The sequence below is a fragment of the Rosa chinensis genome, chromosome 6, assembly GCF_002994745.2.
Source record: "Rosa chinensis cultivar Old Blush chromosome 6, RchiOBHm-V2, whole genome shotgun sequence".
NCBI lineage: Eukaryota > Viridiplantae > Streptophyta > Magnoliopsida > Rosales > Rosaceae > Rosa > Rosa chinensis.
Genome location: NC_037093.1, coordinates 40,027,243 through 40,169,706, shown reverse-complemented (window position 1 = coordinate 40,169,706; position 142,464 = coordinate 40,027,243). Strand labels below are relative to the sequence as shown.

At 37.5% G+C, this 142,464-nt stretch overlaps 10 protein-coding genes and 1 pseudogene across 43 annotated transcripts; 4 read left to right on the top strand and 7 right to left on the bottom strand.

Moving 5' to 3' along the window:
• Positions 1-37,820: 37,820 nt before the first annotated feature.
• LOC112173545 (transcription factor MYB73) lies at positions 37,821-39,778 on the bottom strand. Its single transcript, XM_024311181.2, has 2 exons — positions 39,440-39,778; positions 37,821-39,015 (listed from the first exon to the last, which is right to left on the bottom strand). The coding sequence occupies exons 1-2, from the start codon at positions 39,606-39,608 to the stop codon at positions 38,099-38,101; spliced, it is 1,086 nt and encodes a 361-aa protein (XP_024166949.1). The 5' UTR covers positions 39,609-39,778; the 3' UTR covers positions 37,821-38,098.
• Positions 39,779-79,192: 39,414 nt separating this feature from the next.
• On the top strand, positions 79,193-83,169 carry LOC112174294 (scarecrow-like protein 1). 8 transcript variants are annotated; one of them, XM_040509475.1, is made up of 4 exons: positions 79,193-79,676; positions 80,036-80,112; positions 80,327-80,621; positions 81,155-83,169. In XM_040509475.1, the coding sequence occupies exon 4, from the start codon at positions 81,211-81,213 to the stop codon at positions 82,957-82,959; it is 1,749 nt and encodes a 582-aa protein (XP_040365409.1). In that variant the 5' UTR covers positions 79,193-79,676; positions 80,036-80,112; positions 80,327-80,621; positions 81,155-81,210; the 3' UTR covers positions 82,960-83,169. The 8 variants fall into 8 exon arrangements, with proteins under 8 accessions (XP_040365409.1, XP_040365408.1, XP_024167803.1 ...); XM_040509474.1 differs by having other exon boundaries at positions 79,910-80,112; XM_024312035.2 differs by lacking the exon at positions 80,327-80,621 and adding an exon at positions 79,910-79,961 and having other exon boundaries at positions 79,195-79,676; positions 80,057-80,112.
• A 100-nt stretch (positions 83,170-83,269) lies between these two features.
• LOC112174295 (small RNA degrading nuclease 5) lies at positions 83,270-91,071 on the bottom strand. Of its 2 annotated transcripts, none has more exons than XM_040509471.1 (14): positions 90,904-91,071; positions 90,586-90,642; positions 90,374-90,439; positions 89,912-90,045; positions 89,697-89,809; positions 88,743-88,850; positions 88,562-88,632; positions 87,405-87,464; positions 85,822-85,877; positions 85,202-85,262; positions 84,806-85,073; positions 84,235-84,422; positions 83,849-84,144; positions 83,270-83,550 (listed from the first exon to the last, which is right to left on the bottom strand). In XM_040509471.1, the coding sequence occupies exons 1-14, from the start codon at positions 91,018-91,020 to the stop codon at positions 83,427-83,429; spliced, it is 1,719 nt and encodes a 572-aa protein (XP_040365405.1). In that variant the 5' UTR covers positions 91,021-91,071; the 3' UTR covers positions 83,270-83,426. The 2 variants fall into 2 exon arrangements, with proteins under 2 accessions (XP_040365405.1, XP_024167805.1); XM_024312037.2 differs by having other exon boundaries at positions 84,235-84,416.
• A 158-nt stretch (positions 91,072-91,229) lies between these two features.
• LOC112174600 (ribosome maturation protein SBDS) lies at positions 91,230-93,819 on the top strand. The gene is made up of 5 exons (XM_024312400.2): positions 91,230-91,455; positions 91,879-92,008; positions 92,087-92,287; positions 92,762-92,929; positions 93,152-93,819. Exons 1-5 carry the CDS (start codon positions 91,298-91,300, stop codon positions 93,632-93,634), a joined length of 1,140 nt encoding a protein of 379 aa, XP_024168168.1. The 5' UTR covers positions 91,230-91,297; the 3' UTR covers positions 93,635-93,819.
• A 302-nt stretch (positions 93,820-94,121) lies between these two features.
• Positions 94,122-95,953, bottom strand: LOC121050011 (F-box protein SKIP19-like). Its single transcript, XM_040508537.1, has 3 exons — positions 95,815-95,953; positions 94,904-95,724; positions 94,122-94,763 (listed from the first exon to the last, which is right to left on the bottom strand). The coding sequence occupies exons 1-3, from the start codon at positions 95,860-95,862 to the stop codon at positions 94,319-94,321; spliced, it is 1,314 nt and encodes a 437-aa protein (XP_040364471.1). The 5' UTR covers positions 95,863-95,953; the 3' UTR covers positions 94,122-94,318.
• A 6,334-nt stretch (positions 95,954-102,287) lies between these two features.
• Positions 102,288-117,013, bottom strand: LOC112169463 (disease resistance protein RPM1). 21 transcript variants are annotated; one of them, XM_040509413.1, is made up of 9 exons: positions 116,392-116,515; positions 115,369-115,472; positions 114,436-114,530; positions 112,290-113,224; positions 112,064-112,208; positions 110,340-110,597; positions 109,969-110,248; positions 105,359-109,485; positions 104,436-105,230 (listed from the first exon to the last, which is right to left on the bottom strand). In XM_040509413.1, the coding sequence occupies exon 8, from the start codon at positions 108,256-108,258 to the stop codon at positions 105,382-105,384; it is 2,877 nt and encodes a 958-aa protein (XP_040365347.1). In that variant the 5' UTR covers positions 108,259-109,485; positions 109,969-110,248; positions 110,340-110,597; positions 112,064-112,208; positions 112,290-113,224; positions 114,436-114,530; positions 115,369-115,472; positions 116,392-116,515; the 3' UTR covers positions 104,436-105,230; positions 105,359-105,381. The 21 variants fall into 21 exon arrangements, 18 of the variants coding, with proteins under 18 accessions (XP_040365363.1, XP_040365347.1, XP_040365345.1 ...); XM_040509411.1 differs by lacking the exon at positions 116,392-116,515 and having other exon boundaries at positions 105,359-108,283; positions 109,279-109,485; positions 114,436-115,703; XM_040509420.1 differs by lacking the exon at positions 116,392-116,515 and having other exon boundaries at positions 112,290-112,393; positions 112,613-113,224; positions 114,436-115,703.
• A 482-nt stretch (positions 117,014-117,495) lies between these two features.
• Positions 117,496-122,832, bottom strand: LOC112169769. Of its 6 annotated transcripts, XM_040509436.1 has the most exons (7): positions 122,642-122,832; positions 121,300-122,191; positions 120,842-121,022; positions 119,672-119,776; positions 119,106-119,222; positions 118,908-118,992; positions 117,496-117,857 (listed from the first exon to the last, which is right to left on the bottom strand). In XM_040509436.1, the coding sequence occupies exons 2-3, from the start codon at positions 122,066-122,068 to the stop codon at positions 120,991-120,993; spliced, it is 801 nt and encodes a 266-aa protein (XP_040365370.1). In that variant the 5' UTR covers positions 122,069-122,191; positions 122,642-122,832; the 3' UTR covers positions 117,496-117,857; positions 118,908-118,992; positions 119,106-119,222; positions 119,672-119,776; positions 120,842-120,990. The 6 variants fall into 6 exon arrangements, with proteins under 6 accessions (XP_040365370.1, XP_040365364.1, XP_040365366.1 ...); XM_040509430.1 differs by having other exon boundaries at positions 117,499-117,857; positions 120,842-122,191; XM_040509432.1 differs by lacking the exons at positions 117,496-117,857; positions 118,908-118,992 and having other exon boundaries at positions 119,000-119,219; positions 120,842-122,191.
• A 726-nt stretch (positions 122,833-123,558) lies between these two features.
• On the bottom strand, positions 123,559-124,271 carry LOC112171322 (annotated as a pseudogene).
• A 1,894-nt stretch (positions 124,272-126,165) lies between these two features.
• Positions 126,166-130,876, top strand: LOC112174439 (glutamate--tRNA ligase, chloroplastic/mitochondrial). Its single transcript, XM_024312208.2, has 13 exons — positions 126,166-126,501; positions 126,582-126,700; positions 126,949-127,070; positions 127,561-127,743; positions 127,921-128,039; positions 128,136-128,184; positions 128,279-128,380; positions 128,589-128,691; positions 128,840-128,903; positions 129,152-129,266; positions 129,550-129,650; positions 130,179-130,335; positions 130,441-130,876. Exons 1-13 carry the CDS (start codon positions 126,269-126,271, stop codon positions 130,669-130,671), a joined length of 1,698 nt encoding a protein of 565 aa, XP_024167976.1. The 5' UTR covers positions 126,166-126,268; the 3' UTR covers positions 130,672-130,876.
• Positions 130,877-131,757: 881 nt separating this feature from the next.
• On the top strand, positions 131,758-133,338 carry LOC112173983 (thioredoxin M-type, chloroplastic). The gene is made up of 2 exons (XM_024311669.2): positions 131,758-132,128; positions 132,899-133,338. Exons 1-2 carry the CDS (start codon positions 131,897-131,899, stop codon positions 133,216-133,218), a joined length of 552 nt encoding a protein of 183 aa, XP_024167437.1. The 5' UTR covers positions 131,758-131,896; the 3' UTR covers positions 133,219-133,338.
• A 329-nt stretch (positions 133,339-133,667) lies between these two features.
• On the bottom strand, positions 133,668-141,601 carry LOC112173982 (transcriptional corepressor SEUSS). Its single transcript, XM_024311668.2, has 11 exons — positions 141,478-141,601; positions 141,134-141,340; positions 139,301-140,707; positions 139,099-139,218; positions 138,793-138,841; positions 138,384-138,598; positions 138,223-138,291; positions 137,329-137,426; positions 136,650-136,743; positions 135,676-135,745; positions 133,668-135,085 (listed from the first exon to the last, which is right to left on the bottom strand). Exons 3-11 carry the CDS (start codon positions 140,357-140,359, stop codon positions 134,127-134,129), a joined length of 2,733 nt encoding a protein of 910 aa, XP_024167436.1. The 5' UTR covers positions 140,360-140,707; positions 141,134-141,340; positions 141,478-141,601; the 3' UTR covers positions 133,668-134,126.
• Positions 141,602-142,464: the final 863 nt, after the last annotated feature.

Here is a 142,464-nt window from a genome sequence, read left to right as displayed (position 1 = left end):
AGCATTGAAACGAGGTTGTTCGTGAACAACAGTATTGTTTCGATGCTTTAAGCATTGGAGAGCACCTAAGAGCCACAAGCAACCCCATTTCAGGGGAGCTTCGAGCATTGAAACGAGGTTGTTCGTGAACAATCGTATTATTTCGATGCGTTAAACATCGTCTTGGAGAGGCTGGAACAACTCTAATGGTTGTGGTCATTCATGAACGGCCTATTAGAGTTTGTAAACTCCATACGAGATGGTCATTCTCTTCCAGATCAATTGAAGACGCTTGCGTCATAGGGAGGCAAACTTCTTTTACTGTCATGAGCGTCGTCTGGGAAATTCTATATAAAAAAATAACCATGGATGCAGCCGTATACCTGCAGCTTTTCTTTTCCTTTCTCTGGTAGCGAAACTTGGACCTTTCTCCTCTATTTCTCTCCTTTCTATATTTCTTTTCTTTGATCTTCTACTCTAGCGTTTTCTGCCCCCTCCTTTGCTGCGCATTTCTTTTTTGCTCTCTGTATTTCTTTCCTTTCTTCTCCTTCAGTTTAAGACTCTATTTATAGAGAAGATAAATGGATGGATAGAGATAAGATTACTATACACTATGCCAAAAAGGCCTTCAGAGGACAGAATTGTTCTGTCTTCTGAACGAACAAAAATATGTCGTCTAGTACGGTGTAGTCTCTTGGGGGCATCAGACGACAGAAGTGTTCTGTCGTCTGAAAAATCAGACGACATAAAAAAATAAAAGTCTTGTGTCGTCTGATGAATTTTGCATTTTGGGAACATTGTGATCTGTATCTTTAAAATCATTCAAACAATAGTTTTGTATTGTCTGATAAACAAAACAACCACAGTCTTTTTTAAATACTATTGTGTGAAGCATATTTACAAGACTTATTTGTGTGGTCTGAATGCCCTTAACTAAGAAATATGAAGACTCGTATGTAGTGTCTTTCTCTCATACAACAACAATTAAAGGTTGTGCTAATTTACTTTAAATGACAATTATATGTGGTCGTAAAGGGCATCAGAGGACAATTAAGTGTCGTTCTAGGGTAGGTTTGTATGACATTTAAGTGTTGTGTGAAAGGTCTTGAAATTATACGTATGTGATGTTGGAAAATGGTTCAAACAATAGATATCATATTCTTTCTGTTATGTCAGTCTCATTACGAAGACAATTTACTGTCGTTTGAGATTATTTAGACGACAAATATTTGTGGTCTGAATATAAAAATGACCACTAATAGTACGTGTTTTATATTGTCTGTGATCACGTCCAATCACACTTATTTGTTGTTGTTATACACTTTAGCCAATACTTTCATCTAACTTATGTTGTTGTTTTGCCTTTCAGACTACAATTTTCTGTTGTCCCATTGTTAAAAAGACAATAGACTTCGATCTAATCACTACTAGAATTATGCTCATAGACATCATGACAATTAAATCGGTGAGAAATACACGCGATGTAAAACAATGTCATTAACATCGATTCCTCAAAAACCGATTTGTATGCATATAACTGACATCGGTTTTGAAATTAGCCGGTGACAAAACTTCTGTTTGAATTTTCAGAAAAAACGCTGAGCGGCTAAGTTAAAAAATTTTAAAGAAGCGCGGGGGAGGAAAAACTCATTCCCACACTTAAACATATTTGGATTGACTTCAGATAGCCCTAACACTATTCGACCAAACCTCCCTTTCCTCCTCTTCGTTCTCCGCCTCCAACCAATACCCTCCTCTTCGTTCTCTCTCTAAAACCCGCTTCGTCTCTCTCTGGAATTGACGAAGATGAAGTCTATGCAGCCGCACGACAATTTCTTACGGGAGACAATGGAGCCTCCCCAGTCGCCAAACCTTAGCTCCGGCAAGCCTCCAAGGAGAAAAGCGCCTCCGCCTTCAGATCTAACTAGACCGCCTTGGATTCAAAGCCTTCGCCGGCAGCCAAGTTGAATAGTACGTTGCCACCACGGCCGCCGCCACCAAATCCTCTCAAATGGAAGCTTGGGATGATTCCTAAGAACTCCGTCCATGGAGCCTTTGATTCCAGTGTCCAGGTACTACTCTATTTCTTGACTGACCTAAATCTTTTCGTGGGAAACCTTCCCTTCACTGGTGATAGTGCTCAGCTAGTTGAGCTCTTCGAAGGTGGTGGGAGTGTTGAGATGGTCGAGGTATGGTTTTGCTTTTCGTTCAAAATTTCGCATCTTTTTGTGAATTGACTGAAGATAAATTGTGGGTTCATTGTTTCTTGGGATTAATGGAAACATTTTAATGGAATTTACAGGTTCTGCATGACTGCAAGACTACTGGGAGAAGTAGAGGATTTGGGTTTGTGTCTCACCATTTGGGATCACGAAATTTCGGTAACTAACTTTTTTGTGCAAGCTCAAGTAATGTTAGTCCTATAGTGACTCAACAAAATTGCATTATGAAATTTGTAGAGGATTGCCAAATTGCTTAGTCTAAATGTTTGAACTACATTGAACCTAGAGTTTGGTGGATTGAAAGATTTCAGTGGTGCTTTTGAAAGCGCGGAGCTTTTGGTGATTTTGTGCAATGATGAATTTATGAGAAAAAGTAACAAGGAATGGAGAGACGAGGACCGTGCCACTGGTGTTGTTTCCAAGTCCAAGCATGTGCCTGGTCTTAAGATTCCAAACGTAGGAAGTTGTATTTTTGTCTTTACTTTTTAAGATGGTTAGTAAGTAAAGGTGTAAAGGATGTATTTTTTTGGAGATGAATGTGTGACGGGTATTGGTATTAATATGCAGGTTGTGTTGGGTGACTTTGTGATTTCTGTTCAGATGGCGGCGGGGCAAGCAGAGCAAAGAGGCCACACACTTCTTGATGAGATGCGCCTTCTCATGGTAGGACTACTAGTGTTTGTTTCATGCTTATATTTCTCTTGCTATATGTGATATTTTGTTGAATGAATGTGATGCTTTCTGAGTCCCATTATAGTACATTTATCCATGATAATTGCTGATATGAAAGTCGCATGTTGATGCCATTATGGCAAAAATTGCTACTAGAAAGGTTAATGTATGGTACTTTTGATTTCATTGGGAGAACACACATGTCTTGGACTGCCCGATTCTAATGTGCAAGCCAGCTGTTGGGTTAAGGTTTTCAGTGAAGAGATAATTTCTCATGGAGGAATAGTTGTTGGCTATTATATATATATATGTGAACTCACAGCCATAACAAGTACAGAACTTTATAACTGGAAAGAGGAAGAAAAACTCTGGGTTTTAATGGACCATAAGTTTCCTAATGTCTTTTTCCATGCTCCACCATCTAGAACCTCCGATTATCCCGGTGATGTTTGGTGAGTCTGTGAGTTGTTTTGATAAAGCTGATTTCTCATGATAAAGCTGTTTTGATAATAAGGGAAACTGAACTGCCTAGGCCTATATGAAGAAACTGAAATTTTTTTGTTATAAGTTCTGTAAGATGTCCAGAATCTCCTGATTTAAATTTTATTGCTCTATTATAGTGACCCCTATTAACCTAGTAACTACATAGCTTCAATATTGAGGATCTAGTCATGGGCAGATGGTTTTATTTGCAATTGTCAGTCTTTTGTAACTAAAGTCAGCAACTGAATAGATGATAACAGTTATGAGTAACTCTCTTTCCAGCTACTTTGGATAATATTAGTTGCTTCATGTGCTGCTCTTGTTATTCAGTCTCTAGCAGCCAATCTTGGGGTAGTCACAGGCAAGTGATATGGCAATCAGTTTTACTTCATTCTTTATTTATGTTTTGAGAATAGCTAGTCATTTTGCTCAGATTATCATCTCAATTGTTATTTTTAAATTGTAGGAAAGCATTTGGCTGAGCACTGTAGAGCTAAATATCCTAAGAAAACAAACTTCATCCTTTGGGTTCTTGCTGAGATTTCTATAGTTGCATGTGACATTCCTGAAGGTAAGTTTTCTCTTTTCGGGTGTTGGTATCATTTCAGACAAATTAGAAGCAACTGGATTTTTATTTTTTTGTTTTGTTCTTGTTCATAGAACCATTGCTTGGTGTGATACATAACAGCTATAGCTTCTGGTATTAGAGCTATCGTGATAAGACACATCTTTTATTCATTTTAATGTGACTTCTATTCCTTACCAGTGATTGGAACTGCCTTTGCATTGGACATGCTCTTCAATATACCTATATGGATTGGTATTCTCCTGACAGGACTCAGTACATTGATGCTTCTTGCATTACAACAATATGGGGTAACTGAATATGTTCCCTATGTTTTGTGCTTCTCTAAGATCTTTGGTTTCCATTCCTCAAGTATAAATGATCACACCCAAATATTTTTCTTCTTACAGGTTAGGAAACTTGAATTTTTGATTGCGTTCCTTGTACTCACAATTGCTGGATGCTTCTTTACTGAGCTTGGCTATGCAAAGCCTGCTGCTACAGAAGTTCTGGAATTCTCACCCTTTCTTCTCTGATCTGCTTGTTAAAAAGGGTATGCCTTACGAATTTCAATCTCAATTCTTTGATTACTTTCTATTGATTTGCAGCTCTTCAGATTCAAATACACATCTGGATATCTTTTAGCCTCTCTTTGATTAAGCTCTGTTCTTATAGAAACCAATTGGAATAAGTTTTTATTTCTGTGATGTTATTAACTCATACTCTGTTCTTTGACAAACTGAACTGATACATGATCTTCTTCTCAAAAAAAAAAAAAAAAAGAACTGATACATGATCTTTGATAGTTTTTCTTTCGGTTCTCACTTTTCTTCAAAACTATATATGAGTTTGGATGTACTTATCAAATTGGACTATCACTTGTATAAATTATTTCAGAAACTACAGTTTCCAGACCCAGTGACCTGTTTTTGTAAAACTGTAATTTTCTGTTAATAATTTGAAGTTATTTTCTTCTGAGAATTTGTAGTGGACTTGTTAAAGAGTATTTGAGACTTGGAATCTCTTAAAAAATATTTTTCTATAATTAGTTATGATTTTTCAAAGTTACAGGTCTGTTGCAGGAATTTCTGAAAACAGTATCACTGTCATGTTCTTTCTGTTTCTTTTAAAACCAGCCTGGCTCCATTTGGAGTTCGTATGAAAGATTTATACCACGACAAATTTGGCTTTGGCATTAGCATTTCTACTGAACAGTTTTACTTTACAAATCAGATCTCAAATAACCATTTCTAGATGTTCAATCTGTGCTATAATCCAGTATTTCTATTGTATATATGATAAAAGCAATTAGTTTGTTTTTATTTGGGGGGCTACAAGGTGATATCATTGCTGCAACCTTGGACCTTAAAAATGATGGGGTTCCTTGAAAAGGAAACCACTTGGTAATTTTAAAAATGTTACTGCTTGTTCTATCATATTTTGGAGTGCTTTTACATTCTTCTTGTCTAATAATGTACATATATATGATATTTATTGGTTCAGATCCGCCTTCTTTTGGCTATCAGTTAAGACATAGGAGAGGAAAATCAGAAACTACGTACTCATGCTCAGTACATAAACACAAAGGATGTGAGGTTTGTCTATGTTTTTCTACCTCCTGCAATGCTAGGCCTAGAAGTAGCACCAGTTTGGTTGTTAATGCAATTTCCTGGGGCACATTGTTTCATGTAGGGTGACAGTAAGCACTTGGAATGTTGCTGGAAGAGTTCCGGATGAAGACCTTGATATTGATGATTGGATTTCTTTAGAAGAGCCATCAGATATCTACATTTTCGGGTCAGTACTTTCTATCTTCCTCTTCATAATCAATCTTGATATTAGATAGTCTATCTAAAAATAGTTAATAGTGTAGTATAACCAATATTGTGGCTACTAAGAAAGTTTTAATGTAATTTTGATTGGCACTTATGTATCGGCTATATTGTTCAGTTTTCAAGAGGTTGTTCCTTTGAATGCTGGGAATATATTTGGAGCAGAGGATAACAAACCAATACCAAAGTAGGAGGCAATCACTCGGAGAACTCGCAACAAATCATTGGAACCTGAAAGCAAACATAATGCTATAGTACTTCACCTTCACCGATACAAAGGACTTCTTCTGTTGCTGATGTACTTGCAGATGAGACTAATGCTCTTCCACAACGTTTGCATATGATTTTGACTAAGTCTAACTAGCTTTAGTTGAACCATCTTGTAGTAGTTGCACTAATTGTAGCAACTGTGAACAAAACTACATGCAGTTATTGCAGTAGTATGTTTTAGGCTAGTCTTGAAGTAAGTTGGGGTCTTTTTGCCTATTTGTTATTAAGATCTCTGATGTTGGACAGAAATTAATGCAATACCCCATATTCAAATTAATTTGGAATTTCATGTTGCCAAATGTGGACTTGATGTATATACACCTATTTCAAATCAGTTTTAAACTATAAAAATGATGTCAATAAAGAGATAATATATCAGTTTCAAAACAAAAATCGATGTCTCGTTTCTCAGTGGATATCGACGCATTAAGTAACAAACGATGTCAATAAAGAGATGATACATCAGTTTTGAAACAAAAATCGATGTCTCATTATTCAGTGGATATCGAGGTATTATATTAGAAACGATGTAAAAAAAACTAGTGGACATCGATGTATAATATGGGGAACGATGTCTAGTATCAATATAGACATCGCTGGAAACCTAAAAAACTGATGTAATATAGAAGAATAGACATCGCTTCATAAAAGGAAACGATGTTAAACATAATAATGGACATCCTTCATGCAATACTAAAGAATGTAGATTGAATCTTAAATAGTGGAATATATGGAAAATACTTGTGAAGCTCATAAACAGTAAGCAAACTTCAAAAACACCGATGTGTAAGACAATATAACACATCGTTTCTAGAATGAGTAACGATGTTAAAATGAATACTAGTGTTGTTGGACCTATATTTCTTTAAGCATTAAATACATAAATATGAAGGTTTAACAATATCTAAAAACACCAATTTGTGATCATAATAGCAATTTAACATCAATTCTGGGACATAATCTGATGTTTATTATTATATGGGACATCGGTTTTTAACCGATGTCTATTTTTTTGCGATCTTTTACATCACCCACTAACACATGTGTACAAATTTTTTTTTACATCGGTTTCTGGCCGATGTATATGGGAAAAATTCTAGTAGTGAATTGGTTTTTGTGTCGTGTCTGTGCAGCTGCAACCACACGTTTTGGTGTGCTTTTGTTGTAGCTTGCAATTTGAGATAACACATATTAGTAGTCCCCTATTACAATTGGTATGCATGCATTCTGGAAAATAAAACTACCCATTCATGAAACCATAAAATCCACATCCAAATTATTCATTGCAATTTCCATTAATCCACCATTGTCTCATGTACACAAATTAATCATGAGCATCAGTTCAAAATGGCCCAAATCTACTAATCTGGGCAGCCAACAAAATATATGCATGCAGTACTACAAGCTAATAAACCAGAAGCACTACACAATCTGGGCAACTAACTAAACAATACAGCAAAATAGCTAGCAGTACTGTAAGTCAAAGTCTGGCCTATATATCAACTATGCATGTCCAAAAGCTAATGCTACATATCTCCAACTACTAATTAACCTACACACTAGCTATCTTTAAACTTAAGAACATACTTTGCCTACTCTGCCCGAACAACATCAACATTCTCCATTGTGTAGTTATTTGCTTTTCTTTCCCACTGCAAGGACAACAAGGACAGAAGCTTAGTCATAGATCACAGTGGATTAATCCAATAAATCAATATTACAGTGGATTAGTTTAATCTTTTAGATTATGAGGATATCTTTTGATGGAAAATCTAGAAGAGCTGATGTAAATATATCTATGAGCATAAGAATGAATCTTGTATGTCTTCTCGAAGTAAACAAAAGATTATGTTTTCTAAGCATAAGCTAACACTGAAGTATCTATCCTTGCCGCTTTCAAAGAAGTCTTCTTCCTTAGTCAACCAAAGTATCTTGTTGAACCTTTCTACATATTCATCTATCTATGATAGTAATATGACTGTTATTTTCAGAACTTCAATAACAAGGTTAACCTAAGGAGTGTTCAGCAGTTATATACAACTATGCAACTAATTTCCCTTTGATTAACCATAACCTCTATGATCAACAAAATAAAGAGAAAACATGCAAAAGAAAAACATTGTTCTCAAGGAACCAACTCATTTAACATTTGCAACAAAAATACTATAAACTAATATGATCCTTCAGTAGTGTTCACCTGGTCAGTTGCTAACCAAAGAATTTATACTCAATAACTCTTAGATTTATATCCAAGGGTGGAAAACAAAACACCTCAACTTAATAATAATTCTCTCTACCATTGGATTTACATCCAAAGGTGGTTGAGCATTATTTTCTTGGTCAATAACTGACTAGGTGATCATTTTCGTATGATCCTTAGTGGTCTGAGTTCATTGCTATGAGTTATAGTCATCTCAAGTTCTCAAGAGCCCAATATATTTTCCTTAATCAAGCAATGGATCAGCAATTGTTTAATAAAACTACAATGTCATACCTGAAAACACCAATAATAGGAAGTCCCTTCTGAATAGCTACACTTCTCTTCATCAGGAGTACTACTCAAGCACCATCACTTACCTGGCTAGCATTTCCTAGAATATGAATTCACAATGGTTGATTCATATGCATTAAACAAGGACAAAAGTCCTGATAAATGAAGATACTATCATGAATAACAAGCTACTTGATGCTTGAGTGATGAAATACCTGCAGTTGTTGTCCCATCTGATTTAAATGCAAGCTTCAATTTCGCCAAATCAGTCATGTTTGCATTTGGCCGGATGCCATCACCACATAAATCGTAACATGCCTCTCCTCTCCAGTTTTTGGGTCCACAATCTATGCAAACAAATAATCAACTACCGAAATGTAAACATGGGATGACTGTTCAGAGATTCAAAATATATGCAATGCATTGCTCGCTTTCACCCTCTCAGTTTCTGTCTCTTTTGCACATGGCGCGCGTACACACACACGCACATGCAACAATGAATATCAGAAACACTTTTATCCTTTTACAATTTTTGTGTGCTCCTAAGAAACATTAAAATATTTAGGGAAACAAAGGTAAGCCAAAGACATGTTGACTCTTTAATGTATCATGATACTAACTTTTTGCAAAGGCATTTCAAATTCCAAAGTCCATGAATTCAAGAGCTGGTTGCTTGAATTCTGGGATTCATAGTTGAAGGGTTCACAGACTCAGGGATTTATAGAATTATATTAAATAACTAAGATACAATATATAACTAACAGGATTGAATAAGAACTGCTTGCTTGAATTCCAGGATACTTATGTATTAGGGACTTTGGGACTGTTCTGGAGACTTTTTTGAAGGGTTCACGATAGGGTGCATACTCTAATATGCAGCAAGTAACGAACATTAGTCTTACCATTCTTTTCACATCCCTAAGTTCTCAGAATGTTAGCCAAAAGCAAGTTTTATCTCAGAAAACTTATATTGCCTAGTACCAAGAAGTCTATTAGTAAATATGTCACACTTTTCCTACTCAACTACTACTCACGATTTTATCTTATTAGCCAAGTCAAAAGTAGTTTAAGAGGGAATGCTTAAGATAAATGGAATAAGATAGTGTGGAAACCCATTTTGACTAGGGATCTCTATAATTTTCAACCATTGATTTCACCAAGTACAGGAAGATTGATGAAAGTAAAACACTAACAAGTACACACATTGAACAAGAACTCAACTATTCTTTTTCTGCCTTCAAAACAAAACTGCAAAATAAAATCTATGCAAGACAAATCATCTCAATGTCCTCCACAATAAGCAAATAGCACTCTAATTGAAAAGGAGATATATTTTTTTTTATTCTCCTATCTTCTCACTTGTCAAACACTGTTTTGTTTCTCTAACATATCTATGCAACATAAATCTTCAAGCACTTCAAGGAATGCCATAATAACAATGCCATGTTCCCGCAGAACTGCAGAAACTGTTGCAGCTCATGCAACAATATAAAACTAAGTTTGGTCGTAGTATAACTGCACCTAACTCTAAAAACACTTGTAATGTAACTAGGTCATGAGTGCAAGCTAAAACAATGGAAAGAAACCACTTTGGTATGATCAACAAAGTGGACCTTTATCAAAGTACATTGTCAGTCAATCCTTCAGTCTTAGTCATTTAATGTGCATCTACACCATGCTTGAAAATGAGATGACTGCAACTACTACATCACACCTGATGACTGTCCTGATGCGAATAACTGAATATGAAACAGTAAAGTAAAATTAAAACCATTAGCAGTGAAAGCTATGCTAAGCTATGAGCTAATAAAGGAACTGTTGCTTTGGCTACCTACCTGCGATACTGGATAGGCATATTACCAGCCTTCCAGATAGCAATCTTACGCGCGCGCGCGCACACATACACAGGCACATGCAGCAATGAATATTAGACATTTTAGTCTCATACATTTTATTTTTGTTTCTACATTTTCTCTGGATCCTTTTTTTTTTCTTTTATTTGAAAGGAAACAACTTCTTATTGACAAAACAAATACCATAATACAAAGAAGCGGACAAGAAGTCCACATAAGAAAAGAAAGATAGTTTGAGGAACAGAACAAGATGCTCAACTGACAGTAAACATGCTTGCCAATCTAGAATACGAGATGAAAGAGTGTAATCTTCATACTCCCCAAATATAGAGGCCCAAAGAGAATCCCAAATCTTAACTCTTTCACACAACTCTTCCAACTCCACACTACCATGGGCTTCAGACGTCCTTTTATTTCTCTGGACCTTGAAAAGGAAAATTAAGCCAAGTCTACTCTTGTTTGCTAACTGCCTAGTCTAGTATGTGCAGTATACACAAATAAATGCAAATCTTGACAATACATACTCAACTCTCTAAACCGCAAGTTAAGAAAAGGCAGTGTGTTATATATATGTCTATATATATATATAGATGTATAAATATGCATAAAAGTTAAGAAAAGGCAGATGTATATATATGATTATACATGTGTGATAACAATTTAGTTTAGTGCAGTGCATTCATATAATGGGATGGCAAAACCTCTGTGCATATATTTGTGCAGATTGGTGCTTCTTTAACAAGATGATAGTAATTACAATCATAAATTGCATCAGGAAAAGGAAACGGCATGCTTGATCCCTGTTAAGCTTTTCACCAAAGACTCAAGAAATCAACACTTCCAATAATTATACCATTTACTGGAATCCATATCTCTCACTGTGAGACCAAAACATTGCAATGGCTTCATTCATATATATATATATATATATATATATATATATAAGCTATTCAGTAAACCAAGTTTAGCAATAGAAAAACAAACACCAGTTAAGGTAAAGATCACTTACAGGTAATGTAGGCCAAGCATCCCCCTTGAATCCCTACCAACCTTCTCAGCCTAAGACAATTATATGAATTCCATGAATACTTAGTGTCATCTCCCAGAATTCATCACTAGAATATCCAAATTTGGATTTCGTTGAAAGACCTTAAAATGATGGGAATTCCATAAATCCTCCATATCTATCAAAACCCAACGGTGAAATCTGAAAAGCACGACAACAACAAACCCTCCTACCTAGTGGCCAAATACCAAAAAGCCCTTAAACAAAACCCTTTTTAATCTTTTTTTTTCTTTTCTTTTTTTTCTCGGTTGTTACATTATGAATGCAGCTACATCAGCAACCGCCTGAAGGCTAGATCAACATTGCATGTTGACAGTTCTGATGGGAACTATATCTGGATAAAACAGATGGACTATAAACTTATGACTATAGATAAAACTGAATATAAGGTGCCCCTTTAAATACCATGTACAATTAAAGACTTACCAGGAAAACCAACATAAAATGCTGCCATCCTGCACTCAATTGCTCTAAGTGAGCCAGGAGCGAGAACTGTGCCAACCACTATATCCCCTACTTCACTTGGGTTCAAATTTGTTCTCTCTATAACTACCTACATAACAAGTACATCACAGATAAATTGGCCCTATAGACCTAAGATGAAACATACAAATCCTGAGACTCGACATTCTTTCCTATGAAAATTCAACAGTACGTTTATCTTACCTTCAAAACAGGTGCTAGCAAATCATCAACTAAAGTATCCTTAAAACCGCCTCGCTTTGCTTTGTAAATGGCAGTTCGGTAGGCCCTGTTTAACATGATTTTCAAGGCAATATTAAGCACAGGGAAGGTATAAACATTATCAAAATATATAGATTGCAAAATATTAAACAAATTTCTCATTTCAGTCAATTACTCACGCCACAATCAGTATATCCTTCCCAGCAAATCCTTTTGTAGCACCAAGTTTCCCTATCAAGGCCAACAAAATAGAAGAAACATGTTACAAAACAGAAGAACTATTATCCAAACTCAAAACCCAAAAACCCAAATGAGTTTTAATTGAAAGAAGAAAGAGTTCTTGTCAAACAACATGGAAAATAAAACCCCAACACATAAATCCATTTCAATCGAAGGAAAACCACAACACTAAATCGAAGAGAAACCCCCAAGACAAAACCTCAATATAGCTATGTCCATTTCAATCACCCCATCCCCAAATAGAAGAAAAACCTAATCGAAATCAACTAAAATCGAAATTTTGGATAATAAGCAAACCTAAAATTTGCAGATAAAACCCTAAATCGATCTAGGATTAAACCTAGTCGAAACCCTAAACTAAAAAACGATTGAAACCCTAAATTGCTTAACAATAACCGAATTAAAAACAGCTCTGCTTGTTGCTGGGGAGGTCCACTAATCCGATCACAAAAGATGAAGTAGAGGCTAAGAAGAAGAAGGAGAGACCAAGAAGAATCGAGAGAGTAAGAAGATGAAGGAGAGAGGAGAGAATGAGAATCGAGATCTGAGAGATCTGAGAGAGCTGAGTGAGGAGGAGAGAGGTTGGTGTTCAAGTTTTCCAGTTTCGCTGGTTCTAGGTCGAGCTGAGTGAGCAAGAGAGAGCGCGAGGGCTGGTGTTAGAGTGAGAAGGACAGAAAATGATTTAATTACGAGGGATCTATGTAAAAAAGCTCAAGTCAAAATAACTTCGAAAATTTTAAAACAAGCTCTACACTCAGACGACATTTAAATGTTGTCTAAATGTCACAACATTTTCTAGTCAACTAGAGTTCGGCTATTTGAGAGGGAAAAGTACCTGATCAAATTTTGGATATCCCTCCACATTTGAGATAGGAAATCATCATCTTTTACAACAACAAAAATGTGTTGTCTGAATGCTGACCATTTTTTCAAATTGAACGAGTATGGTTTTAGTCTATATTCAGACAACACAAAAAAAAATTATGTCGTCTGAAAAACTCTGATGACAGAAAACAATTCTTATGTCGTCTGAAGCACATTTTGGCATAGTGATAATTTGAATTTAAAAATGATTTCTTAATCAAAATCAAATCCGACTGCTTTGACCAACTCCCTTATCTTTCAGGCTCGTCTTTCGTTTTCCCACCTGAGAGATAAGCTTTGACTTCAAAAGACGATGTGGTTGATAGGTAGCTTCTTTATGAATTTGAATTGAATCTTATCATGCTTCAAAATTTCAACTAACCACTTTAACACCTGCATGTGTCTCCTTCATTGTTATTTGCAACTAACTAATCATCTATCTTGATTTAAATTAACTCCACAAGGAGTTTGTTTTGATGTTCACAGTTGACACGTTCATGTGAATAAAAACACTTATTATAATTGAGCTTTAATAAAAGTTTGATCTCAACACAAGCTTATATTGTAAAAACAAAGAAAAAAGTTGGTTGGAGATCATAAATCCATAAAATAAACCATAACGTATCATCACTTACAAAAAATAAAAAACCATAACGTATCAGTACATTGGTAGCGGCGGTACTACATTGTGAATGAAGTGTTGGTTTGATGTTTAAAGCCTATACGGTTCTCAAGCGGGTCACCAAACCCAATGCAATCGACTTTTTAACAATTCTAATTTTATAATAATGTAAAAAAGATTAGGAGTATACAATAGAACAAATTGTAATTTTGTCCCAATCTTTCTACTAATTTCCTCTTCAGAAATTGATAAACCAAATACAAGGGCAAACTATCTCATTTAGTATAGTTCAACTACTAAGTGCATGGGACAACGAGAAGCAAGTGCAAAGGGGCAGATCGTGTAAAATTATATGAACGACATTGTGCTTTCTCATTGTTTATGGAAAAATTAGGACAGCTACTTCATTTCTTTTTCAAAACGAGGCCATTTGCATATATGACCAACTCTAAATATTATCGCAATGCGGTCTTTTTCTCTCTATTTAAGCTAATGAAATTGCAATTCTAAGTCTTTTTATACAACTTAAACTAAAAAAAAAAACCGGTAACTCAATCACTTCATTGCTTAGAATCGTATTTTGAATCTCTCTTCTTTTATTTTCTTTCCTGAAATTTCATATATATATGCCTATTCTAGTATATATAATCTAAACCTACTACTAATCTATATATTTAGAAGCATAATTTGTGCTTTATTATTTTCTAAGTCAGTCACGATGATATTCATATATGTTTCTATAATCAGCTTATGACCTTCATTGTGACAATTCATGTTATTTGCAATATTCAAATCAAGATAATGTTCATGAACCAAATCCGGGTAATATACACGAATCCTAGAAAATGACCTAGTATAAATTGATGTAGAAAAAGTTGTCATTGCAAAATGCTTTGATAAAGTTAGGTACCATATCATTCTTCAAAGCTATTGTTGTGGTTCACTCTTGCATGCATTGAATTGAAGGAAAACGAAAGCATGTTGCAGATCTTAACTCTCAAGAGTCTCAAACAAAAATTGCTATCAGTTCAAGTCATGAACAAAACTTCACCTATCTAATCAATGATTTACCAGACAAATGTAAGTTTCTCATTCCATGCCCTCAATCAAACCCCATCAACAACCTATTGCATTCAGTGAAAATTTGTTGAAGATTTTACATTTGCATCATCTTCTTCAATTTAAGTAATTGTGTTAACTTTGAGAATTAAAGTGAGTTATAACATAAATCATTAATTTTCAGTTTGTTTTTGCATTCCAACCATGTTAGCAAATATGTTGAATCAGACTTTAAAGCTTCAAATTATATCATCAGATGACAAGGAACAACAAGCAGACTTGCAGGCTTTTCTTTGTGGTGCTCTCTAGGTTATAATCCAAAAACTTAGCAGTGCTGATGATTTGGAAACCAGGTCCATTATGTTGAGGCAGAGTAGATAATGTTTTTGTTTCTTAATGTCTTTGCTTGCCAAAGTTCTACAGTGCATGAGGAAGAAATGCTTGCTATTCTTTGCATGTTTGTGGTAAAAAAAATTGTGCTGGTTCTGCTAGCTGTTTGTTGCATTATTGGAATTGTCATTCAGACTAAAAATCCAGGGAATTTATCACCTAGTATGGAGAGAAGAGAGGATGGTACCAGATGTAATCAAGGTTCAATGGATGAGTTTCCTTGGTAAGATGAAGCATAATCTAAAGAGCATGATCCTATACTAGACAACTTTTTCATCTACAGCAATCTGATGTTAGGCTCACTCCGATATATCAGAGCCTACAATCTCAATACAAGGCTTTTTCTCTCATTTTCTTGATTTTCTTGTTCAAGCTTTCATGGTATCAGAGCGACTTATCTCACGTGTGCATGCTTCATGGCCACACAGGCTCAACAACACCAATATAAGTTCTCAACGTATATGGCTTGAAAATTCACCACACGTGCAAGGACGTGTTAAGAATATGAATCCCATATAAGAGAATGGGGACCTTACCTATGACTTTATAAGAATTTGGACAATTTCATCCATTGCTAATTGATTTTGGATGTAAAGTCCAAATTACTTTATCAAAATGGGGTCTTACTTTAATCATCAGTTGTATAGTTGTTTTTATTGTCCAATGATATTATGCAAAATAGCTTTTTATCCGCATATGTTGTTATAATGTCTTTTGCACAATATAGTTTGTAATTCTTTTGTTAGTTCCAACAAAAAAAAATTAGGTTTCATTATGTTGTCCATTGATTTTTTTACACAATATTCAATGTCATCCAAAGGCTTGTTTTTTTATTTATTTATTTAAAGAAGAAACAATTATTTTATTAAAAAATTGATAACATGCATTACAAAAGAACATGCCATAAAATGACCCGAAAAATTAATTTCCCCAAACATAATATATACATACTAGATATACTTCTTTTTTTATGAAAAGAGGTCAGCCCATTATATATAGGGTTAACTACAAAGCACTACCAGACAATAGATTTTTTGACAACAAAGTCCACAACCTTTTCCTTTATACAATTAAGGACACACACTATTCTCCTTTTACCTCTTTTTGTTCTTTACACAGTATCAGCTTATATTTTACTTTTCCAGACTAAACACAGTATCAGCCTAAGGACTAGCCTTCAACATGCCACAACTTCGCCTAACGACTTCCTGTCTAAGCGGCTACTATCAGGGCGGAATCACTGCTGCCTTAGTATGATAAGAGTCAGCTTTTAAAATAAAATAGAAAGCTTGCTACTGCTTACTAACTGCTACTGTTACCAAAACATAAATGCAGAAACAGCAAAATATTTTTGTGACGGGGTACTGAGCACAAACTGAATTTATTTATTCAAACATAAATACAGATACAGAACCCAGAGCCTCACTCTTGGGCAAACAGCTAGAAGCTGCTTAGCTACTCATAACTTGATTACAAATACTTACTTGGAATCAGATGCACACTTGCATAAAGAGATTTATATAAAACCTGCTACTGCTGCTACTATGGCTTCCTTATTTTTGAGAGAATCTGATTCTGCTCAATTTTCGAATATTAGACTGATGTTTTCTACTCCGAATGCCTTCTAAGGGAAGCTAAAGCTCCTTATATAGGGAGCGGAACTCAAATTACAATTCAAAACAACAAAATGTACAGAACGACTCCGTCATTTCCTGCTTTCCTTAGTGCTCCTGCTGGTGGAGGTCGGCCGGGGAAAAAGCAGATTCCTTTAGGTGAAATGTTTTTCACCTGCTTTTTGAAAAGCAAAAGTCACTTTTGGGAAAAATCCAAAAGGACTTTCGGTGTTTTCTACACCTGCTGCTTCACATGTTCTCATCGGTTTCTGAATTGTGACCAAGGACAAACGAGTCGTTATCTTCCTGGGCCATCCTTACTGTTGTTGCATTGTCTTCGACATCTGTATCAACATACATCTTGTAGTGGTTGTCAGTTTCAAGTTTTTCCACCCATCGTAAGCATGCCAGTGTCGAATCTATCTCCTTTCTGGTAAGAGATAGAAATAAGTCACTGCTGACTACGTCAGGATGATCGTAAGCAGTGATGATAATTTTCTCTCCTGCTGCCAGGAAGGTATTGTAGGTATCCTCAGAGATGATCTTTTTGATATATTCTAGAGTCATGGCCTTCATCCACGGGATGCTTGAGTTTGGTTGGCCATTGTACCCTACACAGGCTGGTTGAAGATATTTCCTTTGAATAATTCTTACATAATGATAAGGAGGAATATATTCAACTTCACCGTTTGCCTTCTGGATCCATTCTGGAGGAGTGGATCTGAACTTCAGTCGAAGCATACAGTCATTTTTTCTTACATTTTTGACTGTATTGACAATGATAGGCGGCAAACCTTTTAGATCATCATTTGTTTTAGTCCACAGATTATGGACAAAACCATTTTCAACAAGCCAGAGCTTGTGTTCTTGAGGATGTTCACTCTGAACATTAACCAGGTATCTTCCAACATAAGGACCTGAAACAATAAAGAGAGTTGGAGGAACTAGGTCTTCTGGATTATGTCTTCCTATCAGACTATGGAATTCATTCCAGTCTGATTCATTAAGTGCCATGACAGGAACTCTAGCACTTTCTGGACTTTCAAGGAAGAGAATTTTTTCTTTTCTTACAGCACTCTGCTGTATATGACTTTCTTCAAATTGTGGTCTGGCGTTCTCATATAGTTCTTCAGCTAGTGCAAAGAGTGCCGGGAACATTAGACCACTGCTTCTTTCTTGAAAAGCAAATAAGAGATTATCCAGGATTGCCTTCTGGTGATAAGCTAGTCTCCTGCCAGTTCTGAACACAGGAGTGTCAAAAGTTCTTAATTCATAATTAAAAACATTTATGACTCCAGTTGGAGTTGGTCTGCTTTTTGGCAAAGCAGCAGCCGTCAACGGTCTTGATGAGCCTTTACCGTCTGCCGTTTGAGACGGGCTAGCCAATCCTTTACCCTGGGATTGATCAGTTGAGGCTAGTCCTTTAAGACTTAGCAGAAACCTTTTAAGAACCTTTTCTTTGGTTTCCATAGGATCTTCTTGAAGCTCATGTTCTTTCCCAGTCCTTCTGCTTCTGGGATTACGACCTTCGTCGTCTTCTCTCTGGCTGAACATTGCCATTTCCCTGGTCAATGCGTCTGGAAGATAATTCTTGTTTCCTGCAATTAATTCAACATTATAATCATATTGGTTAAGAAATAATTGCCAGTTTGCTAATCTTCCTCTATCAGCAGCTTTATCAAGTTTGAAATTTTTGAAATTCTTTACTCTGGCACAATCGGTGCAGACAGTAAAGGGTTTTCCAAGAAAAGCTGGAGAATTTAAAATTGTTTTCTTGACAGCCAAAATTTCTTTTTCCCCTGTGGGATAATTTAGTTCTGCAGGGCTGAACTTGCCACTACAAAATTTACAGATCTTTTCAATGTTAGTTCCAGGCGCCTTTGCCAGAACCACACCGGACCAATAATTATCGCTCGCATTTGTCTGGAGGATAATTTCATCATTCTCTTCTGGTTGTTGCAGAGGAGGGAGGTTTTTGCAGAGATTTTTTATCTGCTTCACGATTTTTTCATCATCTTCTGTGAAGTTCCATTTTCTTTTGGAACTTGTCTTAGGAGATAACATCGCTGTTAACCCTGAGATTTTAGGGATGAAATCTCTCCCATAATTTATGACACCAAGGAATCTCTCTAGACTCTTAGCATCAGGAATTTTGTCTGGGAACTTCCAGATCTTTTCAAGAATATGAGGTTGGAGTTTTATTACTCCATTTTTGATGTTTATTCCTAGGAAATCAACTTCATCAAGGATAAAGAAGATTTTCTTTTCACCTAGGATGATTCCATGCTGAACTATCAGCTTTACTACCTCATGGAGGTGTTTCATGTGTTCTTCTTTGTTTTTGGAGAAGACTAGGATGTCATCTATGTAGACGACGCAAAACTCTGCCACATGCTTGAAGATGTTGTCCATCTTTCTTTGGAAGATTGAGGGAGCTTGCTTTAGACCAAAAGGCATTACTAACCATTCGTAATGGCCTTGTGGTGTTCCAAATGCAGTGAGAGGTATGCTCTCAGGATGCATCTTGACTTGCCAGAAACCCGACTTTGCATCGAACTTCGAAAAGACTTTGGCTCCTCTGAGCTGGTTAATCAATACTCTTACTTGAGCAATTTGATAACCGTCTTTGACAGTCTTTTTATTGACATCTCTGTAGTCAATAACCATTCTAGCTTTTCCTCGTAGGTTTTCTGCATGATTTCTCACGTAGAATGCTGGAGCATGATGAGGGCTAGTGGAAGGTTGAATTAATCTCTTGTTCAGGAGATCTTCAATATCTTTTCTGAATTCTTTTTGATCTTCTTCTTTGTAATGAGGAATGGCTTTGACATGGCAGATAGCATTCATGTCATGCAATTTCAATTCACAGACCACTGGGTCTTTTTCCCAAAACTTCTGAGGATTTGTATCCACATTTTGCTCTAGTGTTTTCTTGATTTTTTCAAGAGTGGGAATTTGCTGAGACTCAAGCTTGTTCTGAAAGTGCTTGAGGTTATGCTCATGGATGAAACTAGCTTCTTCATCTTCACTAGTTTCTTCTTCTTCAGAAGATTCTTCAACAAGTAATTCTTCTTGTTGCTTGATTTGGAGTATGGGTTCGAATTTTGGTTTGTAGGGGGTAAGATCACCACTATTCTGTTGCGATCTCTGATACTGAGTAGTAAAACCGGGACCGACCACAGTTCTGGCTTGAGTGAGGCGGTCTGCCCAGAACACCCGTTCTCCTTTCCGGAAGCCTATCGCTTCTTCATCCTGAATGAATCGTTGTTGGAGAATAAAATCATTTCCCAACAAAAAATCAGATCCTTGGCCTTCAGATTGCCAAACATTTTGGATGATAAATGTTCCTCCACCAATGGTGATATGAACATTTTTTGCTACTTTTTTCATGGTGAGATGGCTTCCATCAAATGTAACACCAGTAGCAGACTTTTTCTTATCTTCTCTCCAGAGTTCATCTGGAATTGCAAATCTTTTTGCAACTGTAAAACCTGATCCATTATCTACAAAGGCATGTAGATGATATTTTCTGTAATCAGGGAATTTGAGTCCAATCTCTATGTAGTTGCTGTATCTACTTGTAGAGACGACTTTCGATTGATGAAGCTCATTTTCCTGAGCTTGTTCCTTTGGAATGAATGGTTTGCATTCTTCTTTTGGAACTTTTTCTGGATGAGGTGATTTATCAAAACTAGAAGGTTTTGTATCATCCCAGTTTGTAGGAATTATCTCTTTGATGTCTGGGTCACTAAACCATGACGGAGGGTCATATCTGACTTTATAATCAAACTTGCCTGATGGTTGGCCAAGTAGATCCCATGTTTCAGTAGCCTCTTGTCGTTCTAAGAGATGAACAGTTTTTGGTGGTTTCACCAGTTCTACATTTTCTGGTATTTCAACCAGTTCAATATCTTCATCGATTTTTTCTTCATCGATGATTTCTTCCTTTTTCGAGGAAGATGGTTCCATGGTTTCCTGGAACAGAGTTTCAACTTCTTTCGCCTTTTGCTCAGCGACATATTCTTCATATTCTTGCTCAACCAACTGGCTGACAAGACCATTCTTGGTTTTTCTTCTTGCTTCAGCTATGAAGCATTCTTTATGATAAGTCATCTTGGACTCTTTACAAAACATAGGGAGACCATTCTTTTCATGACATAAGCAGTAGTCACAAACGAATGTACCAGGGTTCACCTGATAAGAAGACATGAAGGATTCTGTCTTGCTTTCTTCCCAATTTTTGATTCTCAAAACATTCATTTGTCTGGATTCGAAGTACTCTACTTCAGAATCGATCTCAGACTCATCTGATGAAATTTCTTCTTCAGACCAGGCAGAGTAGACTGACCTGTCATCATCTTCATCATCAGAATAGGCTATTTCATAGCCTTTCATGTTTGCTACCTCTACTATTTGCTCATATTCTTCGAAGAGAGCTTTAGTAGATCTTTTACCCTTTTCAGGGCATTCATTGGCATAGTGCCCTTCAGCTTTACATAACCAACATCTGCAAGCTTTCTTGCTTGGTTGTTTATGCTGATGAGTATTCTTCTTTTTCTTGAAGAATTTCTTTTTAGGATCTTCATCCTTTTGTTTCTTGTAATTGGAACTCTTATTGAATTTCCAATCTCTTTTCTGATTACTCTTTTTGAATTTTTTAGAGTAATATTTTTCTTTTTAATTTTTTCTTTCTGTGGAATTTGGATTCATGACATCCCCAGTTTGTGGGCATATCTAGTATTCCATAACAGAAATTTTCAACTCCTTTGAGTTGTTTCTTGGCCATCTTAGCTCTAAGATTGGCTTTGCATTGCTCCTTCAGTAATTGCCGGATTCTGTCGGCAATTCCTCCAACTGAAAATCTTTCAATTGGTTTTTCAGCTATGCTTTCTCTCACAGCTGTTCTCCATGGTTCAGGGAGTTTCCTGTGCAACAGATTAACTAGATCAGTATTCTCTAGTTCACCAATTGTACAGTAATATTCCTGAAACTCATTCAGGTATTCTTCGAAATATCTCATGTCACAGATCTTGAGAGCATAGATATTCGATTTTGCCGTTTCTTTGGCTTTTTCACTCAGATTTGAAAGATCTCCACAGAACTGATCGTACAAGGGTACTGCAAAATCATACGGAGATTTTGAATTTTTTATCTCTTCAAGCCAGTCTCTTCCTCTGGCAGTTTCTTTGAAAGATAGGTAGTACTTTTTTGCTACTCCAGTAAGAGTAGTTTCATAGTACACCTGCAAATCTGGTGCTTCAAATTTGCCAAGGGTAAGTGCAGAAGCCATCATCAGGCTATCTACCCATTGGTCAATGGTCTTTCTTTTATCTAGACTCTTATCTAGATTTAACCAGATGCCGTAGTTCGTGATAGGAACTCTAGGCAGATTGTCCTCTGGGACAAATCTTTGGGAATTTCTTTCTCCTTTTTTACCCGTGGGGGCTTTCTGTAATGGGAGTTTTACTTTCCCTTTTTCTCTGCTAATGAAAGTTCTGGAGCTTTCTCCTTCTTCCATTTCAATATCTTGATAAGGAAAGACTTTTCTCGTCTTTCTGATTTTGAATTCTTTCATTTTCTCGATTAGTTTTTCTAATCGTTCAGGATTTTCACAATTCTCAGCTTCTTTATAGAGTTCATAGAGCCTCTCAGCTCTGAACATATTGACTGGTCTGTTCAGATCAGCCTCCAATTCTTCTTCAGAAATTGGTTCTTCAATAGTGGGTTTTATACCACTGACACTAGCTTCCCTAGTGCTGTAGCTTCTTCTCAGAAGATTATTCTTGTTTATCCTGAGATTCTCAGGACAGACATCACTTTTTCTGTGATTGTCAAAATTAAGGCTGATTTCTCCAGTTTTTCTACTCTCGTAGATTTTTGCTTTTGCTCTTTCCGGTTGCCTTTTTGGACCTGATAATTTCCATTCAAGAGGAAAAGTCACTTCATTCCAAGTAACTTTATGAATCTGCTGCGAATGGTTCTTCTGGTTGGTGAGGAATCCAGTAGTAAGACCTGGGATATTTGTTATCCTTGTCTTGGGGGCTACTGTGGTACTCATCAATTTATAGTATATTCTATATACTATTGCAAGTTCTTGCATATCTTCTTTCATGGATATGCCGTTTGTCTTGACTCTCAATCGTAGACAGTGAGCTGCATCTTTCAAGCTGGTGGTGAAGTTGGGGAAGCAGTTGAAATACGCTACTTGATCGCACAGAGATGCTTCAAGTGTTCCCAACAGACTAGCTTGGAAGTCTGTTAACCTGTTGTCCTGCAGAACACATAGGACTGAACAGTTTATGCCTTCACGAGCAAGCAGATTTATGCCTACTTGGACTGCTCCAATATGCATAAATTGATATTTTTTTGCTTGTGCTCTGGCAACTTCTGAAGGAGTGATTAATAGAAGATCAGTCTCTCCACCTGCTGTAGCGGGGGTTGTGATTTCCAGTAGTTTAAAATAATGGCTATCCATTAGATCAAACTTTCCCCTTTTGTAGATTTGTTTAAAATCTAATTTTGGGATTGAGGAGTTTTTTACCTCTTGTTCAATTTCGTTGAATTCGAACTCTTCAGCATTAAGGAGCTGTACTCCTTTCTTTTTTCCAAAGATGCTTAACATTTTCATTTCTCTTTTTTCCGGGTTTTCATACCGGATACTAGTCTGACTAGTAGATGGTTCCAGAAAAATCATGTTTGGAACACGATTTGTGTCTGGTTTTTCTAATGGTTTGAATCCATTAGTTTTCTTTTTTACTGTAGGCCCTTTCTTGTCCTTCAGTATATTTTTCATAGATTCCAACGTTTTTTGCTGTTCATTGATTTTTCTACTGACGACTGTCAGCTTTTCTTCTTCCATTTTTGGAAGTTCTTTGATATAATCCAGTTTGTTTTCCAATCTTTCCAATTGGTGGATTATAGCAGGTAATTTTTCTAGATGAGTTTGACATCTAGATATTTCTAGTAACAACTTCTGATATTTCTCATCAGAAGATTTCAATAGAGAATTTATTTTCTCTAATAACAATTCTGACATTGTCCCCATTAAGGAGGGGTTCTCCTTGAGCTATTTTACAAGCTCTGATACCAGTGATGTGCGGATCTAACCAATGCTCAAATAATCAAGAGGTTTTTGTTCCTCTTCCAGAACATCTAAGAGATTATCTATCTCCTCTTCTATTCTATAGATTCTAGTCTGTAGTCTATAGATAATAGCCCAGTAATTGGGAGAATCTCTACTAAGATTATCTCTATAGGTTTTTAATTTTCTCAATTTCTCTCTCTCCTTTTGCAGTTCCTTAGTAGTAATTTTGCAGATAGCAATCAACTCAAGTCTATCAACAATCGAAATTATGAATGGTAAAAATAACCGTTTACCTTCGAGTATAGAGGATGGATTTATACCTGCAATATGGTTAAACAAACAAATTCAAAAGCATGGGCCCACTACGCTCCTTCAATTTTATTTTTACCAAAGGAAGAGATAACTATTAAGGAAAGTAAAAGACTTACTAAAGACAAAATGTCCTTAAGTGTAAACTTTTGTCCTTAGATGTATAAAATCAAAAGTGGAGGAGTTATTTGTGTTTTGGACTTCTACTAGGGGGGTCTTTGTAGTTTGCTATTATATATATTCAGCAAGCAGTACAAAAACGAAACACCCCTATGGGGTCGACAGAAAGAATCGTTCCTTAGGGAACCCTAAACACCTATTCTATGACAAGAACAAGCCCCAGGCCACCCCGAGTACACCCACCTTTTAAGGAAAATTACGCACCCTTATTTCAAACAAAGATCATCATCCTTCGAAGCAAATAGTAAAATGAATCCTTAGAGAAAGTGATTTTTGCGACCTATGAAAGAAACTAAATAGCAAATGAAGGAAGGGGTGTAGATTCCCCTTCCATAACCACATCCTTCCCCAAAGCAACCACCTTAGGAACTTTAGTGAAAGTGGTAGCCACACCAGCCCACCAAACTCCAGTCCACGAGGGGCACCCCAAAGCAACCTGAAGTCTGCAACTCGCCGGAACCCCCGACTCCCGCCGCCACCGACGAAATCTGGCACCATATGGGGCTAAAAACACCCCAACCAAGGCTCCCTCGCTCCACTTCGAGCACAGGTATCTAGCTACCGCCACAGTGTTCGTCACCACCACCAGGAAAAATGTCGGCCCCATCCCAAACAGCCTGATCTCGAGCCCAAATCAAGAAGTTGAATCCGTGCTCAACGCCACCAACCGCATCGGGAGGAGAACTCCGGTTGACATCTTCTAATCTCCAACGTGACTCAACCTTGGCGCCACCAAGGGCACAAACTGCACCCCAAGTCCTCCAATAGCCTTCGCTAGGTCCGGTAGAAGCGGATCCAGAACCCACCACCCCAAACCACTCATTCCGTACAGAACCACAAAAGCACACCCTGTACCCATAGCCACCAGATAGGGCATGCCTTCATTCGAGATCGAATGACCCCGATCGCTTCCGCCACGGATCGCTCCATACACACACAAGATGAACAGACATAAGTCTGCTATGGCCACCATTGAAAATCAACGGGGAAGGTACAAGAGAAAGCAACCCAAGGGAGAGACTCTCTCTAAACCCTAGCAGAGCGCTAGGTCTCAAAAAATTATTTTTTGGATTAAAATTATTATTGGTGTTTTATTACATACTAGATATACTTACTTATGCCTGGATGCCAAAAGAAATACAATAAAATAAATAATATAGAGCATAATAAAATAAAACCCTTGTACCCCATTTAATAATGTGGTTATTGTGACTCCTCAAAAAGCCATATGGGAACTCCTTAGAAACAGGAAGGATCCATTGATTCAAATAGAATGAACCAAAGCTAGGCTAGGATCCATAAACCCAACATCCAACCTAGTTAACCAACGAACAAATCCAAGACCAAATTTGGACCGAAATCCGGACCCAAAACATGTCTGTATGCACCTCTATCCCAACTAGCAATCCGAGAAACAACACTCGATTTGCACCACCGCAACAACTCAGTCCACCATATAACTCATAGACCACCCTAGTACAACTGAGCAAGACTACTGGTAATTGAGGACCACCTACCCAAATCTTCATCAGCCTTCACACTACTACACTAGGTCTAGATCTGTGCTCAAGATGAAAATAAAAACCAACCAATGTTGAGCCAGTAAAAACTTTTAACAATAGAGGAAAATTGATAATGCGCCAAATCTACAGTTATCATAGATAATGTTCTTGAACCAAATGCAAGTAATATGCATGAATCTTAGAAAATGATCTAGTATAAATTGATGTAGAAAGAGTTGTGATTGCAAAATGTTATGATAAAGTTGGGTACTGTGGCTCACTCTTGCATGAATGGAATTAAAGGAAAATGAAAGCATGTTGCACATCTTAACTCTCAAGAGTCTCAAACAAAAATTGCTATTAGTTTAGATCATGAACAAAACTTCACCTATCGAATCAATGATTTACCAGAGGAATGCCAGTTTCTCATTCCATGCCCTCAATCAAACCCTATCAACAACCTATGGCATGCAGCATTCAAAGTACCCATCTTATTCAAGGTCAAGTGAAAATTTGGAGAAGAGTTTATGTTGGCGTCATCTTCTTCATTTCGCTCTAATTTAAGTAATTGTGTTAACTTTGAGAATTAAAGTGAGTTGCAACATAAATCATAATTTAAGCAATAGGCGCCTTTGCAATCAAGTCAAGCACATTGACCGTTGGGCCACACTGGAGCCCGACCTTTCTGGGTCACCACTGGTTCAGTTATCTAACCTAGACCGTAACATGGGATAATAGCAGACAAGGCTTCATTTTGCCTGTGAAAAGTGGATTTGGGTATTTTCTTCGATCTGGGTCACTTGATGAGTTGGCGATCATGACGGGTCGGACTTGCTCTAAGCCGAAAGAAAAGGAGCTTCATGAGTTTAGGGGGTCATTAAGGGCAAAATTGTAAAAGCAACAGCATTTTGGGTTTAGTGAACCAATGAGGAACCTACTTTTTTGAGGTCACCTTTTGAGGAAATTTTGGAGGACTTTTGTCCTTATGGGCTAAGGGCCCAAAAACATGTTAACCAATAATTATCATATTTGTTGCAATAATATATTATTAGTTTTATATTTGAAAATGAGTTTACAAGTTTATTTTTTATATTTTATTGTGGATTAAATTCAGTTTACCTCCCTAAGGTTTGGGGGTATTTTCATGTTGGTCACTGTCCTCTCAATTTAATCAGTTTATCCCTTGAACTCTTCAATTTTCCTCAACCGTGTCCAATGTCTCATTTTCCGTTCAATTTGGACGTTAAATCTGACAAAGAAGCCCACTTTAGGGGCTAAAATTGTCATTTCATGCAAAAAAAAAACAAAAAACACCACGACCATATTCAATCCCCTCTCTCTCCGCCCTCCTCCTCCTTCTTCTTCTTCTTCTTCTTCTTCGATCTCCGGCTACCAAAATCACTGCCTCCCTCAAATCCAATTTTTCTCCTAGCCTCCATGAACCCATACCTACCTACCATCTTCTCTCTGTGGCTAGCTCAGAGTCTCAGACTCTCTATGTCTCATATCCCCAAATCCCAAAGATGCAAACTTGAACCCAGAATCTAACTCACCTCAGCCTTCATGGGCTACTCTCTAATCACACCACCACCTACTCCTCCACCTCTTCTCAGTGGTGCACCACATTCTCTCTCCTAACGGTGAACAAATTGTCGATGACAATCACATCGTTCTCTCTAGAGAGAAACTTATCGACGAGATGAGACCCAATGAAGCCGGCACCACCAATGACGAAGATCCTGAGCTTGTGTTTGCCGAGGCTGGCGGGGACCCTGTCGGCGTTATGGGGGAGGTCGGTGGAGAAGGAGACGGTGTTAATTCGGTAGTGAACGGAGGAGAAGGATCTAGGGATGCAGGGATTGGGCTCGGAAGGGAGAGGCGGGAAAGAGTGGGCTGGAGGATGAAGAAGGTGGAGCCGCCAACGAGGATGAAGAGGAGGTGTTGCTCTTTAAAGATGTAGTTGATGGATCTGGGGAGAGATTTGGGTTGCTTAAAGGCTTTGGTGGAGTAGGAGGAAGCTAGGGAGGTTGGGATCTCTTCGTCCCTCCTATGATTCACGCTCGATTGCTTGTGTAGCTATTTCATGCTTCTACACTCAGCCTCATCTTCTTGTTCGTCGCAGAGATGGAGATGGATTAGGCTTGGTGGTGGATGATGGTGACAGAGTGAAGCAAGTGGATTTTAATGGAAGAAGAGGAGGAATCAGAATACTTGATCAGATAACCAAGCCCTGCTACATTGATTCTCTTTTTTTTTTTTTGCTTAATTGGTTATCTGATTAATTATTCTGATTGGTTTTGAATTTCTCTTATGATTTTGGATCTGTAAATTGCAAAAATTGTTCATTTTTACACGTGAACTTTAAGCAAAAGCAATTCTGGGTTTTTCCGCTTGTGAATTGTGAGGAATCAAATGGGTCTTTGTTGGTGACTTGATTTGGTTCTTTAGAATGGGTTTTAGATCTAAAGTTGGAAACTAGCCTTATTGTTTAAGTGTGATTTAGGGTTAATGGGGAAGAAGAAGAAGGAGGAGGCGGAGAGAGGGGGGGTCGAATATGGTCATGGTGTTTTTTTTTTTTTTTTGCACGAAATGATAATTTTAGCCCCTAAAGTAGGCTTCTTTGTCAGACTTAACGTCGAAATTGGATGGAAAATGAGACATTGGACACAGTTGAGGAAAATTGAAGAGTTAGAGGGGTAAACTGATTAAATTGAGAGGACAGGGACTAACATGAAAATACCCTCAAACCTCAGGGGGGTAAACTGAATTTAATCCTTTTATTATTATTATTATTATTATATAGAGGGGAATCGAACCTCTAATCTCACCTAATCCTAACGTACAATTCCCTACCCTTCCTCACCACTTTTTTTAGAGACTTGGGTATCAATCCATTAATATCAAAGGTAGATAACATCATAAATAAACAGCTCACCCACAAGTAGGGCTACGACCAGATTGAGCTATCCTTAGAAAGCCCTATGGCTAAAACCAAATGAAACAAGATAACTAGGGCAACATAACATGCAACATTATCCTAAGATTAAGACCAAAGTAACCAGTATCCTGACACTACTAGGGAAAGGTCCGGAACGAAACCAAGAACTAACCCGAATATCCCCAGCCAGCCCAACAAAAAGGAAGCCTAAGCAAAGGCCAGCACTCCACCCTCTAACTCGACCCATACCAAGAGCAACCAGGACGCCAGTCGCCGCCTACCACCGCCACCTGCGCAGCCTGTACGCCAGTCTCCGCCTACTTCCGACACTTGCACACCTTGCGCTTGATCTAGACTAGACGAACGACGAGCAGCTACCCTTTGCCAGCCAACCAAACCAAACCAGCTGACACCTAGCCATGAGGACCACTGCAAGCCCAGCCACTCCTGAGAAAACCACTTCCTCCACTGCTCACACCCCATCGTGCACAACCTCGCCTACGTCGCCAACTCACAAGCCTCAACATATGGATCTGCAGTGAACCAAATGGAATCAATCCAACCATATATCATGCCAATGAGCTGAGGCGCTTATTTCTCCCCAACCGGCACCTCCCACCCCAGTAGGCAGGGCCGGCCTTACCCATGGGCAACGTTGGCGACAGCCCAGGGCCCAAGATTGATGGGGGCACCAGATTTCTCTCCCATTTCTCTATACTATAGTTTTCTCTAATAAATTTTTTATTATAAAATACAAAACGGTCAAAACCTACCCTATGCCCTATGGACTCCCTCACTCCCATTTCTCTATGTCCCTCTGCCACCACCGCACTAGCCCCATCTTTTTCTCTTTCTTTGTTCTCTTTTTCTTTTTAATTATACTTTATACTATATAATATCTTTTTCTCTAATAAAATACAAAACCTACCCTATACACTCCCATTTCTCTCTGTCTCTCTGCCCTCACATCCCTTTCTCTTTCTTTGTTCTTTTTTCTTTTTAATAATAATTTAAGTATACTTTATATACTCCCATCTCTTTGCCCGCAACCATTCTTCTTCATCTCTCCAGATTCTCCTCTTCCTCCTTCACTTCATCGTAGCGGCTAGTGAAAAGAATAGTTTCGGCAAAAGTTTCTCTCTCTTTCTCTCAAGTCCCAAACCTTGAAACCTAGCAAATTTTTTCTTTAAATTGGTTGCAACGTTTACTCAATTTCAGATTTTCAGGTATTATTCTATGCTCCAGTGTTTATCAATTATTATTCAAAGTGATTTCTAACAACTTGCTCATTCATCGGTTTTCAATTTTCAATATTAGGTGAAGTTAGATTTGCAAGTCAATCTCGATCAGAATTGAAAAGCTATTGTTTGAATCTTGAAACTGCTTTGAGAAGTGGTGAGGGTTTTGATATTGATGCGAAATATTTGCTTATGGAGTTACAAATTTGCAGGAGATGTTGCCAAATGAGGCATGTGAAACAGATAGGCTTTGGACATCCATTTAAATTATGGAGTTTGCAGAGAAAATGGATATGTTTCCAAGTGTTATGGTTGCCTACAGGATTTTATTGACTATACCGGTGACAGTATCATCAGCTGAAAGAAGTTTTTTGAAATTAAAATTATTAAAATCAAGTTTTTTGAAATTAAAATTATTGAAATCTTATCTGCGGATTACATGACTCAAGATAGGTTGAATGGATTAACTATTTTAACCATTGAAATAATTATGTTGGCAAATGTTGACTATGAAAAGATAATTGATGATTTTGCTTCAAGAAATGCAAGAAGACATCATTTTAGATGATTTCTAAACTTTTTTATACGAGGTTTTGGTTTTATCACTTTATGTTCCCGTTGTATAATGTTTCTCTATGTAATAGACTAATAGCCCCTTAAAAAAAGATTTAGAGTATCACATTTGAAAGAATTATTATATGTCTATTTAGGTTAGTTGGGCACACACAAAAAATTTCGCCCTGGGCATCAAAAAGCTCAGGACCGGCCCTGCCAGTAGGGATAGCAGGTCGGTGTTGAGTCTAGGAAGACTGGTCTAACGACAACGCCATGGAGATGCACCGTCGGACGAAGCAAGAGAAAATGGTCGTGGCTGTTGAGAGAGAGAGAGAGAGAGAGAGAGAGAGAGAGAGAGAGAGAGAGAGAGAGAGAGAGAGAGAGAGAGAGAGAGAGAGAGAGAGATGAAACTAATGTTGTTCTCCCCAATCAATGCTAGCTTGCTTCTTGTCCCACCAGTTGCGTTGACAACAAATGCTTATTTGACAAATTATTTAATGGTAATACAACTAACAAATAATTTGCTTTTGTTACATAGTTGTTGTGCTTAACTCATATTTACACTCAACCTAAGTTTGTATAACGGAACTTCAACAATATTCAACCTCTTATGGCAAACCCCTAGTCTCTCTCTAGCGGTGCTCCTCTTTGTTCTCTGTTGAAACCAAAAAAATTTCACATATCCAATTACAATGAGACCTGTCCCATTGAAGGATATATTAGTGCTTTATTTGTAAAAATACAAAATAAAAGCCACTATTTCAAAAGGAAATAAACAAGAAAAACCAAAAAAAAAAAAAAATAGAAAAAAGACTGATGAGTAAAAGGCTAACATCCCACGTTACATTCTTCTGCTGAGAAGATGATTGTAATACACACAAGGTTGTTGGAATTTGACTACATGCAACTCATACAAAGCAGTTCTCTTGATAAGATTAAAATTGTCTTATCAGTGTTTCAATCTACAACAGACGCAAAGAGTTCATTTGTACTCAATCTTGTTAGTAGTGCACTATATAAGAAGGCCATGCTAACGTAGAAGAGAGGCAAAGTACAGAGAAAGGCCCCTGCGACAACAAATTAATTAGCAGAAGAAACTTTCAGAGAAGAAGAAACATTCATCCAAAGGTTCGAATCTTGCCGAAGCAGTTTCTCTTTTCTTTTTTTATGGGTCTTGTTCTGTTCTCTTGATGAAGGATATCAAGACTCTTGAGTGGCAGCAGTGAATCAAATTGGAAAAGGCCTTTGCAGCAGTCTTGGAATTTTCTTTGTTACTGTAGCGGTTCTTGGAGCTGGTCTAATGGAGGTCCTTATATTGTAGCAGCCACATATATAACTGTCTGTTCCCACAACATCGTACGCTAGTGATTCAAGACCTCACTGCCTGTAAAAATCCCTTGTGGATTGTTACTATGTTTCTATGGTTCTTCGGTTACTATGGTTCTTTGGTTACTTTGTTTACTTTGGGTACTTTAATTGGATACATAGTTAGTCTGATTACTATGGTTACTCTGGATACTGGCTTACTATAGTTACTCTTGATTACTCTGGTTACTCTTGTTACTACACCGATTCCACAAACGACAGTTAACAGAACCAAACACGAACCTTGTACACTATTCCACAACAAAAGACCATAACCATCCCTGTTCTCTGTCAACCGTCAAGCCAAACAGCCTGCCCCAAATTTCATTTCTTCTTTCCAAGCACCAATTCACTCTCTATAAACCACCACAGCCAAATAGCCTATCCCAAATTCCATATTTTCTTTTCAAAACTACCAATTCAAATAACACAAAATCGGTGCAAAGAAACTAAAAGAAATTAACAAAGGACTTACCCTCAAAATTAAGACTTTGAAATTTTTGACACTCCAGCTACTGTCCTTGTTTTATACCAACATAAAAAGGTTTCGTCAAAGCCCTAAAGTCATTGCAATTGGTGACAATAGGGTGCAATGTCTCTTCTCGTTCACAAAGAACCAAGGGCATTGTTCTTATATATCAAAACCAATCCAGAAGCTAAGGTTTGAAGAATATGTAATATGGCACAAAGCAAAAAAAAAAATGAAAAAAAAAAAATGAATGTGACGGTGGCGTTGCAAACCATGTGAGAAAGTTTAATTAAGCAATACGCCTAATTAACAATTGCATTAAACAACAATATTGATAAAACCAAAGGTGACGCTTTCGTACTGAGCTTGTGAACACAAAAGAAGCAAAATCAATGAAAGCAAGTTTTGTTTCTTTGCAAATAAAAGAAGAGGTTTTCACATTTAGCTTGAAATCACCATAATGAAAGCAATATTGGAGTTCAGAGGCAATGATTACCAGAACACCACGAAAGGCTAGGTGGTTTTCTCTTTAAACACTGCAATCAAAAGAGTGAAATTGGGGGCAAGAGTTCCGATGATTCAAGCCTCAAAATTGGGCGAGTGAAGCAAATTTGGTCTCACCCACATATTGAAGGAGACTTTGAATGTGCTAAGCAAGAAGGAAAAATTTCAAGAACGGTACATGAAATATCGGCCCTTCCAAAGTTCGGTACATCATGTTTCAAAGAATTAAGATCGTTGCATGAAGTTGCAATCCCAACCCAAAATTGGTACATGTCATTACATCCTCCGTTAGTCAATGTGATTTTGGTCAAATTTGTAAGGGTAAATCCGTCTCTTTAGAGATTGATAAAAAAAAAACAAAAAAAAAATTGCAAAAGAAGAAGAAGAATGAAGAAGAAGAAGAAGGAGAAAATCAGATTTAGGTACCCAGATTTGGGTGTCCAAATCAAACCTTGATATCAGGGAGGGAGGGAGGAAGAAGAAGAAGAAGAGGGAGAAGAAAATTAGATTTGGCTGTCCAAATCAAACCTTGATATCGGGAAGGGAGGGAGGAAGAGGAAGAAGAAAGAGGAGGAGAAGAAAATTAGATTTGGGTGTCCAAATCAAACCTTGATATCAGGGAGGGAGGGTGGAAGAAGAAGAAGAAGAGGGAGAAGAAAATTAGATTTGGCTGTCCAAATCAAACCGGTGTCCAAATCAAACCTTGATATCAGGGAGGGAGGGAGGAAGAAGAAGAAGAAAGAGGAGGAGGAGGAGGAGAAGGAAGAAGAAAAAGGAGAAGGGGTACCCAGATTTGGGTATCCAAATAAAAGAGAGATGAAAACTCAAAATTACTCTTTGAAAATTGAATAATTGCATAAGTTTAATGGTGTATTGATGTCATGTACTAGAAGTGTGTCGGGATTGCAACTTCATGTATCGATCTTAATTCTTTGAAACCTGATGTACCAAACTTCAGAGGGGCCGATATGTCATGTACCATTCTTAAAATTTTTTTGAAGCAAGAATTAAATGAAGAGGTACCATTTGGGGTAAAAAAAATTATATATATATACCAAAAAATACATTTTGCAATAGTTTTGGTACCATTTTGAGTTTTTATCCAAAAAAATATACCTGTCACATAGGCAACCTTTACGGAAAAGTTAATGGAGATACTATATTTGGTAATGGCACAATACTTCAAGTACCATTTGGGTAAAATAACCAAAAAATACTTTTCGCAATAATTTATTTAGTGTATTTACCCATTAATAAAATTATTTACCATTTTTAGATTTAAGACGAGTAAAATAGTCTTCCCCAAAATAACGTGAAAAACAATGAATAATTTGTGAGTAATATATAAGGAGTAGCACCTCAAATTAAGATAAAACAAATTTTAGACCTTGATAAGGCCTGAAATCATTTTCCTTGAAAAGAAAAGAAGAAAAAAGCAAGCAAATCTTGGCCCAATTTCTAGCAAGGGATTCCTTCTAGCAAGCATATGTATGACGTATCAAGTATGAATATAAGTGGAGTCCGTGAGCTTTAATTAGAGGCTAGCTTTTTTTCTTTTTAATAGTGGAAATTGGAGGCTAGCTTTGTATGAATATCAAATGGACAAAAGGAAACAGACAAAGGTGCATTTCCCGCTTATAATTGGCAAATTCACTTATTCATACCGATGATACATCTGGTCCATTATACATGCACATGCATACATGCAATACCAACTAAAGTAGCTAGAAATTAACATAGAGATGTACCAGGGTCAGTTTGTCTGTGCCCATGCGAGCGATTAGTAATCGCAAGCCTGTGAAACTAATGGTAAGTTCCACACTCATTAACAACTAGAAACGTCTCATGCATCCACGATTCTACGTCCAACTGACCGTGACATCGTTCTTATTACGGACTAATATTCCACTCATAAAACTAGTATAAAAGGTCTTTTCTAGTGTACATAAGTCGATCATTAGACAGCATTGATGGCTACCTTCATCCCGGACTCGCAGTGGCCTGGAAAGCTGCATATGAAGTAGTTCTGTCCTCTCGCGAGCTTCACCCGATCCTTCCCCGATGTAAGCACCTTGGCACCTCTTGGAGTTGTGCAGCTGCTATAACCACCCTTCCCCACAGCTACCACATTGTGAATTGTAGAGTCCTAGTTGAAAACTGCAACACACATATTTTTAACAAAATTGAACAGTTAAAAGAGGGCTGCAAAGAATAGCTAAGTTGATTAATCAAAAACTTTAAACCTAAACAATATAGTTAGTTTAACTTACTTAGAACATCACCGGCTCTAAATTGCTTGCCGTTGGGCCATTTATCAGTCTTGAAGCTCCACCCACCGGAGTCTCCAACTGTATAGGTAGCTGCATTAACATATTCCAACTGAACCGCCATGAGGCATAGTAGCAGTAGCACTGCAACCACCTGCATAATATTAAATCTGGCACTGCCTCTTCCCTGAGAGTTCATCTCTTTCAAAGTGAAGCAAATCTGATCGATAACTGCTAAAGAGAACTCAATATTGGCCTGCTAGCTGGTTGAAGATAAGTGATGAATGAGAATATCAAAGCAAGAAGTTCTGCCTTTATAACTTATACGGGGGTGTCTATAATTGATAATGCAATGCAGACAGAGAGCTACTTTCTCGAATATGATTGAACGAGGGCACAAGACAAAATGGTGACATTTGACTGCCCAATAATGCAAAATAAAGGGTTTCTACTTATTGTGTCTTATAATCAGATTGTTGTTTGCTTAATATATCGATCTGGAGATTATGAGGAAAGCAAAATTTAATGCTTGCTGCAATCTCAAGGGAAGTTATTGGTTAATCAAAAACTAAACTGTTGACTGCATATTCACGTGCAGTGCTTGCTCTCTTGGTAGCTATGCTCACCCGTGAGTGCTTGGTTGGAGTGTAGGACCATGTACACTGTCTTGTTTCCCTTTGCTTATTAGATATGGCCATATGAGATTGAATCCATGATTGATCCCCTGCCTAGATTTGGGAATGATGGCGGAACCGGTTGATAGCTCAAGCTTGAATTAGGCCATTAGGGCAGAAACTTGAAAGCTTCCGAGGGAGGCATATTTTTGATTTCCAAAAGTGTGTGTATCGAAAGTCTTGTGTTTACTCGAGGCATTCTATGGTGCTCTCGAGTAGACATGGTAATTAAGTATCACATAAACTGTGGTTACTCTAAGATATAGTTTACTGCTTAGTCAAATATGGCAGTGTCCTTTTTATTTTTGAGGGAAGAGGAAGATATATTATTGTGATCAAAAGATCATGCAACCATACAAGGTCAAGCTTGAAAGATTCGAAAATCCCTCATAATTACATTACATGCTCAGTTATTCAAAACGACTAAAACCCAAAAAGAAAATGCCAAAACTAAAATCTCAAAAAAGAAAATGCATAAAAAATAAAACCATACTCCTATACAATCCTAAATCAAAACAACAGCCTTGACGCTTAAGACTTTCATGGTGTACATCTCCCATTAGTGCCAACCAAAATTAGATCCTGATTGCCCTAGCAAATTAATTTTATGTGAAACACTATTAGACCAATGATGTCATTCTAACTATTCAAATATCCACTCTTTCTTTTTTAATGAGTAATTTTATATACACATCAATCTACTTAATACATGCAAAATCCTAGAAAATTTTTGCCCAACTTTCCTCAAATTTCTCTCATGCCGCTCCTCATTTAGAGGAAAAAAAAATTGTACAGAGATATCAAAGTCGTGATCGATCACCACCCAGATGAATCAGTTCCGACACTCTTTGCGATGATTGATCCAATCAAAGGGGAAAAAGAGAGGCAAGACTAAACATATCTTTTGGAGTAAAGAGGTAGCGATCGAAGACTTATGCCACAGCCCACAAGGGGTATATGATTAATGGAGCCATAATTAATTAGCTCAAATGTATGTTATTTGATGTATTCACAAATTGATCAACTTAAATGGCAGACATGAACCAAAGGAAACCAACGCTTGCCGTACTAGGGCTCATAAGTTCTCAAGGAAGCAACCCCTCCCCGCAAAAAAAATAATAAACAAAATTGGGAGTTCTAAATGGCATATGTTTTGCAAAGTAGTAAATATATATGTCGACAATTTCATACTTAAAAATGAGAGATAAAAAATGAATAAAAAAATAGAGTTGGTTTCAAGTCTTCAATGGCAAACCATGCGTCACATCACTTGCATAAACTATTTATGAATCGGTAACAACGGAATGTTTAGGATTTCAACATGTCTCCTTTGACATCTACTTTCTAACATATCTATTTCTACAATTACTAGGAAATTAATTGAATTGGTATATGTTAGAAGAAAAACTGGAATCCTAAGAAGACTTTCAAGGCTCTGATTGCACAAGAGGAAATATGGGCCAATGAACACAAATAATATAATTAATTTTTCCAAAATCTGGTATGGAAACTATGAATATTGCTAAAATTAATGGTCAAGAGGAAAATATGCAGCTTTCAGCAGGTGTCTGACCACTTAAAAACTATGAAATTGGCATGAGATACATATGCAGATGATGATGAAAATCAATGCATATATCCTGAAATGTATACATACAACTATAGCTATCATCTCCACTGTGGAAAATAGGTAAGAATTAAACAACTGCAACTGCAACTACAGCTAGCATTTCCTTTGGCATAGGGTTTCCATTTGTACAAGTTATCCTTCAATGGTGTCCCAGCTGCCATTAACTCGAATACATGCATTGATTGAAGTGAGACAAACAGTATGAAATCAAGTACTTTTATTAGCCTTAACCATAAGGACAAAAGACTGGATTCTTAAAACCTCAAGCCTAGAGAATATATATTTTGATTCTTGCAACTAAATAATAGGATTCAGTTTTCCTAAATACAAGTAGAAACTAATTTAATAATATATCATTTCTAGTATCCTAATTAAACATTTGCATCCTTCTTAAATAACTAAAATAGTTTACTTTAAGAATAAAATATATAGAAGATTAAATTAATTAATGTCCTTTTCTTGATGCACGATCAAGAAACTAGCTAGATATCCCCACACCAAGAAAATCTATGAAGGGAACTTCCTTGTTATGCTCGATGGATGAATCATGATGAGGATGAGGATGGTCTTCAAATGTAGTAGATGATGCAGCCCTCAGGTACTCTTTCTTCAATATCATCCTGCTTCCATGCTGCTCATGAATATCTCCAAGAGGACTAGTACCACTACTGAGGTACCCAAAAGGATTAATTGGAACATTAACCCTCCTGGGATTTGGCAGCCCGAAAGTACTACTACTGCCGGAACCTCTATACCTGCCATACACGAATGCCGGACTTGAATATTGCCCATTAATGCGATGAACAAAAAGATGATCCGAATTACCCTTCAAGCACTCCGAAACTTTGTAATTAGATATTTCAGATCCTCTCAAGAAGCCCGCTGAAGATGTTGAGTTGGGAATTGATAATGAACTTGTCATTGAAGCAAAGTTCCAATTATGAGAAGAAGAGCTTTTAGGCCTTGATGATTCCATGAACGACATTGCCCTACCTTTACCAGGGTTCCTGAATTCAAACACAGTACTAGTAGTAGTACTGTTCTGATTGTGGTCAAACCCAGTTGATGATTTCAATTTCCTTGAATCAAAAGTGTTGGAAATTGATGAGGAGGTGTTCGATATAGAGTCACTAGAGATTAAGAAATCTTGGTAGCTTCTCTTGTTTCCACCACAAATTAGCTTAGATTGCTCTCTTTGCCGTCTGGCCATGATAACATGCCAGTGATTCTTCACGGCATTATCAGTCCGACCTGGAAACAGTCTTGCTATCATTGCCCACTTGTTTCCATGAATCCGATGAGCCGCTAGAAGCCTCTCTTCTTCTTCTTCACTAAACGGCCTTCTGTTGATTCTTGGGTCTAGTTGATTAAACCACCTCAACCTACAACTTTTCCCTATCAAAAAATAAATAAACAAAATAATTAGAGAATGCTTCTGAAAAAAGTGTGTGTGTGTGTGTGTGTATTTCCTCGATTAGTTTCCAATAAAAATTACAGATGACAATGTTCAAATTAATTAAGAGGTAATTAAAAAGATGTTCAGGGTGGTTCATACAGATCGAATATTAGGTTGGAAAACTGAGATCAGAATTGAAAATAAATTTAACACAAGGGTAAGTTGTATATAAACTATTCTGCAATCCAAAAGAATATACAAACTATTCTCTAGCTTACATCCAACTTCTATCGTTTGCCAACTACTCACATAATTAATCACTTTTATTTTGTGATATTGTAGAGGACAATTTCTCCAGAAACACAGGAACCGCCCATCAAGAATTGAGAGATCGAGAGAGAGAGAGAGAGAGAGAGAGAGTACCTGATCTTCCTTGAAGCTTCTCTGCTATGGAGTTCCAGTTCTGGGCACCGTACTGTTCGACGAGTTGCCGGAGTCTTTCATCTTCTGCGGGCCGCCAGTGTCCTCTTGGGCAAGACGTCGACTTTGACTCATCTGCAGAGCCCGCAGGAGAAGCTCCATAATCATCCATGGCAAATTAAACTTTTTCTTGAAACTTGTTGGAAGTACTTGTCTAATTAACCAACTATATATACAAGACCACAGTAAAGGTATCCCACACGAACAATATATAGAAGACCGAGAAAAAATTATGAAGATCCAATAAGAAAGAGGCCGAGGGGTCGGTTTAGGGTTATGGATAGGCAGTCACTTTTGTTGGTTTTACACGACACATTAAGCTAATTAACCTATAAATATGTATATGAAACCTGTTACTGTAGAGCCAAAATGACCCTATCTTTCTCTGCTTTCTTTCTTTCTTTTTTTATTTCTTGTTTATATTTATGTCATTTGCCAAGACACCTTCTATGACATATTCCCAACTGTTTCTCTCTCCCTCTCTCACACGCACAAAAACAACAGCTATAATTATTGATTTTATCTTTATACTTGAGCCATTTTCATGTATTACGTTATTAATTATATAATCAGACCTAAAAATCTGGGCAGCTTATAGTTTTGCTTAACGGGAGACTTCTCCTTGTACGACGTACTGCTTGAAAAATGGCTTTGTTAATAACGATATTGTATCAACAAATGATCGATTATGTATTGTACGTATTAACATAAACGTATTGTACTGGTGGTAAAAAAAAAATGAAATCCGCATCAGTTAAAATGATGCCAAGTAATCTCAATCCTTTATCTCAAAAAAAAAAAAAAAAAAAAGAAGAAGAAGAAGTAATCTCAATCCTTACTTCCTTAGTGCCACTATTAATCTTGACATTAATTCAATTATTTCAAAATGCAATTCTAGGACAAAACAAATAATGGTAATAAGTAATAATCTTATGTTAATTTGGTACACAGTTTTAGAAAGTATAGAGGTCCATGTCCATGTGAACGTTAATTACTGCAATTCATTAAACGTTGCTGTTTTAGCCCATGATGCTTCTCATTGGAGGCAGTTTATAAGGCAGATGGACAGGTAAAACCATATTAAATAAATGTAAAGGGAAGTTGGTAGTTCTCCAATTTGGTAATATTCAAGCTGGCATACCCAGAAGTGGCTAGAATAAATTGATATTACTAGTAATTAGTTTGTAATGCAGCTTATATGTACTTAAAAAGATAGTTTGTTCAAGTGTATTAAGTCTTGATATGAAGAAGAGTCATGTGCATAGTGATTGATACAGTCATATATACTTCTTTTGGTACATATACAGTCATATATACTTACTACAGGATGTGTACTCATATTTAGTTAAAAAGTTAGTATATTTGCTTTGCTTTTTAGGTTGGCATTTAAGATATACCCTAATTGATCAGCCTCATATGATTCTAGCAATTCAACATTAAGCTAACTGACCTACATATGTTTATAATTCTTGATATCTGAGTGCTCTAAGCCCATAAAATCACGTCTATATAATAACCGGAACCTTTCACTAATTTTGATCTGCATGAAGATAATACAGTTTCATCAAAGCATGAAACAAGAAAAATAAAAAGATATCATGCTATCCTATCCAATTGATAGAATAAGATTTAAAGTGCTTCGCTCGATCTGCTAGGGTTTCTAGCAAAGGGCATGCCGACTGTTTACACCCAAAAAAGAAAGGGCATGCCGACTGTACCAGATCTAGGGCATGCCTTCGGTCAAGCAGAAGGCATTATGCCCAAGAAAAAGAATACCTCGGATCCTGTTTGGACAAAACGTAAGATATTGTCGATAAATAGAGGTACATCTTGTTCAATTACCTTTGCTTGGTTCATTTAGGATTACAAAATTGTTCAATGCAATGGCAATGCGCGCAAATGACCCAGCATCTATTAGGTGATCTCATGCCTTGATATTTATATACAACATTTTTTTCAATAACCAAAAAAATGCACTTGATATTATCCGACCGTCCAATTCTATTGGTGTAAGTGTACGTTGGTGCTCTGAACCCATTCTCTTAGGATTGACTAAACTAGAGTGCTGTTTTTACTTACATGATTCGGTTTCTAAAGAAAGGTGGCAGTTAGGTCCTTGGCTAATGATGGTTGGCTCTTTGTAAAAACCCACTAGATTAGGGTTTAGCCTTGGTTTCAGTAGTTGGGTCATCTCAGCTTACTTAGATCGGAGACATTCCTTTTTAAGTAATTTCGCCATAGTCAGTCTGACCCTAAGTTCTCTTTTTTATTACTTTCTCGATTCAAGGATCGACACCTTTTGATATTCGTACGCAAACCTCGAATATGAAATTTCTTAGATAGTGCGTTTTTATGTTTTATCCTTGTAGGGTTAGTCTTCATGTGTAATTTTGCTTCATTAATGAAGTTGGCATTAACGCTAAAAATAATATTAAGTGACAATTATCTATTCGAGATTAGCCGTTAACTGTGATTCCCTAACAATCATGTCGTACCTCCAACAGTAATCTTGAATCTTGAAGGTCTGCTCTAAGTTGTGACACAATGTTGAAGGAAGCTCTTCCGTTGGCCTTGAGATGTTGTGTGCAACTCCGCAAAGCTAGGATTGCACCGTAGGTTGACAAAGAAAACTCTCTTGGCATCCCTTAAACTACTCAATTGAAAGTGACTAAAATATAGATTGCCTAAAATTTCTTCATAATAAAAAAATCATCTAAAATGGTTAATATGGTAAAATAAAAACGTAAAAAATACATAAATATGAAAAATTTGAAGAAGTGGGTGATAAGGAAACTTCCACGTTCTTTTTCCCTTCACTAATAACACGTACATCGTACGGGTATGACATTAGTGTCAACAACAAAAATTCACATTATCCCATTACTTTCATATTAAACATGAGATAATAAAAAATATATATAAGTTTGTTATTTTTTATTTTTCAGAACACTTAACTTTTATATTGTTTCATCAATTACGATTACAATAGCTCGTGTTAACTAACATTCCGTACTGCATACATGAGCTAGAAGTAAATAAAGCCAATAGTGGTTTTTGACCTGAATCTAAGGAAGATTGGGCTTTCAGGGATTTCTACACCATTAAGTCATTAACTAGACCAGTAACAAAAGGAATGAAGCACAATTCTAGAGAAATCAAAAATACAACAACTACAATAAAAAAATAATTATATGCACCGACAGTGTAAACGACTCAGCATTTATTATGTGATCTCAACGCTTAATATTTGTAGTCAACTTTTTTTTTAATAACTAAAAAGTCTACTTGATGGTATCCAATCATTTATTCCTATTGATGTAAGTGTACGTCGGTACTCTGAATCTCTACCCCAATTACAAATAAATAAAAATTATAGTAAAAGACCCCAATCTTCTTGCATTCTTGTACGCATGTGCGAAAAGTCGTACTCAGTTGGCTATACAATATAGTTGTTAGTATCATTATCGAGAAAACATGGTTAAAATTTACAGTTTGGGGTTTTTATGGTTTTAGGTTTTGGTATTGCATTTGTATTTTTTTCTTTTAATAATTTAATGAATTTTGAGTTAGGTATAACTAATATTTTAAATTGGATGTTAATTTTTACCTAGTTTAAATCGCTCATAAGAATGACGAACCTAAGGGATTATAGTGTGGTTATGAAGCTAACAGGTATCCATGCGGCTAAACACATTCTCAGGAGGGGTGTTCAGTGGCAGGTGGGAAATGGTCTGCAAGTAAGGATTTGGGAGGATCCGTGAATTCCGAGACCTTCTTCTTTTCTCCCTATTATTCGACATGAGAATGGGTTGGAGAGAGTTTCTGATTTGTTACTCCCAGGTTTTTCTTGGAATCTGGCTCTTATTAATCAATATTTTGTGGCTGATGATGTTGATTTGATTTTATCTATGCCTCTTAGTCAGAGGGATGACCCTGATCGTCTTATCTAGCATTATGATAAGAAAGGTAGATTTTCTACCAAGAGTGCTTATGTGTTAGCTTTTGAGGAGCTTCATAACTATGGAGAAGTTGCTACTAGTTCGGAGAATCTTTCTTCTTTTTGAAAACAGATTTGGTTTGCTCAAATGTCAGGCAAGGTTAAAGTTCATTGGTGGAAAGTATGCTCTTCTATTGAGGGGTAGGGCAGTTTGGTCACCATCTCCTTTCGGCTGGCTTAAGGCCAACTGTGATGGAGCCTTTGATTCCTCCTCCAAATCTGGTGGAGTAGGAGTGGTTCTTCGTGATGTTATGGGGGATATTGTTGGTGGAATTTGTTTAAAGGTCAACTCGGTTGCCTCTCCAGATTTTGTTGAGGCCATGGCTTGTAGGGCTGCTTGTTCCCTGCCAGTACAGTATCATCTTTCTCCTATTATGGTTGAGTCAGATTGTCAGAGTTTAGTTTCTGCTATTGAGGCTGAGGGGGAGGAGACTTCATCCTTGGGTCGTATTATTGAGGACATCAACTTTTCTCTTGGGATGTTGGTGGGTTCTTCCTTGAGACATGTGTATCGTGAAGCTAATATGGCTGCGCATAATCTAGCTAAACTAGCTTTATATTCTTCTTTTAATCTTTCATGGAGTAGGCTTGTCCAACCTGTTATTAGAAGCTTTGTGGCTTCTCATTGTACTCTTTGAATGAGTAATACAATTTGGTCATCTTTCCCCAAAAAAAAAAAGGTAAGTTTTATAGCATTACTCTAAAAATCGATAGCTCAAATAATGTAGTTAATTAAATGATACTAGCATTTCTCCGCACATGCTTTGCATGTGTAAATATATATATTTTTTTTAGAAAATAAAAAAGAAGACGGTTATTGCAAAGAGAAGATAGTGGAAGAGAAAAGTGGGTTGTAGGTTTTTTTTTTTGGTTTTCTTTTTAATAAAATTATATTTTGTAAATGTCATAATTGTCCTTGTGATTTAATTAATTCTCAAATTTTTTTAATCTTCTAGGGCCATTCCTGTCAAAATTTTTTATTTTGGCTAACAAACCCTCTTCTCTTAATAATAGTGTAGAACTGTAGATAATATATGCGTCAAATAAGTGATAAGTGCAGTAGTATCTATCATATAGTAAATCACATGCATGTTATGTTGCCAAACTACGACCAGACCATGAATAGAGACCAAGGTTCGAAAAAACGCTAGGCGCTAGTCGGGCGATGGACAGGGGACTAGCGCCCAGACGCCTAGGCAGGCGGTTTTGTATTTTTTTAATTTTTATGTTATATATATATATATATATAGGAAAATAAAATAAGAGGAGAAAAATATATATATATATATATATTATTAAACTTTTGTTTAACTAAACACTTATTTAATTGAATATTTATTTAATTAAATGAAGGAAACATAGAAGCAATATTCAATTATAAGCCCACTTGCCCATCTATGACCTATCCCTTCTCTCTCTCTCGACAAACAGCAGCCACACTTTTTATTATATTCCATTCTTCATGTTGTGTTGATCTGATCCTTTCTTCTTCTTCTCTCTCTCTCTCTCGACAAACAGCAACCAAGTAATAGCCACCACCCTCCACATTCTCTCTCTTTTCTCTCTTCATCAATTTTTCTCTGTTTCTTCATCGTTCAATCACCGAGTGAATAACCCCACAAAAAGAAGGTCGATCTCAGTTCTTAGATTTCAAGACTTTGTGGTTTTTCAATTGCTCTTATCAAAGGCATTATCCTAGTTTTCAGTTTTGAATCCACATGACTGAGAGAGCTGGATTTTAGTTTTGAATCAAGGGGATTGAGAGAGGTGGTCAGAGATTCAAAGGATGAGGTTTCAATTGTTTCGAATTAGAGATGAAGTCTCTTTCTAATCCTTGTTTTGATTTTGATGAGAATAATATATATATATATATATATATATATATATATATATATATATATTCGATGCCCAACTCTTAACGCCCAGGCGGAGCTTCTTAGGACCGCCCAGCCTCCGCCTAGACCGCCCAGGCGGCCACCTGAGAGCCCAACGCCCAGCCCTTACTCGCCTCGGTCTGCTGCCGCCCAGGCCTAAACCCTAAACCCTAAACCCTAATAGAACAATTTAATGGCAAGCTAACAGCATAAGTAATCAAATAGATTCCTAAAGAAAATAACCTGGAAGGTCCTCTTGCAGTCATCAACCAAGGCCTTGAGCTGGCCTGAGCGGCCGTTTTTTAGAACACTGGTAGAGACTAAGATGCAATTGTATCAATTTCAAAATATCCAAAATTTTCAACAAAAAAAAATGAAATTCTATATCTTGTATCTATACTATTATAAAGAGAAGAGAGTTTGTTAGCCAGAACAAAAAAAAATGTACCATAATGACCCTGGATTATTAAAAAACTTTAACACTCATAAAACAGATAGGGGTAAAATAGTCAATTTATAAAATAAACAGAAAATAGAAAGAAAAAAATGTAAAAGTGGAAAGCAGATAAGTATGTGAAAAAAAACCACAAACTTCCACAAAAAACTATCAACTCCTGTAAAAAAAAAACTACCTACTCTGTTTTAAAAAAATATTAATTTTCATACACATAGTGTGTGGGACCCGTCTAGTATATAATTAAGCCCTCATATAAGGAAATGATTAAATCTTTGAATTACCATATATGCCCTCACATAATATAGATATATTAATAAACAAATTATTTCTATATGAGGATAAGATAGTCTATAGACTATATTATATTTGAAAAAATTATAATACCTCCCATGAAAAAATGAGAAGCTTCCTCAATATTTCAGGACAGAAATTATTGTAACTTTTTTAATTTAAAACAAATCAAAAATAAAAATCAGTTGACATATGAGGAGGAGCACATGTTAAAGTGCTAGTATAATATAAAGTGGTCAATGTAATTTGTGTTGCATCCATGTTGAAGTGCAACCCCACTGTAAACACTTTTACTTTTAGCAGGTCACAAGCTTGAGTCTTTAGTTCTCGTATGTGGCATATCTTTTAACTTTCAAGCCTAAAATTTCAAGTACAAGCCCAAGCAGTTAGGTACGAAGTTCTGCTTCCTCTTTTATTTTTTTTATTATTTTTTTTTTTTTCTGTGTTTGTCATTTTCCTTTCATATTTATTTGCGATGTTTTTCCTGTAAAATTAGCTAGACAAAGGGTCGGCTAGGTTGAGGCTAGTAATGGCGTGCAAGGACAACATGAAGAAAAGTATGGGTAAGCCGTCTGTCCATACTTTGTTCCCCGCAGATGACAAGTCAAATAAAAACGTTGAAACATTTGGAGAAAACGCCTATACCTAATGATTCTATATTGTTTCTTAGTTGATTGAGATTTGACATCCCACGAAATGAAAACACCTCTCTTCCATCTAAAATATGCTTGAAAGTATAGCTAGCTTATGTATGAACATCAATAAAAACCAATTGCACGCTAAGCACCAAATCCATGTCCTAGTGACAAGTAATGGTGGATATACCAATCCAATAATACCATTCTTTTCGTATTGTATTTGATAAAATTACGTTTCACTATCCTCTAGTTGTTTCTTTTGACAAATCACTGCCTATAGTTTTGACAATTCATTATCTTGTATTTGCTAAAATATTTCAACCCAACCTACCGTTAGTTTTATAATTAATGTGTGTTAATTGGATACATGGTACTGATGTAGCATAAGTCATTTGTGTTCTTCAATTTTTAGTCAGCCAAAAAACATAAGCTCCTATAGAAAATATATTTATCTTTGTCCTCGATCCTATATTTAACCTAGTTTGGATGTGGGGAGCGTGCAAAGATAGGAATGATGGTGGTAGACTCTATGACCACCTTATTCAAGGTGCTTGCGAAATCTAATTTTAGTAGAGCAGGATACATTAAATTAAATAAATAAATGATGAACATATTATGCGCACAATTATATTAGTTTCCTATAGCGGTACATAGACGAGTTCAAATGTAGCCCGTAGTCTAGCACGAAACGAAACCAACCTAATCTACTCTGCATGGAGCCAATTTACTTTCATATAAGGTATCGATACAATGAACTCTCTTATATAATTCATTTAAAACAACCACATACACAACCAGCAGTGTGGTGTTCTTAGGGTTTAACACTTCAAACATTACTTGATTACAATATCTTATGATGAATGATAAAGTCTTATCATAGAGTCCGCTAAAAATGGAGTTCTTTCATTTGCTAAGTGTTAATTTATACTTGAATGTAATTACTAAGATAGAAATTAAGAAAAACACAGTACTGTATACGAAAGCTAAGTAAACAAATATGCATAATTGTGGTTAAGCAGTCAAGTAGTTATTAATATCTATCTAGATCACACAGGTGTAATGTGATTGTTGATAGTCTTGGTAGAAAATGATACGGTTAGAGAACTTCCAAATTAGTAAGTCTATAAGGGCCCGTCATAGGAGCTTTAATCACATCAGTATTACTTGATTGTATATATCATGAGGTATTATATAATCTTCACCAAAGCTGCTTCTCAACGTTCTCAATCAATTTAGCACAAACCAACTGTTGTGAAAAGTCATCTTATGCTGTTCTGAGGTGCATATACCAACTCAATCATATAGCTCTCTCTCTCTCTCTCTCTCTCTCTCTCTCTCTCTCTCTCCAGGAAGCATATAGGGAAGGGTTTGCAAGAGCTTTCAAACAGTAAATGCAAAGCATTTCAGTTACTTGCACAGACAAACATCCATTTCCTTCAGATGTCTTTATATGAAAACCATCATGTACCTTTTTCTCTTACCTTCCAAAGAAACCCATATAAGCAACCCAATCTTCGATATAAAATCTTCCCAACCCACACCCTTCATATACAATTATTATATCAGCAGCCATTGATGAAAAAAAATGCACCAAACTACTTTGACTACTATTCAGATATCAAACTCTCTTTAATACACACAAACACACACACATATATGCAACCACCTAATACAACCATGTTTTTTGTTCTCTTCATTGAGTGCATTTGTTACATGATATGTCATCGTATTAATGCATGTTTGGTTTCATTAAATTTTCACAGCATGCATGTACGTGCATTCATAAATAAAATGGGATTTTTTTTTTTTTGAGCAAGGGAAGACGAATTCATTGATGAAAATCTATCCCAAAAATTAACAAGGAAGAAAACCCTAGCTGTCACAAAATTACATACCAGCTGAATCAGAAGAACAATATCAGCTGCATCTTTCTCCAGTTCTTACTGAACTATTAAAATTTACTTCCAAGGTACCATTTAATTAGGGTTCGTATATATTATTCAATTAATTACTTTCTTGAACCAATAGTAATGATGGAAGTACGTGTCTGTTAATTTTGTTTATTAATTAGCAAACGTGGTCACTTACACGGATTATGTATAAATTAATCATATATATGAGAAGTCTTAAACGGCAACGAAATTCTCAGACATGCATGCAGCCTATTCAGAGAGTTCGATCTCCAATAGTGTGACGTGTTATCCAAAACAACATAAACTGAAGCAACCCACAAGAATTTGCAATATTAGTTCAGACCGCTATAGTTTCTTAGCTTGTTGTTTCATGCATACATATATGCTTATGCAATTGCAATAACCAACCCCTATTAAAACCCCACTAAAGTAATGTGTTTTGTTTGGAGTCAAGTACAGTTAGTTGGCTTTACAGGGGATTAAGTCTCATCTCAACTAACCACACAACGATATTTCTCCACAGCAGATTGTTATATCTCTGAATATTATACATTATTCAAAAGTTAGATTGCGACGTAATTAACATCGATAATGACAGTTTAGCTACCTTAATGTTGTGGGCACTTTTTATCTTATTTGCCCTCATGAATTCTCTCTAGACTTTGTCTACGGTGCATGTCTAATCTTGTCTATTCTTCACACTCTTAGTCATGTACAGAACTCCACCACAAAATCAGCACCCAAATGAAAGGTTTATATCAGTTTTGCTTTATTAAACATTTAAACCTGCCTCTTCGATTCTATTGCCAGATATTTATTAATTAATCATGTGCTATGTAATCTGAAATATTTCCAATGAACTGAAGTAAGGTCTAAATTAATTAATGTAGTTTATCACTATTGCGCAGCCTTTCAATTGAGAAATATTTCTTGAGAGTTTGCTGTTGTTTAATATTTACCAAAAATAAGCAAGAAGATGATGCACTTAAATCAGTAGTGTTAAAAGTTGCAGGAACATGTAGCTTTGTGGCATGTTTTTTGCAAGGCTATACTAACAATTTTTTTGGTCACTACTCGGGATATAGATGACATCCTACCTACTGACCTAATTAACTTTTTAATTTACGGTTACGATTATGCCACAAATTATAAATAACCACGCACAGCCCAGTTTACTAGTTAAGATTTCAATCTATATATATATATATATATATATATATATATCCCATGATTGTTATATTACAAAGGACGTCTCTTTTCAGTTGTAATCTTATACAACGTAACCTCTTATCTACTCTGTCTCGTAACGATTACTTTGAGTGTTATATTTTCTGTATGTTTTGATAGATTTAATATCAATAAGCAGATTAGTACTACTGTTTGTTAATAGATGTGCGAAGGGAGAGAAACCCTCGATTGATTCCACGGTGTTCAGTTGACATCCCAAAACATTACCGCGCAGCACATCTATATGCTACTTAACCACATGTATGAGGTTGTTTGCTAAATAAGCTACAACAAGGGAACGGAAAGAGTCTGAGCACATCATTGAGCATTCCCTTCTATGGTGACGGCTAACGATTCGCAACATGTACTTGTTTGCTAAATGCTTTTTGTTACAATCAGCCGCGGATCCAAATTAAGGAGTCACTTACATAGTGGAGGTCAGTGTTGATCGAGCCGCCACCAAGGTTTGGGCGAGTGGTGGTGCAAGTGATTGACGTTCAACGCCCTCAAAAGGGTTTTTGGCACGTAAATGTCCCATACATCCTTGATCAGCCTGATAAGGTTGCAACTTGGATAGTGTAGATACCGCCTATAGTGCCCTAAAAATATAAGAGTCCGGGATCTAACCATGTTGCCCCTCTCTAGCCATTTATTGTACGTTCCCGGGGAAACATAAATGGTAATCAAGCTCAGCCGTACAATTTCACAACCTGTAATGCTTTGTGGACGTTGCTAAATTTACAGTCTGATGCTTTGCTTAATAACCACTAATGCTGTTCATCCTTTAGGGTAGATCCATCTTCCTTTTTGTTTGGTCATGTAGGCTCTATCCTACTTGAGCTAAATAAGTACTCTTCTTAGTCTGGGAAATTATGCGTGGGGATAGTTGATCCACTAGCAGTATCTAATGAGAAAAAGAAACATGTTCGTCCCAGGGTGGTAAAAATCTTAAGATGAAAGCTACTGAACTCCTGAAGAACACCTGATGGTCGTCCCCCTATCTGGTCTCATAGCTATTGGATGCCTTTTATAAATTGAAGAATTAATGTTAATATATTGTATAAGCTAGGTCTCAACTGAAAGGTTCATGAACACTAGATATTATGGTTTATTTTGTCGATAGGGAAAAGAAAAAATCACAAACAAAAACCACGCAGACAACCAGTCCCTAAACTATCTAGCAGGAAGGCCTGACTACATATTCTGGTTTGTTGGGGCCTTCAAATCTAGAGTACAGAATTAAAACATGCAAAATCTGCTCTATTAGAATATCCAACCTTGTCCTTTTTCTACACTTTGAACATCAGACCTTTAGACCACAAAAACCAAAAATTTTAAAAAAAATTGAGAGAAACAGAAATTCACACGGTATAAGTTGGTTTTGGGCTCAAGACTAACCTTTATTATTCAGGGCTGAAGGCCCATCAATATTTAAATAAGTATCCTTTTTAATCATATATGTCTTGTGAATTTATACAACTCAACCCTCTTTAGATAAACTTAAGCTTATTCACGTAGAGAGTAGTCAAATGTGAATATTTAATAAACTAGACAGATATGAGGAGAAATTGTGAAATGTGGTTCGGAGAAAGCTTCAAATTTGGTGCGAATACCAGTTTATTAGGCATCAAGTTTCTAGTTTGAGACATCCTCAAAGTAGTATCTTCAGCCGATAAAGTCATCTTCAAACATATTTTGTGATTAGCAATTTTGATGGTAGATGCAATTGGTGCTATTAGTAACTCCATGGAGATTTGTTCGGGATACTAATTTCTATTGATCCACCTTTTCATTTTGAATAATTAGGTGGATTAAAGGTTTTTCGTTATAATCTTAGGCCAAGTTTGGTGAACGAGCTCATTAATTTCGATTTAAAAAAATAAAAATAAATAAAAATCCTTAGTCCACCCCTTACATATGCCAGTGAGAATTAAACCAATGACCCTTATAATGTTGGGAATTATGATTCTGATTTCAATTAATGTATTTTTCAAGATTTAACTGTTCATATCAATCATCACCTTCAAGGTTATTCATCTAAAACAATATATCATTTAAAATGGGTTCTCTCTCTGGGAGGCTCTCCCTAGGGTTTCTAGGCGACGTCTCTGCACTTTGGTTTTGGATTGGCCTCTGGCCTTTCTCGGCCTCTCGAGAGGGTGGCGGCGGCTTCGTGCAGCATTCTCTAGTATGGGTAGGCTGTTGTCTACTCAGTCTTCTCTGCATCTCTCTCCATGGAGGAGCTGTGAACGAAATCCCAGTATTAGATCGGGATTTGAACGGTGGGACTCTCCCGGTACGGGGACGACTAGGTGGAGGTGCGCCTCGTGGGTTGGATCGACCTTGGGCAAACCAGGATTTTGGCTGGGCGGCTGATAGGGGTAGTCGCAGGGGCTCTACTTATGCTTGGGCAGGTTTCAACGCAGGTCTGATATCGGGTTCGTGGTGCGGTGGAGTAGCGGCTCCAGGAGAGTTTGGCCGATCGTGGGAGATTACCGGCGGTGGAGGTCTGGTGGTTTGCTTCTGGTATGCCAGAAGTGACTGCGACGATTTGAGGAAGGCTGAAGACGTCGAGCATGGCAAGGTAGGGTTAGGGTTTCTAGGCTCGGGTTTGGGGTTTTTTCCTCAAGCTGATGGGCCTCTTTTTTGGGCTCTGCTGGTAATGATGGTTGGTTTCGGTCTTGGGTCTGTCCATAAGGCTTGGGCCTTTTTTAGTAGTGTTGTCTATTTTTTACTTGAACTTGGGGAAGCCCCCTCTGCGTAGGGAGGTCCTAGGTTCCGTCGAATAAGTTGGGGTTTTTTCTTTTCTTTTCTTGCCCTAACATTGTCTAGGTTTGGTTCTTAGTCCTATTACCATAGTGATTTCATTTGGTTGCTATAGGCTTGACGTCCTATTTCCAAAAAAAAAAAAAGATTTAACTGTTCATGTTCTGTTACATATGTAAAGATATCTCTACAAAAAGTTGACCAAAATGAAAATCATTTAACTATCCTATTGTAAGTAAAAATATATATATAGAGAGAGAGAGGGGATAGTTCTAACAAAAAGTTGACCAAAACGAAAATTGTTTAACTATCCAATTGTTATAAAAAATAAAAAGAGAGAGCGAGAGAGAGGACAGTTCTAACAATAATTACTATTATTAAAATGAATTGTCTATTTTCTTCATATAAATAAAAAATTAAAAATTCACCAATTTGATCGAGTTTTTGCAGAGGTGTTGTAAAACATGGACGGTTAGACTATGAAATTACAAAATGAAAATAAAGTAATCGTAATAAGTGCTGAACCCAAAAATTATCCTATGTCATGTTTTTTGAGATTTTGAAATATTTGCCAAAACTCGAGACGACGAAGAAGGTGAGGCAGAAAACAAAGTGGAAGCTGCCTCCAAGGGGGAGACTCAAGCTAAACACTGATGGTGCTTTCTTTAGTGAGATTGGTAAAGGCGGAATTGGGGCAATCATCAGAGATGAGAACGGTGTGTGCGTAGCTGCAATTGCTTGTCCCTTTTCCCATGTTCGATCTGCTCTTCAGATGGAGTTTGAAGCTATGAGAGTGGGACTCCTACTTCTCATTCACCAAAATATGGATAACGTGGACATTGAAACAAACTGTACCATGGTGATTGATGCACTTGACAAAGACACAGAAGATTTATCTAAGGTAGGATGTATTGTAGAGGATTGTAAAACTTATTTGCGTTCAATTCCTTCTTCATCACGCTGCTCTATTTATCGTGAAACAAATTGTGTGACACATAGATTGGCCCATCTTGCTAGTGTTTATTACTTAGATGAGACACATGTGATTATCCAGGATGTTCTCTATGAGGATGCTTGTACTAGTACTCGAGGTTTAGATAATATGTCCTCCCCTCTGTACAATTATCCATATATTATTAATAATAATTCCGGGCGTGGAGCTGAGCCTCGCAGTTAGGCTGGATTCCAAACCCCGTTTCAAAAAAAAAAGAAAAAAAAGATACATATAGATGAAGCATCAACGTCTACCAAATTGTTCATTGTATCTGGACCGGAGTCAAACTTTGGATAAGATAACGGAAGAATGAGTACGATTGAACCAAAAAAAAGTTAATTTAATGCAAGTTAGGCTAATCTTTCTCAAATACCCCAATCACTCCACTAATTCCTAACCATCATTGACGACATCCGTGATTCTTTTCTCATTCAATATTAAATTAATATCTTTTATTCCTGTGCTTCTTGCTCTTATTATTCATGAGTCAACTGATTTAGTAGGCAAATCCACATGTTGCAGTATGCCCAAAAAAAAAAATCCACAAGAAGAAAAAGTTCAAGAAAATTACTTGAGATCAACAACCGACTAATATCCAACCTTAATGGTAATGTCTTTAATTCTGCAGTTTCTGTTATGTTTGATATTCTAGAATAGTCATTCTACACGATCAGTTTTTAAATAAATTCAATTAAATTTGTTGAAAATTATTAAATTGAAGTTGATGACACATAAGAATCAGATGCCAACCGAGACGTCACATCTTTTGGTATTAATATTTGATTTTTTTTTTCCTTTAAAAAAAAATATTTGGTTTTTTTGACAGCTTCCACCTGATTGTTAGTCTGCGGGTGTGCTGGTGAAGAGTACAGTAATTTGGTGCCAAAGTTGCCCACATATTCCCTGAGGCTCCATTTGGATTGTAGGAAATCATGGTATGGAATGAGAATTAATTTCATTTTCCATTTAGATATGCCGTTTGGTTGTAATTAGAGATAGGAAAGGAAATAAAAAATGAGATTTGACTGGAAATTGACTCCCTCATAAAGCCTGAATAGAATTACTTAGTTAAGGGTGATATTCTATTTCCATTTCCCACTGTCAAAGGCAAAATTACATTAATTATCCCTCTAAAAATTTATATTCCCTCACCAATATTCCTTATAAGTTGATATCATATATGTACTTTAATTAGTGAAAGGGTGTTATTAAAAAGGGTGGTGCTATTCACACATCCTTTTTCTCTATTCACACACCACTTCTAATTTTCTATTAGTTTAATTCAATTTTTGTTTTTTTTTATAAATTTCCATAACTACCATCCCTTGTAAATCTGTTTCTTTTTCTTTTGTCTTTTTTTCTATTTGGCAATTCAATCATGAATCAAACATCATTATACAATAAATCAAATTTTTTTACTTATAAATGAAGGAAAAATAATACATTTATTAAGTGGAATGACCTATATTATTAGACAAAGAATATGTTTCCCAAGTAATCACCTTCACCTAACTGAATCCAAATTGTAAAGCTTGTCCTCTTACTTTGCATAGTACCAAACTCAATGCTTGTTTGTTTTTTTTTTTGAAGGGAAAGACGACAAACTATATTAAGTGAAATTGAGAAGTACATGGAGCGATGCAAAACACATCGAAAGAAAACAAAAAAATATAATAAGATGCACAGATGCATCTGTAATGTAGGAAAACAATAAAAGATAACAAGATGCACAAACGCATCTAGAATGAAGGGTAACCATGTGACTTGATGCCGAACGACATTGTTGCACTGCATATGTCACGAGAGCAGTGTAAATGTAATAGTAACCGTAACCGTAGCCGTAACCGGTGATATGATCACCTAGGAGAGGTGATTCGCTCACCGAGAGTTCGAAAGTAACCGAGGGTGTCAAAAACTCGTAAATTAGCAATCGAACTCCCAAGAACCAAAACAAATACCAGATCAAAATGAGCAGCTGTCTCGGATCCAAGATCTGAATTTGATGTCGACCTGGGTCCCAAATGCTGATCCAAATCCGGCCTGAATCCAAGATCAAGTCTGATGGGTCAAACTTGACGAAGGCCAAGGCCCAACATAATCTGATCTGGGCACCCTGGCTGCAACTGGACATTCGGCCACCCTTCCAGATCCGCAATGCCGGAAATCTCTCGTCCCTGTTTCGTCCACACGACTCCAAGCGCCACCACCCACAGACTCCTGCCCCGCTGTCGGTCTCTGACATGAAATCTCTGGTCGCGAACTCCCTCTAGTCTGATCTAGGAACCAGAAACCAGAAAACCATTCCGACACCCGAGGCCGTTCCAACAACTGCACTTCGATCTAGGTAGAAAACATGCCCATCTCAAGCCCCTCCCACAGCCCTACTCCCAGAAATTTCGAGAAGTCATAGCCAAAATTCCAAGAAGTCTGCACAGCCTCTGGATCCCAGATCTGGATCCGACCCAAAACCTCCGATATCCCATCGGAAGGTCGCCGACCACTTGCCCAGATCAAACTCAGCCTTGAATCCTAAGTTGAGAAGACCTGAGAGAGGGAAAACATCGCAATCTGTCGCTACAAGAGGAGTCTTAGACCACGCTTGTGAAAAGCAAACTGGAAGAAAATGAGAGACGGTTTGCACCGCACTCGAAGTATACGACACCAAGGGATGTGCCGACATAGTTCTCCATCGGAGATGGAGAAAGTTGCAGAAACGACCACCCATAGGGGCGGCGTTCTCTCAAACCCTAGAGGTTTTCTATTCAATGCTTGTTTGTTTATGACTCTTAATCCAGGTGGATCATCCTCAAATAAAATAATAAAATAATAAAATAAAAAAAATATGGAATCAACGTTTTATCCACTTCAGCCACAAGCTTCCACACTGCAGTTGATGACGTACACAAAATTTAGAGATGCTCTACATAATATTGAATGCAATGAGTTGCAATCTTCGTGTGGGGACAAAATTATGTTCTACTAGCATAATTTAGTAGATCAAATCATGTTTATAATCCTAAGGCCATCATTATTAGACAGTTGTAAAGTTTTATAGTTGCTCAATGGATTCAAATACACCAAATAATTTTAGTTAGAATCTTAACAGGAATAATGGATTCAAAGGGGCTCGAATGATTACTGAACTTTTTTTTTTCCATGTCTCCATTGCAAATCGAATGTAAAATTTTCTCAAATGATGGGTCTAAAGTTTCTTGTTCTACCATGATTAAACTTCAAAATATCATATTAGAGAGATAGAATGACTATGCTACATAAGTTTTTGATGAAAAAGAAAAGAGGGAATCGAAAAGAGTTTTGAAGTCCTCTGTGTCTGCAGAAAAATAAGGGTTTAGGATTTCAAGATGACTGACTTGCCAAATAGAAAAAGAAACATAATTATAAGGAAGGGTAGTTAGGGTAATTTTTAAAAGAAAATTGAATTTGTTGTAGAGAAACTGAAATTGAGAGGAAATCGCTGTGTATTCTCATTGATAATAGGGGCCTCTTTATATAGAGAATTACAATGTATAAAATCTCAATCATATAAGGAAAGTAATCATACATTGAATAGGAATCTAGAGCCTTCTAATTTAACCCTATTACCACTAGGTCAAGTAACCTAGAGTTTGGGCCAAACACAAATTAGGGTTTACTTGAACACTCCCCCTTGTGTTGCCCAAACACGGTGCTTCTCTAGTTGCCTCGTTAAAAACCTTGCCGAGTAACAAAAACCCAGTGGGACAAAAATAACCTCGGTCGAAGGGGAAAAAGAGCACAACACACCCTTCACATTTCGAGGTGAACATGTAGATATCTCCCCCTGATGTCTGCGTCTCCCCCTGATGACTACGATCATGGGAGTTCAGATAATTTTCACAAGCCAATTCTTGCCACATGTTTCTCGAACGTGGATTTGGGCAATGACTTAGTAAACAAGTCTGCCACATTATCCTCAGATCGAACCTAGTTCACTTTGGTATTTGAGGAGAGTCTGTTGTTGCTGATTATGCTTGGTGTTGTCGCTTTTGATGTAGCCTTGCTTCATTTGTTCAAAACGAACAACATTATTCTAAATGCTCGTAGGCTCATCTTGTGGTAGACTTCAAACCAAAATTGTTCGAACATGCGTGATTATGGATCCAATCCATAAACATTCACGAACCACTTCGTGAAGAGCAATAATCTCTGCATGGTTCGAAGATATAGCGACTACGGTCTGTTCTGTAGACCTCCAAGATATCACGGTCTTTTCCCATGGTGAACACTTAACCAGTTTGGGAGCGACCTTTGTGTGGGTCAGAGAAGTACCCAGCATCAGCAAAACCTTCCAAAACACTTATATCGTTTTGGGATGGGGATAGAGAACGCAGGCCAGCGTTGGCGGCATTTCTGGTGTGTCATGGGTCCGAATCCATCTTCTCTTTATAGGGATAGAACAAGCCCATATCAATCGTACATCTCAAGTACTGAAAGATATCTTTTACACCAATCAAAATGGCGTTGCGTTGGTGCAGAGTTATACCTTAGCTAACAAGTTCATTGCAAACGAGATGTCCGGTCCTGTGCATTGAGCTAAGTACAATAATGCGCCTATTGTACTCAAGTAAGGCACTTCTACCTCTAGCACATCTTCATCATCATCCTTCAGACGAAGAGGATCCTTTTCAGGATCAAGACTACGGACGATCATGGGGGTGCTTGAAGGTTTGACCTTGTCAAAATGCCTAAGCATCTATCGACACGATGCTCAAGTTCCAAACTGAGACATAATCGTGTTCTCCCATAATCTTTCATCTCAAAATCGGATTTCAAGTGTTCAGCGGTTTCCCTTAACTCTTTAAGGGCTTTTAATGAAGATCATGTCCAACATGAACCGCGATGGAATCTGAAACTTGTTATGGAAACGCGTGGGCATATCCCTTCCCAATCAAGTAGTCATTTTAGCGAGCGTTTCAACCTCTTTGTAAACGAGCTCCGTGGTCTAGAGCCACTTGACTTGGGTAAATGAAGTTCACCATGAACCTTCATGTATATTCCGTATCTAGATCCCTATAGAGATAGGTAGTGACCACATTTGTAAGCTGCATGTTCAATTATTCGGAAACTACCAAACTGACAGGGTAGTGGAGTGCAATGACATCCATTACTAGAGAATATGTCTCATCGTAGTCGATTTCAGGGCGTTTTATGAGAAACCTTGCGCCATAAGGCGAGATTACCATCTCTTTTTCTCACTACTATTTCTAACGAAGACCCATTAGTCAACAGGTTTTATGTTAGGAGGTGTTGGCATTACTAGCTCGAAAACCTTCCTTTTCGTTAGAGAATCCATCTTAACCTGGATGGCATCTTTCCATTTAGGCCAAATTTCTCTACGTTGGCATTCATTCATCAACGGAGCGTGGTTCGATATCATCTGACTCAACAAACTCATGCGCAACTACATCATCAATTATGATGGAGTTTCTATCACACGTCTCATGTACATTAGTGTAAGTTTCATAGAGCTCTATATTCTCGGGAATAGGTTCTGACGTTGAGGCGTCCCCCAACGATAACCCTAACCCGGAAGATTCTCATGAGACGGATTTTGAGTCTTGATGATCAAAGGATTGAAAAGTGCCAAAGTGTCCTTCGAACCTACGGGCCTCCCATGCATCCTAGCTGGGGCCATGGCCTGTAACGCCAGAGTGCCACTCTCTTTGGCGTTGGTGCCATGCCTACCTCCGTGTAGGGTGGCGCTACGTCATCTCGTAAGGATGTCATTCCTTGCAGGCTTGTTTGCAGCATATTTGTGTGATCTCGTCACTTTAACAGGGATCGAGATGAGACTTAGTGGGGACAGGCCACGACAATTCCTGTCGTTCCTGCTGACCATCCGTGTTCTTATCTCCCCATAACGACGGGAATACTGTCCCATCAAAGTGACAACCCGCAAATCTAGCGGTAATGAGATCGCCTTGCAAGGGCATTAAGTGGCGGACGATTGTTGGAGTCTCAAATCCAACGTAGTTGCCCACTCGTCTGTAAGGACCCATCATAGAGCGCTGTGGCAGTGCAATTGGCACATAAATGGCTCACTCAAATATGCGTAAGTACAATACTTGTACCCAGTCACTAGCTGTAACGCAGAGGTACATTGAGTGGCGGTGGGTCGTAGACGAATTAGCATAGCTGCATGCGATATTGCATCACCCCAAGCAGATATAAGGAGATTGGTGGCATTACCAATGTCCGGACTATCATCGTAGTCATTTCCGTGAGACCATTTGGGTGTGTACATGTCCCATTGCAATATCCATCGAAAGTCTTTCGATGTAAACTCTCTAGCATAGTCAAATCCAATTGACTGAATAGGATGATCTGGGGAGTGAACCCGTTGTCATATGATATGTGCTAGGAGTGTAGCATAAGCAACATTTATAGGTGGACAATGGCACAACACGTGACCAGCGTGTTTGCGTGTCAACCAACATCATGAAATATTTAAGCGTCCGCAAGTTGGTTGAATCAATCCACAGAATCCCCATGGATTCTATGTAAGAACATAATGAGTATGTTCATTTCCTTTTCATAGGACGGTCTTAGTCCTAATTTCCCTAAGGAACGGGCTTTGTAAAACGAGCGAGAGGCTTTAGAAGCAACCAATGAGTATTTTGGTTAGGCCTGAGCGTCTGAAACGCTATTTGAAGCAAGTTGGTGATTAGAGCATCACCTGGGGCGCCATCACCATGATGGACGCTATCCATGGCGTTATGGATAGGGACTGCGCCAGCCCTAGGCTGGTGGTGGACGGAGGCGGTGCCCTAGGCAACTGCGTCGGTCACACTTAGTCCATAAATCAACTTTTGATTCATGCTTCGTTTCGCTCGAAATAAATGATGTCCATGTGAAGTCTTTAGTAGACGGATCATCATATCATGACTAGGATGACCTATTCTGTTGTGACAAAGCCAATATGTGTCTAAATCCAAGAGATCTTCTCTCGTAACTTTATTAGATTTAATAGCTCGAATAGTGACATAAAGTACACTAGAGAGACACATAAACTTCTCTAAGATGCGCCTTTATTCGCAATCATTAGAGGTATTGCAAAGGAACTCATTTCCGTTCTCTATATGCGTTTTCGCATGGAATCTGTCGGCTATTCATAGGTGTGATTCGCCCTAGAAGCGTAGAGAGTTTCTGTGACAGTAACTAAGGTGTCATTTGGCAAGTGGAACTTGGGCTATTCCATGTCCTTGAATTAATATTGATGGCCCAACCATCTTAGTCACAAAAGTCATATGCTCAGAATCGAAATGGAGTCATAAAGAACTCGAAATTTTATTCATAAGCCAATGGAGTTACATCATTGTCTCTTTGACTAAACAAAATCTAATCCAAAATGATAGCTAATGCAAAACAATGGTAGTCGTCTAACTTCTTTCGGTAATTCCAAAATAAATGTGACCAGGTGAGTAGAGAGATGCCGGTGGAGCAAGGCTCGCTTAAGTACCACTAATCTCAGGACCTTCCTAGACATCACACTTACTTTGAGTGAGCCTACTTTGAAGAAAAGCTAAACCATTTGCATTTACTACAAAAATATATGGCAATTGCCTATTACATCTCTTGGAAAAATAAAGACTTAAACAGAATTGGCGATCTATTGATCCCAACCAGATTCATAGTCTTCAACCCTTCACTCTAGATCATCTTCTTGATCTTCTAGTTCCATATAGTGAGCTTCTCTTGCTTCACAATAAGCTTTGTAGGCGGTGACAATTTCTTCACGAGCTCTACAAATGTTTGCCCAATGATCAGACACTCCACATCGAGAACATACATCTCTTTGCTCAAACTCCATTGATTGAGGCGCTTTGAAAGCGTCATTTAGATGGCTCTTAGTGTTGGTGGTGCCACCAACATGGCCAGAGGCGTTGCCTCCCTCTCTCTTTCCACGTTTACCTCTTCGGTTCCTTGTTCGCCTATTTTGGTGATTACCTTCCCAAGTAGAGCGATTATATGGACCAGAACATCCAAATGTATTCCTAAGATTAGGGTTTCGCTCTTGGCGCCCTCTCTTTGGGGCGCGACTATAATTGGATTCCGGAATATGCTCTGTTCCCACGGATCTCGAATTATAGTTCTTCACAAGGATGTTGTCATGCTTTTCAGCGACATTCATAGCTCCAATGAGCTCATGAAAGCTTGTGATTCGTCTTGCAGTAACATCGATTCGATAGTTCTTAGCAACCATCAATGCAGAGACGGGGAAAGTAGAGAGAGTGTTCTCAATAAACATCGCATTTGTGATCTCTTTACCACAGAATTCCATTAAGGATTTAATGCGAAGTGCTTCCGAGTTGTAGTCAAGAACTGACTTGAAATCACAGAAGCAGAGGCTATGCCATCTCACTTCTAGGTCAGGAAGCAGGGAGTCACAGACGTTACCAAATCTATCTTCAAGTGAGACCCACAGCCTTCTGGGGTCTTCTTCATTCATACACTCGTACTGGAGCGAATAATCCATATGACGAGTCATTAGGATGACGGCTTTCGCCTTATTTGCCTCTAAGGTTGCTCTATTTGGTTCCAAAGCTTGAGCTTGCTCAACAGTTAGCACGTCCTGGCTAGGCTCGAGAATCGTATCTAAGATTCCATGGGCCTTGAGATTCTGGCGGATATCACTAACCCACCTGTGATATTTAGAGCCAGTTGTTCCCCATGGAGCAAAGTCCAATTTGTTCAGGTTACTCATCCTAAAAGAGAACAAGAAATTAGAGTTAGTTACGGAGCGAAAAAGGCTACCACAAAAACAAATAAAATTTCTGAGCGTAGTCGCTTCCAAGAAATTAGGAATTTCCGAGCGTAGTCGCTTTCAAGAAATTCAATTCCAAGAGGGGTTGGATTAGATCGAAACAATGATGTTTGCGGTCGATCGTTTTATCTCAACAAACTCTAAGTTTGGAGAACTCTACAAGCTCTAAGCTTGGAGTGAGCACGAACCCCCACAGTTCAGCTTAATTTGGTCTCCCCTATGATAAAGAAAGGGGGTTAGAAGGGGTAGAAGAAGAGAGGTTGCAAGTCCCCGAAAAAGAAGAGAAATTAAATTTAAAAACTCTAAAAAAACGGGAACGTTTAGTAAAAAATACCTCGAAATAGGACGTCGGAAAATTTGACAGGAAAAAATGGTCAGAAAAAGTGGCCGGAAAAGTCGCAGGAAAAGTCGTTGACCTGGGGTTGACCGGAGGGCTGACGTGGCGCTGATGCTGACGTGGTAGTGGGTCCTTTTGCTGACGTGGTAGTGGGTCCTTTTGCTGATGTGGCAGTGGGTCCCTGTGCTGACGTGGCTGTGGGTCCTCCTGCTGACTTGGCAGTGGGCCTGCATCAGTGGGCCTCTGACTTGGGCTTGGTCTTGGGCTTCTGGGCTTCTTTTCCTTTCCCCTTTTTTTTTTTTTTCCTTTCTTTTCTTCTCTTCTTCTTTTCTGCCGGTTCAAGACACAGATGCTCAGATGGCCGGTTCACGTATTTTTAGGCCGGTTTTTGAACTTTTTCTTCCTGTTCCTGAAACTTCAGATTAGTGGGCTTCTGCTATCAAAATTTGGTGGAAATTGGAGGTCCGGAAGATGGTGAATCGGTGGAATATTTGCTGCGAGTTGTATGGAGCTTCCGGTGGCCAGTTCGGTAGGTTTCCGGCCGGTTCTTGGGGTGCCGCCGCCGGTTCTGGATTCCTGAAATCGAGTTCTTCAATGTGTGAGGTGGAGGCAGAAAAGGCTTCAAGGTTTTGTATTCGGATTCAAGGTTTTTAGCTTCTTGAATCAGGGTTTGGCTATTTGTTTCAGGGTTAGGGCTTCGTGCTGATAACGTGTTGTAGAGAAACTGAAATTGAGAGGAAATCGCTGTGTATTCTCATTGATAATAGGGGCCTCTTTATATAGAGGATTACAATGTATAGAATCTCAATCATACAAGGAAAGTAATTGTACATTGAATAGGAATCTAGATCCTTCTAATTTATCCCTATTACCACAAGGTCAAGTAACCTAGAGTTTGGGCCAAACACAAATTAGGGTTTACTTGAACAGAATTAAAGTAATAGAAAAATAGAGGGGGTATGTGAATAGAGAAAAATGGTGTGTGAATAGCACCACCCATTAAAAATTAGGGTTATTATCACAAATGGTACCTGAACTTATCCTCTATTTTATCGATGGTACCTGAACTTCAATTTTGATCACAACCAGTACCTGAACTTTTCGATTTCATTTTAAATGGTACCTAAGGCCACCTTCGGTCACTATTCCGGCCAAAAAAGCCAAATCTAAGAAAACAAAAAATAAAAAAACAAGTTCAAGGCAAGTCTATTACCAAAAAATCATCACTATATATAATCGCAACCCTCGAAATCATCAAAAATCATCACTATGATCGCCTCCCATGTCGTTTTTAGTCGGAATAGTGACCAGAGGTGGCTCTAGGTACCATTTAAAATGAAATCGAAAAGTTCGGGTACTGGTTGTGATCAAAATTGAAGTTCAGGTACAATCGATAAGATTGAGGTATAGTTCAGGTACCATTTGTGATAATAACCCTAAAAATTATAATTTTATATTTCATTCTTATGACTTACCAAGCACTACAATAAGAATGAAAAATTAATTCGAGAATTTAATTTTCAGTAATATTCCAAACACCCACATGGAAATACCAAAACATATTCCATTTCACATTGGTCTGGAAAGGAAAATAAATCCTTTTCTTATTTTGACATTCCTAGTAACCAAACGCATTTTCGGTGACAATTGTCTTCGGGATGCCAAAGCTGCAATAGATATTGCGGCAAAGAAAATTGATTACCTTGACTGTCGTGATTGTGGCTAAAGGCTCACTTCCACCCACTTGGTGTTGTAATCTACCACTACAATGGCGAATTTATATTGTCCCGGTGATGTGGAGAATTTTCCAATAAAGTACTATCTCTACTGTGCGAATGCCCAAGGGACTATGATAACCAAAATCTTCCTGTGATGATTTATAAAATGTCATCCAACCTTTGCATTTTTCATAACAATGGCCAAATGTTTTGTCATCTCAATAGAAGCCTCCGGTTTTATTTTTCTATAAAATCAGTAAAAATTATACGAAATATAAATCACAAAATAAAATGATAATAATAATAATAATAATATGTAAGTCTAGATAAAAATATGGCTAAATATGCAAGACAAAAAGCATAATATGGCTAAATATGCGAAATAAAAAACATAGGCTTATGTTATTTGTATCTCTTTTTTTTTTTTCCTTATTCCATGTTTAAGGAAATTCTACTAAATTGATATGAGACTTTAATTTCATACACATATACAAATATCACATTTCTTGAAAGAATTATGAAGTATCCACAAATTTGCACTTAGAACGAGATCTCATCCGTAGATATTCAGCAATGACTTTTTCATCAACATTTAAAATTATTTTATTCTTGTCAGTTTCACATATATATACCAACATGTACGCATAAGAGTTGTACAACAAAGACGTTGAGATGGCGTTTGAAGTATTCCAAGCACGATTTGCAATCATTAGAAATCCTTCTAGAAGCCAGACTTTGGAGAAACTTAACTCTATCGTGTTGACATCTATAATATTGCATAACATAATTGTCGAAGATGAACGGGATAATTATTATGATGGAAAGTCCAACGAATAAGAAATTAACCCAAATAAGTCCAGGAGTGTACAGATGCTCGATAGACATCGACTGGTGAAGCCGAATTTGGAAATAGCTTAGGTGTGGCTTATCGAGTTTCGACCTCTTCTTGCAATCCCCAAATGACATATGAATTGGAGTTACGTTGGCAGTTCTCATCCTCATGAGATCCTTCTCCGCTTGTTGTTCGACTCTTTCTACATCTTTTTTTTTTTTTTCTTCTTTGCCTTTTCCAAAACACAGTCATTATTGTAGTTCAAATCTCTTTGCCTCATATCCACCTCCATCTTCTTTCGTTGACCATGTAATTCATTTTTTCACCATCTCAATTACATCTAAACCAACGGTTTTGGCATTTTTTCCATCTCCATGTTCTTCACTATTCTTGCCTTATTTCGTCCTCTCATAAGCCTAGGAATGAATGTTGGAGCCGTACATGGACTTCTTTCCATAGGATCCACGTCATCATTTTAGGAGTAGGCAAGTTTCTTTGCCCTGATGGTTGACCAAAATCTTCCTGTGATGATTTTATAAAATGTCATCCAACAATTGCATATTTCATAACAGTGCCCAAATGTTTATAGAAGCCTCCGGTTTGATTTTCCTATAAAATCAATCAAAATTATTCAAAATATAAATCATAAAAGGAAAAAATAATAATAGTACATAAATCTAGTTAACATAATTCTAATACATTTATTATAAGAAAAAAAATATTCTCTCTCTGAGAAAAAGCAGTGAGGCTCAAGGGTGGCTAGGGTCTCGTCGGAGTTCCTTCAGATCTCGTTTGGTGGCTCCCGCGCCGTGCTTGGTTGCTGGCCTTGTCGGTGAGTAGTGAGAGCTGTCGGATGGGGAGTTGTTTGCTTGAGGCAATAGGTGGCTCCTGTCGTGGAGGCTCGGCTTAGGTTTATACAAAGGTTGTTCTTGGTTAGTGGTGTCTCGCATTGCAGATCCCGGTGGGCAAGGTGATCGGGTGCTCCGAACATGGAGTTTCGTGGGTGGATGACTATCGACAAGGGATTCAGTTTTCACTTCAGATCTGGGTTTGGGTGCTACTCTAAAGCTTTGGCTGGGGTGCGGTGCTGTGTCGGTGAGAGATTTTCCAGGCTACAAAGGCGGCGAAGACTGGGAGGTTTTCTAGAGCTGTGGGCTAACGTTGGTTGGTAGCTGGCTTGCAGCGGTGGCACGTTTCGTTCTGGGTTCTATGGCAGGGTGCTGGGATCGGGCCACTTTTGGGCCAGACCTTTGCTGGGCTAGGTTTTTTCATCAATTTGTTTTCTACAATAAAGCCCCACTTTTACGGTGGGTGTAGTGGGCTTTGACCCTGTAATACCTTGATCAGTAAGTCGTTAGATGTGGCAGGTCCAATCCAAGGGCCAATATTGATGTACACCAAAAGGGTCTTAGGCAGATGTACTGGTTTTTTTGGTTTTGTAGCTTCATTTGATCAAGGCGTAGTAGACTAGGCTAGTAGTCATTTTATATGCGTAGTCAGTGCACTACTTGAGCAGTGAATGTAATGGGTGATTTTTGGATCTCCTAAATTGACCTTGTACGGTTGTAATGATCTTTTGATCACTGGAATATATTTCATTCCCCTCAAAAAGAAAAAAAGAAAAAAACATTTATTATAAGAATTAGTTTAATAAAAAAAAATCTCACTTGGTTGACCAAATTTGCTCCGCTTTGAACTTACCTTGCTATGCGCTTAATACATGCATGCCAATAGTTCTTGGCAGGAAAGATTTGTGAAATCTATCATGATTTACAACTATCATCCGATCTTAAAGTTTCTATGGTTGCGCTTCCAATACAATCGTTTCTTTCCTTTCTTTTATCTATGGAGACAGTTGTGAAAGCATCGCAAAATATTTCATTTTGGATAATTCTTAGGTTCACCCCTGGGGTGAATGAACATATTCACCTCTATTGCGATTAATGCATTTTAACTTTATAATTTTCTAATCCAACCATTCATGTTGCACAACATCATACAAAAATTCGCTTTGTAAAAAATCAATCAAATTGAAGACCATTTAGTTATTCATTTCTATAAAATACATGGATGGTTCATCATAATAGTAGTAAGTGTTGTTAGAACCATCTATTTGTTTGATTCAATTAAATAATTAAACAAATTATGATTTGATTGATTTTTTACAAAGATGATCTTTAAAGGCTAATTTAAGATATGAACCGTTTATGATAAATTTATTAAGTAAAAGTATGCTAATCGACAATAAAGGTTAATATACTTATTCACCCAAGGGGCGAACCTAAGAATTGTCCTTTCATTTTCATTGCTTGACCAATCTTCTTGTCTCTTATAAGAGCGAAACAGTTTGTTCAAAAAAAAAAAAATTGTAGAGCCGAATAATAGAGCTAATTGCAGGAAGTTGAGATCGTTTTTTTTTTTTTTTTACCTGAAAATGTTATCCATTTATGAAGTTCAGCAAGTAGTATAATAACAACTGGCTCAAAGGAGTCATTATACAGAGTACACCAAATTAATAAGCACACTCGGAACCAAGCATATTTCGAAGTACACCCATAGCACACCTACATTTTCTGAATAAGAGAAGAAATAAGAAACTAAATAACTCCGAAAAATAAATAAAAAGCCTACGAAGCTACTTGCATCTTGCCGATCTTTTCCACTCAAGCAAAAATTGAAACAGTATCCACATCCTCAGTTGAGGTAATCACTTCCTCAACTAGAAGCAGACTCTTTGCAAATGAATCAAGGACCTGATCCTATACCTCCATCTCTTGCACGACATCATGCCCCTCCACAGGCATATCCTTTTTCATCATCGAAGTCATCACTTCTTAAACAGTCTCATTGACTCATTCACTATAGGAGCCTCAATCATAGCATCCTCATTCTCCATCATTTTCAGAGAACGTTTCATTCCTTTGAGCTTGACACGATGTGCCATCTATTCTTTAGCATTTCCAATCAATTTGGCTTTGTTTTTGGACCCTTTTGGACGTCCAGTTTTTTTTTTTTTTTTTCCTGAGGGGAGATGATTAGCCTATCATCCTTTTGTGGAAGGGACATAACCAACTCCTCAACTCTAACCATTTCCCGTGCTAGCAAAGCCAAACCTTATTCCTTAGATGCATAAAGGATACATCAGCCACCCTCATCAGCCCACTAAACACCTCAGCTTCACCACCCAAACCAAAAATCTTAAAGCCACCTTGTTTGCAGGCCTGAATGAACAACGCACCAAGAGAACCACACACCATGCCACTTCCCAAATTACGTTTCGGATCTAGAGTAAGGGTCACCGGTATGACTAGCTTCTTCAATAAGCCCACTGCTTGCAAACCTGAATTGAGATAAGCAGAGAAGAAAGAAGCTTGACTCTTATGTTGTGCTACTCTACAAGCAGCCTCAGCCTGAAGAAAACTCATACTAGCAGCAGCCCTCTTGGCCAACCCTAGTGTCAGATGGAGCCCTACCACCCTCAACAACAGTCTTGGAGTAACTCATTATATCCTTAGGACCACCGTTGGCTGCAAAGATGAACAGACTCGCCATTGCATTCACCGGCAGAGTCGCAAGCAGTGTCTCCTTCCCTTTGGCAAAACCTGTCACAACCATCAGCAGGGTGTTCAAAAAACCCCACAATCTCTGCACAAACCACGTACCTTCTCATACACAATCGAAAGATCAACATCAACTACTACAGAGAATGAAAAACGCCTGAAAACTCTAAATCTCTTATGAGTATCAATAATCAAACGGATCCTCTGTTCATCATCCTTTCGATTCAAGGCTAACTAGTCAAATATTAAAACCCTACCTATGACATATCTAACCATGGACAACGCAAGCTTATTGTGTAGAACAAAAGGTAGCCCTTTGACTGTAATCCATAACTCCAGAGAGTGGATGAATATGAATATTTATAGAAGATTATGAAGAGAGGTTGAGTTATTTGAAAAGAAAATTACTGTTGAAATGTAAAGAGGTAATTCATATTTAAAAAAATGGAATGCAATGGCTAGCTGCCTAGCTCTAGTGGTTAAAGGAAAGAACCTAGGGTTGGGTGGCACATGGCCAATTTAAGGAGGCTACAAGTTACAACTTCTTTGTTGAAGAAGCTTTACACGGGGCTTGTCCATAGTTAAGTCCAGTTGTCAAATGCAATGATTCAAATTTTGTCTTTGGTTTCGATTTCGGTACTTTAAATTTAAGGAAATTTCAGAGAAAGTCTCGATTTCAGTTAATATTTGCATTTATAAAATGATATTTTTGAATGAAAATTTTACATAGACTAAACTAACCTATAATAAACCTATTTACAATGTAACCTCTCTAAAATTATACATTTATAATAGAATTATGATATTTAATATGGACGAGTAATTAACTAGTACTATAGTAGGTTGCTAAACTAGTTTTTTTTTTTATCTATATGTAATTATATATGTGCTGTATATTGATAATGTGAATGTGATTTACTTTATTTTTTTTTTTTTTTATGGTTAGAATCCAATGGGAGGCTTGGCCATCACACATTTTTCACTAATTGTTAGAAAAATACAACAGGGGGAAGGTAATACCAAAATTCCATGAATGAAAATGAACAAGTACAACAACAAGCAATATAAAATATTAATAATAAGAGCTACTACGATGTGGTTCAATCCATATGGTGGAACTAATTCCATTTAGTATCATACAATAGTACTGCTCCCTAGTACATGAATTTTGAAAATTATTTTGGTACTTCATCACATGGGTATTGTATGTGTGGTAGCAGATGAAAACAAAAATATTTTTTTGTTGTATTCAACTTGATTGAAAAAAAAAAAATCAAAATTTCATATTCTTTCTATGAAAGTACGAGTAAAAAATTTATTGTCGGTGACATACAAATTTTGGAGAAATTTCGGATAAAATTTCGGCCTGAATTTTTAAATATATATTCTATATGTAGATATTTCTAAAATTAAGAATTTCACGGAAATGTACGGAAACTTTCAAAAAATTTTGGGAAACTCCTAACGGAAATGATATAACATATGAATTTCGTTTCGATACTTCCAAATGACGGAAATTTTGATGAAAATTTCGGTAGTTTTGGATAAATTTGAAACCTTGGTCATATGTGATAAGCATAGTCCAACAGCAACGCTTACTCTCACCAAGACTCCTGCACATAGTGCAACACCATCCACCAAGTCTGTTGTCCGTGATCTTGAAGTCTCCTTGATAGAATGTATATCTTCTGATATATATATGAGTTTATCTTTCTGTTACATGTTGATATCTCGTCTAGATTCATTCTGTAATTATCTAGTTTGTTAGACAAGAGTCCTCTTACTTGTATATGTTTATCTTCTGCTATACAGACCTCTATATATAGAGTCATGTAACTTGATCATGAATATACTGAAAATCATTTTCTGGCTCCATTGTCCTTTATGGTACCAGAGCTCTAAAGTCTAATGGACAAACACTTTTATTTTTTTCTAATCCTGTTCGAGTTCAATGGGTTCCACAGTTGGTGCTTCGTCATCTTCCTCCTCCACTGCTGCCCAGAATGTCTCCTGCATGCTGTCTATCAAGCTGGACTGTTCTAACTATCCTTTGTGGATTGCTCAGATGGCCCCAACACTGAAGAGTCGCAACCTTATGGGGTTTGTGGATGGCTCTAGCTCTTGTCCTCCGTGTTTCTTGAAGGACAAAGAAGGCAAGCCTACCGACACTGTCAATCCTGAATATGATGCTCGGATTCAACAAGACCAGCTCATCCTCAGTTGGATCAATATCTCGCTGACTCCGGCCGTACTATCAACTGTTGCTCGCTCAACGTCAGCTCGTGCCACATGGGTGGCTTTAGAGAAGCGTTATGCTTCTTCCTCGCAAAACCGCATCCTTCAGTTGTGTGGTGAATTGCTAAAAACAATGAGGGGAGATCTCTCTATTTCTAATTACCTTGATAAGTTGAATTCTATTGTTGATAGTCTTGCATTAGCTGGTAGTCCCATTGATGATAATGATCTTGTCTCTATTGTGATGAATAATGTTGGACCTGCCTTTGAGATGACTGTTAGCTCTACTCAGGCACGTGATACTACCATTTCTTATGAGGCCTTAGAGGCTTTATTGTTGAGTGCTGAATGTCGTATGGCCAATCAATCTCTTTCTGGTGCTGTTGATATCGGTACCACTGCATTCCTTGTTTCTCGACCTCATGGCTCTTTCCGGGGTCGTGGCCTTCCTAGCAATGGTCGTGGCGGCCATGGTTGGTCTCATGGTAATGGACGTGGACGTTCATCCTTTTCTTCTCGTGGTGGTTCTTCTAGTGCTACATCCTCAGTGCAACCAGGTCATGGCTCCTCCACTGAGTCATTTTTCAATACTGGTAATCGTGTACACTGTCAAATTTGTGAGTGTGCTGGTCATACTGCTCTTGACTGCTTTAATAGAATGAACTTGTCTTATGAGGGAAGGGTTCCCACCAAGTGTCTTACTGCAATGGCTGCATCATCTTCTACTCGTTCTGGTGATACTACATGGTTGATGGACACTGGAGCCAATGCTCATATCACCTCTGATGCTCAATACCTCACTAACCCTCGTGAGTATAATGGCGCTGACAATGTGAATAGAATTGGCCATGGTTCAGGTTTGGATATTTTTCATATTGGGTCTACTGCACTATCTCATAAACACTTATCCTTCACTTTACCTAATGTTCTTCATTGTCCCTCTGCCTCTACAAATCTTATCTCTGTGTATCAATTTGCCAAAGACAATAATTGTTTCTTTGTGTTTTTCCCTGATTTCTTTCTTATCCAGGATCTCAGGACGCGGAAGATCCTTTTCCGCGGCAAGAGTGAAAATGGCCTGTACCCGCTTCACTTAGTTCCATCTCATGCATCATCTAAGGGTCTTTTTGCATTCTTTGGCGCTCGTGCGTGTGCTCAAGTCTGGTACTTTTGGCTTGGTCATCCGGCCGCTCCTATTTTGTCTCGTCTAGTGTCAAATAAATCCTTGTGTCTACAAGGCCATTTGGAAAACTCGTTTTGTCATTCATGTCCTCTAGGGAAAAGTTCTAGGCTTCCATTTAAATTGTCAGAGTCTGTTTCTAATGTACCTTTGGCACTTGTGCATTCAGATGTACCTCTGGTTCAAATATTACATTATATTTATTGATGATTTTTCTCGCTATTCATGGCTGTTCCCTATGAAATTCAAGCATGAGGCTTTTTCTATGTTTGTTAAATTCAAGAAACATGTTGAGAATTTGTTTTCTACCAAAATCAAAGTACTGCAATGTGATGAAGGGGGAGAATATAAAAGTCATACATTTCGTGATTATTTGGACACTCATGGTATCTTCCAACGTTTTTCTTGTCCCAAAACACCCCAACAAAATAGTTTGGCAGAGAGGAAACATCGTCATATTTCTGAAACTGGTTTAACTATGCTAGCTCATGCTCATATGCCTATGTCTCACTGGGTCGATGCTTTTAATACCGCTATTTTTCTCATTAATCATCTGCCTTCAAGTACTTTGGGTCATGCATCTCCATATGAAAAATTATTTCAGCGTCTTCTTGATTATGACTATCTACGTGTGTTTGGTTGCACATGCTTCCCTTTCTTGCGTCCTTTTAACCAAAATAAAATGCAATTTAAGTCCAAGCGTTGTGTGTTTCTAGGATATTCTCTTGATCATCAAGGGTATCGTTGTTTGGATATTACTTCTGGCCGTGTTTACGTGTCAAGGCATGTGGTTTTCGATGAACATACTTTTCCATTCCAATAGGCCATTCTCACTTCTCCTGCACCTGGATCATCCTCACCTACAGATCACCCCATTGTTATCTCATCTCCAGTTTCTCTCCCACCATCAACTATATCACCACCTCCGCAACCTTTACCATTTCCAGCACCACCATCTCCATTACCTTCATCATCTCCACCACCTATATCTCCTACCTTGTCCTCTCCTCCCTTTGTGTAGTCTCCCAATGTGGAGGTGTCTCCTCCTACATCTGGTCAAGGTACGTCCATGTTACCATCTCCTGAAGATACTCGTATTATTACTCGTTCACAACATGTGATTTTCAAACCTAATCCCAAATATGCTATGCATAGTACTCTACAGACTCACACTCTTGAACCTAGTTCCTATTGACAGGCTGCACAACATCCAGAGTGGCAAGCAGCAATGGCATCTGAGTTTCATGCCTTGATTTCTTCTGGCATATGGGTGCTAGTTCCTCCTTCTCCAGCAATGAATATATTACCAAACAAGTGGGTTTTTCGTGTGAAGCATCATGCAGATGGTACAAATGAGCGTTTCAAGGCTCGTCTAGTTGCAAATGGTTTCCATCAACAAGAAGGTTTTGATTATTCTGAAACCTTTAGTCCTGTCATAAAACACACGACTATTCGAGTTGTTCTTACCTTGGCTGTCCATCATCAGTGGGCGATTCATCAACTCAATGTACAAAATGCATTCTTGCATGGTTATTTATCTGAGGATGTCTACATGATCAAAGCAGCCAACAGGTTTTATTGATCCTCAACTTCCTAATCATGTTTGCAAATTACAACGTTCTTTGTATGGCCTTAAACAAGCACCACGTGCTTGGTTTAAATGTTTTTCTGACTACTTGGAGGAGCTTGGTTTTTCTGAGTCACATGCTGATTATTCTCTCTTTATTCTTGATCGAGATGGTGTGTTTTTGATGTTATTAATATATGTGGATGATATCCTAGTTACTGGAAATAGCTCTCCTCACATCATGCAGCTTGTTAAGAAATTGGGACAATTGTTCTCCATGAAGGATCTTGGCTCTCTTAACTTCTTCTTGGGCATTGAAGCTGCAACTAGTGACGTTGGTCTTCACTTGACATAAACCAAATACACCACTGATCTATTGGCTAAATTGCAAATGCAAAATGTTAGGTCTGTTGCTTCTCATATGGCAAGTGGTAAGAGAATCAATCTACATGATGGTGTCCCATTATCTAATCCTTCAACATATAGGAGTGTGGTTGGAGCCTTGCAATACTTAACCATCACTCGTCTGTCAATCAAGTGTGACAGTTCATGCATCGGCCTACTACTGTCCATTGGGTAGCCGTCAAGAGGATTTTGAGCTACTTGAAGTATATTTTTGATCATGGTCTTGTCTATCACCGTGGGTCCTTGCAACTAGTGCATGGCTTATTCTGATGCAGACTATGTCGGCGATCTCGAAAACCGTTATTCAACTGGTGGTTATGGCATTTTTCTTGGTCCCAATTTAGTTTCATGGAGTTCGAAGAAGCAAAAGACTATCTCTCGCTCTGGCACTGAAGTCGAGTACCGACAGCTTGCTTATACAGCTGCTGAACTCTCATGGTGGCGGTCTTTGTTTCGTGATCTTAAAGTTTTCCTTTCCCTGCCACATATTTGGTGTGATAACCTCAGTTCTATTGCTGTTGCATCTAATCCTATCTTTCATGGTCGCATGAAACATGTTGAAATTGATTATCATTATGTGAGAGAGAAGGTGATACGTAATGAATTAGCCATTCGTTATGTATGCACAGATGATCAGCTTACTGATATCTTTACAAAAGGCCTGCCCATGCCTCGCTTTGCTACCTTGACGTCCAAGCTGACAGTTTGCAGACGCCCTCTCAGCTTGAGGGGGGATGATAAGCATAATCCAACAGCAACACTTACTCTCTCTAAGACTCCTGCACATAGTGCAACACCATCCACCAAGTCTGCTGTCTGTGATCTTGAAGTCTCCTAGATAGAATGTATATCTTCTTGTCACGCCCCAGATTTTTAACACAAATAAAAATCGATATATAATCCTATAATTATACATGCGTGATGGTTCAGCCATCAATACAAAATACCTGGAAAATTTTTTCTTTTTAAACCAAGTATAAACTGATGCCCTGAACCCACAAATCCATATAGACTCGCTCCGCAGAGTCACATATTATAGAAGTTTACAAATTAAACTGCCGTAACAAAATAATAAGTAAATGCTCTTCAGAGCTTACTACAAGCGGAAGTCTTAACAATGGTAAAGTTACAGAATTGGCTTCTTTACCGTAATGCTGCCAGCACGCAACCTCAGCTTCACCCACGATTGTCCTGACCTGCAGGATTAACTCCTACACCATTGAATAGTGCACTGATTGCCACACAACAAACTTGGTAAGCTTATGAAAGCTCGTATGAGTAAACTCAAAACCACAAATCAGCAATACATTCTTAAGTCACCTCAATCTAAATACGATATGCACATAACTCACACCTACAACCACCTAGTTCATATCCTTCCATATCGTGTCTACATAAGTCAACTCGTGACTGAAGTCTCATGCTCAGATTCTCAACCTAGCGTCCAATTACACAAATTTCAATCAAACAAGACTTCCTCAAGCAATGTTTGATACCCTTCTAACGCACTACGGCGAATTCCAAAATCACACTCATTCCCTCCCCACTGGAAGCCTTTGTCATCAACATGACATCAAAGGTGAAAATCAAAGAATTACCTTCCTATCCTCACCACAGAGTACAATTCGTCACCACTCTGGCTCTTAAGATGATCAAACCATCAATCAATACAATCAAGAAGAAACAAGGTAATCACATTTCAAAACAAGCAAAACAATTCATGGTAACCCCTGCATATAGTTTAGTTCAGGAGGTCACATTAAGTCAAGCAATTCAAGTCATAGTAGTCATCATAACCCCACACTCTGACGTCCATAGGTAACCCCGACCATCACAACAGTCTTCTCGATTATTGTTCACTTAATAACAATTCAGCTCCGCTACCGAGCAGTCATCACACTGAATATCACACAGAGTCCACCGTTCATCACACATATAGCCATCATCCTACTTATAATCACACAGATTCCGAGGGTCATCACACAGATAGCAAATGTCCAGCTGATCATCACACAGATTTCGCTAGTCATCACGCAGATAACCATTATCCAGCGGGTCATCACACAGATTGCCATTATCCAGCGGGTCATCACACAGATTTCCATGATTCATTACACAAATATTCCTACACAAGCTTTACATGGCAATCATCACAAAGATTCATCACACTGATTTCCACGATTCATTACACATATATTCCTACACAAGCTTTTCATAGCAATCATCACAAAGATTCGTCACACTGATTTCAACGATTCATTACACAAATCTTCCTACACAAGCTACCATATCTTAAATCACCAATTAAGATGGTCGTACTAGATCCATGGTATCTCAACAAATGAAATTATATTATCACGATTCAATACTCAATTTCACTATTTCCAACGATACTGAACTCAGTACATCCTATGCTGCCCATATCACAACAATTGCACCAATACATATATATATTTCACATAAATATACACACACACACACACACACACAAATGTAGTCATTCACTCAGGAATGCCACTAATACCAACTATAGTCATAGTTAACCTAATAACTCTAAGACAATAGGGTAATCTTGCTCATAACGAATATCGATCATGCTCTTAACAAATATCGTGAGATTTACTCACCTTTGAATCCCGCTACGTCTTCACACGCGAACCAAAACAAGTACAATCGCCGCAATCCGTTCAACAAATCCAACAAGCACTTGAACACATAGGGTCTCGATTCAGTGCACGAATCGCAAAATGATTAAAGTTTGAAACCCCCGTTTTGAACCCCAATCCCAAAAGTAATGCCAATTGAGGCGTAACTACATCCGAGACCTCCCTAAGTCTCCAGAACACTTCCACGATAGATGTGACAAAACCACAAGTCGATCGGATAGTCGGATCCTCACGGATCGATAACCAAAACTATTGAAACCACAAAAACCCTAACATGCTCATATGATCTCCAAAATTATGTATTGCATATTGAAATGCTAGTATCGACGAGTAGATCGAACTCAGGAACAGAAACTATCCCTGTTTTGGCCGGAAACTGTCGGAAAACACCAATCCAAAATCAGAATTTGGCAAAACTTCCAACACCAAAGTTCTTCATCTCAACTCCAATTACAACTTTCATAACTACATCAAATTCCAATTATAAACCAATCAATCAAATTTTACGCTGGAAGCCGACGGATCTAAGAAACCCTAGAACTTCAAAGCTTCGATTCGTCCTCCACAAGTAAAATCGTTCCAAGCTACTTTAGGAGAAGCATCTACGTCCTCTGGGCTCCAAAATCCGTCAAGAACCACTGGCTATGGTGGCCGGAATCGCCGACTCCGATCAAGGCGATTTCGTCCCCGAAGCGGCCTCTTCTCGGCCTTGCAGCGCTCACCACAGCTCGTCCCACACTCGATGGTTACCACAAACGTGTAGAGGAGATTGAGGCGAAGAAAGCCCACTTGATTTCACGTCCTATAGTGGCTGGAGGAGGAAGAACAACGCCGGCGAAATGGTTGGGCTGCGCGCGGCTCGGGAGAGAGAGACTGAGCTCGGGTTTCCTTTTTGGGAAATCTGGGCTCTTTTGCAATTTTCCCAAAAATTTGTCCTTTTATACAAAAATAGAAAGTTTTTCCAAAGCCCATAACTTCTTCATACCAACTCCGATTCTCGCGTTCCGCATGTCCACGAACTCGTATTGATGCGCTCTACAACTCTCGTGAAGGAAGTTTTCTGAGAATCCCAACATATAAAAAGTCAACCTTTGCACCCCTCTAAAACCATACTTTTCGAATAATTAATTCGTCCGAAACACTTCCGCTCCGTCCACGAGCCACAAAACGTCCTATAACCACAATTTAGATCCCAAAAAATCCTCGGAAATAATAACGAATTTCTGGGGTACTACACTTCTGATATATATGAGTTTATCTTTTGGTTACATGTTGATAGCTCGTCTAGATTCATTCTGTAATTATCTAGTTTGTTAGACAAGAGTCCTCTTACTTGTATATGTTTATCTTCTGCTGTACAAACCTCTATATATAGAGTCATGTAACTTGATTATGAATATACTGAAAATCATTTTCTGGCTCCATTGTCTTTTAATATGCAGCGGTTCTGTATTATGTTTCATTTATGAAACACAATCTGCCGTGTTCTATCAATCAATTTGGAGATGGTATATGACACAATTCGTCGTTTTAAGTCTGGGGGGTTGCATGGCTTCTTGTGTTGCATGGCTTCTTGTTCTAATTGCCACGAGACCATTAATTCTAACTTGTATCGCTAGATGAAGATGTTGGATGTTGTGGAGGACTAGGTTTTCAATGACCCCTAGGAAAGAGCCTGATAAGGTCATAATTGCGATATGCACAATGATATAAACTAGAGTACAACGTATTGAATGATTTGTTGTCGCATGTGACTCAATCTATTATATTTTGCTTACTCTTGAAGCCTACCAAGTTGAAGGTAACAAATTTGTAAGGCAACTATCCATGAGTGACAAAAATACGTGTTGTTGTTCTAAGAACATATCACGTGAGATCTGAAGACTTCATATACCGTTAAAGTTAAAGTAAAAACACATTTTATATAATAGAGGAAGACTAATCTATCCACTTCATGTAGCAGTAAATTAATATACCACTAATCTAATAAAGAAGTTTTCAATGTATTTCTATAATCTACTACCATAAAAAGATAGTCGATTACTACGCCAGATGATTGATCATATCGATAAATTAATATATCCATTTCCAAAAAGGTCATAATCTAATGATGTGTTATGGTATAAAACTAATCTACCATTCCATGAAACTGGTATACTTCCATGTATGCATGACTAGTCTGGATAAACTTCAGAGCAGCAACAAACAGGACCTGTAAAACCTTTGACTTTGTCACAGAACTCAGAAGCGCTGTATCAATCCCACCACGACTACACGTTCAATTATAAATTATGTATGTTTCGGGGGTTTCATCATCATCATCATCGTCTTCGTCACCAAGCACAACCAAAACTTTGGTCCCATTTTTCAACCATTACCGTACAAAGCTCTCACTGTTCTCACACCTATGAGGCTATGTCCACCACCGGTCCAAGTAGTACTTTTCACCCAACTCCCTCGACTTTTTCTGCAAGACCCAATCTGCCACCGTGTATTCAGTCATCGGAATGCAAATTGTACAGTCAGGATTGACTCTTCAAAGTAAGAAACACTATCATGGGGGGGAGCGAAACATTTGTTCTGTCAACAACCTTAGTCAAAAGACAAGTTGGTATAAACATGCAGACTGAACAAAACTGAGAATCTGAAGAAAAGAGAAGAAGTTTCCTTGAAGGGAATTGTTGGGTGGAACTCGGTTTCTCACTGCTTTTTACCATAAGGTTAGAAATTTCCTCAAAATATTGGGTCTTGCTTTTTGGTCAGATTCTTGATATGGGTTGCTGCATATCCATCTAAATACCACATAGTTTCTTTTGAATCTTTTAATATTTAAGTTTCTCTCAACTGGGTCTCTCTTCTTTGTTAATCATTTGTTCTGGGTTGATTTCTTTTTTGTTTTCTACTTGTTTGTTGCTTCCTACCTAAACTCACAATCTGATAATATTTTATTCAGCAATAACTATAAGGAGTTGATTTTGGCCTTTTCTCTTGTCTTTCATCACAAGGTCAAATCCATAAGCTCTCTCTCTTCCTCCAAAGTCCAAACCAAATTCTCAGCTTCATCTTCATCTTCATGTAGGTTCTCCTCTGAATTTTACAGGACATCATCACTGCTTGCTCACATGGTCTTTGATCCTCTTCATATTTCAGTATCAGGTATATCTCTTTTTTCTTCTTTTGTTCAGTTTCTTAGTTTCTTTCTCATATGAACTCAATTGTGATGATGAATTGTGGTTCCTTAATCCTTATCCTATTTACAGAAAGTGTGTGAAATCAATGAATTAGTTAGGCATGGATCTTTTCTCATGCATGTCTGTAATCTCAAGAAGCACAATTGACTCTGTTTTCTTGTTTGGATTCTCTTGACAAGGTTTTCTTATGCATGTTTCCGGATTTGTTGAACTTGTTGCCTCAAAGTGACTATTGAAAACTAAATAGTTGGCGCTGGTGTTCCATTTTAGGCATACCTTCATTTTCTGGCAAAGAGAATTTGATGGGAACTTATGGAAAATAACTCCAACTACATGCCTTTAAACAAGTTTTCAAGAAATTGTAGGTTGGAATTTCGTTAACGCTTTAAAGGAAGTCAAAAGTTTCTAGCCCACCTAGTTTTTTGGCCAACCCTTAAATCTATATGGAAATTTGGTGAAAGTCATCAGTAACAGGTATGTTTCTCCAATTAAGCAATTGTGTTCTTAATTTCCTCGAGTTGGTGAGCTACTAGGATTTCTTTCCAATTTAACATCATAGGATCACTTCATCCAACAAAATCACAACGTGTGGGCTTCTTGATTATTTGATTCTTCAATCACTATTGTTTTACTGAACCCTATTCACTCCTGCTCTGTGTTAACTTCTATAGTGGATATCTTGATATGCTCCTAGTGGTAATAATGTTGTTCAGAAATGCACATGGTTCCTGCAATTACTAGTTGCTTGGTATAGCGTTACAAACTACATCAGTTTTATGTAATGATGAGTTTGCTCATTGGATAGAACTATCTATCTCTCTTTCTGAAAAAGACACATGCTTCTGCATATGGATTATTAATCTAGATGTATTATGTCCATCAAGGTCTGCTGAACTGTTTTTTTTGTGTTACTTTATCTGTAACAATCTAGTTTCTCGCTAAAGTTCCAATCTAAATAAGAGTTTGAAAGTAATTTACCATCTAATGTGTGATGTATTGTGATACAGATCTAAATTCTATAATATAAAGTCTTCCTCAACAACTGAAGAAGTAAAAGAAAACCATGTCTTTAGTCAGGCCAGTGGAGCTGTCTGCCACGTCGTACAGAAAATCCAAACTCTACTCTCTGAAGGGAAGCAATGACACTAACACCCAAACATTTGGTGCTGATAAGAATAATACCATGTATACGACTGATTCTTACTCCACCGAGAGTTATGAGTTCCTAGACTCCCCAAGTGAAGAAGTTGTGCATCCATCTAGCTCTAGCATTTCTGGAAGTTCGTTTAATGAGCAAGCTGCCTCATTATACCCACGCAGAGCTGGATCTGTTTCCTCCTTGACCACTCAAAATCCATCTAGTGCTTCTTTCATGTCCATGAGGCTTCATGATGCTTACCAAACCAACATTGACTCAGATTACTTAGAGAGTCAAAGCCCAGAGGCTGTTAGCTTTGATGACGGTAAGATGAAATTGAAGCTTCAAGAATTGGAGAGAGCACTGCTTGACGACAACGATGCTGAAGATGATGAGGAGATGATTGGAAATGGTCAAAGCATGGAAATTGACGGTGAATGGACTGAACCAATCCAGAATGCATTGCTCCATGACTCACCCAAGGAGTCTTCATCATCTGATTCTTATCTAAGCAGCATCAGCAGCAACAAAGAAATATCACGAGTATCTCCTCGAACACCCAAGCAGCTGCTGTTTGACTGTGCTGGTGCACTTTCAGAGGGAAATATCGAAGAAGCATCAACCATAATAAATGAGCTTCGGCAGCTGGTCTCAATTCAGGGAGATCCTCCTCAGAGGATTGCAGCATATATGGTGGAAGGCCTTGTAGCTCGCATGGCTTCCTCAGGAAAATATCTCTATAGAGCTTTGAAATGCAAGGAACCTCCATCCTCTTATCGCCTTGCAGCCATGCAAGTACTTTTTGAGGTGTGCCCTTGCTTTAAATTTGGATTCATGGCAGCAAATGGAGCCATTATAGAAGCTACGAAAGATGAAAAGAGTGTCCATATAATAGATTTTGACATAAACCAGGGGAATCAGTACATAACACTGATACAAGAACTTGCTGAACTGCCTGGTAAGCCACCACACTTGAGGTTAACGGGGGTTGATGACCCTGAGTCAGTTCAGCGTCCTGTTGGGGGCCTTAATACCATCGGGCAAAGGCTAGAGCAGCTAGCAGAAGGACTTGGTGTTTCATTCGAGTTTCAAGCAGTTGCCTCAAAGACTTCAATCGTCAGTCCTCCGATGCTGCACTGTAGGCAAGGGGAAGCACTTGTCATAAATTTTGCTTTTCAGCTTCACCACATGCCCGATGAGAGTGTTTCGACGGTAAACCAGAGAGACCAGCTTCTCCGGCTGGCCAAGAGCTTGAGTCCAAAACTCGTCACAGTTGTGGAACAAGATGTGAACACCAATACTACCCCATTCTTCCCAAGATTTGTTGAAGCCTACAATTATTACTCTGCTGTTTTTGATTCCCTTGAAGCAGCTATACCAAGGGAGAGCCAGGATAGGATGAATGTTGAAAAGCAGTGCCTTGCACGGGACATAGTAAACATCGTTGCATGCGAAGGAGAGGAAAGAATAGAGCGGTATGAGGTTGCAGGGAAGTGGAGAGCCAGGATGGCCATGGCTGGGTTTACTTCAACTCCTATGAGTAAAAGTATTACTGATTCGATTCGTGACCTTATCAGAATGTATTGTGACAGGTACAAGATAAAGGAAGAAATGGGTGGACTTCATTTTGGATGGGAAGACAAAAGCTTGATTGTTGCTTCAGCATGGAGGTGATGGTGAATATGCATTTATCATTAAGCTCCAAGCACTGCTATGCTTTCATTCAGACTTGACTTGTAATTTTGTATGGGAACAAAACTTATACTGATAAATGTATTCCGAGTTAAATAAATAAGGACTTAGGACTATCTAACATTGGGGTAACTGTGTAAGAAGTCTATGCTTGTAATAGAATATATATTTGTGCTTTTCTGTTATTTATTACTTCATTACTTGATTCAAAGCCCAAATCCTGCATAACCGAACTTTTAGAGTTTTCTTGGTATTTCGATTCCCAGGTTGCCATATCATAATAAACGAGCACTTTTAAGTTGTCAAATGGGGTGGAGAAAATCTCTCATAACTATTTTTGTAATAAATTATTTCAGTTAATAGAATATTTTTCCTCTGATATTAATCAAACAGCTTTTACATGACAAGGTTATAAAATGCACTCGGGACAACAAATTAACATCCTATACTCAACTCTTCACACCCACAAAACATAAAGCTACCTCAGCTTGGGCCTTGAGCTCCGCTAAGACCTTTACAATGCTATCCCGACACATTGTGGTTTCCTCACGCTCCGAAAGCATTTTGTTTAATCTTCATCCATGAACAAGAAAAGTAAACTGGGTCAGACATGAATTAACTGCAGTTTGTCAACTTGGAATGCAACAATCAAACTTCACACTTTTTTCAACCCAATGATAAATACATATATGTGATAAGAAGCCTGCACAATATAAAAATTTACAAGAACCAAAAAACGATACATAACTAGCTGATCAGTGTCTTCCACTGAAACTGGAAGAAGACTTGTACCCCTAAAAGCTACTGAATCAGAATCCATGAAGGAAATATAAAATCCATAATGATTGTCAAGGTGTAATGTAGCACATACCTATCTACAGTTGCTATATCTCCATGACCGGTACAAATGATAAGCATGGCATTAGTGGGTAGTGCAGCATAGAGAGCACGTATTCTAGTGTCCACGCGGATAAGAATTTCCTTTAGTTCAGACGTCAAACTCCATCTAATACCCTTTTTGTCTCCAGACTTTTTATGGCATGTAAGCAAGCTTATCATCTGAGCAAGTCTTACATCTAATTTCTCAGCATCCTCTGCTTGATTCTTTAAAAAGCGATATAATTCTGAGAATTGCGTCCAGACAAACTGCACTTTCTCGTTCCTTGCCTACAACCAATAGAAGAGGTAAACAAGCCTGTACACATTTGTAGCAAATAAAGATTCGAAAAATAAGTGAATACAGCATTTGCAGTGTACCTCCTTTACAGCTTTAGATAGAGCTTCCTCATCAGAGGCCACAGGAAATGCATGGGATGATTCAGAGGCATAGCGCTTCACAATGGTAACATCATCAATGATAGAGGTGGTCTTTCCATTATCGCTCAAAACTTTTAGCAGCTTTTTCCGGAAAACTGATGGTGCTGTGCCAAAGTCAGGTCCTGATCCAACAAACGAAGCATGGATATACAATATGACAAATAATTTCCAGACATTAACGGATGCAAAAACATCTATCTACCTTTTACAAATAAAAAAAATTCTCAGAAAAAGGTGCCAAATTCTGAAATTGGGTTTTGGTTTCTATTTTTTTATATAAAATGGAAGGAAATGTATGCTCACCATAACAACATACAAGTCTTTTAGGAAAAGTGGTGAGGTCGACATGGGCACACTACTGTACAATAAGAGGTCTTAGTGATGCTAATTCAGAGACATCTCAGACTCTCTAGCGGGCTATGTATAAGTCAGTTACAAACTACACCCTTTGATCTCCACAAACATCCATAAAATTCACCAGTCACTGGTACAATATATGCACAAGACTTACCATGTCTAATCTTTAAAAGCGCCAGTTCCATAGCAGCTCTTGCATCTTCAGTACTGTCATGACCATTCCCTGACTGCTGGATCTCTTTAGAAAGATATCTCTTGGCAAGAACTCTAAGAGCAGATTTGTAAGATCGTTGACCGGGGTGCTTGTACAATACTGCTGTATCAATCACGAGATTGTGAGCAATTTTCAATGCTAATAAGTCATTCTCCAACGAATGGCCAACTAGGACGGTCTCTTTGTAAACCAGCTTTAAGAAGTCCTCCTGCGTATAGAAAGGCAATATAACATTAAATAATCAAGTTAAGCAAACTAGAATGTGAACCCACAACCATGTAAGTACATGACCGCATGCATGTGTACATTATGCAGAGCAAGACCCAAGTAATGAACCTGAATATCTTTGAGGCTTGTAGTCACCCCATCTAACATCTCAGGTGTGATTCCACTAAACCTGCACAGAAAGTCTCTTGTCAATGTTTTTAACTTTTTTTTTTCTTTATTGATTAGAAAATATCTTCTCATTCATAATACATTAATCAAACAGTAGACTTGCAATTAACCTATGACTGGTAGAATGAAAATAAGTGGGCTTCTGAGGATGAACATATGCATGATGATAGACTATTAGAGGCACGTATAACCAAAGGAACACTATGAAGCGAACCAAAACTAACATATAAAGAAATGCCCAGTTTTCTAAAAAAATATAGTTGTGGGATAGTGTAATAGAGGAGACTCTAAGGTCATATTCATATGGCTAGCCATATCACTAGGAGAAAAGCAAGGATGAGTACTAAGATGAGTTTCTACATTGAAAGTGGAACTCTGGGGATATGAACTATTTGAATTAATAAATCCATAAGAAATTTTGGCTTCTCTCGGGAAAAAAAAAAAAAAAAAAAAGAGTATACTAAATCACATTCCTACAAATTCTTACTCAAGTAAACATCAACCACAGGACATGGTGTCAGGACTCACACAACTATAATAAAGGGTTAATGAAAACTTACCTGGTGTTATAATCTTTGATAGCATTTGTTGGTTTAACCAATTTATCAAGCACAACCTGAAAATCATCAAAGGGAAAGTTAAAAAATTTATAGAAACAAAGCCATACATATATAACTAGAGAAAAGAAACTTCAAAGACTAGGTGACATTAATATTCAAAGCATTCGAAATTCAGATTCATATTTCCCAGTCAAATTTTCAGAAGACACAAGATCTCGATATCATGTCATACCAGGAATCCCAAAAAGCTTATATGCGGTATTTGCATTAAGTTAATACTTCATTCCAGAAAGGATAACAAGATGCTATCATCATACTAACAACAAGACATGTCCACATATCTGAGATAAAAGAGTAGACATATAAGATATCAGAGAAGAACGATTTGTTTCTACAATTCAAAACCTTATGTACAAATTACAAATTAGTTTTATGGAATAAGAATGCAGTGTAAATTTGGAGTACATTCCTTTCAAACTCATGCAACGTAACTTAGTACTAGATACAAATGACATAAGTACCTCTATATATAAAACACTACCCAAACAAATCAGAAGCAGCTGAATACACTGAAAACAACCTGCAGAAATTTATGTAATTGAACCAACTAAAGAAAAAGAGGGTAAAATTCACTGATGCCCCTGAACTTTGGCCATGTCCCGTATTAGTCTCTTCTAACCCCCACAATTAAAAGTAATGCGTTTAGACAGTCCTATATTTCTAATTGCTATTGATTATCTTAAAACAGGTTGTCAAAAAGTAGCAAAGGATCGCTTCTAGGAAAGTTGACTCACCCTTTCCTTCCTACACCATTCAGCCAGACCCCCAGTTATACAACCCTTCCTACTGGGCCGGGTGGGTTGGGGGGGGTGTCCTACTAAACCCTACAATCTTTAGGAGGCAGGTAACGGTAGCAAATAGCTAAGCAGGGCACAACGAAGGTCCAAACCCCAGATCACATGGAGCAAACCATGGGCAAGACCAGCGGACTATGAACCAAATACATATCAAGTGTTGCCCTATCAGACCCGAGATTTCTAGATTCAGATGTGTCATCAGCAGGATGGTATGCTGAATTGAGAATAAGAAAAGTTGTTGAAGCTCTAGCATCCCCACAATGTTTTCTCCTTCCATATCATCATATATTTGCGAACAATAATCCAGCAATGGCCAAAAGTTATAAGTGTGTAGGGAAATTCTAGCACATTTGGGAGTTAAGTGGGGACTAAAAATCACAAGGGGTACAAGAGGATGAAGAATGAAAAAGAATGTCTAATTAAATTAAAATAAGCAGCCACTCCTGCTCTCTGCTTTTACTTTTACTTTTTTTGAAGTCCTTGAGGAGGGGGAGATTTGGAATTGGGACCTCATCCAGCTTTGTAAAGAGAAACACATTTAGACCACATGCTACTTCTAGAGTTCTATCAATTCAAAAACTCTTGCATGTAAACTTTGTAAACTTACAGATGCAATTTTTTAATTAAGTAAATGTTGAAAAATAAAAGGCATGAAACTCTTGCATCAAATCACATTAAACATAAATTCCTTTGACACAATGAGGGAAACAAAATACGAGAACTTACCTCTCCTTTTATAGTCACAAGCGTCGCTCTCGTTAGCTCAAAACCCTCTTCTGTGACACACTGAGAAAACAAAATGGATCAACCAAGATAACATGAGAATGCATTGTTCCAATTAAAGCAGAGTGTGCATTCAAAAATAAACTTTAAGAATGTAAAAAGATAGAGCTTCGGATTTGGAACTTAAGGCTCAAATAAGTATGTGACCTCTCATGAATCATTACCTACTAACACACTGTATTTCATATAAAAGAGCGCCATACAGAACTAAGCCTCTAATTCTTATTGCTTTTCCCATAATGTCCTTCCCCTTTTAAGAAAGACACCAGGTGATGCCATCTCTCCTACAAGCCTCTACTATCCCTCCCATAATGCAACTCTCCAAAAAGAGAAAAAACCCTTAAAAGAAAAGAATACCAACCCAGCCCAATTAAGTTACCCTGAAAGATCACTAATAGAGCTAGAATTTTAAATTTTATAGACAACATAATGGAAGAAAAGGACAAACAGAAAAACCCAAATACAAGAAGTTATATTGACATTATCAAATGCTAGAATTAAATAACAAAGTACTTGAGGGTGAAAGAGCATTATTGTTCCATCTATTTTTTTGTTCCAATATCCTTTATATTTCTAAATTTATGCAACCAAATCGAACTCAACACTTATGGACTACATAATACCTGATACTTAATTGCATAAAAGACCACTCAACAATACAAAAGCTACTATGCACAGATATGGGATACATGGATACAGTACAGCTCAATAAAAATAAGGATAATGTACGTCAAGAACTCAAGAATATGTCAATTAAAAAAACATATCATAACTTTAAAGAAAAGCTAAATCACATTGGAACGATCATATTCAATGGTTCAACAAAAACTCAAACACAAGATTTTAATCCATACTACGCAAAACACAAAAAATAGATCAAGTAACCACACAAAGCAAAACACTATTGTGTATCACAGTACAAAAATGGCATCTTCACTGGTGGAATAACACCCCATATAGGAATCAGCTAATGAGTGACGATAAATGGAAAAGATATGCTTCAACATTGAACTTCCCCACAAGCTAACAGTTATCTAGTACTTTACGGAAATAAACTGAAACGTGTCCTTATTTTCAAAAGTTGATGTTCAAGGACTTACCATCTCACAATCAAGTGCTAACATTTCATAATGAGATGATCCAGAAGGAGCAGGAAGAGTAGAAAGAAAACCTGCATTAAATAGAAGCAATATCCATTGTCTTTCAATTGTTTTGTTAAGAACTAGCTTTAATTAAATAGAAGAAAAGGAACTTAAGAACTTAACCGCATTGTCATGTAACCTGGTTGATTGAAGACATATCCATTGTCTTCCAGTTGTTTTGTTGTAAGAGTGTAAAATGTAACTGGGAACGGTAGATCTTTCAGAAGTTCCACAGAGGATGGATCATCTGTACCACAGATACATTTTTTGGTATAACATCCATAAAGATTGGCAAATTAATTTCACAAAGAAATGCATATATACATGTTATAAAAGAACAGATATTGCATTTAGCATATTCCATTAACAAGATTGTCTATTCAGAGAATGCATGATTTGAGTGAGGAAATTACTTAACTGAGTGAAGAAAAGATGATAATTGCTGATATGCAACTCAACCAGATGATAAGAACCAAATCAATATATGAAATGCAAAATCACTTTGGTATAGAGTTCTAGAAAATAACAGAAAAGGGGGAAGATTTCTGGAGTCTATCCCTACTAATGGAACTCATGTTGTACCATGAACGCATGAATTTCAAATGGGAAAGCTTTTGACATATGCAAGAATAAGCGATCTGTCTATATGAATAAGAAATTATTCTTTCTGGATGCCATTTTCCCATTGAAGAGACAGACGTGGGGAACTTTCCAACTCTTGCATATTAGTATGAAATGAACCTCAGTACACTCACAACGGACACTTAGCAATTGAAAACAATAGTGAGCAATATTACCAAAACAACATTAGCAGTACTGGAATGAGTGGTCTCAAAATAGTGACTAGACAAATGCAACAAGTAGGAAACCTGATATGTATTCTATTTTCAGTTCATGCATATTACTGAAACCTTAGAAACCTATATAAGCTTTAACTGCTTCTGGCTTGCTATTCCACTCACACAAGTTGGAACAGCATTCTCCCAGAAAAATATTATTGAAGTCTAATTCATTCCCAGCTTTATCATGAAAATAAGGCAATTAAGGAGAAGAGTAAGGTCAGTATGAATGTTAATGAGAACATGTTATAAACCTTGTTGAGTTTCCAGGTTAGATTTTGTCCTAGCTGGATCACTCTCTTCCCTCTTTCTTTTCAGTTTGCATGTTAGGAGCGCATCAATCGTCTGATTTTCATGTGACAGATAGCTGGCATAGAACCCAAAAAAAATAAATAAAAAGTGCATAGCACAGGAAAATAAGAAATAGAGTCTTTGAAAGTCACAGGAACAAAGAAACTTCATCACTGACCTGAGTGCTAAAACAGGCCTCGGTTTTCCACAACATTTTTCGAGACCCTTAAGTAGTCGATGCTGTGATAAGTATAGAGCTGCATCTAGGCCTGGAACATAAAGCATAACCACTTTGGGAATGAGGGGCTTGTTCTGCAAAAAAGAAGAGTACTGAATAAAAAAAAACTCCAAGAATTTGTGTTTCTTTCTACTGTATGCTTGTTACCGACCCACAGCCTAAACAAATAACGAATATATATGTATACATGGCAGGGTAACATTTCACAGTTTAATGAGAGTTCCACTTCCACCTATATGATGGCATGACTAGGAGATTATCAACTGAATATAGCGATTTCAGTACGAATAGCAAAACAAGTCGTGTCCTATTTTTTGGCAATACTTGTCCATATAGTTTTATAAACAGGTAACATCCATATAGTTTTATATACTTGTCCAAAGAATCACTGCATTTATTTACCTTTACAAAAACCCACGACGGCATGAATCCATCAGCAAGCACCCACGTCACTAGTTGTTGTACCTCCTGCATCGCAACACAAACTCCAGTCATTCTTTCGTTTCTCAATTGATAAAAAGTCAACTTGAAATCAGGTTCTAAACCACCACTCACAACAAACCAAAAAAAAAAAAAAGTAGTTCAAAAAACTTTTGGTAAATTAGAATACCTACTTCGAAATTCAGAGTTGAAGTAGCTTCTGGAGTCTTAAATTCCACACCTGCTTTAGCCTGCAAAAACGGCATATAAGATTAAACACAATGCACGAGAGTTCGGTATAGGCAAATGCAAATACTACAGATTGTTAACCATTTTCTGATTCTCTTAACAGTTGCAACCGAAAACCGAATCCAAATAGTTTCAAAGTTGCAGAAAGGAAAAGCTAAATTTAAATTTGATTGCAATGAAAGCATAGAAAACCTAATAACGAATTCATGAAAATACAGAAAAATAAATAAAAACTGAGAAAGAGAGAAAGAAAGAAAGAGTACTTGAGGCCCATAAACGTCATAGAAATTCGAGCTTTTGCCATTGCTCTGGTCTCTGTTTGAGTCGTCTTCCTCGGTAGCTAAAACTTCTTCTTCGCATTTACTGTGGGACGAAGGCATGGTTTCTCTTCTCTGTGAACAAAGCTTAAAGGAAGAAACAGAGACAGAGAAAAGAGAGCGATCGATGCATAAACCCTTTGTATCTTCTTTGGGCCGACCCGAAATAATTGACCCGATAACCCGATAGGTAAAATTACTAAAAAGGGCTTCAAGAGCTTTTGCTTTCATTTTGCTTTTTGTTTATAGGGTTCCCACAATTCAAATAGGGGCTTCTTCTTCTTCACACAGAGCAGAGCGAGAGAGAAGGAAGGCGGTGCAGAGAGAGAGAGAGAGAGAGATGATGAATAAGGGAGGGTCTCGGTTAGTGTCGAAGGTGCAGCAGCCGATTGGGCAGAAGAGGCTGACGAACGTGGCGGTGGTGCGTCTCAAGAAGCGCGGCAGTCGCTTCGAAATTGCTTGCTACAAGAACAAGGTCCTCTCATGGCGCTCCGGCGTGTAAGCTCTCTCTCTCTCTCTCTCTCTCTCTCTCTCTCTCTCTCTCTCTAAACCCTAGTTTCTTTTACATTTCTGAAATTATGATCCTAGATGATTCACTGCTTTGCTCTTTCAGCTTATTTTCCTCAACTAGGTTAGGTTAAGAAATATATTCAGTTTGTCATGGATTCTGCTTTTGTAGAGTGTATATGTATGTGTTGTACACCATGATTTTCGATTGTGCTACGTCGATGAAGATTGTGGAGATTTTATGAATGCAAAGTATAAATTTGTGCAACAGGATGCTGAGTGAAGTTGTGATTGATAAATTTGTGTTAAGAATTTATGGGAAATATGTTGTTTTTTTACTATCTATAAAGGAAAATGGCATTTTATAGAGTTAAAAAATCTTAAGCAGCTGGTAATGGTTTTTGTTTGTGACAGAGAGAAAGATTTGGATGAGGTGTTGCAGTCAAAGACGGTGTACTTGAATGTTTCCAAAGGTGTTCTTGCCAAGACCAAGGATTTGGTAGCTGCGTTTGGGTCGGATGATCAGACCAAGATTTGTTTAGAGGTCAGAGAATTTGCATTTCTTTAGGGTTCCATTAGCTTTGTGAATGCTATGTTGAGTTGAGATATTTTTATGCTGTAGATCTTGGATAAAGGGGAGCTTCAGGTTGCTGGCAAGGAGAGAGAGTCTCAGTTGTCCAGTCAATTTCGGGATATCGCCACTATTGTTATGCAGAAAACCTATAATCCAGAGACTCGGCGCCCTTACACTATCAGTTTGATTGAGAGGTTGATGCACGAAATTCATTTTGCTGTGGATCCACATAGCGGCTCAAAGAAGCAGGTCAGTAAATGTATTCTTTGCTGTACCTTGTGCAAGAACTAAAGTAGTGAATTCTCCCTCTTCTTTACACACTGTTATCCTAATGGAGTTCTGTATAATTTCATAAACAATAAAGATGAAGTCTGTAAGAGTCTCTTAGTTTTATGTGGGTTGTGTAGCTATCTGTGGATTTTATATGTGTCTATCTGGGGAAGTGTTGATTCTCAAAGAATTTCATGATATGAATCAAAAAGTTGCATATGAAATGTAACTTTCATATGAATGCAACTTCAGAATTTTGTATCTCATTTGGATAATACTGGCACTTGTAAGCTCAATTGAATACAATGTTAGTATATGAGTGATTTATGCTTTATCATCTCTATGTTTGTGAATAATGTGATATATGCTTCACCATCTCCATGTTCAATTGAAAGGTACAACATATATGAATCATGTCGTATAGGACTGAAGGCTAATACTCTTCTTCTGCAGGCCCTTGAAGTCATTCATGAGCTGCAAAAGCAGTTCCCGATCAAACGGTCTCCCATGAGGTTGCGACTCACGGTTCCTGAACAGGAAGTCTCAGCACTCCTGGAGAAGCTTACAACTTGGAATGCTTCCATTGTTTCAAAAGATCCATCAGGAAATCAGCTATCCATTGTAAGTCCAAGTCTTTCCTTCTTATGTGGAAAGTCATTTCCTAAACTGCTATGGAAACTGAGATTCTTTCGAGCTTGCTCTTAAACAAGTGGCACATATTTATGTTCTTTACCCACTACCAATTTAAGTTGCACACTTTTATGTTGTTTATGCACTACCAACCATTGTTGGAGTTGTTCTGAATTCTATCTGCTGGTCATCATGCGTTTTATTGTTTTGTAGATCTGTGAACTGGACCCTGGTTTGTATAGGGACTGTGAGGGTTTGTTGATGACACTGCATGGAAAGTATGAAGTCCTTGCTCTCTCTGTGCATGCAGAGGGTGACACAGTTATTGATCAACACGAAGAATATGAGGACGAACTGCCACGCTCACTCATTGAATCGGCTGATTCTGAATCATCAAAGAAGAAAGACACTAGTCCTTCATCTGATCCAGTAATGCAACTGAGTGAGAAAATGCAAACACAGAGCATCTCTACTGGGAATGTGAAGGCCATAGGGGAAGGAAAACAAAGCAAATGCAGCACTTGCAATGCATTTTTTGGTGATTCCAAGCAGTTCAGGGATCACTTCAAGAGTGAGTGGCACAAGCATAATTTGAAACGCAAGAGCAAGCAACTTCCTCCTCTCACAGAAGATGAGTGTGCAGCTGACATTGACATGGATGACTCTAAGGCGGATTTGAAGGATTATTCTTTCTGAATGGGGTTCGGATGTCAAAATTTGAAAGCTTGAGATGGTTGGTTACACCTTGATTAGAGATAATGACCCTGGTTTGTAAAGGTTTTTGCAGAATTATGTACCCCAGACTACAACTGAACTGTTAACCTAGCTCTATCTATGTCGTATTAAAAGCCGATGAAGGTAGTGTTCCCTACAGACTGAAATTCCTGTAGAACTATTCATTGGCAAATACTCTCATGCATCAAATATTTTACAATTTCTGCTGACCTTGTAAATTATACTAGAACTGACACAGAAAAGGCAAAAGCAGAGCATCTATAGGGAATATAAAGGCCACATGTGAAGGCAAACAAAACACATGCAGCGGATGCAATGCAGTTTTAGGGCACAAGCATGATTTGAGAGACAAGACCAATTAGCAACTTCTTACTCTTGACATATGGATGACTCAAAACCGGATTTGAATCGACGGATTATTGTTTCTAATGGGGCTTAAATGTTAAATTTGAAAGGTTAAGACGATCACTTTTAATAGGTACAAGTACGTAACTGATGTGACAGTATTGAACCTAGAAGTCCATAACGTTTGAGCTATTATGGATTGAGAATACCATACAGTAGTTCTGGATGAGCTGTTACCGAAAAAATAAAAAATAGCTACTGCATGTATGAGCCGATAGAATGACCACTTGATCGTAACCATCACAATGATCCTCCGGGAAGTTGATGTGTTTTAACTTGTGTAGAACATCTTCTCTGCAAATCTCCTCCCAAATTAAGATTGAAACAACATCTCAGATCAAGTGACTCGAGATGAGGCCAAGAATCAAGGATCTTGGCCAATCCATCATTAGTCACCGCATTCCCTAAAAGCTGGAGGTAGCGTAAACCATGCATTGTTCCGGCTATGGCAAGTGCTTGTTCATTAGTATCATCAAATTTGAACCATACCTGCCATCCGTCCTTATACTTCATTGATGTTAAGAGAGGGCAAGAGCGCCCTATTGCTTCAAGAGATTCGCCTGAGCAAGAGTTTGTGTGTGAAATTTCAAGGTCCTCCAGCAGCGGAAGTTTGGAAGCTACTTTACTTAATCCCTTGTCAGTTACTGGGCAACTATCCAAACGAAGACGTCTGATTCTAGGTGAACTATTGAAAAGTTTTAAATCAATGTTAGACATTACACAAACACAAAGAATATACACAGGAGAATTTCTAAACATGCTAGAGATTTCACTTTTATGCATATATGAACCAAAAGATTTGACATAATAGTTTCAAATACATACCTATCAGTGATATACTCAAGAAGTGCATCATTGCCAAAGTTCCGGATGCTGATATCGACCAGTTTACCAGAGCTACGATCAATGGCTTGGCGGCATATTTTGTCCAACTGACTATAATAAGAACCATCGTTGTGCAAGTCGATTCTGCACCACATAAGAGGGTCCTTGCTTATTTTGCGCCATGTCATGCAGACCTTCTGAGCAGTTTTCAAGATCTCAATTGCTCCTAGACGTGACAGTATCATTGCGGTAACATCATCAGGGAGCTCCGTCCAGCTTCGGATATTGGAGTTGTTAGCATTCTGACCACCCCATAAGCCATAATCAGCTGTATATACCCAAGCATCATAAGGATTCGGATCGTGCAAAAACCCACCATATCTATGTCCATAAGGTGCTACATAACTACTGCAATATGGATTATAATGCCCCAAAGTTCCAGGATTATTACCAGACGTATACCCTACACCGTATCTATACCCATTAGGAGCTACATTGTAGCGATCATACTGTTTCATGAGCCTGTTGTTATTCCTATTCTGACTGTGAGCTCTCTTTACCACTACAGACTTGTAATTCAAGTCATGAAACCTCTTCTGCAACACATCATGCACAGCCTCCTCTGACTCAAAAGTGATGAATCCAAACCCCCTAGGTTTGTGGTTTTCCTTATCAAACATTACATCCCAATCTGTAATTTTACCAAACTTCTCAAAGTAGTTCTTGAATTCTTCATCTCTTAGATCATGTGGTAGACCTCCCACAAAAATCCTCTTGGAATTGTCAGTAAGTCCTTGAACTTGGGCTTGTTTCACATCAATCTGCATAAATCATATACAATCCAATTGAAACACCATAACCAAGGATATCTGTACCAATTGGGTTATTATAAAAGAGAAATTAGAAATAACCTTTTTACCAAGGGTATCGTGCTTTTCTTCCGAGCCTTCGTTAGACATGGATGGGTCAGTGAATCTCACAAATCAAAATTCGATTTGGTTACCCGAAGTTCTGTTCTGGACTCCAACAATCACGCGCTACAAATATGTAAAGTAGTTTATGACTTATGTTACAAAGTAGAGAGAAGATAGACAGAATAGTTGGGAGGAAGTAGAAGTGTTCTAATTCAGTCTCATTAGTCTCATTTATATAGAGGTAGGGTTTATATCAAAGTACATAACTAATTACTATTTACATGGACATCCACATAGATAATAGTATTTACAACACTCCATCTTGGATGTCCACCAATGAATGAATGATGGTATTGGACGCGCTTATTGTTACCTTGTTAAAAACTTTGTCAGGTAACAAAAACCTAGTGGGACAAAAATACCCCTAGTCGAAGGACAAAAAGAGCACAACGCGCATATGTTCTAGGTAGCATGCTTCTGGATGCTCCCCCTGATGAGATTCTCCCCGTGATTGTTATAAGCCTCATTTATGTATGCGATATGCTACATGTACCATGTATAGTAGTTTAATGTGTCTATCACTGAAGTGAGACCATGTGTGCTTTGCATATAGGGCCTCATCACAAATTTTCATACCTGCAAAGTTAAAGCAATACCAACAAAGCTAGACGATTTTCAATAAGTCTTATCTCATATAATAAGGTTAGAAACAATCTCATATGCTCAAATTCATACACTAAGTATAGCTAAACAATATAAAGAAATTGACACATTTAACTTTGTATAGTTTAAAACATTGAAAAATCATCATGGCATACCTAGCCATACACATCAATATATTTGTGTATTGATGCGTCTCATCTAAGCTCTTCAAGAGCCCTAAATAATTCATAACTTTGCGAAAGTTAGAATATGTTGCAACATTATAATCATAATTTGAATTCGATTTCATAGTCTTGTCATAGTACTCACTGAGGCATTTTAGGTCGCGTTAACTGTAACAGAATGAGTACTTATGAGCTAGCTTTAGACTCTTTGATTCCATGAGTGAGCTTCAGGCTCTTTCAATCATTCATGGACTTGCATTTGAATCCCTTAATGGGTTTGATAAATAATACGCTTTTAATGACACTTTACTTTTGAGATTTTGCTTTTAGCAATGTCTCTTTAAGATCTTCATAATATACGGTGACAGCATGCCATAAATCTCTCGTCAATATAACTGCTATATGTAACATTGTACTTATAAAAAATTGTCATTCGTATAAGGAAAGATATTCATAATATCATGTCTCGATAAATAGATATTGTGTCATAGTGATTTATCTTCACTTTTGATAAATACTCTTTTGTACCATGTAGGGTTAAAGGTCCAAGTATTTCATTACATTTCAAATATTCAATTTCATTGGAATTGTCTCTTTCCAATTTGGCTAATAATATACTTTGTCGACATTCATAATGAAACGTGGTATAGCATCAATACAGCCTTAATGATTTTTGGTAGCTACCATATGTAAATTATCATCGATGATCATTAATCATAGATCCCACACATTCTTATATGCATGCATTAGCTATAATAAGCTTATTGATATTTGGTACCCATGCCACTTCTGGAGCATACATTGTCACTTCCCGGACAACCATCTCTCATAGATGAGTCATGTAGCGAATGTGGATCTTTTTACTTATAATCTCATGTTGAGTATTATAGGGCCTGTATAATCTTCCTTGTTTTGGGAGCTCAAAACTTTAGACTTGGTGGATACAATCCACATAAATTCACGCCGTTATTCAAATGACAGTAGTCTTTCCGCCCCTAACGGCGGGAAGACTGTCTTATTTTGACCATGCTCAAAAGATGCGTTCAAATGTCTATCACTTTCTTTGGAATGAAGATCTTCATTGGTTGGTGGCGAACCCAAACCAAGATTTAGGTCAAAACATTTAATTCATGAGCACTAACCATATTGATGTATTATTGTATCACCAATACATCATTCCCTAATGGCGTACTTACAACCTTTGTATGTGTAGTCATATTAGGTGCTCTGACATTGTTTTATGACATTCTCTTCGAGAGAACCATGTCATTTGCATACATGTATACCACAAATCAAATGGGGTCTACATTGTTTGTGATAGTATGGCTGGTTTTAGGGACTTTAACCCATGCAAATACCTTTGCATTTAGCATATGATTTTGTCACTTTCTTTTATCAATTCACTAGTTTAGATATTTCTCGAAGTCAAAATGAGACGATGGATGAATATCTCACACCAATTCATATCATTCTTTAGGAACAATCTTTCGCCCTCTCATTGTAGGAGGAATATTGTCTCATTAAAGTGACAACTCGCACATATGTAAATAAACAATTTTCTTATGAGTAAGATTAGCAATCATCAAATTTGTAAATGATTCCATGTAACATGGTAGACAAAAGATGACGTAACCGGTCATGCCAAAATAGTGTATTTGGTTCAAGGAACTTCAGGTTCATGACATCATATGCCTTAATTTACTGCAGAAAATTCGATACAGTATATATCTGATGGCATAAAGTCTTCTCCAACCATATAGGAGGCAATTAATGCAACAATATTTCAAATTTGGTAACATGATAATAGCTCATTCGGAGCCATAGATCAAGATCTACAACTCTTGATATGGGTGTTACCTTAGCTTCAGTAAACATTAATTGTGAAATACTAATAATTGGAATGGACCAAATTCATTTTGAACTGCTGGCCAAAATGATATACTCGAAATTTCAAGTTGAAGACTATAATCCATAATAATAGAGTAACGTGGAGAATCTCAAGTTCTCTGTCACGTATATATTTATAGTCATAAAGAGGAGGAACTTCAGGCCCTCATATAATCGGAGATCCAAGAAACATGAGATTTGGCTTTTTTTCATTTTGTAACAACTTCTTAAGGAACATCACGTTCTAAGATAATCAGATTAAAAAACATTTAGTTTCAATGGAAACCAAAGAGGTTACAAAAAATATGTGAAATAACACAATAGTGCTTTCAACTTTGCTTATTGTAAGTGAAAGACATCAGAGATGTGTGATGATCTCTATGTTCTTATTAGTCAATGCAATTTAATTTGACTATTGCCATTTTGAAAATGGCTTGATAAACATCCACCAAATAGTGTACCATAGGCGACACAAGCCCAATTTTTAATTTCCTCACATGTGTGAATGTTAAGGCAATATTTACATTGACTCCTAATTTCTCTCTTGCCATGATCCACTTCTGGTGGCATTTCATGGTATAGCCATGTCAATTGGCTTTCTTATTATACAATGAGATCCATGAGAGGGAGAGATTATACATCTCTGGTAATAGGCACAAAATGCAACGAGACAATATATGTGCTCTTCTAGAGCCATTTGTTAAGGTCTTTAGGATCAGAGAAGCTTGTTACATAAGCTTAATTGTACTAGTCTTGGGAGGACCAATTTATAATGAACTTTAGGTTCATTTCAAATTCATTTTGAGCTTCTGGCCAAAGAAAAGATGTACTCGAAATGTCGAGTTTAACTTCATGATCATAACTTGTAAGTGATAAACTTCAAGTCTTCATCTGGTCAATATGATCATTGAGGAACTTCAGGTCCACATGTAATTAAAGATCTAGAAACTACAGGTTCTAATCTCTTTTAATTACAAAATTCACAATCATGAATTTGTTTAGTGGATCATTTTCACAAAACTTAAGATAAGGAAAAAATTGATATTGACGTAATTAAATTAATGAAATGACGTACCTGAATTCAAAAAGTATACTCATACTCATCGTCATAAACCAATGGTTGAATATCTGCTTACGTATAAATTGGTGTCAATATAATTCCCTCAAAACTTCAAGTTTGAGGTTCACCAAATTAAAGCTTTATGATAAATTTTCCATATCTCCACTCAAAACTTAAGGCTCGAGTCTGCACAATTAGAACTCCAAGTTCTAAGGTAGGGTGAACTTGTATAGTTATAAAAAAAAAACTTATCAAATGACATACGAGAATTCACTCGAAACTCCTAGTTCAAAGTGGATATAAAGTTAAATAAACTACGAATGAATTATATGTGTAATCGAAGCTTCAAGTTCGAATATTTTTTCTATGAACTGCAAGTTCTAAGATTTTGTAATTTGAACTTCAGGTTCAAATAAATTTCGTGCTCGAAACTTCAGGCTCGAGGTGACAAAAGTGAATCTTCAAGTTCACTTTCAACTAATTTATATTTTATACTCAAAGCTTCGGGTTTGAGTTTTACTGTTAGAAATTCAGGTTCTACTATGAAATTTTGAACTTCTAGTTCAAAATTATTACATTCGAAATTCATATGTTCGAGGTATAGGACTGCTGGTCCGTATGAGTAACAAATTTTTTTTTGAAGATAAGTACTGTAACGAAAGTACATAATTAACAAAATAGAAAAATTGCAGAAGAAAAATAAATAGATAAACTATGCAATAAAATTAACTGTGGAAACTTCTGGTTCCATTAACGAATAAATTATACAGAACTTCTGGTCTGCTTCACTTCACAAAATGATAATCTTTTTTCTCTCCTCTAATCACACAAGAACATAATTTCATCTTGTGGAGAACGTAGCTTCTAGCTTTAGCCAGGTGTTCAAAATTGAACTTCAAATTCAAATTGTTGTATAGAGGAGGGAACCCAGGTACCAAAAAATATTGAGGAACTTCCGGCCCTCTTATAATTATTGGGGATCAAAAATATTTGAGTTTATATACTCAATCGTATAACTCTGAAGATCTTCTGATCTCCTCAATTATATAAGCTCTGAGGAACATGGGGTTCATACAATAATCAGATCAAGAAACTTCAGGTTTTGATCTCGTTGGATTACATATTCATATTCACAAATGTAAATCGAAGGGTTTAGAAAACAAATAAAATCCCAATCATAATAATAAACATACGGTTACAAACCTGAATATATTTTCTTTAATGAGAGATTGATATTTACATCTCGTATTATCACAGGGAATGATTTTCATATATACAATGGAATAGTAACATAATTATCATGCTAGCAGACAAATCAGTCATGGTTTATATGCTCTTGGCCATTGATAGTGGAGAAGGATGTAACAAAAAAAACATAACTATTCAAAGAGTCCATACATGACGATTGATAAACAAATAAGATAAGGGCAGCTTTGTAACAAAACAATATAAACAAACTAATGGAATATCGGCCTGTGTATTGAACAATTTATTAGGTACAATAAACTTCGTAGCATACTAGAGACATTATTATGTAACTGATATCATCTTATCGAACCAAACAAGCATAGTCATGATCATATACGGGTTGCTATATATAGGCATATGATATAAGTGCATGATCTTCTGATGCAAATTGCATATCTAGAAGCATAGACAGGTAAATACACCATTCAAACAAATTTACCTAATCATGATGTATCTCGAACATAATAAAGAAAACTCATTGTTAGGTCCATAATTACCTAGTAATTATTCCCCTAATCTTGCACTTTTACTTAACCTTTGTGTTCATTTATATCTATTTATTATGTTTTTTCTTATCATGCTAGGAAATGATGGAGAAGCATGGAAATGCACTAAAAAGTCAACCTTAGCATGTTTTCCTACTCCGGCTAGGAGAAAGCAAGCTAGACAAGGAAGGAGGGGCAGCAGCCTGACCAAACGAACTCCAAATGAGTTAAAAATTTCCAGATCCATTATGGACATCCTATGGATCATTTCGTATGAAGAGTTCAAGAGTTATTTCTGAGTGGAAGACCGTCAAAAGATAGATCCAAGTTTCTGACTAAAATACGAAAACTACAAAACCGGAGCTGTAATGATTCCGACAGCATTTCCGGCCACACCACTGTGAAATAAGCTCTTAAATTTTACCAGGATGATCTATACTCATGGAGGAACATTTGGTATGAATAAACCAAAGGCCAATTCCGAAGTCTCGGTAGAGATTCAATTGAAGGAAGAAAGGAGAAGAAAGTGAGCAAAAGGACAAAAAAATGGGTCAATGGAGGTCAATACCGAATTTCCAACCATTTCTAGCCAAGGACATGTGTGGAGGGCATGGAACAGCTGTTGATTAGGTTTAGAGAGTTTAGGTGGGAAGACTTTAGGTGTAGCTTATTTTGAAATCCAAAATTTGAAGGATGACAAGTGATCCTCCTCTTACATCTTACACATTTGTCTCCCAATGACCCTTCTATCCTTACTTTGTCTCCTCCACCAAAATATCTATGGGCTTCCTAAGTCATTTTCATGTAGAGTTAAGGATTAGATCCACATTTTGTGCTTACACATTTATTCTTTACATCTAGCCCTTCATTTCCTTTGATCTCCACCCTCCATTCATCACTCTTGGCCTATAAAAACACCCTCCCCTCATGGTGGACGTTTTTCATGTTCTCCTCTCACTTTCTCACACATTTCTCTTAGTTTCATAGTTTTAGTTCATAGTTTCTTAGTTTTGTGTAGAGATAGGTGTATAGCTTCTTGGGTTCTTGGTTTTTCCTTACCAAAACCGAAGTATCTATACACTTTTGATCAATCACAACTCTAGTTTCATATATTCGAGTCTTGCTTATCACACTTCTAAGGGACTTCATGGAGTTGCATGGTGTTTTTGGTTCCTTTCTCTTATTAGAAACCAAAAATACCATGGTAGGAAAAATTTCTCACCTTATTTTGCATCTTGGAGGGTAGAAAGTGTTCTTAGAGGTACAGTTTGGTTCTTTTTGGAACCAAACTCGTGGGTATTCCTTCCTTTATCTACTATTTTCTCTCTTGACTTGATGCTTTACAAGTTTATGGCTTTAATTTATGGAACTATGAGTTGTGAGTAGAATAAATTTGGGGCTAGGGTTTAGCCCTAGCCAAAGTTGTGTACAAACTATGTAGTTAAGTTTAATATGGATCATGCCATAAATTTTTACTTTGCTAGTTTAATTGTTCATCATTTATGCTTCTTAGATTTGTCAACTAAGGTTGGTAAATGTTGATAATTTCATGCAAGTATGCTAGGCTTGACAAACTTAGTAAACTAAAGCATGTTGCAAATGTAGAAATGGTAATCTTGTGATAATCAAATAAGGTTGCTTGGGTCCTTACAATTGAGCTTATCATGTGGATGTGGCTTAGGTGTCCGATAATCAAGGGATCTTAGCTTGCATCTACATAGGTCTACTTGTGTCCGATAATCAAGGAATGGGTAGAAACTAAAAGGATTGTAGGAGAGTTATGTCTGATAATCAAGGGGTAGCTTCAATACATTCTCTAGTATAATTGTTTCTTGGTTACTCGATAATCAAGAGAACCGAGGGGGATTCCATCTTGGCATGAACATGTTAGATTTGGTTACTTAGAATTTGCACAAAGGAGGTTAGGTGTGATGCCTTACAACCCCTTTTATCTCATTTGATCAAACCTCTACACTTTGTTAGTTTATTTTGCTTTATTTGCACTTTAATTTTAATATAGTTAAAATTAATTCAAAAGCCTATTCACTACTATCCATTGTTAATATCACTTTTGGTAGTTAGGCTTCCAAATGGCCAAAACTATTGAACTTGTAAAAAGGTAGACTTTGCATGTTCTTTCTAGGTTTATTTTCGCGGTAATCTAGCTTAGGGTAGAGTTACTCAATCCCTTGGGTACGATACTCTTACTTTTTCCCTTACTAAAACTTGACCTTCTACACTTGGAAGTAAGGAACATCATACACAAATTTGCACATACTTTCATACTCAATGATGTCTCCAACACCCATGAAATAAAGTAATTCGCAGAAAACATAATAAGAGCAGATTAATTAGTGTATCAAAGATCCTCGTATGCAAGAATTGAAATTGCATACATGTTGTGTGTGCAGGTGTATAATCAAATTACAAGTACAGAAATATGAGTCCACTCATAGATCAAGAGTATTGGTCAAAGCAACAAAGTTGCACCATTGAACTCGTAGATCATCATGGAGTTATTAGAAAAAGAAGAAAAAATAAAATATAGAGCAAAGCGTGTTGATAAGGTGTTATAAAGTAGAGAGAAGATAGACATAATAGTTGGGAGGAAGTAGAAGTTTTCTCATTCAGTCGCATTAGCCTCCTTTATATAGAGGTAGGGTTTACATCAAAATACATAACTAATGAGTATTTACATGGACATCCACATAGATAATAAATTAATAATATTTACAACAGTTTCATGAATTAATCTCCCTTGGATTCTGTAGAAAACATAGTAGAAATCAAAATTTGATTAGTGATGCAGTTGAAATAGAAGTCTATCACATGCAGGACTTTGGGTCCTTTTTTTTTTTTTTTTTTTTTAAATAAAGGGCTGGTGCGGTTGCCCTCAAGCCTTGATTAATGAAACTGCCGAATACAAGGGAAGACATTGAGCCTAAACCACTTATTAAAATAAGCATCTAAAGTATTTCCCGAAATAGTATCATGAATCTCTACATAACACATGTATTCTACTAAGCACCAACTAGCAAAGAGTGCTCTATCGGCTATTCAATTTGCTTTGACATAGCGGTGACATAACTAAAAGATAATTTGATATGTAACCTAATTACAACGTAGCATAATTACCATAAGCACAGCTTTTCTACTATGTTGCCGCTGAAGAATAGATCCAACGACACTTAGTCTTACCCTGCCACTAGGCGGTAGCGACCATTTGATGAAGCAAAAATCTCGCCACATACCTGCAGCAAACAAGGCACTTAGAGTGCACACATAGGCACAAAGCCCGACCAGCCATACATAACTACTATAGGGACTTATTGCTCACAAATAGCACAAAGAAACTAAACAACAAGAATAAAAAACAACATTAAATGGAATAAAACCTAATGGGCTTAGGGTGAGGCCCCAGGCCCAAGTACCACCAGGCTAAGAACATGCCCACACTTGGACCAAGGCCCAATCACCGAACCCAGCCCAAGGCAACTCTTGCATAGGGAGGCCAGTCACCACCATCACACCACCGAGCCCGTCGTGCTGCTGCCTATATCGGACCCCGACATTATCGCCGGTGAGGAACCGACAGAGAACATTCCTCACCACCATAATCCCACACCTCATGAGCCCAATTCCAGAAAGGAGGTCAAAGCCCCTCCCTCTATCGCCCTCCCCAATCTTACCGCCGCCCTCCATAGGAAGTAACAAGCAGAGTTTTATTTTTTACTTATCCAGTAACGTACACTTGACAATTGAACATGGACACGAATGATCCTGTTATGCATAAAACCAATCACCAACAAGATCATTACATGAAAATAACAAGTCTTGGGGTATATTCTCGATCTGACAAGAAGCCAATAAGAAACAGAACACCAGTACTCCACCTCTGCATATTCCCTGCGGAACCAACCAAATAAAAATTCGATGAATACCTATTCATTATGTGGGCAGAGAAGTACTACATTTCTCACATACAGTTATAAAGTTTAGGAAAGATAATGCAACAAAAATGAAATATTATGTACCTTTTGGGAAGGAGGAAAGAATACTAGGACAAGCTCTCGTAAGACAACCCAGAAGATGTCTTGTAATGATGGTCAATTATGCGGATGTGTTGTACCTTTGGACGATCCACACCGCCTTCTCGTATGGACTCTATAAGCTTCCTTGTAACAGACTCCAAATACAATTTTTCGAGATGAGTAAGGTATTCAAGACCATGCGGCAATGTCTTCAATTTCTTGCAGCTTCGAAGTCCCAGGTATTGGAGATTTGGCATTACCCCTTTTTCTACACTTACCTTATTCAATACTCCGAAATTGAACAACTCCAAATTTGTAAGCTTTGCAAAGCCTCTGCTGAAACTCATCTCTTTCCCAACATAAGCATTATCAAGGAGAATACGTTCCAGACAGGGAAGCGCCTCAATGTGAGGCAGTAAATCTTCTTCAAGTCTACACCAAAGCAGTTCTATATGTGTGAGGCACTGTAATGAACAAAACCAACATGGTATGCTTTCCAGTTTTCCACGTAACAAAAGGGACTCAAGATACGGAGGAGGTGAAGCAAGTGCGTCAATTCGAAGAAATCCCTCCGAGCTATCACTTACTGATAAATTCAACCAGACCAGGATCTTCATCTTCTGAATTGAGGCACAGAGCTCTATTTCATCACTTTCTTTTACATTTGTAATGCCAAGCATCCTAAGTTGGGTCATTTTTCTCAGAAGTCTGATCATGTTTTTATCAGACCGAACAAAAAATAAATCTTGCAACTTCTTGAACATAGAAATATGCGATGATGCTCTAATCCCACTAGCACATATGAAGGTCTCAAATCCAGTATCATTGAAATGTCCCATATACAGATGGCGCAGGTTTATCAACTCTGAACTTCCACTAGGAAGTATCTTTATGTTTGTGTCACTGATGTCCAAGGTTTGAAGGTTGTGGAGCCTTCCAATGTCTTTTGGAAGCCTTTTAATCTGAGTTCCTCTAAGATTCAAATATCTTAAATTGAATAAGTACACTAGATTGTTTGGAAGCCTATCAATTGGTACATTTTCCAAATCTAGAACTCTCAACAAGTAGAACCCAGAAGACCATGTATTTGATAACAATGGAGAACATAAGCCAGAAGGAAACACAAGAAATGTACGAAGCTGCAACATACCTGTGCACAATTCAATTTCTCCTTCAGTTGTATGAATTGCCAAACGGCGAACTCTAGTTTCTTCCATTACTCTTCTCCTATCAAATACAACGCCGAACTTTTCTCTTTCTGAAGTTGAGAGAGCAATCTCCCGCATCAGATCATGCATCAGACACTGTTCTGGGATTCTAGATTGAGAATCCTTCTTCACAAATTGCAACATGCTGCGAAAAGTTAGCTCTATAAGATACCTCTCTGCAAGGTCTTCTAGTGTGACCCCATTGACATGTTCAATAAACCCTTCAGCTATCCACAATCTAACAAGCCTGTATCTTCCGATCAAATGATCTTCTGGGAAAAGGGAACAATATAAGAAACAATGCTTCAAACGGTATGGTAAATCATTGTAACTAAGCAACAAGATGCTCTTCACCGGTTCAAGAAAGTGATCGTTTGTAAGATGCCAATTTAAGTTGTTGCGCACTTCTCTCCACTCAGCAGATGATTTCTTTGAAGACATAAGACCACCTAGAGTCACAATAGCCAAAGGTAGGCCTTTACACTTTGCCACTAGTTCACAAGCTAATGTTTCAAGCTCTGTTGGACAACACTTATTATGGTAAGTTAAAAATGCTTTCCGGCTGAAGAGCTCCCAGGCGTCATTGTTCTCCAAGGGTTGAATGCGATGAACAAGGCTTTCAACTCCATACGAATGGAATGCTATGTCATCATTTCGAGTTGTTAGCAGGATTCGACTTCCAAGTTGTCTATCTTGAAGTGATACCCTTATTTCTCTCAAAAGTTGGATATTCCACACATCATCCAAAACAACTACATATCTTTTGAACTCCAAGTAGTTCACCAGTATCTCTAGCAATTCCTTGTAGCTCATGGAATTCAAACTTCCGGGGACTATTTCCTTCCTTGACTGGTGAAATTCCTTGATCAAGCTTCGAAACAAATCTTCAATCACATAAGTTTGTGAAACGGTAATCCATGCATAACACTCAAAATGCTTCTTTACAGTATCATCGGTGAAGATCTTGGCAACTAGAGTTGTCTTTCCTGATCCTCCCATCCCGACCACAGAAACAACAATTTGATGTTTTACCTCATTCATCAGCCATCCTATTAACAGTTTCTTCTTGTCTTCAAATCCTACAAGTTCATCTTCTGTAATGAAAAGAGATGACTCTGCTTGGTTCTGCACCCGATTGCGAATATCATTGGAACCTGTTCCCCCTACACGACTAACACCATATCTCTTTTTTCTCTCTGGAATCTCTTTGATGGTTTTTGTGATTTTCTGCAACTTTTTGGCAATTTGACGCCTGTACCAAAGATACTCTGGAATTTGAATGCATTTGCGAAGCCACCTTACAAAACGACCCCTGCATTGAAATCTGGTTGGAATGTGAATGGTTTTGCGAAGCCACCTTGCAAACCGACCCCTGTACCAATTCTTTGGAATAATAATGGTTTTGCATAGCAACCTTGCAAGTCGACCTCCATTTCGCTGCTCATGCATGCGGTACATGAATTCATCAATAATATCTTCAACATCATAGACAGAGTTTCTAATGCTTGCTACCCATTCCTTCTCTCCTTCCGTGTCTATTTTCTTTCCCTCAGCATCCTCTAGGAAGGATTTCATGCTTATCAGCTCCTGCTTAATCTCATCCACTTGATCACGAACACCTGCGATGGAGGATGCTTCCTTCTCAAGAACTTCCTCAATTTTGCCAATCAAGAACTCTGTTGCAGCTGAGGCCATATTGGCTTCTATTGTCTATATCTGCCTATTAATCACAGAATCATATCTGAAATAAGAGTCTATTGGCCTGGAATGGAACAATGGATCAACATTCAATCATAACATATTGTAGCATTTCAATAAGAATTTAGTCACAGAATTGCTGATGGAAAATGGAAAATTAGTGCTTTGCATTAATTTATTAGACATGTGGGTGCTTAAATATATATATTATATATATATGTGTGTGTGTGTGTGTGTGTGTGTGTGTGTGAATCATCAGCGTATTATATGATACTTGCCTATTAAAAAAATTGCGACTGCACTCTTTAGTATCTGGAAAGTCCACTCTGTGATTACCTACTTTGTGAACTGTTAGAATTTTATTCTGTCACTAAAAAAAAAAGAATTTCAATGGTTTTTTTTTTCCTTTTGCTGAACACACTAGAATACTAGTAATCAAAGTTCACAGTTCTAATCATACCAGCCAGTATCAGTTGTGATGGTAAAGTAAATCCACGTACCTCAATTAGGAACCTCCATGATTTCTAATGAGGAAAGACTAGGATGATAGAGCCTGGTTTTGGCGTTGCAAGCCTTAAGATTGTTCAGTTTAAGAATAAGATTTTGTTTCAGCATTCTGAGCAGGGCTGGGGATGGTTTAGTTGAAATTTTCTAAGTTGTACATTCATCCTAGGTTAGAGCTCAGAGGTGTAAAATGATTAGAGCCTGACTCATATGTACTGTATCAATTTTTATATATTCAGCTATCAAAGGATATATCCAATTCAAAAGAAGGTGATGAGATCGAAGCCATGGACAACATTGGTATATAACCTGATAACCCAAGATGCATGACTCTTTTAAAGCATTTATCAAAAGAAAATGGCTCTTTTAAAGAATATAATCACTGAATATTTTGAGCCACAATGAAAACGTACAAGATCTTTCATTGTTTCTTGCCAGGTAAACTGAGGTTAAAAAAAAAAAAAAAATTTGATTCTGCAAAAGACATATGGTATATCAAATAAAATTAACAACCTTACTGAACATGTGAGTGGGAACAACAACGATCACATACACGCCAGCTCTGATCAGAAACCAGAATACGATTCCATTGACATGCTGCTTCCTTAATATGGTTTTATTTCCGAAAGTTTGATTGGTTTTTGATTTGGTAGTTTTGCTCCTGAAAGAGGGTAGTAAATCAAACCAGGATTGGTTTGCCCATTTGGTGGCTATCTGAGCCTAAAGAAATGAACAAAGTTAGTCAATGGTATCCTTCACCAGAAAAATCCAAATAAACTGTTGCAAGCAAGTTGGCCGCTTGCTACTTAATTAGTTTGTGCATTAGATTTATATATGATATACCTATCTTTATCATTCACATAAATCCAAGAAGACCAAAGCTACTGTTTTCTTTCTAATTTGTGTGTCTACTCTTCAATCTTCATATAGAACAACAAGTTCTGGTGAATACATGCAACTAAAATTTAAAATTTTGAGTCAGGCTTTTAGGCACATATACAGTTAGCCTTAACCATGGTTACATGCTTATCATCCAATTATTAGTGACGTTTTCAACCGATGTCAACAATATGATATAATAATGTACATAATATATATGCAAAGTGGCAGTAAATTTATATTTAAGCCATTGAAGCTTCAGAAGAATTTTTTTTACTATTATCTGGAGATAAAATAACTGAGTTCTGAAGCGCATGAGCTCACCCCAGGCAAAAATTGAACTGCCTTCATCACTCCAAGAATACCACCCCATAGCTTGAGTGGTTTTGATTTGGTTGGACTCATCCGAATCACCAGCACTTTCAAGTGGAACAGTATCCTTCTTTTGATACCTTCAAAATCTCAGATGGCAGTACACAAGATGAGGGTGCACAAGCATGTTCACCACTAGCCAGTGTTCAAGAATCATGAAAATCCTGTCTGGCTTCTCCTCAATCTCAGGATGAATGCCCATTTTACGAAATTTTGCATAATCAGAACCTTTCTACAATTATGAAAAACATGACTATTACAATGAAAGTCAAAATGGTAGAATAAAAACACTAGGACTATACTAGAATTAGCAAGTCACGCACCTTGATTTTACCATGCCACCATTACTCAGACATCAAAAATATTCTTGTAGTGATTCCACCTTGATCAGTTTCCTTCCCAGTTAGTTCTTTCCGAGGTTTCCATTTGGCTTCAAGGGCATTCAACTTGTTTCCCACTTGTGCTTTATCATAGTCTGTTCCTGCCACTTTGCAACCAGACTTTCCCCATCCAAGCTTACTAAAGGGAGTATCAGGATGATATCCTGCCTCTACCTCCATGACACGGGTCACAGGAAACAGCTACATAGTAAATATTAATTACTGTTACAAGTTACAGGTTACGACTAGATTAACCACTTGATTCCTTAAAGGGGCACATAAAAACACCAAATAACTCAACTCCAGTTGGTGCATGTAGTTTACTTTTAGGTATAAACTTTCAGTCGGCTTCTAGATGCTTTTTGTAGTCAGGACAGTCAGGTTTACAATCATACTAGATTCAAGTAGGAGGCTTAACTTGGTTAGGATTAAGTTGCTTCTGAATTTACTTTTTAAGCTGAAGCTAGACCCAACTCTTGTGCTTGAGAAAACTGGGATCACTTAATGTTGAAAACAAGCATGCATGGCAGTGATCAGCCTAAGAAGCTTTGTATATGAGGAAAAGTAATCAACCATTAATTCTCATTGCAGTACAGAAAAACAAGGTAGCCAAACCAAAACAGTTTGGAAAAGAAAAGAAAAAAAACAAAGCAAAAGAACAATCAAAAACCTAAAGGCAGCTCAAAGAAAAAACCAAAAGAAGAGGAACTGGCACAAAACAGGGAGGACAAAGAAAAAAAAAATTATCTTCAAAAGAGCATGTCCTCAAATTATAACCAGCGGAGACCAGACCTACACAATACCGCAAAAATATCTCAACAAGCCAAGATGAAAACAAAATCTAGCAGCTAAAAATAACTCCAGCCACCACCAGTAATTTGTACTAGAAGCTATTCAAGAAGGAAAAGTATTTGTCATAGAGTTGGGTTCCAAGGAATTAATTAGACGAGTACTTTCTTTGAATCAGTAAAATGGCCACTTCTCTGGCCCACTTACCTATGATCAGAAACCAACTTCAAAATGATAAATAAAAGATCTACTTATAACTTCCAATCTTTTTCACCCATATTGTACTAAGCCATGTTATCCTGTTAACTTTTTGGGGCAAAAGGCACAGTACACTTCTTTACTTGGTTCCTAAAGTTTTCTATAATATGCGTTCTGGAGAATAAACTAGCAGAGTCAACGAACAATTTGCTAATGCATTGCAGAAATATGGGATTTTAGTAAAACCAAAGCATCCAAATCTCAAATTTCCATCTTTTCTATTGCACAGAGAACAATACTATCACACAACCACTATATTATTTGTTGTAATAAGAACAATACAAGTCATAAGTACAAGCCTTGCACCTATCCTCTTCTAATCTTCTTTAAATGGTTCCACTTGATCAAGTCAACTAATGACATCAACTGGACGAGCCTACGCGGAATGGAAGCTTAGGAAACTTTCATGCAATAAAGAACCACATTCGGTACAATACCCAGCATCAGCATTTTATCTGATCAAAAGTCAGAATAAAGTCCATTGGCATGCTTCCTACTTAGTGATTTAAGAAGAGAGGTGGTTGGCTTGTTGTCCAACAGAGAAAATAAATTGAATATCCATAGTACAATTTGTAGATACACAATTGAAGGGAAACAAGATGATTAAGTGTATAATATACCATGAGACCTCCATAGCTTTGATGACGTTACATTCAGTCTCATCAGGTTATCTTCTTATTGTACTGAACTTCTAAAGCACCATTGATAAAATATCTTCTTATTGTAATTGACTTCTGGAGGGTCAAATCACAAATTTTGATAAGCCTATAATGAAAGCAGATATTAGTGTAAAATGGGAGATCTTTCTGGAAGAAAACAGGTTAACAATTACAAACATTTGTGGACCTTGATGAAGATGTAAAGAGGGCAGATTGCAATGGGAGTTTAGGACACAGCACATATCGAAAATTCCAACATAAATAGTTTACGCATAACATATAGCTTCATCACTGAGAAAAACACAAGAAGACCAAATTAGTTTTGCTTTCTAGTTTGTATCTCTTATTTTCAAACACTAGTATGACCACGATTAAGTGCATTCATGAGACAAGTAGTCCACCAAAGACACTAAAACATGAACAACAAACACATGTGAAGACATAGACTACTACAGTACTGACTGCTAATTTCCAATCTACAACTATTTAAGAAATCGGAACATTCCCTACTTGCATTAAACAGAAGCCAAAGTGAAGATCAAATTCTAACTCCACACCACAGAGGCTCCACCCAAGCCCGGATATAATTCACAGAGTTCCTTGACTTCCTTTATAATCCCTCCAACTAAACTACCCCATAAAGCAATATCACACAGTAGCCCCTTCACAGATTTTCCCTTTCTCCTCCACCAATAACCTCATGCCACCTTTCATACGAGAGAGAAAAGTGTCCAGCCCAAATTACCCAACTCAGATTCACATTGCCGAACAACCTCAACATAGCAATTGTATATCTGCAAAGATTAGTCAACGGATGGTATTCAAATCAGTTTTAAAACAAATGGTTTTTTTTTAGTCATTCTAGCATATGTCTTTCATCAAAGGTCAAAAGTAGTTCATCACAAAACTGCCTCTGAAGTATCATACCACTGTAATGTCCCTTCAGAACTTCAGGTTATGTTAAATGACCACCTCTGGTATCCCATACTATCTAGAACAGATGCAAGATAATGATATGATTATCATATGAAAATAGAACACCATAACAATGCTCCAACTTTAATCCCCTTCAAAGGAAAGAAAATGGAATGCACCCAGGATAAAATGGAGGAGTTGCATATCCTATGCAGATGAAAAACTTGATCAAACATGATGGATGGAAGGAGACGTGGAAGAAAAAACTACAAAACAGTTTATTTTCCTAATTGATTTCCAGAAATCACAAAAAGTAGAGCAAAGGGCACCAAATCTCAATCAGTAATATCAAAGGAAAGCTTAGCCTCATTCCAAGGACCATTTATTTCAAACTTGTATTCTTGCACCCAGATAGACCAAGATGGACAAACCACAGTTACAAAATCAACAAGCCAAGCAACATTACAAAAAGTAACAAATGCAGGGTATAAACAAAAGCCAAGGTCGCAATCATCAGCCCAAAAGAAAACCACAGTTGCAAAAGAAAGGAATACTACTTCTTAAAACTGTCGTTTTTTTTTTTTATATAAACTTTTGGGTGTAAATTTTTCAGTCGTCTTCTAGATTCTCTTTGTCCAGTCAGGACAGTCAGGTTTACAGTGACAGTTGGTTCAAGTAGGAAGCTTAATTTGGTTAGGCTTGCTTCTGTAGTTACTTATCTAAGCTGAACTGCTGAAGCTAGAGTGCTAGACCTAACTCTTGTGCTTGAGAGAACAGGGCTCATTTAATTAGCAATTTGCTGCATATTTGACAAGCAAACTGGACCTTCCTGAGCTCGTAGGGCAGGGGTCTTATAATCCACCCTATTGCACTAAGCCATGTTATACCTTCTTTGGTAAAAGATACTGTATATTTTTTTGGTTCCTCAGGTTTTCCTATGCTATGCCTTCTGGATAATTAAAGAGCAGAGTCAAAGACCAATTTCCATCTTTTCTATTATATGGATCACAAAACTGTCACGCAACCATTATCCTATCAATTGTACATAAGAACAGTGCAAGTCATAGGTCCTAGCCCTGCATCTATCCTCTTCTAGTCTTCTTTACATTGTTGCACTTGATCAAATAAAATAATGACATCAACTGGACAAGCCTACACAGAATGGAAGCTTAGGAAACTTTAATCCAATAACAATCACATTAAGTACAATACCCAGCATTAGCATCTTATCTGATCAAAAGTTCAGATTAAAGTTCATTGGCATGCTTCCTAATATTGTTTAGTGATTTAAGACATTTTGACCAAAAAAAAGACATGGTTGGCATATCGTCTATCTTTTTAAAAATATCTGAACTTCCATAGTACAATTTGTAGATACACAATTGAAGGAAAACAAGATGATTAGGTGTAGAATATACCATGAGACCTTGATAGCTTTGATGACGTAGGTTATCTTCTTATTGTAATGGAACTTCTAGCTTTTGATAAAATATCTTCTTATTGTAATGAACTTCTGGGGAAAAGGTAAGAACACGAAGAAGCACAAATTTGATAAGCCTATAAGAAACTCAGATATATAGAAAGTGTCAAATGGGAGATCTTGTGAAAAAAAGTGTCAAGACTCTCAAACATCCAAACATTTGCAGACTGTGATAAAGGTGTAAAGAGGACAAGTTGAAATGGCAGTTCGATACAGAACACATATCAAAAAATCATCACTCAGAAAATTCAACAAGACCAAATCAAGTTTTCTTTCTAATTTGTATTTCTGTTTCCAATACTAGTATGACTACAATTAAGTGCTTATACAAGACGAGTAGTCCACCAAAGATACTGTAACGTAAACAACAAAACCTGTCCTAAAACATAGAGTACTACAGTACTACTTACAGCTGATTTCCAATCTACAACTATTTAAGAAATCAGAACATCTCCTACCTCAGATAAAACAGAAGCCAAAGTGAAGATCAGAATCTAATTCTACCCCACAGTAGCTCTTCCCCAACCCTGATATAATTCCCAAAAGTTTCATCATACTCCCCCCAACCAAGTTACCTCATAAAGTACAATCACACAGTAGCCCCTTCACACATTTTCCCTTTCTCCACCACCAAACACCTTATGCCTTTAATACAAGAGAGATATGTATCCGCCCAAATTACCAAACTAAGATTCACTTCGCTGAACAACCTCAGTACAGATTGTATCCTCACATAGATTAGTGGACAGATGGTATTCAAATAAATTTTAAAACATTATAGCATTTAACAGTTCATCAAAGGTCAAAAGTCAACAAAAACTGAAGTACATAACTACATGAACTATCAAAATAAGGGTTTCTATAAAATTACCCTCTGAAGTATCGTGCCACTGTAATGTCCCTTCAGAACTTTAATCAACAACAGATGCAAGATCGTGATATGATTCCCATACGAGAATGGTGCATTACGTTTTCCTATAACACCATAACAATGCCCCAACTTTAATTCCCTTAAAATGAAAGACAATGGAATACTATGAAATCCGCCCACAATAAAACAGAAGTGTGCATATTCCTATGCAAATGAAAATTTTGACCAAATATGATGTATGGTGAAAGGTGTGAAGCCAAATCTACGAAACTGTTTATTTTCCTCATCAATTTTCAAAGAACACAAAAAGTAGAGGAAAAGGGCACCAAAATCTCAATCAGTGATATCAAAGCAAAGCTTAGCCTCATCCCAAGGACCAGCTATTTCAAACTTGTATTCTTGCATCCGGATCAGCCAATATGGACAAACCACAGTGACAAAAATCAACAATCCTAACAACATCACAAAAAGTAACAAATGCAGGGTATAAACAAAAGCCAATGTCGCAATCATCAGCCCAAAAGAAAACCACAGGTGCAAGCGAAAGGAATACTTCTTAATACAGTAAGTAACCAACGGAGCGAAAAGGAACACTTGCAAAGAGAAAAGCATGATTGCGAAAACAAGCAGCCTGGACCGGAGGCACGAAGCAATGAACACCGAGGCCACAACAGAAGCATTCAAAGAGATGCAACTTGTCAATGTGGGATTGTGCAGAGCCCCGGGAGCCCTGACCGTGGATCCATTGTAGTCATGGAGGAATAAATGTAGCACAAGTAGTGCAACCGTAACGGCCCAAATGGAATTGGAGCTAATGGAAGTGGTGAGTGTTTGGTATATTGGAGCTAAAACATACAAACCACTAATGAAAAACGAAATGTTGAGCAAGTAACGCAGGAACAGATTGAATGAAAGCATTTCTTTAGTTAAAAGCAGAACAAGGAATCCCAAACCAAGAAGAGTGACATCAAGAAGCAAGAGTGAGTTTTCATTGAGGATTGATCTGAGGGTGTAGGTCCAAACCAAACCAACAAGAGCAACAATGCAGAGGTACTGGGATATCGAAACAGAATCCAGCATGACTTTGAGAATGTCCCTTTTAACAACATTGGCATTCATCACCATTTCTTCGAGGAATGAATCGTCCGTGTGATTGTCATCAAACCCCGGTTGCATGCCTCCATATGCAACCTTTCGCCATCTGGGTCGAGTCGGAGAGGTGATCACTTCACTCTCCATCACAATCCGGAAATCCCAAATCAAAAATAAGACGTTGGTTTTCAGCAAAATCAAGGCAGAGAGAGGACCAACGATGGACAATTATGAAACAGAATGTGCAGAGTGAACCATGCCCCAAATGTGGTTGTGGTGAAACTATGACAGTTTTTCAGGGACTTGTTTTTAGGATCCAATTCCAACGGGAAAATCTGAGAAGACCATAAAAGGGGGGAAAGGCTGTTATGGAAGGAAGAGAAGAATCTGCGCTGTTTTCATTTCTTTATTATAGCAACTGACAAAAGCAAAAATACCGATTCTTCTTTTAGTTTGGCTCATCTGGCTCTAGTTTTTGCTACTTTGGGCTCTGTCTTTCTGGTCAGTTTGCCACATGTATTTAAGACGTGCAGGGACAAAAAACTTAGAATCCATACCGCTGTCAATTCCAATATTATCCGATAATTCAATTACGAAGTGAAGCAGGTTGAACTCACTCAACTAAAAAGGAGTGGTCTATCCAATAGCGGTCTATCCTATTGGTTATTTGGAATGATTGATATTGTAAAGATCACAGATTTAAATCTCACTGACATTATGAGATGAATGAGGCAAAAAAAAAATGTCAATTCTACTCATGTTGACGTGTTAAATACGAAATGAACTCATGTAGCCCCTTTTTTTTTTAAGATTTTGATCAAATTCGCACATACACCCCTAAAAATAAGTAGTTTAAAGTATATTTAGGTGGTGAAGCCATGTAATTTTAAAAATAACAATAGGCTTAAAACAAAGAACTGCCCTATTATCAATATGTTGTGATTTGAGGAGGTAATGGGAGGCATATAGAGAATATAATGAGGGAAAAACCGGAAATTTGCTGGGTTCAAATATCAATATGCGAGGCCTGAATTAAACCACTGCTTTCAGACCAAAAATTTGAACCATCCTTGTAGAAAACGGTTAATATATTTTAGCATATTGTGTGTCTGAAGAAATGAAGGATCTGATTACTAAATGGATGATAAGAAAATGAGAGTTCGTAATTGTTCTGTTTCGGTTTATGTCATCAGTCATCACTGTACCAAAAGGGAATGTTAACTTACAGATTAAATTGTTTCCAATATAGAGCATTTATACCATCAATGTCAGGCTGTAAGTTAGTTCCCTATTTCAACTAAGTAAACAAGTTTAAAATCTTCAAGATCTAGATGACTTCAATAATTTTAAACATATCAGCATTCAGTACCAGTATTCCTTCCAATGTCATCCAAGACCTGAATCAAGCAATTAGCATAAATGTAAGTCCCGTTAAGTACTTTGCAGCCATCGCAAAAATATCGAATTGAAAACTGAGTCAACCTTATAAGGACAATGAAGCACAAAGAACACTGATATACAAAAACATAAAAAAGACCAAATGAAAAGATGTGGGAAATGAGGTATTTTGGCACAAAACCAAGTAACTCAGCAGCATATCTATTCAGATTCTACTGAAAAGAATAGGAAAGTTGTTTCTTTTCTTTTTCTCCATTAGATTATGGAATTAGTTCAAGCAAAAGAGTTCCAGAACAAAAGCTATCAAGAACTGGCATATAGAAATTTTATGGTCATGAGAAGTTACAGATCGAATAATCTAGATATGCAAACTCAAAAGTATACCTAGTTGAAATCTTGTGTGCTTTATTAATGCTCTTTGCTTAATTCACTAGGGAAAAAATTCCAATGATGCTTATACACCTAAAATCAGTTTCAAACCAAAGTAGAATATATGAATATGAGTAGACACAGTGACAACCTTCCATGACATTACTTTAATGTCATGTCATGGAAGATTTTTGAGTGAAAGATGACCATTGGGATTATGGTTTCAGAAGGAACTTAATGGTTTTGAGCAGGAAGAGTTTGATTCACTGTGAGTAAAGTTCGAAGATGTGTGTATGCATTTTTCAGGGGGAGATATAGGGGCTGGAAGTTCGAAAGTTCTAGGTCATTATCATGCAAGCCATAGAAGCGATGTGTGCAGCCGTTCTAATAACTCATATTCTTAAACTAAGATTTGGAAAGCAAAGGTTTCTCCTCAGGTCCGAGTTGCCACATTAGTAAAATTCATTTACTTCATGAAAGGAAAAAAAATGGACATGACTTTTGTATCTCTTACGTAGGTTATGCTGTGTAAAATTGCTGTAATTGGTACAAGGTGACAGTACTATGTGCTTCCCTAAGTTATGTAGCAAACCAAATTAGCCAGCACGCTAAATAGGATAAGTCAAAGCAATCAGCATTAACACGAATCAACAGAAGTAAAAATGAAGACTGAGACCAACCCTGTATTTGATCATATCATGTAAAATCAAACACAACCATGAGAAATCTCAGTCCTTCACATCCTTCACATACTGTTAGCTGCGTCTATCAAAAAGAAGAAAGTAACCAAGTCAACTCCATGCTATTTATTACCTCAACCTAAACAAAACAAAACAAAACACAAAGGCCTATTAATTGAAGTTTGAGCTGTGCAAAACCTGCAATGATCTTGTAGCCACTGATATTAGAGAAGAGGAGCTCTGGAAGTAGACCACAATCGGAGTTTGGGACAAATGAGGGCTACTGTAGTAGAGTTACAATTGAACAACACCCTTCTTTCAGAACAATAAGAAAAATTATTAGGCATAATTACCATTTAAGTTTACTAAATTCTATTGTTTATTACAGGTTATTATTGTAATTGAAGTTGTTCATCACAAACAACAAATAATGTTTTTTTTTTTTTTTTGAAAAAATTAGTAGCCGATAATAAGTATGGTAATAGTTATGGTGACCCAAGATAACGTGTCACAACCTATACTTGAGAACATAGATAGTTGTGACTGACAGTATTTTCAGTTATAACTTTTATTCAGCATATGTATTAAGAACTTATGATAGATATCATTACTATTTTTCTTTTTTACACAAAATGGTAAATGTAGCCGCAAGAAATTTTCCTGTGTAAAGAGCCATCATATTGTTACAAGGACGTCATGTTTCGAAAGCCTACTCACTGCATATGTAGTATCATGAATGGCAAGCAAATACAATAACGCCATACCATTTTTCTCTAAATTCCTCAAAGTTGGGAAGGAGATCTTGAATTTTTGATATATGACCTGCCTCACATTTCTTTTGTTGGGGATCAGAAGTAAGCTACCTGCACCTGCCACAGAAGCGACGGTTACTACGTAAGTGTCTAGAGACATTAAGGCTAACTCTTCGAAAACAAAGAAAAGAAACTATTGATTGTCTGCAACAGAGCATTTGGAGTACCATAAACATCTAGCAGTGCCTAAATAAAATATCAATCTAAAATTAACACTTAATAAACTACCAACCAGGGCAAGAACACTGCTACATTTATAATTTTTTTTTTTTTAAAGGATTTACAATTTTATATGAACTCAAAGGAGCAAATCACATAATATGATTTTCTACAAATTATCATGTGGTTGTCTCTGCCTGTGCATCTCACCTATTTCACCTTTAACTTTCTTTCTTTTTTTCTTTTTTTTTTCCTGTTCTAAACTGATGGTTACCTTCAACACGATATCGTCTACTTCCTCCAATCGTTGTACTTCCTCTAGCACTTCCCCCAGCTTCAATAGATTCTGTGTGTAGAAAATCTATAGTACTTTCAATTTTTTGTTACTTTTACCTAACAAACTCAAAGTGGTCAAAAAAAAAAAAAAAAACTGAAACCTATAAAACTCGAGAATAACAAAGTCATTCACAACCTTCATCCACCATGTGACTAATCACAGATGTGTCTATTAGATATTATTCACCGTTCTCCTACACCACTAAAATACTCAAACAGTCAAAACTTAAAGTGCCATGCATTGCACAATTACGCAAATATAACACATTAAATGCCAAACGGTACTATCTTTGATATTTACAATAAAATAGAGCAAGTAAAACTAGAAGGCTTTACTTTCTAATGATTTCCTTCAGAGTTAACTTATCATTTATCACCAAAAAAGAGTTACGTACATTGAAGAAAAACAAGATAAAAATGCACAATAAAAACTGTAACTAGTCCGGAAAACAAATCCAAGCAGTTGCTGCAAAGGACTGAGTACTGAGTAACCTACTAGTATTGTGTTTTAAGCTACAGATGCATGACTTAAAAGCTCCCTTGAGAGGTTTGATTATGTTTAGGTGGTATCATGGTTGCTTAAAGTATAAAAGTGTCTACACACCAAAAAATACAAACAAAACTAACCTGTTCAAACTTCTCCAGAGTACGAGTCAACTACAATGTTCTGGCCTAGAGTTATGACAATAGCAAGGGATGTAGTTATCCTCTTAAATTTTGCTTTCATGACCGTAATATGCCAATTCCTTCTTAATACAAAGATGTGGTCACTCTCATCAGCAACATTGCAATTTGCAAATTCTATACCCTGTAGCACAGTATATTTTTCTTTCATCACTTGGGAAGAATTATGAGTATAGTGATGAAAGTAACTGATGTCAATCAGAAGACCAATATGCCAGCTACTTGACATGGACTCTAAGTCACATAAAAAGTGAACCAAAAATGAACTAATTGCCTCAGTTTCAGCTGGGATATATGTGCTTCAAAACTCATGGAAACCAAAAGATCGTAGATGCATCAGTTTTGTAGCTTGCCATGAATTTCACGCCACAATAAATCCGAGCTTTCAACAATGCGCTTACTTTCATAAACTATATATTGCCAATGTTCATGCTTGGGTTGTGGCCTCAGCGATTCAATGAGAGGATGCATAGCATGAGATTTACTGTACAACTCCCTTGCTGGTTGAACATGATTCCACCAAAAATCTGAGAGAGCATATTTCAACATATCCCAGTACGCTGCATCTCGGTATAACCTGAATAGGCTACTTCCATTAGGCGTCCAAACATATAAATCCATCCATTCCCTGTCAACTATTTCCATTAAACCCTGAGCCTGTGGAATACAGTGAAGAGGAATTCGGGACCAAGGGAAAGCCTTGCTCATATCTCCATCAAAAAAGGGGCATTTAACCTCTAGCACTCCTCGTCGTGGCAATCCATACAGCATGTTATCAACCACCCCATCTGGTGAAGCTGCTAGCCAGTCATCTCCTGGATTTACATTTCCATAGACTTGAAATTCAGGAAACGAGACTGAATTTCCCGTTATCAACTTGTATCTTTCAAGTGCTTCCTCTTCTTTAATATTATTCCAACAGGTAGCCAGGTTACCAGAGAAGGGCTCAGTTGCTCCAATTTTCTCTAACCAAAGCCCGACTCTTCGGCGATTCCAAAAACCAATAGCCGCAGCAAAAGTGCTTGCAGTCAGTTTCTGTTTTCTGAGTCCTTGCCAATTCTTGAACCAATGCTGAAGACCAGGTGAATTGAGAACTGAATAACATTCAGATGAATAAAACCTCTGCGCGTAATGAGAATGGCTGAGAATTTGTCTTCGGGTGCCTAGCATACTAGGACCCAGAGATCTTCGGCAGCTGTAGTTTCTCCAATTAGTACAATCTATCTCAAGAAACCCTTTGATGCAGAAATTCTTGTACTTTATAGTTAGGTGAAGCAAGAAGCAGCTTTTTCACTGCCCAATAACAGAAAAACCAAAGAAGTACCAAATGTTATACATTTCTTCAATGGGTCTGGCTAAGTTGATCAAAAAGGAAAAATTCATCCTAACTATTTGTGAAAAAAAAAATGTCAAGAAATGCAAGAACGGTAATTGGTTGAAACAAAAAAAACCCATAACCCAGAGTCCTTACATGGAATAGGAATTTAAGTCTTACATGAGAGACATTCAAAAATGAATTCAAACCAGCTTTACAGAATCATATAGACACAGTTTCTAAAGGAACATAATAGTCTAATTCCATAGTACACAAGCATGGTAAAATTAGAAGCAATTGAAAGCAATGGTGTTCATTGGTTAAAGGCATGATGACATTGTTGGGCTGCAACCCAAACATCAAACACAATGCAAAATGCTTTGCCTTTCTGTGCAATCCACAGGAAATAAAGAATAGTGGTCATGTACCTGAGCAGAAAAGCAGAGAGTGGCAAAAGTTGATGGAAGATGAAGGGTGTGGAGATTGAGAGAGGAATGGGTTCTGGGTGTTTGCAAGGTGTGGGAAAGTCGATATGGGTTTTAGGGAGGGAGCTGCCGAGGATTGAGAGGTTTATGAGACTGGGATTTTAGGTTTTGGAGGGTTTTAGTTTCCGGAAGAGGGTTTTAGGACATTTTGGTTTAAATTTTCTTTTCCCCTTAATTTTAATAGCCAAAATACTCCTTCAGTTTTCACGATATCGTCAAATTATTATTCTACCCTTAAAAAAAAATTTAAAAAAAAATAATAATAATAATAAAAAACTAGTAAATTTGCCCCCTGTTTTTGAAGAATATTTCAAATATTCTAAAACTAGAAATAAACACAAATTCAGTGTATATATACGGAAAACTTACGGTTACTTAAATTTCATATTTTTTTTGTTAAAACTCGTCACGTGATTGATTTGTTTATAGTTGTCATATCACTCATCATGCGGTCAACTACGTAACTTGAATTACAAATTAGTCCAGAAAATAGGGGCATGACGGCATGTGATCAATCACCTACTGATTTTTAACATGATATCTCAAAAGAGAGCAAGTTAAAACTCCATTTTGGATTACGGGAAATTGTATAATGTGTTAACGTATGACATGTATACAATTGCTTTAAAGTGGTAAAATGAGTCATTAAAATAGTAATATTAGTCTTCAAAGTGGTAACATGAGTCCTTAAAGTAGTAAATTTTTTTAGTTACTACATGAGTCCTCAAGTGGTAAAATGAGTCCTCAAAGTGATAAAAATAGTTGATGTATGAGAAATGGGGCCATGACCACTTACCCAATTTCAACTCAAAAATTGCCCACTTACTCCACTAAGAGTTTTTTAACCTCATTTACCCAATCTAATATCTACTGACAATTTTGCCCCTGTTAATTAACTCGCTCTCTCTCTCTCTCTCTCGGATTTGGATTGGAAATTTTCGGCAGCGAAACCCCAAATACTCAGCAGAAAACCTCTCCATTTCCTCACCTCCTCTTTCCCTACACCACCCCTCCTCCATCTTCGCCACGACGTCGTTCCAGTAGTCCCTCCCAAACCCCCATCGCCGCACCCACCCCAGAACCCCTCCACGTCTTCCTGAACAACCGCGTCCACGATCTCCTACAGCCCCACGATCCGACGGCTCACCTTCCTCCTTGCCTCTCTCATTGTGGGGTCCACCCCCGGCACGGAGTCCAAACTCAATAGCAACTTCATCAGCTCATCGTTCATCCTCAGCTTCTCCCACACGCTACTCCTCACAGTGTCGACCGTCTCCTGTCGTTGGATCAGGCGCTGGAACTCGTCGACCTCGTAATGGACGTCCGCGATTGTCTTGTAGATGCCGCAAACCATTTCACTTTGGGTTTCACTTGATGTTGAAATGGTTTGTGTTGAGTACTTGGGTTTTCACTTGGAAGGCGAAGAGAGTAGCATTTTTGGTTTGTAGCCGGAGTTGATGAAATGACATTCTCCACAGTTTTTTTTTTTTTTTTTTTTTTAAGTTTTCTCTTTTTCTTTTTTCTTTTTTTTCTTTTTTTTTGCATGAGTCCCAATTACATTCTCCACTGCCATGCTCTATCTCTCTCTCACTCTCTCTTTCTCTTTGAGGCAGAGTTCAATATGGGATGTTACTAGGGGGCAATAATATGTCTATTGTCCCCCAATAGACCAACATAGTACACTACATTTCCACACTATAAACACAAATAAACGTATCAGCTATCAAAAACATAATTCCCACAAATAATAACATAGAGTCAATAGATTATCGGGGGAATAACATAGAGTCAATAGATTATCGGGGGGCAATAATATGTCTATTGCCCCCCAATAGACCAACATAGTACACTACAATTCCACTCTATAAACACAAATAAACGTATCAGCTATCAAAAACATAATTCTCACAAATAATAACATAGAGTCAATAGATTATTGGGAGGCAATAATATGTCTATTGGGGGCAATAATATGGTTACTGAGTATTATTGATGGGCAATAAATTCATACGCCAGAATCCTGACACTAGTCCTGTAGCTGGATTCCGGTCACTGTTCGCCGGATTCTAGTCGCCGGTCGGCGGCCGGCCACTGGTCACCGGAGTCAGGCAAGGTGGAGGATGATTTCTCCCTCTAAGTGAGAAAGAAGGAGAGGGCAAAAAAGTCTCAAAAATTAATAAAAAAGAATTAATTAGGTATTAGGGAAATAATCCCTTAGAGTGTTTTGGGTAAACGGGGTTAAAAAACAGTTAGTGGAGCAAGTGGGCAATTTTTAAGCAGAAATTGGGTAAGTGATCATTTCCCCATGAGAAATATTAACATATCATAGCCATACCCTTTGGATTACTTTTAGGAATCATAGAAAGTGTTTTCCAATTGTCGAAGCGTTTCAATTATAACAACGTTTTTAATAATATTTAAGAAGCATTTGATACGTGCTTTCACTTCGAGATATATATATATATATATATATATACAGATCCTATTTAGCGCGGAGCTCCGCTTTGAAAATTAACGTGTGAAGTTCGAGTTTTGGGTCACTTTTCGGTCGCATATCCACATCTCGACCGTTCAGTTTTTAGGTACTAGTGTATAGATCATCTCTGCAAATTTTTAGCCAAATTGATGATTGTTAAGGTATCTAACTCGCTTAAACCAATGAACGGACTGAATACAGATCCTATCCAGCGCGGAGCTCCGCTTTGAAAATTAACGTGTGAAGTTCGAGTTTTGGGTCATTTTTCGGTCGCATATCCACATCTCGACCGTTCAGTTTTTAGGTACTAGTGTATAGATCATCTCTGCAAATTTTTAGCCAAATTGATGATCGTTAAGGTATCTAACTCGCTTAAACCAATGAACGGACTGAATCTGTCAACCTGAACCGTACTAGTTTTAAGGAAGTTATCAATGCCTTAACGATCATCATTTTGGCTGAAAATTTGCAGAGATGATCTATACACTAGTACTTAAAAACTGAAAGGTCGAGATGTGGATATGCGACCGAAAAGTGACCCAAAACTTGAACTTCACACGTTAATTTCAAAGCGGAGCTCCGCTCTGGATAGGATCTGTATATATATATATATATATTTTTTTTTTTTTTCTATATGTTTCTAACCAAGGCGGAACTCAGAAGTCTTTCATAACAAAAGCAGTTATAGAGAAACAATCACAACCAGAGAATTAGAATATTAGTATCTTATGAGCTCATTTGTGAATTTTCCAAATCTCTAAAGACCCAAAAAAGAGTTTGTAGAGGTTAAAGTATCAAATTTTTAGGGTAAAATCTCCCTATATATAATCAAAACCATAAACAACATTGTATTTGTACCAGTACCACAACACAAAATTTACGCGAGGTGGGGGATAAAACCTGACATTTTAGTCGAGGGGATAAAACTCTGGTTGGGTTTTACTTTCGTCTAGAGTGGGGTCTAGTTCTGATCGTAAAGATAGAGCCAAGTTTCAACAACTCAAAGCCCATATTGCTTAAAGCAACAGTCTTTTCAACTCTCAAGTAGTCTCTGATCAAAAACTCAAACACCCAATTCCCAGAAAGCAATAGCAATGGCGACCCTGGTCGCAATGCCCAGGATGAGACTCAAATTCACATCCTTCCCTTCATTTCTGGGCCAATCCTACAGGCCCAGAAGACTCTCACTCTTCAATGGCAGAAGGGCCTTCTCAGTCTCGGCTTCTGCAACCCCAGACCAAGTGCGTGTCCGCTTTGCTCCTTCTCCTACTGGGAATCTCCACGTTGGTGGAGCCAGAACTGCCCTCTTCAATTACCTCTTTGCCAGGTTCCCAATCTTATTTCTGTGTTCTGTTCAATCCAAACATGAGTTTGGGAGTATTGAGTGTGTTTGTGTTTTTGGTTCAGGTCCAATGGAGGCAAGTTTGTTTTGAGAATTGAAGACACTGATTTGGAGAGGTCTACTAAGGAATCTGAGGAGGCTGTGTTGCGGGATCTCTCTTGGCTTGGTCTTGATTGGGATGAAGGTGCTACCATGTTTTATGGTCTTTGTCTTTTATATATGTGAATGCGTTTGTGTATTGCTTTAGATTGTTTGCATATGCAATGGCTTGAGAATAATGGGTTAGTCTGAGGTGGTAGTGAGGTAAAGTTTTCGACTTTGGTGCATTTGGTAGTGTTTATTCCTGTTAGTCTTGGTGCATTTTGTGTATCTTGTCAAGTGTCCAACTGGGTTTTTTTTTTTTTTTCGGTGAATTTTTGGTGAATGATGCAGGACCCGGTGTGGATGGAGATTATGGGCCATATCGGCAATCAGAAAGAAATTCTTTGTACAAGCAGTATGCTGAGAAGCTTTTAGAGTCTGGTTATGTCTATCGCTGCTTTTGCTCCAGTGAGGTGATTTTCTTTAATCTTTGAATTTTGAGACATCTCTACTCGTGAAATTTGTTAGGGTTAAAGGACTGCCCGAAAGCAAAGATATGATCCTAGTAGATTTTTCACTGGATATAAAGAGGAGATTTGTCCTTCCTTGTATTATTGGATGCATAATGTGTCATGAAACCTTGGAGAGAGTTTTTTTTTTTCCCCTTATTCTTTTGATTTTGTAATTTTGACATTCATTGGCCAAACAAAGTCACAGTTATTTTGAACACCATTCATTTGTCAGTTTTCTTTTTTTGTTTATTGAACCGTCGCACCTTTTTCTATGGAAATGACTAATAAACAATCTGTTTCGTGTTTTCTCGGGGGTTTCTAAGCAGTGTAATGAGTCCTGTTATTTGTTCATTCTGCACTGCTATTTGCTGCTAAGCGAAAAACTGTTGAGTACGAGATGGGTTTACTTATAACCTTATTCACTTTGTATTCCTAACCTTATTCTCTCCAGGAACTAGAAAAAATGAAGGAGATTGCAAAGCTGAAGCAACTGCCTCCAGTATACTCAGGAAAGTGGGCCAGTGCAACTAATGAAGAAGTACAAGTAGAGCTGGAAAAAGGAACTCCTTACACATATAGGTTTCGTGTTCCAAAGGAAGGAAGTCTGAAGATCAATGATCTCATTCGAGGGCAGGTAAGTGTAGTTCATTATTTAGATATATGGATATTATACATATATTGGGAGGCATAGAAACCCCAAGTATGGTAAAGTATGCTGCTTACAAAATTAAGTAATTCACCAATTAACTACAACCACCAACAAATATGTAATTAGTTTTCTAGGCTGTTAACTTTTTCTAGTATCTTGAAGGTCAGTTGGAACTTGGACACTCTTGGAGATTTTGTAATTATGAGAAGCAATGGTCAACCGGTGTACAATTTTTGTGTCACAGTTGATGATGCTACCATGGCTATCTCACATGTTATTAGGTAATAATACCCACTTTAACATTTGGGAATGCTGTCCTATATATTTGGCTCATCTGTTATTTTATGCCATTTGATTCTCTGAAAATGTGCATTCAGAGCAGAGGAGCATTTACCAAATACTCTAAGGCAAGCGTTAATATATAAGGTGACTTTTTAGACTTGTGTCATGTTTTTCCATGTCTGGTATCTTTCAACAACATTGTTGAGGTAATTTTGTTGTCTAAACTCCTCTTACACAGGCACTAGGATTTCCAATGCCTTCCTTTGCACATGTATCCTTAATTCTTGCACCTGATCGAAGTAAGTTATCAAAAAGGCATGGAGCAACTTCAGTGGGCCAGGTAGTTATCTCTTCATAATACTCACCTTTTCTTCATTCCTAAAGAAGTTGTGTACAAGATGTTTCAGCCTTGGTTTCCCTGAAGTCCAACCCCAGTTTCTTCTTCTTCTTCTTTTCTTTGTTCTTTTTTATACTGGTTTTCCTTATTTCAAGGGATTCGCTGGGAATATTGATAAGTATTATTGTATCTAATAACTAGAACTTTACAGTTTAGGGAGATGGGCTATCTACCACAGGCAATGGTGAACTACTTGGCACTGTTAGGTTGGGGTGATGGCACTGAAAATGAATTTTTCACCTTGGAGCAGCTAGGTTAGTGAATTCCTATGAATCCTCTCTATTTCACCATGTTTCTGTCTCGTCTTCAGAAATATGCTTCTCAGCTTATGCGTTTTATTGTTAGGACATCTAGATCCTTTGTTGGATTGTCTCTAACTTGAAAATTTGATGTAATTCACAGTTGAAAAATTTTCAATTGGTCGTGTCAACAAAAGTGGTGCCATTTTCGACAATACCAAGTTAAGGTAATTTGGCTCAGATCTATTATGCATCTTTACGTTCTTTAGTTATCTCATTGGCCAAGCATCCCTTCTGTTGGAGAAGTAGATGAATGAGCACCTTGCAGATGCATGGTCGTTTTGCTTAATGTGGATCGTAACTTTGAGAATTAGGCTTCTCATTGAATTCTCAAATGAATGGCTCTGCTGTAGCATTGCCGAGGTTTTGAAATTAAATTTCAAATTGACATATACTTAGAAATTACAAACTGAAGGTGGATGAATGGTCAACACTTACGAGCACTTCCATCAGAGGAGTTGAAAAAACGTATTGGTGAGCAATGGAAAAGTAGCGGTATCCTTACAGAATCAGAGGGTTCATTTGTAGAAGTAAGACTCATCTCTTCATCACTTCCTTTTGTACGTTATTTAGTACATAACTTCCAGAAACATTGTCCATGTTCATTGTATTTAATAAGACAAATCATATAATCCTTTGCATTTCCATGGTTGATACTTCTCTTAAGAATAGCTTGTGCTCTCCTGGACAGATCTGCTGTATTCTGATAGCTCTGTAACAGAGTTACCTCTTTTAGTCTCTCAATTCTAGTTCTATTATAATATTCTATTACTATCCAATCCATAGTGAAGCATTGTGTTCCACATTTTGTAGGATGCAGTTGAGCTTCTTAAGGATGGGATTGATTTGGTACCAGATGCAGATAAAGCACTCTCAGACTTGCTAGCATATCCTTTACACACCACTTTAACCAGGTGATTTGAATTTTTTTGCATTTAGAAATCTGGTTTGATGTTTTTATCATCTTTTAATCAACTTTTACTTGGCCACTCCAGAACTTTGATATTTTTCCTTGACTTTTAGGATGACTATTAATTTCTCTCTCGAATATTATGGAGTTCATTATAATATATTTTGGGATTAAATACCTGTAATTGGTTGAAAATGGCATTGAATGCTCTTTTTGAACCCATGGCATGCAAGAAACAGAAAGCTTAAGTTGAACAACCGTCATTGTCCTCGTACTGTGAAATTTAATGTTGGTCTGGGACTTATATATCTTGTATCTGTATGTATGGGCAAAGTGGTCTGAATATGGAGTATTTCTTTGAAGGGCTGAATATTCACAAGTTAGTGCATTTAGATTTTGCCACTTGTAGATGTATATGTCCTACTGTTATTGGACTTACCTTTGAGTTCATGTTTGAAGTAGGGGATAGTTGTTGGCTACTGATGTTAACAGAACTACTGTGTATCTCTGATTTTGTCTCTGCTGACTGCAGTCCGGAAGCCAAACCTCTCTTAGAAGACAACCTGTCTGAGTTTTCAGCCAGTTTCATAGCTGCTTATGACAATGGTGAACTCCTTGCCGCACTTGAAGAAGGCCATGCTGGTTGGAAGAACTGGGTGAAGAGCTTTGGCAAATCACTTAAGCGGAAGGTGGCCTCTAACACATCTTTAACATTTCGCGAACTCTTTGTTCTTTTGTTTTTCCATTCACGGAAATTGAACTGAAAATTTTGTTCATCAAAATCCTAATGGCAGGGAAAATCACTTTTCATGCCCCTACGAGTGCTGTTAACAGGAAAGTTTCACGGCCCTGATATGGGGGTTAGCGTGCTTTTACTGCACAAAGCCGGAAAATATGGTGTTGTTACTCCTCAAACTGGGTTCGTGACACTGGATGAGAGGTTCAACAAATTGAGACAAGTTGACTGGGAAGCATTAACCAAGGATCAGCCTCTCCTGGAGACTGCAGAGGCAGTATCAAATTGAGTGTCAACAGTTTTGACCGGCTTTTTTTCCCTCTAACACTGATATGAGCTGTTACACTACAAGTCATATATTTCATCTGTTTTATTACTTTGTTTCTTTTTCCATCAACACATGAAGATTTTAGCGTAATGGATTTATCCGTGTTTTTGATTGGTAATATACTAATGTGTACTCTCATGCGAAACATAAACTTGCCTTTCATGAATCCAACAGGTTCCTACTGTCGCCCTCAATGTGTGTAATTTCAAATATTCTTCCACACCTGTTTATGTTCAGCAGACTTCAAGTGGGCATATTACATCGTCCCAACCCATTGTTCTTTGTGTTTTTTTTCCTCTTATGTTCTTGTTCGGTTCTTGCGGTTTGGAATGGAACATAATGTACACCTCTGATTTAAAATGTCTAATAAGATCTTCGTGGTTGCAACACTTGGTCAATCTTGAACTTACCAACGTTGTGTTCAATTTCCATCAAAAGAGGTAGCTATAGGGATTAGGATTAACCAATGCCGCGAATCACAAGGGTATCCCTTTGCCTCGCAGACATAGATTCACCTCCGTACCACTACAAACCATAGTAAGTATCTGTAAATCGTAACATTTGGCTTAGTCATTCACAAAAATTGGACAGAATTGTATCAAAATACAGATCCAAACATTTCAAATCAGAAGGGTGTTTACTAGAAATTTTAGGTGACATTGAGTACTACCATTTCAAAGTCCAAATCATTGGGAATGTCGGTAACTACGAATTTTGTTTAGCTTAAGCTGATGACTCTCTCTGTCATTGAGAAAATTGGAGGAGATATTTTTGGTGAGTCCCAGTATAAGGGATGAGAAGTCTATGGTCCACCAGTAAGGATCAAGGAACCCTAATTATTTACTCTTTGGTCCTTCATTTGGATCTTTTCTTGCATTGAAAATTTGAGAGTTGGGACAATTTCCTGAGGACACCAGGTGGGGCATATTGACAGGTCAGTACACAAATATTATCCACATACATCCCAGCACACTAAGCACCTTACAATCTAGTGTCATAATATCCACTCTTCCAACGTAGTTAAATTTACAACCTTGCAAAATAGGAAAATCATCAAAAGAGGAAAAACTTGCATCAAGTCTTGCACAAAAAAATTGGCATCACAAAACAAAAGGGTATACAGCCTCTTTTTCAACAACCAATTCACTATACCAAAAGTGTGTGGTAGCAGCAAGATAAAGAGATAATGGCTTTGGAAAACTGCTTGCAACTAAGCACAGTGTGCAGTACTAGGGTTGGTGCTGCACAATGCTACCAGCCATTTTCTTCTAAAGAGAAGCTTATTGTGCCAACTTGTAATGGATTGAGGAAGTCTGGTTTGAAGTTCTCCTCATCTTCATCCTTCGTCGCCCTTCCGAAAAGCACTCGGTTCCAGAAATCCGGCTTTGTTTGCAAAGCTCGTGAAGCTGTGGATCAAGGTAAAATCAGCTGCACAATCCCTGCTCTTTTTTGTTTGTTTTTGATTAATTGCTATTGTGCTCTCACTAATGCAACAGTATGAACTACCAAGTACTTCTGCTTGTTTAATGTACATAGGAATCAAGTAATATCTAGAGCTGCATATATAGGGTCAAATTCAGCAAAGCTTGAAGAACTAATAATGCTCTGAATGCTTAGTAATCATTTGTAGAATGGAATGTATTATGATATACATTCATGTTAGGTAGGTTTAGTCATTTTAATTAATCAAGTGGATTATGCAAAACTGTTTTTCTTTTGTCCTCTATTTATAATCGAATGACAATTGCTAGTCACATATGTTGGCCCTTTACCTAACTCGGGGAGTTGGTGAGGGTTTATACGTCCAGTGATAAAGAGTATTGACCCCTTTACCTAACAATGAAGGTTAGATTTCAAACATTTCCCACTTCCTTGTACGAAATACAAATCCTTAGTTTTGCGCAAGTCAAATTGCATGGTACATCTTATTTTAGAAGGAAAAGAATTGCAGCAGAGTTACAATATTCAATATTGCCCTAGTATAATACCCAACTCTAACTTCATTAATCTCTCTCTCTAGTGCCAATTGGTTTTGTTTTAATTTAATTAGTTTTGAGTTGGATGCTCTATGTATAGTTTTGAAAGTAAGTAGAAGTTATTATTGCGCTATTGTTCTTTGTTTTCTATTTTGTAACTCGAAAATACCTTGTCAATTTGTAGAGCTAACCGAATCATGTGAATCATGCAGTTCAAGTGGTGACAGATTCAAGCTGGAATAACCTTGTCATTGCAAGTGAGAACCCAGTTCTGGTGGAGTTTTGGGCACCATGGTGTGGACCATGCCGGATGATTGCTCCGGTGATCGACGAGTTGGCAAAAGAATATGCTGGGAAGATAAACTGCTTCAAGCTCAACACTGATGACAGCCCCAACACTGCCACTCAATATGGCATAAGGAGTATTCCAACTGTGCTCTTCTTCAAAGGTGGAGAGAAGAAAGAAAGTGTTATTGGTGCGGTGCCCAAGTCCACCTTGTCTGCTACCATAGAAAAATATGTAGATCTTTAAAGAGGGAAATGATGTGTATAGACTTATAGTGTGAGCCACCATGCTTGTGCTCATGAAGCTATTCATTGTTAATCTTGAAACTGCTGCTCATTTCCAATTGATAAAATTTGTCTTGGTCTTGCTGTAAATTTTCATTCTATGACCGGTTCATTCTCTTTTTCAGTTCACAGCTAAACTTTTCAAAGAAGCATTTCAACTTAAACCGTCTTCTCTGATAATTCAACTCCCCCTAATTAATTTTAACAGTCTAGTACTGGAAAATCATGAGATTGTGCGGTATACAAGGTCCACCTTATGTCCTGTGCCTCCTTTGCTCAGTTGAGCTTCTGTGAAGAACATTTAATCACAACTGAATGAGAATTTAAAACAGGCAGTTCCATATCATACATGCCGATTCTCACTGAAAATACTACTACTCAACGGAATCAGTGCATAACTAATGTGCCCAGTTGAACAACAAAGCTTCAGTTACTCTAATGATTTTACATGTATACTAAAAACCCCCATTGTAACCGCAAATAAACAACAATACATACCCCATTGAATAGGTCAGAAGTACAACTCTAGGAGAAGAAATCAAAAATTACTACTTTGAAACGATGTGTAATATACCAAGCCGACCAGATTTTCAAAGAAAACGAAAGAAAAAGGAAAAAAAAAGAATTATGACCTACAATTGAAACCACAAGAAACTCAGCCCCATCAGCCACACAAGCAGCACCCAAATTTCCTTTTTATATATAAATCACAGATTAGTACAAGTGGGAGCGAAAGCCCTGTTAACTATTTCATTTCATCCATGCACTGCAATCTTCAATGGGCACAAGGCAATTCTGCCATTTCTCATGCTGCACAAGCAGCTAGATCGAGAACCAATGGAACAAACACCAGCATGACCAATAAGCCTTTTAAGGAGAATGTTTCCAATCAAATTGAAGATTATTAAACCCATTAACCGCTCCAAGCCCACTAAGTAGCTGGCTCCCTATATCCTGTTGATGATGCATACTTTGTTCTCGAGCCATTGATGTCATTCCAACCCTTCCATTCATAACAGAATTATTTCCTATTGCAGCTCTCATTCCATTAACCATGGCAGGCTGACCAAGTCCACCCATACTCCCAAATCCACCACCCCCCATACCTGAGTTACTGTTGCCCATGACATTCCCCGACAGACAGTTGCCACCGTTCATGCCTGTGTTGTTGCTACTAGACAAAATCCCATTCATGTTTTTCACATCGTTTCCCAGAGAACCCACACCAACCATACTACCTGAGCCATTAAGCTGGTTGGACATCATGATGTCGTGTATAATTTTGTGGACAGAGCTCTGGGAATCACTTGGATCAGCCTCACCAGAAAGGGCTGGCTGTTGCATGGATACATTTGCTGGTGAATTTGCTGCACTCATGTGATTGGTAGCTGTCAAGGCACCATGAGATGTTTGGGATGGATTGTTCGATGAGGGTGTTGGTGACTGGAATGGAGAAGGGTTTGCTTGAGTCTGAGGGATTGTACTAGAAGAACCAGGGGATGGAATCTGAACAGAACTTCCTCCATAGGGACTGTTTGCATTATTCATCGAACTCTGTTGCCTGGAATTCATGGAATTTTGATGGAGGAGACCCACAATGGTGCTTGCAGAGGTAGATGTGGATGCTGTGTTCACGTTATTTACACTAGCCATACCACTAGGTCCATTACTAACAGCAAGTTGCATATTGGCCTGCACAGAGCTTGCGTCATTTGAATTCTGGCCCACCGTTTGCTGTTGCTGTTGCTGCTGCATTTGTTCATCAGACTGCTGTGCTTGATTGTGAAACCCAGAAGTACTCGTCCTTCGAGGAAACTTGGCTAAGCTCTCTGAACATAACATTAACATGAATCGATGTGAATCCCCACCCAAATATTATAATGATGCCCACTAACATAATAAATTTGAAAAACTTGCATAATTTGCAGGGGTATATTATTAGGTTCCCTAACATATTTATTTCTACTGCCAGTGTAGTGCAACATTGGAAAGAAACATTACTAAAATCAAAACATGTATGCGTGCAGGAAAGAGTCTAAGATGGTTGTATATAACGAATCAGAAAGCAGGACACTATATTTAAAGGTATTTAAGAAAAGAATTAGCCCAATCACTGTCTAGACCGAACAATTAAACAGTCAAGTTTATAACTACGTGGTCCAAAATGGCTGGACTAAATGGCAGATGGGATCAGCTAGATCCAGATTAAACCAATTCAAAATTCTATGTATGATTCGCATGCTATGCACACTAAATCATAACCCATAAGAAATATACACTCCAAGGGATTTTGGACATACCCCGGTCCAAACATACACAGGGTTTTAAAGCATCGGAAATTGTTTTAACCCAAGTACGTAACTGAAACGGGCAAAATTATATCTTGGTTATTAGTTGAAATAGAAAAGTTCCAGCTTACCCATAGGTCCAGTCCCTGTCTCTCGGCTGTAATCAATCAAGTCCTTCATACTATTAACCACTTCTGATATCTGCATTGCACCCAAAAGGGGGAAAAAAAAAAGTGGTCAATCAGCCTGCAAGGAAACTCAGTCACATGTCTCATCAACGCAGCACCATAAATAAGGATCAAAATTTGTTGAAATTCATCTGTTACACTCATGAGGAATAAGCACAAGAATTTGGTAATATTTTTTTTTTTTTTTAACACAAACAAATCTCTGGCACAATGACTACAACTTCAGCACTCAGATTGTAGTTATTATAACTTCTCATCAAAACGCAATGCAAACACAATCAATGTACATTTATGTCAACCTAGAGTATATTAATGGCTTTATTTGTACCAGCAGTAGAGAGCTATGCCCTCATTATACCATAATACTTCAGATCTTAAACTCCCACGCCAACCCACCAGAAATCGATTTGATTAATATGACAAATAGAACTAATGCCAAGAAGATTCTACGACAGATATCAGATGTTCAATAAATACTTGTAGAAAAAGCACACAGGTCCCTTGAGTAGAAGGCAGGGAAACACTGCAGGTAACCATTAAATAAAATAATTTTTTCATCAGAGAAGGATTTTTTGTGTTTCTATCGCAAATATTGCTGCAGTGAACAATGTGAACACATACAACCTATTGGAGGAAGTTATCATCCAATGAACAAGATAATTTTTAGAAGAGTTCACCAAATGAACATATAATGAAATCAAGACTCAGTTATTACAGTTACATAACATAAAGGCTGTAAAACAAGAAGGAAAAAAATTGCGGCAAGCACCATATGAAAAATACAACCATGTCCTTATAGAAGCCAAACATAATGCTTCAACTTTGCAGTGATAAAATACAAATCTCATCAATTTAGGGCATCTAATACACAAGGACCATCATGATGCAAATCAACCATGCTGGGAAATTGAAATTACCTGTAGACACCTTACGTATCTCTTTGTATAGCCTAAATCATTTACTAATGGCACTTCCAGGGTTTTTGCCAACTGCCGAGCTGACGATACAAACCTAAGCCAGAATTACACACGAAAAGTTAATCATTTATCAAAAATTAAAACGAATCAATCACCAACGTTCACACAATCCAAATAAGCAAGCAGTTTAAACCATTTCACCTGTAGTAGATTGATATAAAAAATAAAAATAAATTTAAAAAAAAATCCATCACAAGCGTAAGTAAAACATTAACATGAGGATGTTAGACACCCCCCGTTATGTCATGAAGCACCGTTTGATTGCAAAATATGTGTGTGTGTGTGTTCCTCCACAACGAATATGCGGCCAAACAAGAACTGTACTATGAAAATGAAAACAATATATGCCTACAGAGACAGCCACTAGATACAGATACTATACTTTAAGTACACATGAGAAGCAGCAGTCACTGCTCATGAACCAAAGAACCCGATCAATCTACATGTGTATATGAGGGGTAAGTGCATGTTTTCGCGCATGGCACATGAACTGCTAAATAGAAAGATGCACATTTGCTAAGACATCACAGGAAAATTTTTATCCCCAAAAAAAAAAAAAAAAAAAACCATTTGAAAGCTCAAATATACAGAAGCATGGAGACAGAGATCAAGGACCTACATATTACAATTACTTTGTATGTCTGGAATAGATAAATTAGATGATGCATTTTGAGTAGCAGCCTGGTATTTTTGAGCTGCAGCCCCAAGTTGACTAACCTGCATATCACAAGTAAACATTTCAGATGCACAATAGAACCTGAGTGGAAAATATACTGAAACTAGTCTAAAAAACAACAGATAGGATTACCAATAAATGTACTAGCTAGCAAAATCCATACTCAAATCCAAACATGTATCGTAGGACCTGACAACTTTTACAAGTTCTTTACTAGTTCAAAACAGTTGCACTCTTCTAACTAAAAATATGAATGAGGACATTTGTCAAGAACTAACCTCATTATAAATCAATTCAGTTACATTCAAAACTATACAGCTAATTTGAATATGAAGCAATTGGTATCGTTACCATTTCTCCCCCAGCTCTGAAGTCAGATTTGAATTGAATCATTTTACCCAAATCACCCAATCTATTGACAACCGTAGCAATAAAGAATACAGCAGAAGCATCAACCTTCTTGTTCACACGTTTCAAATAACATTGAATTAACAATTCCTACTTCATCCAAACAATGTATATATCCTAGCATAAGACAGCTTCAAATCGATGAATTTGGAAATGTTTATATTTGTCAATGAAGGGGATAGAAGCTTGCAAGTATCAAACCAAAGTGTGATGCAAATGCAAGTTACTTCAATGCAGATACCAGAAGAACGTCTCAACTAACTATTAGCAAAAACTGATGTCTGGTGATTTTTTAATATTTATAACTCAACCAACCAATCATCTACTAGAATTTGTTTTTTCCGGGAAAAAAAATAGGAAAAAGAAAATAATCATGAATCAGCTATCATGGAGAAAAGCATCCATCACAAGTAGACATTTGATCATAACCTGAGGTATCAGTAATCTTCGAGGGATAAGCTCTTCATGGCGCCTTGCACAAAACTCCCAAGAGCATATCTGCAAAAAGAATGAATGCAGAGAAAGGAGGATCAATACCTAGGGAACATATAGGGCAAAGGATAACATGAAAACATTTGTTTATGTGCAACCTTCAAGTCTGGAGAGAACACGATTCGAAGTTGACCATCCCGAACAACACGAAGCTGCTCAAAAACACTTTCTTGTATTGCTTTGGCATAGTCCAGCACAATCTGACCAGATGAATTATGATACTCACGAGGCATATCAACATACAGAAGTTCCTCCAAGGTACCACTTTCATACTTGATTTTAAATAGCCGGGGAAGAACCTCAACAGTTGCTTCTGAAAGTATGGTAAGAATAAGTTATATACCAGCTGAAAAGAGAATATCCCATGAAAATAAGCAGGAACAGTTTTAACTTTCACATCAAATGTGGATCTTTTGTCAAGCCAAAACTTCAGAGATGTTAAAATGCAGACCATGACAAGACAGTTAAAAAGATTGAAAATTTAAAACGTGAAATAACATAACGTACCAAAGCCCCGCCCAGGCTTGCGATTGCATATCTCACAATGCCATACATCCTGCAAAATTTCAAGAGATCGCTCATGATTGGTCATATCAATGCTCATTAACAATTTGATTTAAACTGAATCAAAATGTTTATCAGCTAAGTAAGGACCTAATAAAGCAAATGCATGATTGAAGTGATTTGAAATCGAGACGGATATACTATAGCAAACGAATCACAACATTTTGGTTCTTTTACAATAACCTCATCGTACTAGTTAAGACGCCATGTTAGATGGATACACCAAATTAAAGTATCCTAGCAACAGACCTGAGGGAAAACACCAGTTGTCTGCCGGCCACTTCCATACATAGAAACACACCATTTCTTCTTGGCATGAGGTACAAAATACTCGGCAACAAATTTTCTCCAGAATTCAATATTATTGTCCTATATGAAAAGTACGCATCATCACTAACCATAATAGTCACACAGAACAGACTAACAAATCAATGTGATATGGGTATCTTACTTCAGGCCTATGTTGTTGCTGATACATATAATGCGTCAAGCGCCGTGCACACATTCCAGGTTCATACACTGGTTTTGCAGGAGATCTCATAGGGAGATTCTGTTGCGGAAATTGCTGCTGTACTTGGGGCCGTGGCTGAGGCATTGCTTTTAAGAGTTGCTGTTGCTGGTGTTGTTGTGTTAGCTGCAAGAATCTCTGCTGATGCAGAAGGTTTATATGGGCAGCAGTAGCTTGAGAAGGGTGCCTTGACATGTTGAGTAACTGCTGTTGTTGCTGTTGCTGTTGCTGTTGCTGTTGTTGATGCAAATACAATGACTGATCATTATGCTGGGGTTCCACTTTTACAGGCGGCAAGTTTCTCATGTTCTGAAGTTGTTGAGGTTCCATTTTCACCTGACCAAGAACTCTCAAAGACTGCAACTGCTGCTGCTGCTGACCATGTTGATCATTGGTCAACTGGGGCTCCAACTTGACTTGTCCAACACCAGCTAAGCTCCCTCGATTTGCCTGAAATTGCTGCTGCTGCTGCTGTGTGTTGTGAGGGGCAGAGAACTGTTGCATTTGCTGCTGACTATGCTGAAAATTCTGATTCTCAAGTTGTTGCTGTTGTTGATCTGCCAACAGTTGATTACCAGAAGGGTTTGAAAATTGTTGAACCTGACCCTGACCCTGACCTTGACCAGATGTACCAGGATTAGCCAGGTTTGATGCATTATAAGATGAAGGAGCATTGAAACCCATTCCATTGCCAACACTAGAGAGTGGATCGGACTCAGCCCCAGTATCAATACCTCCACGATGGCTGCTACCAGGACCAGAAAGCCCTGAATTTGGAATCCCATTTCCAAAAGACTGATTAAGGAGAGAAGACACATTGGCTACATTTCCAAGCATGTTCATGTTACCGAATTGAGTACGTGGTGAGACAAGCGACGGAAAAGCTGACTGAGAAGGTAGTGGACCATTTTGACCTCCAAGCATTCCAGAATTTGAACGCAAGAGTGAAGGTGAAACAGACTGGGCACCACCAATCGGATTGGGCGGCCCCGAAGGTACCATATTTCCAAAATTGACAATCTAAAAATACTTTTGACAAGTAAAACTATCTAAAACAGCATGAACTCAACAAAATCTAGATTACATAACAAGACGAAAAAACCGCAGGCATGGAGCTCAATCCAGATAGCATTGCACCCCAACACGGAAGGCCACAGACTTCAGAGTCCTTATTGTGCACCAAGAGAAAAGGGTGAGCATTGTGTCTGGGCTTATCATATTGAGTCTTACCAAACACAAACGAAATACCAAAGAAAGGTAAAACCAAGGAGCAGACTTTGATTCTGCACATTCTAGAACCCCACTATCTTGACGAAGAAAGCAGTCTCCCACGGGCTTCCGCATCAATCTCTGTTTAAAACATCAACTTTCAGATCCACCATAACCTCACCCATTGAAATAAAAGCAAAAACAACAAACAAATCCAACTCTCTCTACCGAACCCAGAAATGAAATCTCAAAAATTTCTCACTCTACCGACCAAAACCACCCCAAATCACCAAAACTCACAAATTGAACACAAAAAATCAACAAAATTGAACAAACCCCCAATACTGATTAGCCTCAATTCCACGCCCAAAACCAACCCACCCAACTCCGTCAAACAAAACCAGTAACAGCAGCAAGAAATGCCAAAAGCATTAGAGGGACTTCGATCGGACCCCCAAGCCCCTCAAATCAACAATCCAAGAGCTTCAAACCAGTGAATGAAAACACTAATAATCAACAAGAAATCAAAAAAAAAAAAAAAAAAAAGGAGCGGCTAGTAGTACTCACCGGCTAGCAGTAGAGCTCTGAAGAGTGAGAGAGGGCGAGAGAGAGAGAGAGAGAGAGTTGCCCAGAAAGCCAGAAACGGATTCCAATACAGTGAAGCGGCGTTTCTCTTTTCTATTCGCTTCGTCTTGTTCAATTTCTGATATGAATTTTTCTCAGCCTTGGTTGCTTGCTGGCTCGTTTTAGGGTTTCTCTCAGAGTCTGTATTATCTGTAGAGCACAAGCTCGGTGGTTAAGCTTAGAGAGAGAAAGAGAGAGAGAGAGACTTCTAGAGAGAGAGAGAGAGGGAGTGTCCTTGCGGACGTCAAAATTGTATTGGATTCGATTGAATTTTCTTCATTCTTTACCTTTTTCTCTTTCTTCGTTCTTCTCCTTCTTCTTCTGCTTTCTCTCTCTCTCTCTCTATCTCTCTCTCTCTGAAACCAAGTCAAATGGTATTCTTACTACACTCCTTCTCCTCCTCTCCTACACTCTTATGCTATGTGGATGTTATGTGTACATGTCTGAATGACTCACATCATCATCATCATCATCACCATGCCATGATCGATCGGATGGATGACATTTTATAGGGCTTTAATTACCGGATTGCCCCTAACTTGGTTTGTTGGTCATCCAAAGCGTATATAAAGAAATGTTTTTATTGTGTAAAGAATAAAAAAGAAAAAAAAACGTTTCTGAGTTGGAATCATTTTCATCATTGGATTTAAATTCAAATGATTTGTCGGGTCGAATTGTTGAACTCTCTCCTATACGAACACGTGTACATCGGACAAACAATTGTGTTCGCCTGGAATGCGAACGTCAATATAGTTTACCGTTAGTTGAAGACTCAAACAAGGAAAGAAAGAGTTTGGAATCGATTTCGGTCAATAAGCTGAAATAGAGCTGGATAGGACAGGACATTTACCATATTCTTTTGAACCATCCAAGCATACAAGGAAATGTTTTTATTGTCTAAAAAATAAAAAAGGAAAAGAGTTTTTGAGCTTAAGTTCGATTCATTTTCATCATCAGAGAAACAATTTTGTTCCCTGGAATGCGGACGTTAATCGAAAAATAAATCCGATTTCATATTTAGCATCAATTTAAGACTTTGACAAGGAAAAAAAGAGTTAGGATCAATTCTGGTCAATAAGCTAAAAATAAAGCCTTTGATGAATAGGACATTTTTCATCCTATCATTTTCTATGTTCACCATACATTTGATTTTTTTTCCTACTTTGAAAATTCCACTAATACTTCTCAATAAAAACTAAAAAAAAAAAAAGAAGATAAAACTTGAAACAAGAAATTGAAATAAAACCTAAAATTGACCATAAAACCAGTTAGTC

Coding starts and splice junctions, on each gene's coding strand:
- LOC112173545 (XM_024311181.2), bottom strand. CDS start 39,608: ATGGATGATTATGGAGCTTCTCCTGCGGGCTCTGCAGATGAGTCAAAG. Junction 39,016..39,439: donor GAAGCTTCAAGGAAGATCAG/GTACTCTCTCTC, acceptor ATTTTTTGATAG/GGAAAAGTTGTAGGTTGAGG.
- LOC112174294 (XM_040509475.1), top strand. CDS start 81,211: ATGTCTTTAGTCAGGCCAGTGGAGCTGTCTGCCACGTCGTACAGAAAA.
- LOC112174295 (XM_040509471.1), bottom strand. CDS start 91,020: ATGCCTTCGTCCCACAGTAAATGCGAAGAAGAAGTTTTAGCTACCGAG. Junction 85,074..85,201: donor CAAGCCTCAAAGATATTCAG/GTTCATTACTTG, acceptor TTCTATACGCAG/GAGGACTTCTTAAAGCTGGT. Junction 84,145..84,234: donor TATCTAAAGCTGTAAAGGAG/GTACACTGCAAA, acceptor TATTGGTTGTAG/GCAAGGAACGAGAAAGTGCA.
- LOC112174600 (XM_024312400.2), top strand. CDS start 91,298: ATGATGAATAAGGGAGGGTCTCGGTTAGTGTCGAAGGTGCAGCAGCCG. Junction 92,009..92,086: donor AGACCAAGATTTGTTTAGAG/GTCAGAGAATTT, acceptor TTTATGCTGTAG/ATCTTGGATAAAGGGGAGCT. Junction 92,288..92,761: donor ATAGCGGCTCAAAGAAGCAG/GTCAGTAAATGT, acceptor CTTCTTCTGCAG/GCCCTTGAAGTCATTCATGA.
- LOC121050011 (XM_040508537.1), bottom strand. CDS start 95,862: ATGTCTAACGAAGGCTCGGAAGAAAAGCACGATACCCTTGGTAAAAAG. Junction 95,725..95,814: donor ACGATACCCTTGGTAAAAAG/GTTATTTCTAAT, acceptor TGATTTATGCAG/ATTGATGTGAAACAAGCCCA. Junction 94,764..94,903: donor CTTGAGTATATCACTGATAG/GTATGTATTTGA, acceptor ACTTTTCAATAG/TTCACCTAGAATCAGACGTC.
- LOC112169463 (XM_040509428.1), bottom strand. CDS start 108,258: ATGGCCTCAGCTGCAACAGAGTTCTTGATTGGCAAAATTGAGGAAGTT.
- LOC112169769 (XM_040509430.1), bottom strand. CDS start 122,068: ATGCTAGGCACCCGAAGACAAATTCTCAGCCATTCTCATTACGCGCAG.
- LOC112174439 (XM_024312208.2), top strand. CDS start 126,269: ATGGCGACCCTGGTCGCAATGCCCAGGATGAGACTCAAATTCACATCC. Junction 128,040..128,135: donor GCTATCTCACATGTTATTAG/GTAATAATACCC, acceptor ATGTGCATTCAG/AGCAGAGGAGCATTTACCAA. Junction 128,692..128,839: donor TTTCACCTTGGAGCAGCTAG/GTTAGTGAATTC, acceptor TGTAATTCACAG/TTGAAAAATTTTCAATTGGT.
- LOC112173983 (XM_024311669.2), top strand. CDS start 131,897: ATGGCTTTGGAAAACTGCTTGCAACTAAGCACAGTGTGCAGTACTAGG. Junction 132,129..132,898: donor TCGTGAAGCTGTGGATCAAG/GTAAAATCAGCT, acceptor TGAATCATGCAG/TTCAAGTGGTGACAGATTCA.
- LOC112173982 (XM_024311668.2), bottom strand. CDS start 140,359: ATGGTACCTTCGGGGCCGCCCAATCCGATTGGTGGTGCCCAGTCTGTT. Junction 136,744..137,328: donor ATACAAAGTAATTGTAATAT/GTAGGTCCTTGA, acceptor ATTCTGGCTTAG/GTTTGTATCGTCAGCTCGGC. Junction 135,086..135,675: donor GACAGGGACTGGACCTATGG/GTAAGCTGGAAC, acceptor TGTTATGTTCAG/AGAGCTTAGCCAAGTTTCCT.